The sequence below is a fragment of the Spinacia oleracea genome, chromosome 6, assembly GCF_020520425.1.
Source record: "Spinacia oleracea cultivar Varoflay chromosome 6, BTI_SOV_V1, whole genome shotgun sequence".
Taxonomy (NCBI): domain Eukaryota; kingdom Viridiplantae; phylum Streptophyta; class Magnoliopsida; order Caryophyllales; family Amaranthaceae; genus Spinacia; species Spinacia oleracea.
Window position 1 is genome coordinate 124669255 of NC_079492.1, and position 144179 is coordinate 124813433.

General features: G+C 36.7%; 7 protein-coding genes and 2 pseudogenes across 7 annotated transcripts; all 9 read right to left on the reverse strand.

The window, feature by feature from the left end:
* Nucleotides 1–17809: 17809 nt before the first annotated feature.
* LOC110780525 (uncharacterized) lies at nucleotides 17810–24889 on the reverse strand. Its single transcript, XM_056833002.1, has 10 exons — nucleotides 24764–24889; nucleotides 24067–24215; nucleotides 21277–21553; nucleotides 21090–21192; nucleotides 20884–21011; nucleotides 20725–20803; nucleotides 20533–20644; nucleotides 19664–19839; nucleotides 19462–19582; nucleotides 17810–19014 (listed from the first exon to the last, which is right to left on the reverse strand). The coding sequence occupies exons 2-10, from the start codon at nucleotides 24211–24213 to the stop codon at nucleotides 18187–18189; spliced, it is 1971 nt and encodes a 656-aa protein (XP_056688980.1). The 5' UTR covers nucleotides 24214–24215; nucleotides 24764–24889; the 3' UTR covers nucleotides 17810–18186.
* Nucleotides 24890–25183: 294 nt separating this feature from the next.
* Nucleotides 25184–31874, reverse strand: LOC130463773 (uncharacterized). Its single transcript, XM_056833001.1, has 5 exons — nucleotides 30962–31874; nucleotides 27526–30852; nucleotides 27279–27417; nucleotides 26620–26694; nucleotides 25184–25771 (listed from the first exon to the last, which is right to left on the reverse strand). The coding sequence occupies exons 1-2, from the start codon at nucleotides 31380–31382 to the stop codon at nucleotides 27533–27535; spliced, it is 3741 nt and encodes a 1246-aa protein (XP_056688979.1). The 5' UTR covers nucleotides 31383–31874; the 3' UTR covers nucleotides 25184–25771; nucleotides 26620–26694; nucleotides 27279–27417; nucleotides 27526–27532.
* Nucleotides 31875–32346: 472 nt separating this feature from the next.
* On the reverse strand, nucleotides 32347–37063 carry LOC130463774 (uncharacterized). Its single transcript, XM_056833004.1, has 3 exons — nucleotides 36924–37063; nucleotides 35147–35230; nucleotides 32347–33964 (listed from the first exon to the last, which is right to left on the reverse strand). The coding sequence occupies exon 3, from the start codon at nucleotides 33959–33961 to the stop codon at nucleotides 32981–32983; it is 981 nt and encodes a 326-aa protein (XP_056688982.1). The 5' UTR covers nucleotides 33962–33964; nucleotides 35147–35230; nucleotides 36924–37063; the 3' UTR covers nucleotides 32347–32980.
* A 17893-nt stretch (nucleotides 37064–54956) lies between these two features.
* On the reverse strand, nucleotides 54957–72657 carry LOC110796029 (beta-glucosidase 11-like). The gene is made up of 13 exons (XM_056833317.1): nucleotides 72419–72657; nucleotides 70979–71045; nucleotides 70649–70701; nucleotides 69171–69246; nucleotides 68682–68753; nucleotides 68458–68545; nucleotides 67531–67783; nucleotides 59623–59738; nucleotides 58307–58527; nucleotides 56733–56761; nucleotides 56529–56622; nucleotides 56346–56436; nucleotides 54957–55428 (listed from the first exon to the last, which is right to left on the reverse strand). Exons 1-13 carry the CDS (start codon nucleotides 72542–72544, stop codon nucleotides 55191–55193), a joined length of 1524 nt encoding a protein of 507 aa, XP_056689295.1. The 5' UTR covers nucleotides 72545–72657; the 3' UTR covers nucleotides 54957–55190.
* A 4162-nt stretch (nucleotides 72658–76819) lies between these two features.
* Nucleotides 76820–79432, reverse strand: LOC130463570 (uncharacterized mitochondrial protein AtMg00810-like). The gene is made up of 2 exons (XM_056832737.1): nucleotides 79177–79432; nucleotides 76820–77808 (listed from the first exon to the last, which is right to left on the reverse strand). The coding sequence occupies exons 1-2, from the start codon at nucleotides 79430–79432 to the stop codon at nucleotides 76820–76822; spliced, it is 1245 nt and encodes a 414-aa protein (XP_056688715.1).
* Nucleotides 79433–88606: 9174 nt separating this feature from the next.
* Nucleotides 88607–91490, reverse strand: LOC110796021 (7-deoxyloganetic acid glucosyltransferase). Its single transcript, XM_022001051.2, has 2 exons — nucleotides 90822–91490; nucleotides 88607–89645 (listed from the first exon to the last, which is right to left on the reverse strand). The coding sequence occupies exons 1-2, from the start codon at nucleotides 91342–91344 to the stop codon at nucleotides 88681–88683; spliced, it is 1488 nt and encodes a 495-aa protein (XP_021856743.1). The 5' UTR covers nucleotides 91345–91490; the 3' UTR covers nucleotides 88607–88680.
* A 5126-nt stretch (nucleotides 91491–96616) lies between these two features.
* Nucleotides 96617–103192, reverse strand: LOC110796014 (stemmadenine O-acetyltransferase-like; annotated as a pseudogene).
* A 3418-nt stretch (nucleotides 103193–106610) lies between these two features.
* On the reverse strand, nucleotides 106611–108785 carry LOC110796020 (2-methylpropanoate--CoA ligase CCL4-like; annotated as a pseudogene).
* Nucleotides 108786–119970: 11185 nt separating this feature from the next.
* LOC110796027 (uncharacterized) lies at nucleotides 119971–121482 on the reverse strand. Its single transcript, XM_022001056.2, has one exon. The coding sequence runs from the start codon at nucleotides 121480–121482 to the stop codon at nucleotides 119971–119973; it is 1512 nt and encodes a 503-aa protein (XP_021856748.2).
* Between the last annotated feature and the right edge of the window lie 22697 nt (nucleotides 121483–144179).

The window sequence follows — 144179 nt, forward strand, 5'->3', positions numbered from 1 at the left end:
TCCACGCCGTCGCCGAGCCGCCGCCGTCCAGCACTCCTCAGCCGCCGCCCAGTACGGTAACACCCTCCTCTTCATCCTTCTTTTTCGTCTTCCCTCTTTCCTTCCCCTCTGTTTTCGTCCTCCTCTTAACGTTCTCGACTGTCGCGCAGCTACCGCGACCCAGGCCAGCCAACAATCAGCCGGTCAAGCCTCGTCGTGAGCCACCACCTACCAGCCGACCAAACCTCTCTCTCCTCTTTGGTTCTTGGTTATTTCTTAAACCCTAAGTAACTAATTATTTTAATTAATTATAATTGTTAATTTAAATTATGTTCTTGATATTAAATTCATAATTTTTATGGTTTGAACATGATTTTCAGATGTTGGTTGAGTTTATAAACGAATTAATTTCAAGTTTTGGTTGATTGAATTATAAGTTAGGGCTTATTTATGATTTATTAATTTGAATTATGTTTCTTGAATTAAAGTGATGATTTTTGTAATTTAAATTATAGATTTCAGATTATGCAAATTATATAATAAAGTTATTAATTTTCAGATTATCAAATTACTTTGAAATATGAATTTTGATGGTTTAAAGTATGAAATTCAAGGTTTTTATGATTTTTAATCATGATAGGTTGAGTATGAATTATTGAATTGGTTGTTTTGAGATACTAGGAACGTAGATTGACCTTGGTGAAGTTTTTAAATGAATTTATATTGCTGAAAATTTAGAGTACGAAGTTTGCAAAAAGTTTTCAACGAATTTCAATCACTAGTTCAATAATTATGATGCTAGGAAAGCAAGTGCTCGAGTTTTGATATTTAGGAAAGTTCTAAATATGTTTAGGATGCATTTAGAATGCTTTATTGTGGTTGTCAATGATTAGAAATTGATTGAGATTACTTGTTGGATTGTTTAGGCGGAGAATTCTCTTTAGGCGACTTTTGAAAGTGTTAAAGTGGCCTATCAGTTTGTCTACACAAGGTACGTACATACCTGTGTGCTTGGAATGTGTGCTAATTGTTGAAACCATGTTGATATCGTTGATGAATTTAGTCAGGTTGATTATTGCATGTTTAATACTGTTGGTTAGACATATTGAACCTATATTGCATTTTGAGGATTATAGCATGTTAGTATGGATGGTTGATACAAACATGTTTGATTGGGAACACTAGATTACTTTGTATATAATTCAGATCAGTGGATTGTTGTTCCCTTTTAGCTTTTCACTACTTTATGAGGGCCGAGGACCTCATTTATTAAGTTGAAACCTTATACCCATATACAGGATTGATCAGTATTAAAGGAAGGATTGGAGATAATTGGAATGAGTCTTGTTTGATGCCTTTGTGATCACTTACTTAATTCCAAGATAAAAACAGTTGTAAATAAATGTGGATTGTATGCCTTATGTGATTGTTGAGTCATAACAGGGTGTCAATTTGTAAATCATGTAAAGTGAAACTGAGTAGCAATAGCTTTAGACTGTGCACGTCTAAAGTGACGGACAAACATGAGTTGGGGTTCATGGTGGTAGCCCATGGCCTTTAATTCGGACCGGATTGATCACCGTGTTCTATTTTTATTCAAACGTTCCTCGATATCGCAGGTCACTGAGGTTACGGAGTCGCGCCCGTACCTCGTCTTCCTTAGTGAAGCCTCTAGCTAGAAAACTCGGTCCATTGTCTATTTCAACTAAAATAATATTATTGTTATAAAAGTCCAGTCCAATCTAGCCTAGTCTAGTTAAGTATGGTCGTCAAATGATCATGTTTTGTCTGCCCTTGTTTATGTTCATTAGTATCATGTTAGGGTTGTTCGTTAATAGCATCATATTAGGATTATTATTGTTTTAGTATGTAGTACTCAACTTTGCTGATTACGTGCTTTGTTTGTGTGTGTTGATCATGGATATGCCTTATTGATCCTGTGATGACCCATCTTTGGTGAGCAGTCTCTAAGGATCAATAAGCGTTGCCCATCTACAGGTTTGAAGATGATGCATCATTGGGATCGGGATTAGAGAGCTTGTAGTTATATTTGCTTTATTAAATGATTTGGTTTGTTAACTTAATTTGAAATTTGTCGTACTGTTCGTATTTCCTTATTTCAGTTAATTGATTGTGGACCTAATATGTAATAAGATTATTTATGAACCTAAAAGTTAGTTTTATCTTTTCCGCTGCAAAATTCTGAATAAGCCGTTAGGTTTTCACACGGGCGATAATACTTTGATAATTCCCTACAGTTATATTTAAAAAGGGTTATTTTAGAAAATAGGAATTGTTGGGGTGTTACAAAGTGGTATCAGAGCTAAAGGTTTTACTGACATTTCGTGTCTACCTTTTAAATTTTAGGCGCCTAACTAACTAATTAGTTACGTAAAAAGAATTTCGTTGAAGTAAACTCCAACTAGTGAATAAATTGAAAGTTATTAGTTAGAAATGTTTGAATTTATTTTAAAATTAACTCTTGAATTACATGCTTTGAAATACGTTCTTGTTTATGTGACTTCATGTATTTCGTTTTTTTTAAATTTAAATTAATATTTTCGTAATTATATATTAAAAAAAAAAAAAAATATTTTTACTGCTGCTGCTACAGTACCGTGAAAATAAAAATAAAAAAAATATTGTATTTATTTATTAATTATTTGTCGTTTAAATAATTATTCGTTTAAACAAATTAATTCTTATAAATCATTCTCGTTTTATTCTTTTATGCTTCAATGTTTGATATACTATGTTTATTTTGAGAGATGGGTAGCATAGGAAAGGGCATATAGAATAGAAATATTGTGTCTACATTATGTCAACATGATTGTACTTTTGTGCCTGCTAACTGTCGTGTCTTTCCTATGCTTTGCCATTAATACATATTCTTACTTGTTGTGTATTGTGGGATCATACGGCAAGCGAGAGTACTAATTACTAACATAGAAACTATGTTTAATTGTTATAGATCACTAATCATGTCTGGCATACAAGGAAATAGAATAGGGAGCAATTCTAACCCTATTGTTCTAAGCGATGATGAAAATGAAATGGATTACGAGTCTGATATTAACAGTTACACCAGCCATGAACTTTTTCTGCGTCAAGTTTTAAGAGCAGGAGAACCTGATAGTGATGATGAAGCCCTTCGTGAATTTGATCGTGCTAGAGGGCAAACTAGGGTCGATATTTATCAAGCTGTTTTGAGACCTGAAAGCGATTCGGAGCCTGAGTTTGAGCATGAATTTGGGTTTGAGTTCGAACATGAATTTGAGTTGAGTTCGAGCATGAATTGGAGGTTGAGCCTGAGTGTGAGTTTGAGCCTGAACCCGAGCCTGAACATGAACCTGAGCCTGAGCCAGAGGAAGCTAATCATCAACTTCAAGGTCTATGAAGATCCTCTAGGCCAAGAAAAGAAGCTTATTATTTTCATATGGATGACGATGATGAACTTAAATATGAGTTATTCACCCTAGAAGGTTATAGAGAATCAAAGGACAAGTCTGATGATGTTTCCCTTTAGCTTTGCTTACATATTTAGTTGTGTGTGAGAAAATGTTGGACAATTCGCCCAACCATAGTTTATGTTTATGTCGTAGAACCTTTTTACTTTATTTTGAGAACAGGTGTGTGTTAATATTTAGGATTGTTATTGACATTCTTCTGAGGAATAAAAGTTAGATTATTGACTATCTAAAGGATCAAAGTTTATTACGGGCACGCAAGGGGAATGTTTTCTTCTTTTATTCTACCTTATTATTCGTGATGATTGAAGTTATTCCTTGTCTCTCAGTTGAATGTTTTGCATGATTGTTCATTTCGTGTGCATTTTGAATGTTGATGTGATATTGCATTGCTAGAGGATGATAAAAGTAAAGTTTTGAACCTGAATTAGAGTATATTAATTTCAGGTCGCGCTCTAGGATGGCCAATAATAGTGACCTAGTTGCTGCTATTCGCCTCTTGGCGGAAAAACTAACCCAGGAAAGAACTGAGCGTCCCGATTCTGCAGGGGACATGTTTGAAAGGCTTGCGAAAGTTAAGCCACCATACTTTAAGGGGCAGGCAGACCCCACCTTCCTGGAAAACTGGATCAGGGAATTTGAGAAACTATTTGGGGCGGTAAACTGTCCTGAGCATATGAAAGTAGGCCAAGCTGTCCTCTACCTGAAAGATGAGGCCGACCTTTGGTGGAGGGAAAATGGGACTAGACTAAGTGCTGCTGAGGGATTCAATTGGGATTCTTTTATTGTTGCTTTGAGGGGGGAAGTTTTATCCTCCTTTTATGAGGAATCAGAAAGCACAGGAGTTTATCAACCTTAGGATGGGGAATATGACCATTGCTGAATACTACAGTAAGTTTATAGCTTTGTCGAGGTTTGCACCTGAGGTGGTAGCTACTGAGGAGCTAAAGGCTCAGAGGTTTGAGCAGGGGTTAACCGATGAGATCCAACTGGGATTAGGCGGGGAAACCTTTTCGTCCTTAGACATTGTGTATGGGAGAGCTGCTCATATTTATGGCCTGCAGACCAGGAGACAAGAAGAATGTTGTTGTTGGGGATAAAAGGAAAGAGTTTAATGCTGGGGGAAGTCAGGGGAACTTCAAAAGGAATAGAAATGGAAATGGGAATGGTAATGGTAATTTCCAAGGGAGGAACAACAAGGGGAATAACTATAACAACAGAAACCAAACTGAAAGAGTGCATCACTGTAAGATGTGCAACAACAACCACCCTGGGAAGGATTGTAAGGGGGAATTGGTAACTTGCAACTACTGTCGTAAGAAGGGGCATAGAGAGTATGAGTGCTTTACAAAGCAGAAGAGAGAGCAGAATGGTAGTGGGAGTAGTAACCAAGGGAAACCAGGGTTTAACCATTCGGGGAACCAGGGTTCGAAGCCTGCTGGGGCACCAAATAACCAGGGAAACCAAAACAAACCAGCCAATGGAAACAACAATAACAACAAGGCTCCTGGAAAGCTGTTCGTAATGAGTAGAAATGAAGCTGAACGTTCTGCAGATGTAGTTTCGGGTACTTTCTCTATCAACTCCTTACCTGTTAAAATATTGTTTGATTCAGGGGCAACATATTCTTTTATTTCGACCTCTATTGTTAACAATTTGAAGTTAGTAGATTTTGAGGCAATTGATTTACCTGTTAGTATGCCTAATGGTGCAACAATAAGGTGTACGAAATTATTTAAGAACTTGCCTTTGAAGATAAAAGATTGCACTTTTCCATCTAATTTGATAGAATTTAGTTTGGGGGACCTAGATGTGATTCTGGGGATGGATTGGCTAAGCTTTTACAAGGCCAGGATAGATTGCGAGATTCAGAAAGTAAGCCTAAAGAACCCTACTCGGAAATCAATATCATATAGACGTTTTGGGAAGTCTAGGAACTTTGGGGTGATCTCCGCATTGCAAGTGAGGAAATTGGTCACTAAAGGGTGTGAACTATTTTTCTGTAGTGTCCAAGATGTGATCGAGTAAGGAAGTTGGGATAAAGATAGAGGATGTCCCAATCGTAAGAGAATTCGTAGATGTATTTCCGGATGAGATCCCGGGTATGCCACCGGCTAGAGCCCTTGAATTTACCATAGAGTTAAATCCCGGAACCGCACTTATATCCAAAGCACCTTATAGGATGGCACCCCCAGAGATGAGTGAGTTAAAGACACAATTGCAGGACTTGTTCGACAAGGGGTACATTAGGCCTAGTGCATCACCGTGGGGAGCTCCAGTATTGTTTGTCAAAAAGAAAGATGGGAGTATGCGGCTATGTATTGATTATAGGGAGTTGAACAACGTAACAATCAAAAACAAATATCCTTTGCCTAGGATAGATGACCTGTTTGACCAGTTGAACGGGGCAAGTGTATTCTCAAAGACTGATTTGCATTCGGGATATCACCAATTGAGGGTAGCTGAAAAAGACATTCCTAAGACTGCATTTAGGACTCGTTATGGCCATTATGAGTTTACAGTAATGCCTTTTGGGTTAACCAATGCACCCGCCATATTTATGGATTTGATGAATAGGATTTTCCATGAATTCCTAGATAAGTTTGTGGTGGTATTCATTGATGATATTCTGATCTATTCGAGGAATGAAAAGGAACATGATGAACATTTGAGGGTTATCTTGGAGACGCTTAGGAAGAACCAGTTGTATGCAAAGTTCTCTAAGTGTGAGTTCCATCTGGAAAAGGTAGCATTTTTGGGACATTATGTGTCAAAGGAAGGAGTCTCTGTGGATCCTGCCAAGATTCAAGCTGTGAGTGAGTGGCCTACTCCAAAGAATGTGTCTGATATTCAGAGTTTCTTAGGTCTAGCTGGTTATTATAGGAGAGTTGTGAGAGATTTCTCAAAAATAGCAATACCCATGACCAACTTGATGAAGAAAGAATAAGAGTTTGAGTGGAGCGAAAAATGCGAGGAAGCCTTCCAAATTCTCAAAGAGCGTTTAACCTCAGCACCTGTTTTGACATTGCCTGATGGGAATGAAGGGTTTGAGGTTTATAGTGATGCGTCGAAGAATGGGTTGGGGTGTGTGTTACAGCAAAATGGGAAGGTGATTGCGTATGCGTCGCGTCAATTGAAACCATATGAGGCTAATTACCCTACCCACGATCTAGAGCTAGCTGCGATTGTTTTCGCTTTGAAAATTTGGAGACATTACCTCTATGGGGCAACATGTAAGATTTTCACAGGCCACAAAAGCCTAAAATACATTTTCACCCAGAAAGATCTCAACATGAGACAAAGAAGATGGTTAGAGTTGATCAAGGACTATGATTTGAACATTCAGTACCATGAGGGGAAAGCAAATGTAGTTGCCGATGTATTGAGTAGGAAATCTAGCCATAGTATGAATGTCTTGGTTGTGCCTGAAGAGTTGTGTCGAGACATGCAGAGACTTAGCCTGGAAATAGTAAGTCCTGGGGAAACCAAAGCAAAACTGAGTGCATTATCATTGGGGTTGTCCATATTCGAGGAGATTAGAGAAAGTCAAGCTGGGGATGAGTACTTAGGAAAGATCAAAGAAAAGATGAGTCAAGGGAAGGAAGTGGATTTCAAGATTCATGAGGATGGTAGTTTGAGATTTAAAGGGAGATGGTGTGTACCGCAGAAGTGTGAAGAACTCAAGAGACGTCTTATGGATGAGGGGCATAATACTCCATATTCTGTGCACCCTGGGGGTGACATGTTGTACAAAGACCTGAAGCAAATCTATTGGTGGCCTAATATGAAACTGGAAGTTGCTGAATTTGTGTCTAGATGCCTAACCTGTCAGAAAGTCAAAATAGACCACAAAAGACCCATGGGGAAGGTTCAACCTTTAGAAGTGCCTGGATGGAAGTGGGATTCCATTTCTATGGATTTTGTTACTGCCTTGCCTAGATCAAAGAACGGAAATGATACCATTTGGGTAATTGTGGACCGTCTAACAAAATCAGCCGTGTTTATTCCGATTAAGGAGACATGGAAAAAGAAACAGCTTGCAAAGACTTACATTAAGCATGTAGTGAGGTTGCATGGGGTCCCAACCGATATTATCTCAGACCGTGATTCAAGATTCCTCTCGAAATTTTGGCAAAAGGTCCAGTTGAACCTTGGGACAACTTTGAAAATGAGCACTGCTTTCCACCCTGCAACCGATGGTCAGACTGAGAGAACTAACCAGACTATGGAAGATATGTTGAGGGCTTGTGCGATTGACTTTAAGGGTAGTTGGGAAGACCATCTAGACTTGATCGAATTTTCATACAACAATAGTTACCATGCAAGCATTAAGATGGCACCTTTTGAGGCACTATATGGGAGAAAGTGTAGAAGTCCCACCTGTTGGAATGATTTCAGTGAAAATATAGTCTTGGGAACGAAATTCATTGAGGAGACTGTCAGGAATGTAAAAATGATTCAGGCAGAATTCAAGCTGCCCAGGATAGGCAAAAGAGTTATGCTGATTTGAAAAGAAGAGATGATGAATTTGCAGTAGGTGATAAAGTGTTCTTGAAAGTATCACCAACCAAGGGTGTGATGAGATTTGGGAAAAAGGGCAAGCTAAGTGCCAAGTATGTAGGCCCATATGAGATTCTGCAACGAATAGGGAAAGTAGCATACAAGTTAGCCTTGCCAATGGAGTTCGAAAAGATGCACGACGTGTTTCACATTTCCCAACTAAAGCGCTATATCCCAGATGAGCGTCATATCTTAGAGCTTGAGAGAATCCAGATTGATAGTAGCCTCACATACGAAGAAAGGCCTGTGAAAATCCTTGATAGGAAAGTGCGTAGTACACGCAGCATAGTGAAAGTACTTTGGTCGAACCACGAGTACGAAGAGGCAACGTGGGAAGCCGAAGCTGAAATGAAGATCAAGTATCCAGAGTTATTTTCTGAGGTGAGTTACGAGGGCGTAACTCGTTTTCTTTAAGATGGGTAGAATGCGATAGAAATTCGCGCTTTTTACCTATTTTTATGGTGTTTTTATGCATTTTATGCTTATTTTTAGCAACCTTTACTTGATGATGCAAGTAAATAGATTCTCCGCATAAGAAAATGTGTTCTTGAGTATTACAAGTAACGCTTAGTTGGCAAAAGAGTGCACAAGAGTGGCACAAAGTACTTCTACAATAAGAATAAGTTGAAAAGTTGGAAAGTTATGTGAATTTCCGTGTCAAGTTTCGGGACGAAACTTCTTTTAAGAGGGGTAGATTGTAATCCCCCGTAATTTTATTATATTTTATTTATATATTTTATCGTATATTTAAAATATTTAAATGTAATTTACGAATTTTAGAAATGAATATGTAATTAAATATAATTATGTTATTACATTTTGAATATTTTAAATGATTTATGAAATCAAAATTTATTTTTGAATTTTACGTTAAAACGAATTCGGATTTTGAAATCACGTTCGATTGAAATTAGAAAACAAGTACTAAACATTTTGGATTCATCAACCTAAATTCCTACTCCTAGCCCAATTGGGCAAAGCCCAAACCTCAAACCCTCATTCACGTAAAAAAAACCAAACCCTCCTCTCTCCCCTCCATACTCACGTGAAACCGAAAAAAAAAGAAAAGAGGAAACCCTCCATCCTTCCTCCAAGCTCACGCTCACCCTCAGCCGTCCTCTCTCCCTCCACGCCGTCGCCGAGCCGCCGCCGTCCAGCACTTCTCAGCCGCCGCCCAGTACGGTAACACCCTCCTCTTCATCCTTCTTTTTCGTCTTCCCTCTTTCCTTCCCCTCTGTTTTTGTCCTCCTCTTAACATTCTCGACTGTCGCGCAGCTACCGCGACCCAGGCCAGCCAACAATCAGCCGGTCAAGCCTCGTCGTGAGCCACCACCTACCAGCCCGCCAAACCTCTCTCTCCTCTTTGGTTCTTGGTTATTTCTTAAACCCTAAGTAACTAATTATTTTAATTAATTATAATTGTTAATTTAAATTATGTTCTTGATATTAAATTCATAATTTTTATGGTTTGAACATGATTTTCAGATGTTGGTTGAGTTTATAAACGAATTAATTTCAAGTTTTGGTTGATTGAATTATAAGTTAGGGCTTATTTATGATTTATTAATTTGAATTATGTTTCTTGAATTAAAGTGATGATTTTTGTAATTTAAATTATAGATTTCAGATTATGCAAATTATATAATAAAGTTATTAATTTTCAGATTATCAAATTACTTTGAAATATGAATTTTGATGGTTTAAAGTATGAAATTCAAGGTTTTTATGATTTTTAATCATGATAGGTTGAGTATGAATTATTGAATTGGTTGTTTTGAGATACTAGGAACGTACATTGACCTTGGTGAAGTTTTTAAATGAATTTATATTGCTGAAAATTTAGAGTACGATGTTTGCAAAAAGTTTTCAACGAATTTCAATCACTAGTTCAATAATTATGATGCTGGGAAAGCAAGTGCTCAAGTTTTGATATTTAGGAAAGTTCTAAATATGTTTAGAATGCATTTGGAATGCTTTATTGTGGTTGTCAATGATTAGAAATTGATTGAGATTACTTGTTGGATTGTTTAGGCGAAGAATTCTCTTTAGGCGACTTTTGAAAGTGTTAAAGTGGCCTATCAGTTTGTTTACACAAGGTACGTACATACCTGTGTGCTTGGAATGTGTGCTAATTGTTGAAACCATGTTGATATCGTTGATGAATTTAGTCAGGTTGATTATTGCATGTTTAATACTGTTGGTTAGACATATTGAACCTATATTTCATTTTGAGGATTATAGCATGTTAGTATGGATGGTTGATACAAACATGTTTGATTGGGAACACTAGATTACTTTGTATATAATTCAGATCAGTGGATTGTTGTTCCCTTTTAGCTTTTCACTACTTTATGAGGGCCGAGGACCTCATTTAGTAAGTTGAAACCTTATACCCATATACAGGATTGATCAGTATTAAAGGAAGGATTGGAGTTAATTGGAATGAGTCTTGTTTGATGCCTTTGTGATCACTTACTTAATTCCAAGATAAAAACAGTTGTAAATAAATGTGGATTGTATGCCTTATGTGATTGTTGAGTCATAACAGGGTGTCAATTTGTAAATCATGTAAAGTGAAACTGAGTAGCAATAGCTTTAGACTGTGCACGTCTAAAGTGACGGACAAACATGAGTTGGGGTTCATGGTGGTAGCCCATGGCCTTTAATTCGGACCGGATTGATCACCGTGTTCTATTTTTATTCAAACGTTCCTCGATATCGCAGGTCACTGAGGTTACGGAGTCGCGCCCGTACCTCGTCTTCCTTAGTGAAGCCTCTAGCTAGAAAACTCGTTCCATTGTCTATTTCAACTAAAATAATATTATTGTTATAAAAGTCTAATCCAGTCTAGCCTAGTCTAGTTAAGTATGGTCGTCAAATTATCATGTTTTGTCTGCCCTTGTTTATGTTCATTAGTATCATGTTAGGGTTGTTCGTTAATAGCATCATATTAGGATTATTATTGTTTTAGTATGTAGTACTCAGCTTTGCTGATTACGTGCTTTGTTTGTGTGTGTTGATCATGGCTATGCCTTATTGATCATGTGATGACCCATCTTTGGTGAGCAGTCTCTAAGGATCAATAAGCGTTGCCCATCTACAGGTTTGAAGATGATGCATCATTGGGATCGGGATTAGAGAGCTTGTAGTTATATTTGCTTTATTAAATGATTTGGTTTGTTAACTTAATTTGAAATTTGTCGTACTATTCGTATTTCATTATTTCAGTTAATTGATTGTGGACCTAATATGTAATAAGATTATTTATGAACCTAAAAGTTAGTTTTATGTTTTCCGCTGCAAAATTCTAAATAAGCCGTTACGTTTTTACACGGGCGATAATACTTTGATAATTCCCTACAGTTATATTTAAAAAGGGTTATTTTAGAAAACGGGAATTGTCGGGTTGTTACACACGTGTTATTTAAAACCTCTTTCTATATCAACTACAATTGACATAAAAAACACATTAATCTAATATTTACATGTTATTGAGAGGGCGGCTGGATCAATCTCCAAGTGAAAAGTCAGCTGTATTATAATCTTACATAAATAAGAACAAGATATCTTTAATGGTTATTTTACATGTACAAGTAGTATGATTTGGAGATAAGAAAAATAGAATGACTAAGACAAATTAAAATTAGTGTAAGAAATTGAGTAATGAGTTGATTAAGTCTATATTTAATGTCTATCGAAGTTAACTTGGTACGTACTTAGATATATACTGGTAATTACCTTTAGTATATCGGTGACATCGTGATTAAAAATTCGACTAAAAACGATAAAATAAAAATACATAATTGTTGGCGGGACCTTAAAAATTTTAAAAATATTATGTTTCTCCAAATTTTTTAATTCGGGGACCATCTGAAATTCCTTGCCAAAAGTTTGATAAAAACCCCAATAGTTTTTCTCTCTCTCTTCGGAAAACCTTTCTCTGTCCTAAACACCCTAAATATATCCCCTCCTCTCCCTTTCACCAAAAAACCCCCTAAAATCACCCTCCAATTTTGAACTCCGGTAAGATCTGTTCTTAGATTTGCTTTGAAATTTCTTATTTTGCTTACAGAATTATTGATTACAAATTCCAAGTACTCTAGTTTATAATTTCGTATATCAATTGTCGCCGACTACACTTACGTTCTCGTGTTCTGTTGGAAATACATTTATGATTTTGAGGCCAGTTCATCCAAATTACCAATTAATTATGTTTACGGTCTGAGAATTGGAAATTATTGTTGCAGATCTTGCAGATACTTTTAATTTTTACAATAGAGAAAGGGTTATTCCCTTTCCTTTGAAGTTGAGAGACGAATTGTACTTTTTTAAATCTGATGTCTCACATGAATTTATACATTGATATTGGATCTCCCTCTCAATCTGAAGCCAAAAAGTAGCAAGTGAAATTATTGGTTGCCTGTGTGAACTTTGGTTTGGAAATTATTGTTGTAGATCTTGTAGATCCTATTATTTTTTGGAACAATTGGAGTTGAATATTATTCAGTAAAAGGGTTATTTTTCCCTTTAGGTTTGTATGAATATACTATAGAATTATGGTGTCATTGTATACCTTGACGCGCGTAGTATGTATTGTCCAAGAGTAAAGTTGATGTTCAATCTCAAATGATTTTAATTCCCCTTTCAATCTCTGCATTCATCCATTCGTGTCCTAAAACTAATGTCCCAAATAAATATGCAAGTATTTACATGAATTATTTAAAAATCACGTTCACGTAAAACGCGTCCTAAAAGATTAGTCAATTCCGAATTATTAATCTTAGAATTATTCTAATCAAAATTTAATTTAATTAAAATAATGGTGTCCAACGAAAAATAATTAGAATTAATTGTTTTAAATAATTTCATTCAAACGGCTCCCACTTAAAACCAATATTTTAATTTGGACCTTTAATTTTAAATAATTAAACTCACGGCCCGGCCCAAGTCAAATAAAATAAAATTATCAAAAAGTCCACCGTTAGCCCTTTCGTGCAAAATTAATCCCAAAGCCCAAAATTTGGGCCTTGAAATAAAACGAAGCAAAATTGCACAATCGGTTGCATCGTGGGCTAGACGAGTGTCCAGCCCAACGACGCGCAGTGCCATCGTAGCATCGCACCCACGCGAGGGCGCAAGCCCACCGCGCAGGCACGAAGCATCGCATCAGCGCATAGGCTCGCTCGCGCCATGCCCGCTGCCTACTGCTGTCGTCGATGCTCAATGCCTCGGCCCAACGCTGCTGGCCTTGGCTTATGTCATGCCACGAGCTTTCAGCTCAGCGCGCAACCACTGCCTTGCTTGCTGCAGGCATCGCACCGCACACAAGGCCAACGCCCATGCTGCCTTGATGTGCGTGCTTCCCTTTCGTCTCGCACACGGGCAGCAACCCTTGCTTCGTGCAAGTGGCTTGCTGTCCGATCTTAAAAAAAAAATCAATTTTTAATATCCGAAACGAAATAGCACGAAAATTTATTGTTCATAATATTAACAAAATTATTCGTTCTAATTACGAAAAATAACGTTTTGAGTGATTTTATTAAATTTCAAACAATCCAATGTGAGAAATTAATAAATCATGGCTAACAATTATTCAAATTTAACGTACGATTAACATCAACAAAAATTTGAATGATTTTGATAATCAAATCCAAAACTTTAAATCGTTCTAAACATTAAAAATTAGATTTTTATCAAATTTGGTTTAGGTGATGATTAAAATTAACGAATCCAATCAAAATTTTAATCCATGAATTTTGAAATTTGCCATTTAAAATGAAATCATATTCCCCTTCTCACCTAAATAAATTTTCAGATCTAAATAATTAACAAAATTGATTTACGATCTAAAATTCATTAAACTAGGTAAAAATCAAATTAGTGTTTATACTTAATATTCATGGACGAAAAATAACCATAAGTCCATAATTATACCCAAGAACAGTAGGGACAAATTTCAATCAATTCCGAGTTCATCAGGTCGAGCAATTAATTGAAAAAGTTTCCATTTTTAACGATTTAATTCATTAGTTAACAAAAACGCCCAAAACCTCGAACTTTGGGGCATGTCTTTGCGATTTTGTTCTCATGAGTTGATCTTAAAACTCCGTTTTCAATCAGATTATAGGGTCGGAAAAATAGAATTTCCGACATTTTACGAATTCAGAATACTTTCTACGAATTATCCAATAATCTAGAAAAATTCACGAAAAATTTCAGAAAAATTCGAAAATAATCACAAACATAATAACATGCCAATAAATACTTTAAATACATGGTGCTCATGATACCACTATAGGGGTTTACAGTTAAATACATAATAACATAGCGGAACAACCTCAAAACCAGGAATCATTTATAAAGTACATATCAAGCAGACTTACGTTTGTAGCGTGTTTTCCCTAGATTCAACGTATCACGAACACGAAAAAGAACTCCAAGTGTCGTTCCTCTACTTGGTTCACCGACACGTTCAGATCCATCTTGAGATCGATGGCTTAGAAGTCACTCAAAATATTTTCTTTTGGGAAGAATAGTTTGTAACGGAGGCACAAAGAGAGTTTAGGTTTTCTCTTTTTTTTAGGTTAAACCTCATTAGGCAAAGTGTGTGGAAAAACATAAGGGTGGATTGGTGTTATAACCTTAGTGTTATAACCCTAAGGTTATAACACCAACCGGCCAAGGCACTAAGGCCAAGAGCCGGCCAGAATTGTTCGCACAAGCCCAGGAGCACACAGCCACACGAGCTGGGCCGTGGGCCTTTTCGTGTGCGTTGTTGCTGCTGCTTGTCCCCACGCGCGCCCAGCCGAGTGCATGGGCCTTGCTTGGCGCTGGCACGCTGCTGCGCCTCGACGGGCCTTGCGTGTTTACGCGCTTGGTTCGTTGGGCCGGCAGTGTTGCCTTCTCATATTTGCGTCTAATGCCTTCCAACGATTATTTATCGTATAATGCTTTGACGATCCAATGTCGTGCATATAAAATTATTCGTTTCGCCTAGCTTACAAATATACGCAATACAATATACGATTCCGATCCAACGTCATATCGTATATTTATGTTTTTCCGAACTAATTCCCGAAAAGCTATTAAATGAATTTCCGATTCATTTAATCCGGTGATCTGTTACATGCCAATGGTGTGACATTATAGGTTCAGTCAAGAGTAAGCTGTGATCCTAATATAGATTAGAACTCACTGATCCGAAGCATTGCTCTAGCCAGCTGTTCCGATCACTTGATCTCACTGAATTAATTGTTCGTAATTAATCTGAACCTTGGTATTAGACTAATGCACCTTGGGTGAAGGACATATTTCCTTCAAATTGTTGGAGAATTTAGGATATCACTTACTTTAGGAGACGTTTTCCCTACAATTGGCGAGTTCGCAAATAGCGAATTCCATGGCTGAGCCTCCATAGTCCATATTAAAGCCTCCTTCCTTCGGTTTCGCCCAAGTACCCACTGACCTCGGATCTTTGAGCACACTTAACCATTATGAGAATTGACTCTTTTCTTTCGATTTGCTTTGGAGCTCCTCTAAAGATTGTTCAGGAGAGAGAATCATTTGGTCTGTTTCCTTTACCCCAGTTGTAGTATCAAATACAAGTTCTGGAATTCCTTGAAGTTCACTGAGAGATCGAATTTTCCGAGCATCAGCCGTAATAGGAACTTTTTGAGCTGCCTTAGCATTAGAAGGAGTCGAAGAGCCCTCATCGTCCTTAATTTCTGCCGTCGTGCGGACTCTTGATCTGGATTTTCTGGCCATGGCGCCGAGAAGAGTTCTCGAGAGAACCTAGTCATAAGTTAAGCCACGGGTAGGGGTGTGCAGAAATTGAACGGGTCCTGAATCCGGTCCGGATGCGGACCTAGATTGTCCTGTCCGGTCCGGACCGGTGGATTTAGGACCGGGCACCGGACCAATAAATTAAGTAATTTCAGATTTCGGTCCGGACTGGACAAAAATCGGAAAATTTAGGTCTGGACCAGAAATCCGGTTAAAATATAGAAGTACTCCGTATAATTTTATTTGGGCTTTGCTCATCCTGATTCTGACAACCTATATAACCCTAATACTCAATTTCTTTCCAACCTCCTTCTACCTCTCTCCTATAGTCCTACTACCTCCTCATTCTCTTTCCAGCCTCCTTCTACCTCCCTCATTCTCTCTCCTCAATTTAATTGAGCACTACCTACAACACTACAAGGATGCAATCATGAGCACCGTCTGCGACCACTTAGGGCACCGCCAATCAGCCGTCCACCACGCACGGCGCCATCGGCGCACCGCTCTCCACTAATACAAAAAAGCTCAAGTGCGGGCTCATTTTATGGCCTCAAGTGCAGGCTTTTACATGTGCAGCACATGGCGTGCCCGCACTTGATGTTTCTCAAGAGCTGCCAAAAATTTGACAGCTCTTGATGTTTCAAGTGCTGCCAATTTAGAAAATGAGTCCGCACTTGACAAATTTGGTGCTGCCAATTTTGTAATATGATCCCGCACTTGACAAATTTTGTGCTGCCAATTTTGAAAATGAGCCCGCACTTGGCATAGAAATGGGCAGCACAAACATAAAAATGAGTCGCACTTGATATATAAATGAGCCGTACTTGTCCTATAAATGACCCGCAATTGGCCTATAAATGAGCCGCACTTGCTCTAGAAATTTGTTATATACTTCCTCCGTTCTTATTTACATGACACAATTGAGGTTTTGACACTATTCACACAATCTCATTTGACTTCATTTTGTGATTTATACATAAGAAAAAACATAGTCGTGTGGGGTCTTATTAGATTCGTCTCAATAAATACTTTTTAAATATCAACTTTTTATAATTTTTTCTTATCTATAATAGAAGATATTAATGTTTGAAATCATGCATTGACAAACGTGCCTAAATAATTGTGTCATTTAAAAAAGAACAGAGGAAGTAATTGATTTCCCTACTACATATATTATACATATTAGACCACACCACTAGTTAACCTCCATACATCTCATAAAAAAATATCCAATATATAGATAATTAAATTGAATAGTATATAATTGTAAATATAAAAGTTGATAACATTACAATCATATGAAAAAGTAGCATTCATAATCTAAGATTCACTACAAGAAAATATCAAAAACAATCACTGGTAATGAAGTTTGCCAACTTTTCTCGAACTTCATTTATCTCCTCAATGGTGAAGGGTTGCTCCCTCGAATTGTTGAATACCTTAAGAAGATTGACCATCAAACAAAAAAAAAATACTTTAGTTATTATTATAAATATTATATCGTATAATAAATTAAGACTTAATTTGCTCTTAACAATGAAATAATGAACCGTATAATAATAAAAATGGCTTATTTCGCTCCTAACTTATGTTTCAAATACTCATTCTCACCTACTTTGATCAAGTTATGCACATTTAAGACTTGATTGATCATTATATGGCACATTTTGACTAAAATAGCTTATTTCGTTTCCAGCTTTCAATCAAAGTACCTAAATAAGTATTTTAAACACTTTAGACGTTTAATATATACTAGTTGTTGGACCGCGCGCTACCGCGCGCGGTCCCCCAAGATATTAGAATCGGTTTGGTATATTTAATTAGCGTGCTTCAAACACCGAGCTAACCATTAAGCTCAAAACAATTGCAAATGGTAAAAGATGACACAAACAATCACGAAGTTATGGAACCGTACGAATTGGCGACCATCATAATTTTGTCTATGGAAGATAGATACAAAGTACTCGTGCAAATTAGAACATAAGGTACTCGGCATAGTGCCCGAGTTATAATGGAATATAGATACAAAGCACTCGTGCAAATTAGAATATAAGGTACTCGGCATAGTGCCCGAGTTAGAATAGAACAAGAGTTCTTATGTTTATATTACAAAATATGTAAGGGGTTCTAGATAGTGAGGCTTCATTCCCACCTTCTATACGATCGCAACAGAAGCTATTTCTGTTGGCATGAAGTGTAGGACTCGTTGATTCCAGGCTAAGTAGAGACTACCTATATCTTACAAGTTTCCAAGGTAGATCAACTACAATACTAATTATTTTACAAGACATTAATCTTAGCTAAGCAAAAGGGTGGATGACTGATTGACTTGAATTACATACCAGAGGATCTGGCTTCTTCATCCTAAGCAAAAGGGACAACTAATGATGCACTTGAATTACTTACCAGAGGAGTCATCCTCCTCTTCGTCTGATTGTCTTGCAATACTCCCCTGTGCAGCATGGAGCTCAGCTATGAATTCCTGCTTCAGTTTCTTTTGAGGAATGGCTCCTTGCTCTGGCTGCTTCCCAGTAACCATTGCTTGCTCAGGGTTCTTCCTACGAAGTGTTGGTTGTTCAAGCTGCTGCCTAGCAATTGTTGCTTGTGCAAGCACCTGGCTGGCACTCGGACCCTGTTCAGCCTGCTGATCAGCAAAGTGATGCTCAACATTTTCTGCTTGGGCCTGCTTCAGTTTCTTTTGAGGAATGGCTCCTTGCTCTGGCTGCTTCCCAGTAACCATTGCTTGCTCAGGGTTCTTCCTACGAAGCGTTGGTTGTTCAAGCTGCTGCCTAGCAATCGTTGCTTGTGCAAGCACCTGGCTGGCACTCGGACCCTGTTCAGCCTGCTGATCAGCAAAGCGATGCTCAACATTTTCTGCTTGGGCCTGCTTCAGTTTCTTTTGAGGAATGGCTCCTTGCTCTGGCTGCTTCCCAGTAACCATTGCTTGCTCAGGGTTCTTCCTACGAAGCGTTGGTTGTTCAAGCTGCTGCCTAGCAATCGTTGCTTGTGCAAGCACCTGGCTGGCACTCGGACCCTGTTCAGCCTGCTGATCAGCAAAGTGATGCTCAACATTTTCTGCTTGGGCCTCCCCAGATTCCAAATCAATCGATTTCAAGCACCATTCAAGCACGCCGTTCTTTGAAAGACCCATTGTTGGACCGACTTCCAGCAGAAAGTGGTTGGACTTGAGCATTTCCTGGAGCTGTTCAAAGGTCGCTGCATCATTCTGGAAACACAGGTGTTTGTTAAGCTTAGGAAACGTTTTCCAGCCTATGTATGGTAGAAGAAACAACTGACACCGAAGGATTAATAAAGGCAACACAAACTGCAATAAGCTCCTAATTTCATATGCAAGTATATGGCTGATTGTTTAATAAGTTATCTACCTACTAAGTTTTTGATAGTCCACTGTAAGAATTTAAATGTCATCAGGGAAGTGTGTATAACAAGTTCGAATGCCCTTTGTGTGGTCTCTGTTTGTCTTTCATTTCTTATGTAATTTGCAGTTTTAACCTGATAAATTTAAAGTTGATTTTTTACAGTGGTCGCCTAATTTTATAACAATGTGCAGTGTTGCGTTCTTTTCTTTCTAAATTTGTATATGTGTACATTCTAATGGGTTTTGCAACATTCTTCCATGGTTGACTTGTTAGTCTAAGGGAGATAGGCTTACGCTGTTCTTCATCCTGAACGTGTCTGCAGCCGTCATCCTGAACAACTTTTCAGAATCTTCAGTGAACGAGGTGCATTCCATTGTGCCAGTCCCATCAGATGCCACGAAATTGTAGGTAATCCTGCAATGATCATTTGCAAAAGTGTGACACAGCATTACATGTATTCGTCTGTAACAAAGCATTCTAAAGTTTGCAGCTTACTTTGGAGTAGACACGGTATCTGCCTTACATCTGGTGCAAGTGTAGGATGTCCCTGCTGGAATGTCTCCACGCCGTCCACAAGCAGAGCACCCCAGGTATGCATTGATCGTGCTCATTTGAGGGTTGGGTATTGTAACCCTGAGCCAATGGCGTTGCTCTTGCAAGGTGTTGTAAGGCTAGGGAAAAAATCCGACAGGTTCACAAGTCAGGCACACTTCTTTATATTCTGAAGTGCATCTACATTACCGGAACAATAAGACATACATTATTTGTGTATCACTTTTTCGCATATGAGTGTGGGTTTCCAACAGGTTTAAGCTCAGTTACCCCGGGCCACTTTCTTGAGGCCGTCACTTTTTCGCATATGATCGCTTTATTATGAAGCAACATTATAACAGCTCTAATCAGACAAAAACTACCTGTGTATTCTGTTCTCACTGAATGTAAAGTTAGCGTAGTTGATTGGATGGTATTTTGTCGTTACTTAGTTTAGCAGTTATGCAATGCAATATAGTTTAGGTTATGCAATGCAATGTAAACACAATGATGATGTTGTAGCAGTCCTTAAATTCCCTATCTATTTTTAGTAGCTATGCAACGCAATTTAGTTTAGGCTATGTAATATCTTTGATGTTCCTTCCATTATCCGTTTTTTTTTTCTTTTTACTGACATTTTTTCCTTACTTAGCTTAGCTTAGCTTAGCAGTTATGCAATGCAAACATAGTCCAACACTGATATGGCAGCCTAGAAATATTAGTTTTTTGTTGTTGGGAATATGAAATCATCTGAGATTATTGTGTCATTGACTGGAGTTTTAATAATTGTAGACGATAATCAAGGTACATAGGACAAAAGCAAAGGTTTATACCCTTTTTAGCTTCAGGGAGTCCAGTGTGATGATCACCTTCTCTTTCGTAGGGTTCCTGACATCCAATACCCTTGCTTGCCTGTCACTCAGCCAGTCGGTGCGATTTTTGACCCTACAAAACATATCGAGGTTAGTTGCCAGGTATTTTATGTTGTGTTTTTAAAGGATAAGGAATGACATGTGCTGTCTTACCATTCCCTCAATGCGTCTGCTCTTTCTCCTTTTGGATCAGTAATGATTCTAGTAGACATGGTGGAACCAAGGGAAAATCCTGTACATTTCGCAGCGTCTTTTGTAAGATAATTGAAACTGTGTATTCAGACACTAATGGAGGATTAAGGTAATCAAAACCTTTATGAAAGCTGCCTCTCAAAGCCGTGAATCCAAAAACAGTGAACTGTTCTGCCCATGAGGAGAGCGGTTTGCAATGTTCTCCAGTCAGCTCGTTCCAAACAGTAATTGTGATTGGCTGCTCATTGCTGCAAAAGTGGCGAAGGTTTGGCACTGATGATTAAAGCGCAAGATGTTTAGATTTTTAAATAGAGTATGAGTCGTACCTATGGTCTGTCACCACAATTTCACGAACTAAGTATTCGCGTTGTTCAAATCCAGTGACTTTCCGTGCTTCTTCTTCGAGGTATAGAACAACAGCAACAATATCTGCAAATAAAAGGAGCATAGAAATAAGTATTGGCGCATGTGTATAGTATCACAACATAGTAGGGAAGAGGGTAGGTTCTTTACCAAATCTGTCAGTTGGATCATACACTCTTGGGATGGTGGCTAGGCATTGGTATTCCGGTAATACTGGCCCTGACTCAGCATTCATTCGTTGGATTACCGCCTGTGAGCCAAAGCTCATCTGGTATCCAAGCAGACCGTATTTCGCGTCTTTGGCTTTCCAATATTCATCGCTGGCTTTAATCGTAGCATTAGCTATCTCATAACTCCCTAAGTGTTCAATAGCTTCCTTGTAGACATCAATTTGATTTCCAAAAAGTGCAGCACGCATTCGATTTCCCTGCATAAAGCAATAGCATACAACAGCTTAAATAAGTAACTACCACCAGTACATGTGTGCATATTTGATAAATAAAACCGTAACTATACATGGTCAACAATATGGGAGCATAAGGCAACGGGTTTAGGCAGAACTGAATCCTTTCTAGATAGCAGCTATGCATTGGGAATGAAGCAACAGAAGAAAGCCTAACACCTGTGGGGGAACATTGATGTATAGGACTGACATAGAAAACATGCATTTTGGGAATAGCTGATTCTGGTCAATATTACATTTAAATCACTAATCTGGGTGGCCTAAAACTGCTGATTTTACTGCATAAATCAGACTGATACACATGGCATCCAACCTTATTCATGGTTGGGCCTCCCTGCCCTCCACTGTGTGAATAGATAAAGCTCACCAATGACTTTGCATCATAATTTAATATAAACTAACAACTGTATGGGCATACTCCCCTATAAAAAGCAACCTTCTCCAACTCACTCTCTCACCTATCCTCTATTCAGGTATACTGTTTTCTGAAGGGAAATAAATCCCTATTCACCTAAAAGCCTCAAAACTAAACGCTCCTCAAATGGCAAGTGATGTGAAGATCGAGTCGTCTGTTGTACCCTTTGGTACACAACATATCATGTTCAGCATGCTTAGATGGTGTATGAATACCTGGATACTTACAGAAATATCACAATTAACATGAATGTTCTGATGTATTGTCGATACTAAGTACCATGGTCTGATGTATTGTCGATACTAACACGACATACAGTTAAATTACCAGGCCATGTGTAGGTTTGATGAGATGAAGGTTTATGAAACTGAGGGTTGACACCACGAATGTCTGGTTCGGTTGGTTGTCCCCCCAGGGTATGCGCCTTCAGAATTACAAACCACCTAAGGACCAGCACTATATGAGCAACAAGAGGTAACCGCTGGACAGCTCTATTATGAGCCTGTCCTGGTTGCATTGGTTGCCCTGTGGCTGGCCCTCCCCGGGCACAGGCTTGATCAGACCGTCCGTCATGTCTTGCCCCCATAATGTATAGAGAGCTACCTTCGATCCAATGTATCCTAATGTTAGACCTATTAATGAAGCAGTGTTATTCATGTCCCCTAAATTTGCAAGTGTTGTATGTATTTATCTATTTGCTTTTACATTATAGTTTTATGCCTTATGACGGTGCTATTCTGTTAACTTATTTAAGGTATCTATTAATGCTAAATAAGTTAACGGAATAGCATCTTCAATAGCAAGCCATATGCAAAAAACACAAACAGGCCAAGGAAATAAGACTATACCAGATTTTTTTTAAAAAACAGCAGTTGCATGCATACAATTCGATATAAAACATTGATGATTAAAGAGTTATTACCAGAAACCTAATTCCAGTGGTGACCACGTGCGACTAAATATGCAGTCGTATCCAGGAAATCCAATAATTTGATAGATGACGTACGCTGGCCAGCAGTTCTTATGTTTTTTGAAGAGTAAGAAGGTAGGATGTTTATGTTTTTCAACTAAGTGTAAGGAGTTCATATGTTTTTTAAAGAGCGAGGAGGTACAACTTTACGAGTTATTCTTCTGAATGGACAACTAAGTGAAAGGAGTTCCAGAAATTCTAATCGTTTATTATGGAACGAGGTAAATAGAATAGGTAGATATTCTAATCATTGATTACGGAATGAAAAATTCTAATCACTGGACGGTATTTATAATGGGAACTCTAATCACTGGACGGTATTTATAATGGGAAAAATTCTAATCACTGGACGGTATTTATAATGGGAAAAATTCTAATCACTGGACGGTATTACGGAATGAAAAATTCTAATCACTGGACGATGCTACTATGTTAACGTATCTAACGTATCTATCAATACTAAATAAGTTAACAGAATGGCAGCGTGAATAGGAAACCATATGCATAGACCACAAACAGGGAAGGAAATGAGAGTACACCAGGGGAAAAAAATGTAAACATAGCAGTTGCATGCATACAATTCGACATAAAACATGTATGATTACAGAGTAACATGGAACCCCATATACCTATTCGGGAAATCATTATTGTTTACAGGAAAAAAAACTCCTGGACGATATTCATAATGTAAACTCTTTTTCAGATCTGAAGTGGCTGTGATACTCATATTTGTTATACTACTATGTGTTCAACATTTCCAGGTTGACAGATTAGCAGGGATTTCCTTTTTCCCAATATATTATGTGTTGACAGATTATTAGCATTCTAGTACTGAGTGTGTAAAGGAGATATTAGGAATTTCCTTTTTAAAAAATTACTATGTGTTGACAGATTCAGAGGAAAAATCAACACCAACTGCTGCTTGAGAAATAAGCAGCATCTTAGAACTAACTCTAAAAGATAGAACACTCAGTAGGCAACTAAAAGTCAGCAGCTTAGTAAAGGCATGGGGACAAAACAGATGGAAATAAACTTGGCAGAGAACATGTAAGCAAGCATGAAAAAAAGGGAAACGAAATGAAACAATTATACCTTGTCATCTTCCATCACAAGTCCTTGGAATAGGATTCCCTTTGAAGGAGAGTTCCTTTCCGGTCCTTTCTCTACGACCTTGACCTTAACCTTGTAGCCCTTGCTTTTTTCGGTTAGCTGATCCAGATACACGCGTTCAGGCTTCATTTCTTAGAGTTCGTACACATGGTAAGAAAAAGAAATATGATTAATCCCACAGAAATAATCATGAATTCTGTTTTAGCTAACATAACAACATCATCTTATTTTGTAACTGTGTAACTTTGAATTATCAATTATGCAGAGAATACAAAGAAAAGAAATATGATTAATCCCACAGAAATAATCATGAATTCTGTTTTAGCTAACATAACAACATCATCTTTTTTTGTAACTGTATAACTTTGAATTATCAGTTATGCAGAGAATACAAACCTAGTAAAACAAATCTATATTCAATTGGCAGGCATTTGAAAAACAATAATGCAAACATTTATGATCTTATACATCAAAGCAAAATAATCATGAATTCTGTTTTAGCTAACATAACAACATCATCTTTTTTTGTAACTGTATAACTTTGAATTATCAGTTATGCAGAGAATACAAACCTAGTAAAACAAATCTATATTCAATTGGCAGGCATTTGAAAAACAATAATGCAAACATTTATGATCTTATACATCAAAGCAATAAATTCCATTTGATTTGGTCATACCTGACAAACTGCAGATTCTGATTGTGGAGAGGAAGCTGTAAAATTCTGCGTAGGTTGTAAAAGATTGGGACTGAATAGAGGGTGCTACATCTTCATATATAGAGGGAAGGAAAACCTGTGGTTCAAAAGAAAGGCACAGCAGTAAGCAAAGAGGCATGGGCAAAACAGCAAATCAACTATTCAGAATAGTGTTTTATTGTCCTTGTAGCAGGTGAAGGCTTGTATTACCATGTCCTAACACTATTTAAACCATACTTTGCTATGTAAAAACGTGTTGCCTTAAACTTTAAGAGGGAAATCTTTACCACGTACAGCTGATTTTAAGGACTACAATATAAAAGGATACATACCTCTCTAATGGGTATGACCATGTACTGTGGTCTGCTGGTTTTTTATTTCCTGAGAAAAAAACAAACACCTTTGGAAGAGGCTGAAGTATTAATAACATTATATAATGTTAGGCTGGAAAAATTAGTGTGAAGTATTAATATCATGATGAAAGTTTAGTGCTTCATAGATTTCTGCGAGATTTTTTATTTAAAGGGTTACGGAACATCCTATATTACGGTGAGCAACATCTGTAGAACCATGATGGTTACATTCGTATAACCAGTTTCCGAGTGTATATTTCAAAAGAAGTTAGTAATAGATAAGTTGCAAGCGTCTAAAGTGATATTCTCAAGCTAAGTTGACAGGGGAAAAAACGCCTTAATTAGGAATACTCGAGTAGGGAAGTGGGTAAAAGTGGTGATACAAAACCGGCTCGATTAGGAAACTTGCTAAAATTGGTGGTTAACCTTTTGAAGATTGACCAAGAGAACGGCTACATTTAATAGGATGCTTACTATACAGAAACAAATGCATGTTCACGACATTATAACAGTTTAGAACACAAATCTCAAAACCAAATTCAGCAGTCTATTCTTACAACTTGATCGCACTAAATTATGCATACACCATTGGAACTGTGGGCAAAATGAGGGGATACGTCATGAACCTCGCTCATACCTGCAAGCAACGACAGTCTAACTTTCAGTTTACATTTGGTTCACTCTCAAAATAAAGAAAGATGAGGTTTTTTTATGTTCACATGTAGTTCATATTACTTTGAAACAAGAATCCAATGACAGTCCGTATTATTTCGTTGTAGTTTTTTGATTCTCTGTAATGCACTGTACTGCTTGAATTAGACAAGTGTGCACTTTATTTTCTTTCACCTGGAAGTGGTGATTAATATGTCTCACCTACAATGGATGTGTTAAGTAAGCTACAATATGAATGTCTTTCATAATACCGGTTTAATCAGCAAACGTGTGCAATTTGGTTGTTCTGAATCTGAACTACAATGACCAAACAGGCAAGCAAAAGAGCCCACATAAATCTAAGCGGGCTGGTTATAAATACTAATATCCTACAGAAAGAACCTTTGACAACAGTTACTGGAACCCGGGGTCTGTGCACAAAAAAAGGAGGTTATCTCTGGTGTACAAGCTATAATTCAGTTAAGCATAGCAGGAAGATACTAATTGAAAGTACTCTGTCAGGATATGCATTTCTATTTTGGAAAACCAAAAAGGAGAAGGATTAACGAAGAGGGAGCAACACAGAAAAATATAGAATCTCTTTGGCTATTATAATAACTCCATGTTAAAGTTTAAGGACTTGCATTTAAACGACCTAATAACACTGGTTTTAGTGTCACCCAATCGCTTGAGCTTAGGTGCTTTAATAATGAGAGTAGAACACAAAGGGACTCACAAAATACTACCAAAATAGCACATATGCAAACGTGTTTATCAGTTAGCTACTTCCAATGTGCAAGTTGATATTTAAGCAGATGGGTGTAATGAACTTACAGAAAGAATAATATGAGGTTGTATGAGCTATCAGAGCCCTCACTTGGCATATATGAACACCAAAAATTTCTTGATCTGCATCAAAACAAAGCTTAAAGCTTAGTATTAGAGGATGGACATCTACCTGGCACATTATTTGGCATGACACCATTGGATCATAGGTACAAAATCCGGAATAAAGGGACACACCAGGTTTCCAATGTGTCTATGAGTTTTTGCCAGTTTTTGAGAGAAGAGCTAGTCAAAATTTGAATTAAATAAACCAAACAGTTAAGTCTATTAGGAATCAGAAGGAAACCGAGAATTATAATTTCAACTCCTATATATGATGCGCACAGCAAAACAGTGTGTATTAACTGCTAGCAGTTGAATGGAAGAACAAATAAGAGCATGTATATATATACTTGACGATAGCAACATTGAAATGCGGGGTGAATACTTTTGAAAGATCCTATGCCAAACTTGTTCAATTTCTTGTAGCTAAAAGTTTTCTGTCTCTATACATAAGCTAGCCTTATTGACTGGTGAAAATAAGGGGTGATGCTAGATTACTTAGTCGCACTAAAACAACGAATGTTCACCAAAGATGTATTCAATTAAAATAAATCAGAATCAAAGGCAGCAAAGTAAGGGCATACAGAACTGAAGAGGGTATATACCTTATTTATCATTTCCTCTGCAACAGGAACCTGTAGATGACATTAGAATGCATGTGCTTGCATGATTTTCTACACAGGTGGGCTGTTTTTCACGGGCATATTTGCAGCACAAACCAAAAGGCACAAAAAGGAGCAACAACTGCATGGCATGAACATGTTTGGTTACAGTAAGCCGTACAAGAATAATAACAAAGCAAGCTGTAAATGCACAATCAGGAAGCAGATAAAAAGGTTTGTGATAGATTACCTGTATATCATATGATACCGGCTAATCTGAGCACATCATAAGAGATGACATTTCTAACATGGTGCTCAGGTTGGTGTCCCGGAGATTGTTTTGAAACAACTTTGACGTTACATGCTTTTCTAGCATGAGACAATGCCACATAAAGCTGACCATGGGAGAAACACGGCTGGGGAAGATAGATGGAGACTTGGCTTAGTGTTTGCCCTTGTGACTTGTTTATCGTCATTGCAAAGCTTAGTTTTATAGGGAATTGTTTCCTCTGAAATTGGAAAGGATAATTGGAAGATGCAGACGGCCGAAGCCTAATTCGGGGTATAAAAACATGGCTTCCGCTGTGCTGCCCAGTCGTGATCATGCATTCAATCAGATTCGGATAGAAATTCTTGCATATCATACGTGTCCCATTGCACAGGCCAGACGAAGGCAGGATATTGCGAAGCAGAAGAACTGGACAATTTTTCTTCAAGACGAGCTTGTATGGGCTCATTCCACCTGGGCAGAGGGTGTGTATAAATTCAGGAGGATAGATCGCGCTATTATCATCAAGAACTGTATCAAAACTCCTGTACATAACAGATTCTCCAGGGAATTTGTCTATCAGGGTAGCATTGATATCATCAACATCTTCATTCAGGGGGGTCAGTATAGCCGTTGTTGTGAAATTGCCTGGGGTGGACCTGCAAACATCTACCTCGGGAAATGCAATTGCAGTCAGTTCGGCAATAGGATCAGAAGCGACCTCAGATGGGTGTACTATCTGCATTGGCAATTGCACAAGGTCATTCTCGCCGGTTTGCAGCTCACCATTTCCAAGAGAAAGCAAAAACGCAGAAAAGTAGGGATCTTCTCTTGCCCGAACATTTTCAGTGAGATTGAACCTAATGAACCGAGGCCAAAGAACAGAACTCACTAAGCTAGCAGCAACAGCTTCTCGCTGTGTTTTGCGGGGTAGGACGGGCAGGACCTGACGGAAGTCGCCACCAAAAACCACAAGCTTGCCACCAAAAAGGGTATTCTCATCACACAAGTCTCGTAGAAGCATGTCTAATGACTCAACATTTTCTTTCCTTGCCATTGAAGCTTCGTCCCAAATAATCAACGATGTCTCTTTTAGTAAACATGCAAGACTGCCCTGTTTAGGAACATCGCAAGCAAGGGAAGCATCAGAATCTATCGGTATTTTAAACCGAGAGTGAGCAGTCCTCCCAGAAGGTATATTTGATGCTGCAATTCCAGATGTCGCAGTTGGTAGGACAATCTTGTTCATCAAACGAACCTCTGCATAGAGAGCATTGTATAGGAAGGTTTTACCTGTTCCTCCGGGCCCGTCTATGAAGAATGCACCAGGTTTCCCTTTAAGAACGTGGTCAATAATGCTGTCAAATGCCTCCTGCTGTGCTTGGTTTAATGTGTTACGGGCATCAATACAGTCCCGAGGTATCGGTGCATCAAGTGCATCGATAATGTCTTTTGTTCGCCTGAACTCTTCATCTTGAAAATCATTTAAATGTTGTAGGCCAAAGTCTCTAAATGATTTCCCCATTGCTTCAAGAGATTGCTCAACAGATCTAACAGTGAGCTCCCTTGACCTGCTATCAGAACTCGGATACTGGTGCCTATAATCTTCAGAGAGAGCGTCGTAGTATTTTAACCAAAGGGCATTGGGGTCACTTGGCTGGCAGAAGATCAGCACTGTTGAAAAGAGCTGTCGGAATGCAGTCGGCATTTGCACTTCACACGCTTCAGCTAAGCACAAGTCGACAGCGTTGTCTTCCTCTAGCAATTTCAGCCGCAGAGCTGTCTCCTGAAAAGTGGCACACTTATATCCATCAACAGTTCGGAGATGATCAAAGGATCGCGGGCTATCCACATGCATCAGTAATAATCTGAGGAAGTAACGTTCCCCTTCAGCAGGTGCTACAAAAGTGAGCCTGCCAACAACAACGGTCTTGTTGCTTCTTTTTTTCCATTCTTTACCCTCCCACTTATAATGCTCTGGAAATTCTGCATATGTATAGCCCGTTCCATCAGGTGTGGCAGCATTCATCCTAAAGAATTCTGTAAGTTGAGTTCGAGATCTTTTATCATTTAAAATGATCTCGTCTAAATTCTCATGAGGCATTACCTGGATTGTCTGCAAGTTAGGCAGATGTATTTGCAGAGGCAACACCGATGGAAACATCTCAAACAGATCGAACCCGAAAATTCTCCATGCTGCCTCACACGGGGAAACCCACCTCCCAGCCTGGTACTGTTGTATCTCATCAACAATAGCAGTGCTACCATCCTGCACGTTGAATGAGATCCTGTCATGGCCCTTGTACACATATTTGTACAGGTATTTGACTGCCATTATGGTCGAACAAACCTCAACGTTTAAGTGGCAATCAAAAAGTGATGATAGGTACGGGTTATACGGAATAACTGACCTGTTATCCATATTAACCCTGCGAATACAAACACTTTCTCCAGTATCTATCCTTTTATAAAGTGGGTATCCATCGCTGCTGTTAGTTGTCTCGGCAGCAAATTTTTTCGGATATCCATACTTGCAGTGCCCCTCATTACCTTTCCGTTTCATGCACGCACAATCAGGGTTCAGTTGTCCACATGGGCCATGCATCATGTGTTGAAGAACAATCTTCCTCAAGTGAGGGTTGGCAAGAGGAGGGATCTCAGCAGAAACAAACTTATCAAAGTCAGCAGGGCTTCTAATCTTAGAATTGGGTTTAAGGATAACAAGGAAATGAGCGTGCGGCAACCCCCGTTTCTGGAACTCAACAACATATATCATAGCAGCAACTTCACCAAATATTTTTTTTTTCATGATATGGTGTTTTAGCGCTATCAGTTTAGCACGGAAAATCCTTGAAACTAAATCTGGCCGGTTTTGTGCCTCCTCTCCGACAGCCAACTCTTGTTTAATCTCTGGCCAATTAGGATTGCACGTCATTGTAAGGAACAAATCAGGCTTCCCATACTTCTTAACTAAGGACATCGCATTCAAATACCTCTTTTTCATATCCCTAGGCCCCCCCAGAAAACTTGGTGGTAACACAACTCGATGCCCCACATTAGCTGCACTGTTTTCACCGCTCTCGACAGTGTCGAGTATACCTTGGTACAAATCTGCCCTGATAGTTTGCTGGTTCTTTCGGAAAAAGTCCAAGCGAGTGTTTTCAATCTTCACGTACATGTCAACAATGTACTGTTGGAAGCACCTCCCTGCCCTTAGCAGCATGTTACAAGGGCGTATCTGAAGCTTATAAGCATAATACTCTCTGCAAGAGATATGCTTAGCTGATCCTTCCCGACCTTGATGAGCAACTGGTAAGCAAAACAATAGGCCATATGTTATTACAGATGCAAAAGAGATATGCTAAAAAAAGAATGTAGCCATGGGTAGAACAGAGTAAATGAAATTAGTAAGGCATACGGTTATCTTCTTGAGCCAAGAAGTCTTCAACAGTGTGGACAGCACACGATAAGACAGGATCCTGATGAGTGGCAAGCTGTTGTTGCCCACCCGTTGACATCTTTTTAAGCCCTTGATGCCATCCACAATCTCCAAATGGAAATAAGAGCGGATACTGAAGTGCATCATAACAACCATAATAATGCATTATTCTATGGGAACTGTTTGATTTTCCGGAAACCAATATATGTGGACTTCTACTTGTACTGGAAGATGTGCTTTCAGACCAAATGACTGCAACTTCATCGGATGTAGGAGCGTTATAGACATTCTGATTTAGCACAGTGTTTTTGTTAAGTAAAATCTGGGTATCTTCATGGACCTCCATTTCTTGTAAGGATCTAAAAAATCTAGCATATGGGTTTCTTTGCATGACATTCATTAGGATAGCGATAATTTCTGGCTTTAATTCTGGGAAACAGCCTACCCGATTTTCAGCCTCGTGTTGGCCATCATAAAAGTATAGTTGCAAATATTTAGGGTTGTCATTAGTGGGAAGCAAATTAGGGAGATAGTGATATATTTGCCCATGTAGCTTAAATACATATATGCCTTTTTCGGTCTTCGAACTTAAGTCCCCCCCAAGGGAGCTAAAAGCAAATAGATTATTGTAAAGCCGTGCATATGTTCTGAAATGCACAGCATCACTGTCTCGGGAATCAAATAGCTTTACAAGCTCATCTGGGTATGCATTGGAAGCTAGTTTAATTTCTCCATTGCCGCAACAAAAGTGCAGCGACTCAAATTGGAACTTCTTTGCAGAACATTTTGGGCAATATTCAGGTGGAGATAGTGCAAGAGGTGCAGCCGGTAATGGCTGTCCAATCACTGCAGCAGGCACCTCTGGTTCACAGGGTATACATATTAGCGATGGATATTTAACCAGGTGTTAATAATTAAGATGATTTAAGGACATGTTTAAAAGTACTTGGTGGTTTTGGCCTAGTATTCTTTGCCCTCGGTTTCTTGGGTGGTTGTGTTCTAACCTCAGGCAACTCACTGTAAAACAACGAATAAGCCTGTTTATAAACATGCAAAGTAACTATGGAACATGGCTTTGTTATATACCATTACCTGCATGAACCTGTAGGCTCAGCCATGGCCTGCACACTCCTCATGCGCTTGCTGCATCTTGGACGGCTTACATACGAACTACTCAAGAATTGATCTATGTTTAACAGAATTCATAGCAGGCTATGTGTAAGACACTTAATAAAAAAAACCACACGCATGAAAAGGCGGAGGAACTTACTCATCACATAAGTTGGCACGCTACCTATTTCCAAATGTTCAGTTCCCTGCACAAACCATCAGCTGTTTAATCTGCAAACACAAAATAAGCTAAGTCGACAAACAAAGGCACAAAGAACACGCTGTGTACAAAACGAACAACACAAGTGAGAGCCTCTCCTCAACCAAAACCCAACATTCAATAACTGTGAACACAACCTACAGACCTGAATAGACATACATGTTAGTCTGGTGTGTCCACCAACTTACATTTACATATCAAACAACCCTAGGTAAATTTAGAATGCAATTAACAACAAGAAACATGAGCAGGAGGCAGCATCAGGGAAGTGAGACACGATACATCAAGGAAAGGGAAAAGCACTGTAAAGCAGGATACAAAGAAGAGTGCTCCAAAACAAACTGAATTTCATTTAAACATAAGGATTCAATACAAAGTTGACTGCTATTAAAAGCATACATATGATCGCCATATACGACGAACCAGAATTTCTAAACATAGCACCATTACAACTTGAACTACCTAACAAGCTTGACAGCTAACAAAAGAGAAACTGTATGGCGATACAGCAAGAGGGAACCAAAAGAGAACCATCACCCCTAATATTACATATACAAGCCACCTAAATTATAGGAATACATCTAGGCTTGTCCCATCAAAAGAGGAGGCAGTTTCACGAAACAGAGCACGGTGTGCTCACACCCCAAAGGTTGAACTATTTCGGTAGGTTAAACAGTCTTCCGGCGTTTGAACACAGTGTCAAGTTCAGGTGGAACAAAGAAGACCGGGGTTGCAGAAGTAGAACCAGGAACAGATGGCCTGACAAAAGAGGGTCTGGACATGCGCTTTTTGGGGGGGAGAGGAGCAGTAATCATAGAGGGTATCTGAAATGGACAACCACGGGGAGTCAAGCAGTCTTGCTCAATCACAAGGGCGCTAGGCTGAATAGTTTCTTTAACCCCGGACATGCGCTCCCTCACAGTCGAGCAACTTTCTTGTTCAAGAGAATACACAACAGCAGCGTATTTCCCAGACCCATAGTTCGCGTCTACAAGTTCAAAAGCATAGAGGCGCATCAAGCAATAGATGGCCTTCTTTGCTACACTTTGCTTAGCATCCTCAAGAGTCTCTGTATAATCCCCAACAACAGACTCCATAGCATTACTCTTGTGCGGACTTGTGAATGTCAACCAACAAACCCAAGTGTGAGGCCCAAACTGGAGATGCTCAATAGGAGCAAGCAAGACTTGAGTCTGGGCAACCACGGTGCGCAATACTCCTATATAATCCAGACGCACGTGTTTCACAGAAACTCGAATGTCCATACAATGATGTTCTGGAGGCAGGACCTGTGGATGTCCGCTTTCAATACCCTCTAACTCAACTCTCTTGAGACGATACAACCTCGCACATCTTTCAAGGGCCCTATTGCTAGCAGAAGTAAAATCCTCAACAACAACATCATATTTTTTTATAAGGCTACGGACAGCCTTCTCAGCAGCTCTCTCGCAAGACTCCTCCAGTGTAGGAGCTTCTCCGCCAATGTACACATAAGCAATTGCACTCGTTCCCGGCCTCACCGCCACGCAAACATTATTTTTATCTATATCTAACATATCGTACATTGGCTTTGGAAAGTGCAAGCACTCTACAACCTGCCTCAAAAGAGGCTGAAAAGGAATACGGATTTGTGCGGGCGGCACTGCCATAACCTGTGATGGGAAAAGGCTAAATTAAGGGGATTTTAGGCACATAAGCAAGCAAACAGTCTGAGACTGGGCACGTATATGGTTAGGCACACCGAGCAAAGCAAGAAGTACAAGAACTCGCTGTTGGACTTAAAATCAGGATTGCAGATGACCATGCAAAATGAACAAGGCAATTAGCTTGTTAGCCCACTGTACAACTGCTCTACAGGCAGCAACAAAAACTAAAACACTCAAATGTTGGCTAACCACCCTAGCACAAACCTAGACCTAACACTGGATTTTTTAAAATATTGGGATGTAAGTGTATGATAAACATAAAGGGGGGAAACCTTGCTGGGCTCACCACTATTAGCTGTGTGTACGTGTTGTCAGTTAGGACCAATTGAAAAAGGTGAGTCGGTTCCAAAAGACTTAGGTTCTCGTTAACTCTTGTAGCCAACCACACTATAGGTCACAGTCTGATTCAAGTAAGCACACTATAGGTAGCTATTCAGTCAGGCAGACTACATGGAGACAGTGACTCCGTCAGCCATACTTACTTATAGTATTAGGATTCGATTGATATTGAGCTATCCTATATGTTTGGGATTTTAGTGGCACTGTATATCCAGGGACAGTTGAACTCTCTTCAGTGTGTAAACCTTAAACACTACCAACAAACACACAATACACGATACTCCATCTATATTACGACTAAACATACCAATAGCAACAGATTGATACCCCGAATCACCCCGTAGTAATTAGTGCGTGACTGCTGAAAATTGCAATGCTATGTTAACTTCCACCCAATTGTCCCATTTCAGTATGCTATCACAACAAGCCAAAGACAAATATATAATCAGGTCAATGGACAAAACATCACCACACACATGGATGCACACCTAGGGCTTACACTATAAGCATAAAAGGATAAGGCTAGAGGGCGGTTGAAGGGTTGACTACCTCTAATGTTGTGACCCAAATATTACAGGGAAAAAGAGGAATCTCGGACGGAAATGAATGCTTTGGTAACCCCCAAGAGAGTTAATAAACCAGCAGGCAATGGCAAAACATGTATATGCATACAACTAAGCAACAAGAACACAATCTATTCAAACCAACGCTGCCTGTATTGCAGGCCAGGCCGGAAAAACTATAATAACCGGCACAATGAACAGCAGGCAGAATAGTTCGGGCACTCACCTAACGCACTCAAGAGGCAAAGCAAGGATAGCCGGAAACACTCGGAACCAAACCGAGCAATGATGCTTGCAACACCTGTCCTGCCTATGCAACAACAGACAAGAACAAATGACTAAATTAGTTGTCCCCAGATAAAAACACGGATCCAAAATGCAAAACTTAGACAGTAACAAACGGCAGTTACACATCAGTTTACGTAAATTAGCTAGCTAACTACTCTATCAAATATATGCCAAACAACAACTGGATAAAACATGCCTAATTACAAAAATTGGAAACAGAGGCACGTGTTCGCTCCAAACTACACTGATAAAAATTAGCATCAAAGGGAAGTTATGCATAGACAAAATAGTTCTATATTGTGTATGTGCGCACACACACACACAAGTGACAGGGAAAAAGTGCAGTAAAAGGCAACACGACGACCTAGCCAACACAAAGACCATGTTACAGCATTGAACCTCGAAATTCAGGGACGTTACCAATAAAGACGGCAAACTGAATTAGGGGTCTCAATGCATAAACATCTCAATATTTCATCACAGCTTAGGGATATGACTACATAACTACCTTAGTGCATAATGATCCTCATCTTGTATTATATAGAAACTTGTGTTAACTGAAAGAATGGCACCCCAGAAGAACGGACAATAAATTTACAAGTATGTGCACAGAGTATACAAAATAACACTAAACAAATGGGGAAAAAACGGATGTTCTTTTTTAAAAACACCAGCAAAGGACCAAGGAGTGCACATTCAGTATTCACCGATACATGTCCATAGATCGTAGGAGGATTTCCGTCAAGGGTAGACAAAATTTCTGGTAGATCATATGGCCTGGGATTTTAAATAGGCAGATTACATTAGATTGACAACAAACGAGCATCAAGAAGCAACATTACAACCACTCTAATTATGTGAGTTAACATGAACACATAGCTAATCTTAACCTTGTTATTAGTATGAGTAATAAAAGGGAGCAAAGCTGATTGCACCACCTTTCCAAACAAAGGAAAACAACTGGTAAAAGGGAGCAAAGTTGATTGCACTACCTTTCCAAACAAAGTAAAACAACCGGTGAAGCAAAACCCTAAAAAGGAAAGAGAACCCCCCTCCCTTTATATATAGGTGTCTACTTTTGGAAACCAGCAGTTCTAGAAATTGGAAAAAGGACAACTGATAAAGCCCTCTAACACACACAGCCACAAAAAAAGGGATAATAAAAAAAGGCAGCATGGTGTGATTTTGAGTACAAGGAAGGTTGTACTATCCCAGGAAAAGAGGGATGTGCACAAGCCGAACCCAAGAGTAAGGGGAAGGTTGTACTATCCCAGGAAAAAGAGGGATGTGCACAAGTTGAACCCAAAAAACAGGGTTGTCTTAGAAATCTAAGTGTGAAGCTAAAACACCATAAGTAATACTGTAGAGTATGAATTAACATGTAATGAAGAGGATTAATTCCAGAACCCAAAATCAAGAGAAAAAGGATTAATGCACCACAGTTAAGGGGAGAAAACACCACAGTTAACACTCCAACCTACGAATGAACATGTAATCAAGAGAATTAATGGAAGCAACAAAAAATAACATAAGGCTGAAGATGATTAATGCACCAGAATCAACAATTTACAGATGCAATCGAAAAAGAGGTAAATTGCAAAAGAAAACCCCCAAAATTACTCTGAATCAACAATTTCCAGATTCAAGATTTAATCGAAAAAACCCTAAATCGCAAAAAAAACTCAAAATTAGTAGATGATAAATATAGAACATACCTGTTAACAACCTATCAAGTTGTTAATCAAACCACCATCCTAACCAGTAACCAAAGGCGGAAAGATTTCAAGCATGTGGGAAGCAATGAACTATTTACCAATCGAATGATCATCTAGGAATGAAGGTTTGCCTAACTAACCAATTCAACTGCGTCAGGTAATGAATTCAATGCTTCCCACAGGCTGGAAGAGTTCCGATCGTCGTAGAAGAATAGCGCCGCCGCACAAGATAAGACGAACTGCGAAGAAGCAACAAGCTGGATCAAAGGGAGCAAAGCGAAGAAGGAGACACAGGTGGAGAAGGTGAGGCAAAAGGGGAAACAGAGGAGAGAAAAATGGAAGGAAGAAACAGAAAGAAAAGAGAACCGCCAGAAAAGAGAAACAGAAAGAAAAAAGAAAGCAGGAAATAAAGAAGGAAAAATAAAGAAAGGAAAAGGAATTTGGGAAAATGCTTGAATCAAGGTTTGAACCTTGGGTGGCTTAGCAAATAGCATAGAGCAAACAAAGGGAAGGGATGTAGGGAAAATTCCTTATGAATAGTGAAAATCAAGGATATAAGACTCATAACACTATGCATAAGCATAGTGTTTCCATCCCACACATTTTAAAGGTTTGGGATAATTTTGTGTTTAAAAGACATTCTCACCTACTTTAGTCAATTTATGCACATATAAGACTCGTTTGATTATTATAGGTGACATTTTGACTAAAATGGCTTATTTCGGTCGCAGCGTTCGATTAATGAACCTAAATGAATATTTTAAACTATTTACATGTTTAATATACTAATTTTAATATTTAAAAGACTCATTCTCACCTACTTTGTCAAGTTATGTACATTAAGTGCTTGTTTGATAATTATAGGTCACATTTTAACCAAAATGGCTTATTTCGGTCCCAACTTTTAACTAATGAACTTAACTAATAAACAACATGTTTAATATACTTAGTTATATGTTTCAGAGACTCATTCACCTACTTTGGTGAAGAAATGCGCATATAAGGCTTGTTTGATCGTTATAGGTCACATTTCGACTAAAATGGCTTATTTCGCTCCCAACTTTCAACCTAATGAACTTAGATAAGTATTTTAAACCCTTTACATGTTAATACACTTAACTTTATGTTTCAAAAACTCATTATCACCCACTTTGGTCAAGTTATACACATTTAAGACTCGTTTGATCATTATAGATCACTTTTGACTAAAATGGCTTATTTCAGTCCCAACTTTCAACTAAGGAATGGGCAGTAATATGATGGTGCAAAGTTTAATGGGCAGTAACAGGAATAACGATGGGTTTGAAAGCAGAAAACGAAGGATATGATACCATTATAGCCTTCCAATATGCATGGATTTACAGAATCCCTAACTACCTTTAAAATCTCAACACGAGTTGCTAGTAAACCATAATGCAAGTAAATGAAAAACAGACGCCTCAGTGAGCTTGAAAGTAATTACAGCAGAGACTATAATAAGTTCATTTTCTTGCAAACGTATTAATACAAAAACAAGGAGTGAAAGACAAGCACATAAAGTATTTTTGAGAAAAGATAGGCTGACATGTGCACGTATAGGTGATATTTTCTTCCATTCAGATACATCTCCTCACATATGCCTCATCACAATTTGATATCTTTGGAGGCTTTGTATCACGGTCCGAGTGTTTTGACACCGGATCTGTGCGGCGCGCTCTTGCCTATGGGGCGGCAAGGGCGCAAGCCTTGTGCGGAAAGTGAATCTCAAGGCTCGGGGCACAAGCGGGTGTTTGCTTTAGAATGGGCACTCTTGCCTATTGGCGACAAGAGCGAGGGCCGAGGGTCGATCGGGGCGCTTGTGTGCGCACAGCAGGCACAAGCGGGACCGACGACGAGAGTGTATCTGTTTTGCAAGGGACTTTGATGGGTCTTGGAAAGCTTAAAAGCATACGACAGCACAATATCTATAAAGGCTAGCAACAACACATGAATTAAGCAAAGACAACTTCTGATGAGAGGTATTGGTTCATAACCCTCATAGAGGTTTATTTTGAATTAGCTAAAACTTGCCAGTGAACACTGGAATTACAGTAACATAATAATTCTCCCTAAAGCCTAGAAAACTATTAGAAAGATCCTAGAAAGTAATAGAAAGGAGAAATACAATTAAAGGAAGGTTGGATTATAACATCCTCCCCCACTTAAGCTGTCGACACCCTCGTCGACTTACAAGAGTTACAAAAGATGAAAGAAAAAACTCCTATTCTAAACTTTGTAGTCTTCTCTGCGCCGTTGGTTGATGGCGGTTGCTGGAGTCTTCTTGAATCTTGTTGTGTCTTGATAGGCTGGTGAATCTTGTGAATCCAAGTCTTCCTTGTTTTTGGTTTCTGGCTCGGAGCAGCTTGGCTTGAGCTTGTATCTTGTTTCTTGTTTCTGGTGCGAGGGGGTATCTGGGATGTCGCCTTTCTGAGTGGCTCCATCACTCGCATTGTCGAAAGAAATCGACCCTTCTCTTTTGTCTTTGTGGGAGTACCTGTACTTAGAACTAGACAAGTTTGTCCAACTGCTACAAGCAAAGAATTCAAGTGAGGCATTACAACTGCTTTGCTGGAGCGGAGGAACTCCAATCCAAGTACAAGGTTGAATTCGTCCATGTTGACGGAAGTGAAGTTCATTTTTCCTTCCCAATCTCCCAACTTTGATTCCACCTGTTCTTCCACACCGAGAATCGGTTTGGCTTTGGAGTTGACGGATTTCATGCTACCGCCTCCTTTCTTGAGCACTAACCCCAATCTGCGGGCTTCTGCTTCGGTCACAAAGTTGTGAGAGGCGCCGGTGTCTACCATGGCTCGAGCCTTCCTCCCATTTACCACGAGGTCCAATTACATCATGTCTGTGGATTCCTCTCTTGTCTTCGGGGTCTCTTTCCCCATTGCATATAATACATCATGTAGACGGAACTCATTCTGCGGGGCTCGTCGTCTTCATGGCATGCTTCTTCTTCTGTCTCTTTTGGGGTTTCCTCCACGGACATGGCCGACAACTTCCTCAGTAGGTTGTCGATCTCCCCTTTGTGTTTGCACTCCCACCATTTGTGTGGGCCTCGACATAGCAAACAGTTAAGTCTACTAATGTTTCCCGAGGGCGTGCTGATCTTGGATTCCTTTGTTGATATGGAAGGTGATGACCAAGATTTCTGTGAATCTCCTCCCCCATTTCCTTTCTTGAATCCCCCGACGGAGCTGGACGACACCCTTGAGTCACTTCTCGCACTCTTGGGTGAGCTTGGAGTCGGGCCCTCCGACCTTGTAGGCGTCCCCCTTGTTCCTTCTTCCGAGCGATGACCCCTTCCCGCGGAGTAGTCCATCAATCGCTCTGCAGCAGTCATAGCGGCCGAAAGCGTATCCACTTTCGCCCTCAATACTTCACGTTGCGCCCATTCTTGTAGCCCGTGAACAAAGTTGAACAACCGATCTTTCTCATTCATGTCTTTGATGTCCAACATGCAGGCCGAGTATTCCTTCACATAGTCGCGTATGGAGCCCTTGTGGCGGATCTCCTGTAGCTTCATTCTTGCAACAAACTCGGTGTTCTAGGGATAAAATTGATCTTTGAGTTCCTTCTTGAACTCCTCCCAGGTGTCTATCTTTATTTTCCCATCTTCGATGTCGGCGTGCTTGGTGCGCCACCACAGCTTATCATCCGACAAATGCATGGTCGCGGTATCCACCTTTAGATTGTCACTCAGTTGACAAATTCTGAAATACTGCTCCATGTCGAAGAGGAAGTTATCAACTTCCTTCGAGTCTCTAGCCCCACTGTAATCTCGAGGCTTTGGAGGTTTGATCTTCATCGCACCACCTCCGCTCGAGTCAGTCCTTGCAGCGCGCATCAGTGTCGCGCATTTGTCTAGGGCGTCTTCAGCTTGCTTCTGGACAAAGTTGAGTTGTTCCTGAAGCGCTTCTTTCTCTTGCATGAGCTCATCGACCGCACCCTCGAGTCTTTCTATCTCTTTGGCTTGGCCAATCACAATTTCCTCGAGTCAGGTCCAGCTCTCTGACTTGCCTTCTAGCCAGGCTAGTCTTTCTTCGATCGTTTCCATCTCAAATTGCTTTTTTGGGTCTCTCGATGCCTAGGTTTGAACCTGGCTCTGATACCAACTGTCACGGTCCGAGTGTTTTGACACCGGATCCGTGCGGCGCGCTCTTTCCTATGGGGCGGCAAGGGTGCAAGCCTTGTGCGGAAAGTGAATCTCAAGGCTCTGGGCACGAGCGAGTGTTTGCTTTAGAATAGGCACTCTTGCCTATTGGCGACAAGAGCGAGGGTCGAGGGTCGATCGGGGCACTTGTGTGCGCACAGCAGGCACAAGCGGGACCGACGACGAGAGTGTATCTGTTTTGCAAGGGACTTTGATGGTTCTTAGAAAGCTTAAAAGCATACGACATCACAATATCTATAAAGGCTAGCAACAACACATGAATTAAGCAAAGGCAACTTCTGATGAGAGGTATTGGTTCATACCCCTCATAGAGGTTTATTTTGAATTAGATAAAACTTGCCAGTGAACACTGGAATTACAGTAACGTAATAATTCTCCCTAAAGCCTAGAAAACTATTAGAAAGATCCTAGAAAGCAATAGAAAGGAGAAATACAAGTAAAGGAAGGTTGGATTCTAACACTTTGCAACATCACTCTCAGAAACAGCATATGCCATTTGAACAAACGCGCCTCCAAGATCAACTACTCCCATCAGAGTATTTCGTACCCAACTTTCCTAGAAGATAGGTTACGGTCACCTACACACAAATGAAGAATGCTGAAGCAAATAGAACTAGAGAAAAACATAAAAGGCCAAACAGCGGAAGAGAGGAGAAAAGAAGTTTAAGAAAACACAAGATGGGTACCCCATACCCACTGAAAAGCACCTTCCTATGTTCCATCCAAGATAGTTACCCAATCTGGTTATGATTTCAGATCACTTTTATCCTTGAGCAGGCCCCTGACCTATGTCAATTAGAAGGAAAAAGAAGCATCCTTCTGTCAACTTCTTGACAATCAGCAAAGAAAACCTCCCATCCTACAACCGAGAACACCGGTGACCAAGGGTATTTTCTGCTCATTTAACCATGTTTTGAACATTTAGAAAGTTTCAAATGAGCAAAAACCCCAAAAAGAGCAAAAACCATACTCAAATTATCAGGAGTTAATAGAAAATGCGGGAACGAAGATAAGACATCAAAAAAGGGCATTATGCCAACATCTGGGATTACAAGACATGATCACATCACCTTACAAAGACAACAAACTCATTTATGCTTGATTTGAAAAGAGATATGTAGCTACCTTTCATAGTAAGAATGAGGAAGCAAACAAGATTTCCACAAATGTCGTAGCAACCATGTGATACAACTTAAGATCAGCTAGGTACCACACAAATCAACTGATGATGACCTAAATTCTCAAAAGGCATATTCAGAGAAGATAAAATGCACAGTAGTTCTTTATGCACACCGCTGCTGCTGCTGGCTGAGGCAGCTATAGGCCTAATTAATTGTTGTGATTTTGATTCTGGATTGTCCATGAAGTGCTGGTAGATTAGACTCGCAAAAGTTTTACCACGCCTCTTGCTTTTGATCTTCATTTTCAGTGAATGACTTGTATACAGACATGGTAATTCTTCGTGCAGCTTCTCTGGCTTCTGGAAGTCTGTCATTTAGTAAATTAGCAGCCACTTGAACCAGTGGAACCAACCCAAGTTCCTGTAAATCTCCAAAACCTTGTAATCAAAAGCTATATTTGTTACTTTACGTCAATACACGTGAAAAATGACACATAACAAAGATAACATATGTCAACAAAAAATGGGATATAGTTACCATTCTAAAACACAATTGGAGATGGACACATAAGCTTTAGCCCTAACTTTAGGGTTGAAATGGCTGGCATATATCTGAATATTTTGAAGCATAGGAAGAGGAGTAAGAGATTGAACCATTGACTTCAAGGTCTGGTCTGCTTCTTCACACACAAACCGCTTATCTTGAGATGCTTTCAGGAATGATTGCAGCAGCTGGGGGAACCACCAGAAAAATTAGTCGCTAAGTAAGATACATAAACTAAAGAACTAGAAACTAAACTGAACAATTTTCTATTTAAGAAGCTTTAATATAACTTCTCTATTCTTTTTTAATTGACACAATTTAACTTTTGACACTATTCATATAGCCTATTTTGACTATCAATTGTAATTTACTACCACGTGTACAGAAGTACGAACTATTTAAAGCTAGTAAATGCAAGTAAAAGAGCTAACGCGTCAAAAACAAAGGGACATTCTACAATTTACTTTTTCCATTTATATATGGTAGCTGAAAAATTATAAACATGGAATCCTTCAATTTTGTCTTCATGAATTACATTGACCAATCTGTTAAAAAACCATACGGTTGGACAATAATCTGCCTGCCTCCCCTCTAACTCTACTTCTTCAACATCGATGAAAAGAAAGGTCATAAAAAGTTAACAACCTCTACTGAAACCCAAGAACCTTCTGCCAAAAAAATGCACACTTAAGTGAAGCACAAGTTCAGGACATAGAGATGACTTCAATTTTAATACATATCGTCATCATTAGCGTGTTAATTTTTGGGTTTCCGATAATAACAGAGGTAGAAGCACATGTAGGGGCACGAAAATAGAAAATGGACATAGATTGATGCAATATCACATTTCTGTTCATTCAAATGTTGAAGCTTGGCAAAATAAAGTAGAAGCATGAAACTTAATTTAAGTCAGACTTTAAGACACAATATCTACCAGCTATAAAGAATTCAACCATTACACAACAACAAAATGAAGAACAAAATAGAGCAGGAAAACCACTAGATAGAAATATAATACTAATCTAATCAGCAATAGTTTGCAAGCTAGCTTGGCAAAGGTGGGGATAAGCTGATAGTAGCACAACTAGATTTCAACACAGGAGTAAATCCTAACCTGATAGAATTCTTCAGAACAAATGCAAACTATTGCTAGGTACAGAGGATAATGTCTTTTAATTTTTTTTCCAATCCAACCTTCAAACTCTAATTGAAAAATTCCTGAAGTCAATCGATCACTAACTTACCCGATAGTTGAAAATTTCTTCTTAACCACATCAAAGAAAACCCAAAAATGTAACTACCCATAATTTCAGTGTAATACCTCGTATTTTTATAATATTTATAAGTATATTTTATTATATTTATTAAGTATTTTACGATTTATTAGCATTTAAATAATATTTAAATGTATTATATTTAATGAAGTTTAATTAATTAGAATATTTATTATTTTAATTAATTACGAAACGAATTTAATTCTTGAGTCGGGAAATTAAATGAGTTGCAAATGATTTTTTATGTGCTTCGGGTTTTAAATAAAAAGTCCAATTCGTTTTACTAAACGAGCCCAATCAAAAGAGTTTAAATTAAACCCTAAGCTAGCCCAATTATTTATTTCCTAAGCCCAACTCAAATCTCCTAAGCCTAGCCCATCAAGGGATTAGGGAGCCTATAAATAGGACTCCCCTATCATTAAATGAGCCCCTAAAATTCATAAACCCTCTTTTCTCTCTTTCTTGGCCATCACTCCAACTCCCTCTCCTCTCTCGCCCGCACACCCGCACGCACGCAGCCCGTGCTCGTGCCCTCGTGCTGCTCGGCCTCACGCCCAGTGCGCGCTGCCCCTGTGCCTTCGAGTGTTGTCGCGCCCAGCGCTGCACTCCCTCTCGCCCTCGCTCGCTCTCTCCCTCGCGCAACAGCGCCCAGCCCCTCGCTCTACCCGTCGCGCACAGCGCCCAGCCGCGTGCCTTCGCCCCTGCTGCTGCTCTTCGTGTCGCGCTGCACACGCACACACGAGTGGTGTGTCGTGTGTTGTGTTGCTTCTTTGTTGTTCCTTTTCCAATCTCTTTTCGCCCAATCACATTAATTCGTGGTTGTTCCGTGCTATAGGCCGGATTGGTATAATTCTCTTCTTCCTTACCTATTCTATTTAAATTCCGTATTTTAAATTATTATATTAATATTGTTTTGAGTAATTAAAATGCTGGGAACCAGTTATGAATACCGTGGTTTGAGGATTTGCGTGTTGTGATTCATTAGGCTTGTTTTAATTATTAAAGGATGAATTTTCAGATTTGTTTATTGAATAAAGCATTGATTTTTATGATAATAAACTAGTGTTATTGGGATTTTCAAGTTAGGGTTTTAACCTAGACCTAATGAGTCAATTGATTAGCATAATTAGCTGATGATTTTAATTATGATAATCAATTATATTTTCAGATTTGAATAAAGATTTAAAGTGTTGATTTTTATTGATTTTAAAGGCGGAAAAAGTATGTCTTTGTACTAAGGATTGATTTTGCAAATTGAGACGATTTTATTATGGAAAAACGATTGAATTCTAAAGTTTAAAGGAGGTTTTAAATTTTATAAAGTTGCTGGAAATTTAATGAACATGGAAATAATTTAAGTTTCATTATTTTGATGATAGGAGGTGATTCTAGTTGAGTGCTCGTTATTGCAAAGTGGCCCCTACGCTTAGGTATTCAAGGTACGTACAAGTCTAGGGCGACCACACCTTTTGTCAATGACATTACATGATTGTTGATGATGTGAATTACATTATGTGGAATCATGTTTATTTTGGTGAACGAGCATGTAATTTGTGATGTTGGATTTATTGGATTAATTGTTGAACAAGCATGTCGGAATTATTAGGAGTATGGATTTCATTGTCAATCATGTTGTTGAATATCTATGCATAATTCATTCATGATGCATCTTCAATTTCTGGTTTATTTCACATGTAAGGGATGGATTATTTATTTGTATGTTATTGTACGGGATGTCTAGCATACTTTGAGCCAATTATTCGTACCTCGTTGTACTATTTATTTTACCACATGTGAAGGGTTAGCTCACGTAAGCCACCGCACATGTAGGGTTCAGTTGGGAATATTCTGTATGAAATGAATTAGGATTTGTCGTGCAAGGGCACAACCCTCATGTTAATGTGCATGATGTGGAGTCTCACCTTGGTGAGGAGGAACATGGTAGTAATATCACAAGTGTCTTTCCTTGTTGATCACAAGTCCTAAAGCATTTAAAATAAGATTGTTTTGGTTGTTGTTTATTAATTGTATGTGTGCATGTTAGTGAGTCTTGAGTTCGCTTTTAATAAAATATTAATAAACGTAAAGTGCAACCAGAACAAGCTTCAAAACTCTTGGAACGTATATACCTTGAGTATGAACAATGGGGGGAGTCTTGCCGGAAAGCTCGTACTCCTACTAATGATACAAGACGTTGTTTCATTTATATTATGCGCAGGAATTCCGTCGGTATGGCCCGACACTCGGTATGGCCCGATTTTATTATTTATTATTTGGTGTATGGTTGGCTCCCATCACCTTTTCCTTTATGGAACTCTCTTTTGGCCCATTCGAAGCTTATTCTAATTAAATTGTGAGTCAAGAGTCGAGTCAAGTGTCGAGTCTTGTATTCATGATTGGTTGTTAATTATTATATGGCTTTCGCATGATGATTAGTACTTAGCGAGTGATGCATGTATTAGTTTCATTTCACTCTATTCTTGTAAGTACTCAGCTTTTGCTGACTACGTGCTTTGTGTGTTTTGGTCATGGCCTTTGCCTTAATGGCCCTATGATGATCTATCATTTGCACTTGCATTGATGGGGAGTAGAATAAAATAACAGGTTGGTTGATCGGAATTATGTGGCTTGGGATGATCGAGAGAGTTGCATGTTTTCGTATTTTGAAACTATTTAATTATACTTTAATTATGTTTTGAATTCGTTGAACTATTTATACTTTGGTTTTTGGGCCATTTTGGTTCCAAATTGTAGGAGGCCTCAATATTTCATTAATTATGTTTTTAAAAGTTAGTTGACATTAATTTCCGCTGCGTAATTCTGGTAATAGCCTTAACCGTTATCACGGTGGCGGTAATACTTTAGTAATTCCTTTATTTTAAGTTGGAAAATGATTTTATAAAAGCAAGGAATTATTAGGGTGTTACATTCAGTCCCTAAGAAATCATAATCACGGCAAAAATTTCAAACCAAATCACCAAGCCCAACCCCGGTAGATCATAAATTATCACCATTACCTAATAGATCGATAATATGTAGATCATAAACAACCCAAAACAGGACAAAAGAAAAACTCAGAAATTTTGACAAATTCCCACAAAATCAAAGCTAAAAATAAATTTGACAAATACCAACAAAATCCAAATGAGAATCCAAAAAGAGAAAAACAATTCTCACCAGAACAAAGAGCTCGAGTTCATTTCCAATCGGAACAATTAAGATCCAAATTCGTATATTTTGTAACGAGCTTATACAAATTTCCAGACTTATAATATCAATTCGTACTTGCGTCAAAAATAAATAATTAAATAAAAGTTAGGTTTTAAATTACAAACCTATAAGCTAGAGCGACGCGTGTGTGCTGCGGCGGCGGCATGAAGAGGACGAAATCGGTGGTGGGGGAACTGAAGGAATATGTCCTTTAATCAAGATGGCAATCACTGAATATAGATTAGGATTAATAATGGAGATTAATAATCCGGTTATTTAGGTGGTCATAATGTTTTGCTAGAAACCAATTATGATCTGTGGGCTAATTATTATTGGGCTACTACTAATATAATCGGGTCCTTAGGTCACACACAATAGAGTATTGTATATGATCAATATGACCCAAGGCCCATGATGGTCTTTGGTGTTGGATAGGATTTTGGAATAATTGAGGTTTACTAGGATACTAGGTTCTCTAGTTCTAGTAGGATTGGTTATCAAGTTATTATAAATAGACGTGATGACCATATGATAACACAAGTTGAATAAATCATTAACCTTATTCAATACTCCAAATCCGTCCCTTCCTTGTGAAAGTGAGAGAGAGATTTCCATCTTCTCCATCCGTTCTAGCAAAAGACGCAAGGAGATCTTGATCTGTGCTCGTGTGGACTAAGTAGAGGAATCAGGCTTGGGATTCTGTCTCCGAATTGGTCCTTGTTCGTATACTCAGGAATCACGCATCAAAGGTATATTTAACTCCTATATTATGATTCATATTAATGTATGCTTGCGATCCTGTTAGATGTGAGAAAAGTGTTTTCTACAGCTCCTCTATTAGCATCTAATCCTACAGGAACATCAGTGGTCACACGGCTAGAAGATGAAGTGTTTGACGGTGCGGGACAGCAGCAACGACGGCTAGTCGTGCGGTGTATGCTGCGAATGTTGAATTTTGCGCCTTGTTAGTAAATAGAGAAGGGGAAGGAGCAGAGAACCAGAGAGGGGAAGGAGGAGAAGCTGGAAAATGAAAATGAAAATTAGGGAAATTGAGAGAACCAGAGAAGGGGGAGGAGGAGAAGCGGGAAATGAAAAAAAAATTGAGAAATCATTTTAGAAATCTTTTGTGCGGTCGTTTGTGAAATGAGCCTGCACTTGAGTTTAAAGCCCGCATTTAAACTCAAGTGCTGCCAAATTTCTAAATTGAGACCGCACTTGTAAAAATGTATTTTATCTTTTTTATTTTATCAAGTGCTGCCGATTTACTAAATGATCCGCACTTTAATGGAAGCACATGACGATTTTTCTTCTAGTGCTCCTTCTCGATATGCTTCTTGTTCGCTAATTTGAACTAAGTTATCTTAAGAAGAATTAATGGTTTAGAGTATCTACTTACCAAAATAAAATGTTCAACTAGAAATCAATTATGAGATTTAAAAAATGGGTTAAAAATATGTAGGTTTGTTTTCTATACAAAATTTAGGAAATGGGTTTTGTAAATAGAGTTTTTATTGCTTTTGATGATTATTAACTAATGAAATTGTTGGTTCAAGTGAATAGATTTTTTGTACTGAAACTCTTCTGCATTGTTCCAATAAGTGAAGAAAATTGCAAAATTAACAAAAAAAAAAAGAACAGGTCCAACAGGTCAAAAAACCGGTTCAAACCGAAATTTTCAAGTCCGAACCGTTCTTACCCGGAATTATTCCGGACCGGTCTTACTCGGAATTATTCTGGACCGGTCTTTGGACATACAAAATCATGTATTCCGGTCCTGGACCATTCCAGTTCCGGTCCAGATCGGGTCGGACTTGGACCGATGAACAGTCCTAGCCACGGGTACGTGTTTATTGACCTCTCCGAAGTCTAAACACTAAGGCCCTGTTTTATTTGGCTTCATTTCAGCTTCAGGACTTATTTTGCAGTTCAATTCAATTCAGTTCAGTTCAGTTAATTTCAGCTCAGTTCAGTTCAGTTAATTTCCGTTCAGTTCAGTTTAGTTAATTTCAGTTCAGTTCAGTTCAGTTCAGTTCAGTTCAATTCAGTTCAACTCTAAAGAAAATGGCCTAACTTTTCATTCCACCTTCGGTCACCAAATACTTTTAACAAAGCCGGCCATACCTTCATTGAACCGAATTCTACATGTGTGAAAATTTTAAAAAATCGATATTCCATAAATTACATTAAATTAAATCTAACAAGATTTCATATGAATATATAATATTTGTTAATCATAGATTGAACCATTGATCCGGCTTGGCGTTTGCCGACACCTCTTTTGTATTAGCTTCCTTGAGACGATTTTTAGTTTTGGCTTTCTTGAGAAGCTTGTGCTCGATCTTTCGTTTATTTTCGTTTATTTTCTTTTTTTAGCTTACCTGTTGATCTTTCCCTGAGATAAAGGGACCATAGGTCATATGTCCCTTTCCTTTCTAAAATTAAAAATAATAAAATAATATATTTTATATTTTATATTTTATATTTCTTATATCATAATAAGAATTCATGACAAAAAAAAATTATGATTTTATCCAAAAATATGTAATGAGGCAAATCTTTAAGAGAGAGAAAATTCCTCTTATATTGACCCTAAAAGTAAAAGAAAATGCACAACTATAAGAGTATAAGAGCATTCATTATAGTGGTAACTCTTATTTCCTCCCTCTTGGTATCTCACCTCATCCAGCTCATCATCACTCTTAATAAAAGTTAAGTACCAAAAAATACAAGAAATACACTAACTATTATACAAGTACACTAATTCTTGTCATATTTTTTATTTTATTTTTGTAACAAAAACACCAATTAATATTCTACCTTACCCCCTCTTAATTTCTAAGAGCTACCTCTTATTTAGAGGATGTCACAATCAAGCTCTAAATAAGAGTGGGCTAAGAGTTACCCCAATTTTGTTAAGAGTTAACTCTAAAAAGTTCTCTCTCCTTAAGAGTGGGTTAAGAGTCCCTTAGTATTGATGCTCTAAGGTACTTGATGTCAATCAAGACAGGAAGCCCATTGTAATACCCTCATAGAATCACATCAAAAGCACATCAAGCACATATCACAATTACTCAAATTTTAGGAATGGTTGTTCATTACTCATATTTCACGAATGGTTTTCAGCCCCAGTCCTGACATTTTGAGGGTCTTAGGCGAAATAAAGGATTAGAGCCCCTTCTGAAATGATACGTCTTTAGCTCAAATAATATCATAATTTAACTTTTTCGTTAAATCCATTATATTGTTGAATTCAAATCAATAAAAAGTTATTATATCTCCTTTGCAGGATCCTAAAATTTCAAAATCCTGCTCTAGTCGGTCTCTTGAAATATTCAATAAAGTAAATATTTACTTAATTACAAGATAATTAATATGCATAAAGAGTTTTTTTTTACGATAAAGGTTCATTTTGAGGATATAAAAGTATCAGTTAATTTTATCTTTATTAAAATTTTAACTATTTAAAAGCTTATAGACCCATAATCATCAAATAAGCATTTTTTTCGCCCACGTATGGTTACATCAATTAGAACTGAGTACTAAAAGTCAAATATTACGTACATAAACTCCACGTAAAACTTAATTATCTTGAAGACATAGCTAATACAAATAAAGAGTTTAAATAATTGAGACGTACAGTATATGTACAAAGTATTATAAATGAGAAAATTAGTTGCTAAAAAAATAAATTTTAATAAAAAAGTTACAGTACAAGCTAATAAGCACAAAAATATTGACAAAGTTAAGAAAAGAAAAGAAAACAATAAACGAGTTGAACGAATAAAGGAAGATGGAAGTGAATAAGAAAAACAGTGAGGGAACGAATAAACAAAATAATAAAGACAGTGAGGGGACTTATGGTAGGTATTAAAGGTTAGTACCTACTCCCTCCGTCCCATATTAGTTGTACGTTACACTTCCCTTTTTCGTCCGTTCCAGATTAGTTGTTACACTTCTAAATTAGGAATGACCCCACAATTATTATATTGTCTCTCTCTTCCCACTAAATTGTTTTTTTCCTCACACCCTCTCTCGTCCAATTAAAAAAATACCTCATCTATATAATATACTAAAAGAGAGGAAATCAATGTGGTGATAACAAATGTCACTCATTGATTGACCTCTCTTTTAATAAATATAAAAAAAATTAAAAATATTAGTCAAAATTTGTTTGTTTTATTTAAGGAAAAATATGCACAAAGAAATTTTATTGATTGCCATTATAAATCTTTAGATTCTATTGTTAAAATAAACATCCTAAAAATATAAAAAAATGTAACTTACCAAAAATTTCATTTTTAAAAATTCTTATATGTTATATTTCCTCAAACTACGTACAAATCTGATTACATGGTGCTAACGAGTGTCGTTCTTTTATTTGATTATCTTATACTATAAAAAAATTATACTAAAATAGAAGAAATCAATGTAGTGATGACAAATGTCACTCATTGGTCACCTCTCCTTTAGTATAAGTAATTAAATTTAAATAAAAAATACAACATCAAATATTTTACATCCCTATAATCTCACGCAAATAGTACACAGGTTCCCGAATATAGGGCTTCGAATCGTAATATCAAATGGTTAATTGCTTTTTACCAAATATTTCTTCTGTTTCAAAAAAACTACAACACTTTGACTGGCATGTTTGCCAATATAAAAATTTTGACCATAATTATCTCTAATTATCTTTTTCTAAAAAATCTTAAAATTTTACTCCGTAACATTATGAATGATATAATGAAATATATTCAACGAAATTTTACTTGATAACATTTGCTTTTAATAAATTAGTAAAAATATATAGTTAAAGGTGGTGTATCAATAATAGTAAAATTAAAAATGTTGCAATTTTTATGAAACAGATGAAGTATAATATTCATAACTAACACTTATTAAAAGTTCTACTACATTGGTTATGAATATAAAAAAATTACTAATAACTTACATGTTATAAATTAAAGTTTTGTTTATTTACTTAATTATTCTAATCAGACAAACGAATTATCAAATACTCTAGAAGCTATCTATCTATATAATCTTCTATATATTATACTAAACAAAAGGAAATCAATGTGGTGATGACAAATGTCACTCATTGATTGGCCTCTCTTATAAAATAATTAAAATATTATGTCTAACTATCTCTAACAAAAATCTATTATGGACTACATAATATTATATTTTCTAAATGAAAGGAAATTATGCATATAGATTAATTAAATATACAATTTATTTTATTTATATATAACATGGATATGTTTACATTTTACAAAGTATATGACTATTTTTCTATTGTATTTTATTCTATACATACATTATTGGATCTTCAATATATATATATATATATATATATATATATATATATATATATATATATATATATATATATATATATATCTGATATCTTTATAATATACTAAAAGAGGGGAGATCAATGTGATGATGACAAAGTACTATTAAATGTGATATTCTATTACATTCGATAATTTTACGTGGCTTCCTTAAAAAGAAAAGCTAATTTAATGTATATACTATAGAACTGTATTGCGTACTACACTAGAAAATTTATACTATTTTCTATAAAATTTTTAAACTTATGATATAAAAGAAGTAAAAAATACTAGCTAGGTATATAGTTGTGTTTTTTTACGTCGTGCTTTCAAGATGTACTCACGGTACCAAAATAAGATATATATATATATATAATATATATATTTATATATATATATATATATATATATATATATGGTATTAAAATAAAAAATTGTATTTTCGTTTGTCTCACATCCATCCTAAGATGGGTAGAGGAGAAAGATAAGGAATAAAGCACGCAATATGGTGATAGGGAGGATTGGTTTTCAGGTTCCAAACTCACTAGCCTTATACATATTTACTCATCTATAGCTTAAATGGTGATTGGTAAAACAAATATTTGGTCGAATATAGTGGGTGGACTTCTTTTGGGGCAGTGGGGCATAGATAATTTTTAAATTTTGTAACTCCACAAGAGACCTTAAAATGTTATATAAGTATCTTATAAGGGTTTATATTGTAGAATTTTATATTATAACGAATTATTATAAGGATTGTAATATCACTTTTATATAAAGTTTGATCCAAAATTAACATTTTGATACGTAAATCTTAGATTACACCTTTGTGATGGGGTTGGTTTGGATTTTAGATTCGGTTGAAAATGAAAATAAACATAGATATTTGACTAATAGAGAATAATAGAGAATTGATGTTGGTGGGCAGGTATAAGTAATTAAGGATAATATGTATCTAACTTGGTGATGGGGCGTGTTTGAATTTATTGGCTTTGAAACACTCTCCCCATCATATATGTATAGTCATTTTTTTTATCAATGTTATAGCTAATAATAAAATCGATTTTATTAATATATTTATATCAATATTTACAAAAGTTAACTGGAAAGATAAGGTGGATTATTAACGAAATATGGGGATGTTAGATTGTCGATGGTGAGGGTTTGTGAGTGACCCCGACCCCCCTGCATCCACTACACGTGGAGGGTATGTAGAAAAGTTTGGTAGGTGACGGAGATATATAAAGAACGTATTTACTGTGGGTGTTGGGGCGATGATAGATTTTAGGTAGGACCCGCTTGGATCGCTGATCTTTCATCTAAGGGATTATGTATATATGAACATTTTTTTTATTATTAACCTACATATTATAATGATTTATTTATTTTCTCAATTAATTACTCTAATCAGACAACCAAATTGTCAAATACTCTATCATAGAGTTATGTAATTCTACTCTCTTACAAAAACAAAAAAATCATCGAGTTTAGGGGTGTGTGATGGTGCGAGAATGTATTTTCTTTTGTAACTCGCGAGGCAAGGATTTAGATAGGGATGGGTACCATACCAATCTTGTGTGGTGTGGATTGAGATGAAATTTTAGGTGGGCACAGACGTGGAGGGACCATCCCTGCACCCGCTCCGCCTTGAAGTTATCTCTAGCTGAATAAAGTAGATGGTCGAGTATTCTATGGGTGTTAGTGATTGGGTAATGAGTTAGATAGTGGATATGACTATCGAAGTAAAGGTTGGATGAACATAACTTTATGTATGACACGGGTGGTAAACGGAGATGAAATTAATTCTATTAACGTATGTTTTATTGTTTTTTATTAAGACGGATAATGAGGCAATAACATATCCACCCATCATTAGTTTTAATTAGAAAAATATATGTAAGCTCTATTCTGATGATAATTTTCTATAATTTTAGTTTAGAGTTCATGCAAAATTAATATTTAGATTATAAACCGTGCATATACTAGTTAACTCCTGTCAGATCTACTTTTTCAATAAAATAACAATTGATAACCAAACAACCATTTATCACCTAAAACTTTGTGCAAAGGTAAGTGTAACAACTAATCTGGGACGGAGGGAGTACTTTCTACCAATGCGCCAAAAAATAACATGTGTATTTAATGCGTTGTTTATTACTAGTACTAATTTACTGGACATGCTTTTATTTTAGTCCCTTTCCGTCATGGGCCCTAGATGGTCGCACCCCTCACCTAGAGTCCAGCCTAATAGTTTCATTGTTCATATTTCACGAAATAGGGTCACATATTGTAAACCATAAATTACGTAAATTACAAAATGCGTAACGTAAAATATTTGTTCTTACATTGAATCTTATCATCATTAAGTAAAAAAGGTAATATATATCTCTTAAGAAAACATATATAGGTTACCTTCAAAAAAAAGAAAAAAAAAAGAAAGAAAACATATATAGGTTGATAGAGCAATTGATGTCTTTTCAAGTTTTCTTCATCACGAACTGAAAACTTATAAGTGGATAGTTTCTCTCATCTTCTTTTTATGTCGAACAACTTGTGTTTGGTTAACATTGGATTTTAAAAAAGTTTTAAATTGAAGACCGACCCATAACATCATCTTCTACCTTTTTCTTCTCTACGTATGTAGTTGTGTTTTTGCCCTTCAAAAATCCAGAGTACCATTTTTGAGATAACTTAGGTTGTCTTGTCAAATTTGGACTATTAAAATCAACATGATATAGACCAAAGGTAGACTTGAAGCCATATAATAGTTCATATACGTCCATAAGTGACCATACAAAGTACCCTCTTGTATCGGATCCATTTCTGCAATAAGGAAAAAAGTCAAATAAATTCTTATTAAGACTATACATTTCGATTCACCTTATTTAATTTCACTTATTTCAGGAAAAATAATTCAGATAAATTATATGAATTTCATATAAGATAAGTTCAGAAAAAATAAGGGTTGACGAAGCACAATAATACCTAAAACAAGGTTTGATAAGTTTAGATAAATTCGGTTAATTAAGTTCAGATAAGTTAAGATATATAAGTTCAGAAAAAATAAGTGAAATCAGATAATAGAACGCACCATAAATGAACTATTTTATACTTACTCTATTCTTATTTAGTTGACACATTTCTTTAGTTACGTTTGTCCATGCACAATTTTATCATTAATATCTTTAATTATGTAGATAAAGAAAAAAATTATAAAAAGTTGATATGTTGAAAATATTTATCAAGGCGAATTTAACAAGATCTCATATGCATGACACTATATTTTAATGACAATATCCAGTCATAACGACGTATGAATATTGTTAAAGTCAAACTGTTTCAACTACTCCAAAAATAAGAACATATCATAATTAACAATATTAATTAATGGACACCCTAGTGAATCCAAAACCTTATTTGGTACCTAAAATAATTGTATTGCTTGTATTGTATATCATTGTTCTTTGATTTTTTTTTTTTTAAAGTATCATGATAGGATCGATCTATTCCCTCTATTGTCAAAAAAAAAAATGTTGTCATGATAGGATCTACTCCCTCATTGAAAAAAAAAAATAGAGTTCATTCAGATTTCAGTATAATTGTACACATAGATAGATAAAGGGTGTCAATAATAAAAGAGAGAAAGAAATAGAGCAAGTGGCCGGGAAAATATGCCAAAAAAGGTATGGGACAAATCAAATGAATGCGTCAAAAAAGGATGGAGAAAGTATTCATCTTACCTCACAGCATTAAGCAAACTCCCAATATGAGATTGTATGTATTCAACCCTAAATTGATCATTAGTGGCTGTACTATGTTTTGCCACTTGACCTGCAACAAAGTTCCATTTAAACATTAATGTCTAATTAAAACTTAATAGTCTACAAAAAAATTAAAAGAAATTAGGAAGTAAGAGGATAAACCATTTTCATGAATAAAGATTAGAGGATTTTGATAAACATCCTTGAAATACTCCAGTACTCGCTCTAAGCCCCATGGTTCATTAGGAAACATAAACTAGGAGATCGCGATAATTAAAATGTTAGTAGATGTAACTAATTCTCAAATATACAATTACAACCATATAATTGAAATATATACTTGATTGAATGATTTAAATCTCTCACCTCGTCTGGCAATACACTTGGATCAGAATCTGTAAGAATAGAATGTTATAAATTATAATGTAAATGTACAATTGAGAAAAAATGAGAATAATTAGGTAAGTTCATATAAGTTTAGTTAAGTTCAGATAAGTTCATGAAAAATAAGGATTGACCAATTACAGTTTATAACTAAAATAAGTTTTGACAAGTTTTAATAAATTCAGTCAAGTTCAGATAAGATAAATTCAGAAAAAATAAGTGAAAATCAGTTGAATAGAAAACACACTAAAGCAAAATCAGCTTAATTAATTTCTTTCATGTGAACTTACTGAACAACGAATGGATGGTGTATTATTTTTCTTTTAAAAATATTGCTCAAGTCATATACAAAGTACACCCATTAACACATGATTTTAAATCCAGCCTTGGAAAAAATCTTATTTGTTCTCCGTATTGAAGTTAAACAAATGTTCCTAAGAAAGTATACATGTCATTTAACACTTACTCCCTCCATCTCTTAATACTCGCACCGATTTGATCAGTGCGAAATTTAAAACACTTGAATTGACTTATTAATTTAATGGGTGGTAGTTGATATTGGGGTATTTTTAATATAGTTAGTGGAAAATGTGTAAAAGGATAGGAGGTCGGCGAGGCGGCATGATATGATGAAACAGCGCCAAACATGTACCATTTATTTATAAAGAGTACCATTTAATTAAAAAAAGAGTACCATTTCGATAAAAACATGTACCATTTCGTTAAAAAGAGTATCATTTCATAAAAAATAGAGTACCATTTCGATTAAAACATGTACCATTTCATTGATTTTTTTTGTTGTTGTTACTCCCTCTGTATTTATTTAAGAGATACACTTGGCTTTTCCGGCCGTATTTATTTAAGAGATACACTTGCCATTTTTAGTAACTTATCAACCCCACCATCTAATTAAATAATTTATTTACCCCACACCCCCACCCCCCATCCCCTAAAATGACATGGTCCCCACTTGTTTTACTTATTAAAATATCTACCCAACCCACTTGTTTTATTACTTTATTTCATTTAATTCTTTTTCTTAATACCCGTGCCCGACCAAGTGTATCTCTTAAAAAAATACGAAGGGAGTATGTTTTTACAAAAACATAACAGCCTGCAGTTTTGACTTTCTCAAGAGGATGGTGGAGGTGTGAATTTTTAAATGATTTTTTGTAGGTAGTGGGTTAGTAAGTAAGTGTGAGAAATAATAAAATATTGATAAAAAAGTTCCATTTATACAAACGGAGCAAGTAGTACGGAACGACCCAAAAAGAAAAGCGGTGCGAGTATTAAGGGACGAATGAGTATTTAACAAGTACTCTTTACACGTATTACATGTGACATTAAAAATGGGCCTATTGTTAGAACTCGGAACCATCAAGCATTGAATTACTACCTTAATTTCTTAATTTTCTTAACATTTTATTTTATACGGATTTTAATATCATATTTGACTGTTAATCTATCAAATTTCACATATTATATTCAAATTATAAATCTGAGCCATACTAGTATTATATTAAAGGTACTTGCAAGAAGTTTAGAGTTAAACATACATTTCCACTCCACTCCAATGTCGGCAAAAAAATCTCTTGGATATTTGGAGAGGCCAATAGAATAGTCGTTGGTCTCCATGACACTGTAGTAATTAATTCCAATGAAATCAAATGATCCCTTCACCAATTTTGATTCCTTTTCTGTGAAAATAGGAATTTTTCTGCCAGCATTTTTCTTCATTATTTCAGGGTAGTCACCATATGTCAACGGATGCATAAACCTAATAGACCAAGGGAAGAGTTAACTTCACGATTCGAAAGTTGTAATCTTACAATTCACAATAAGAAATTACGTGGCCAATTCAAAACTTAATAAATATAATCTTATGTTGTGAATAAGTGAATTAAATCTTTAATGGAGGATTAATATAGTTGGGTTTACTAATTACGCAAAGAAAAATTCAAGGAAAAAAGGAAATGCACACGCACGGATTTTACAGTTGCTCCTGCAAGTTTTTAGGCAACTTGTGCGCACGCACAAAAATGGCATGTGCGCGCGCACATAATTTCTGTGCGGGCACACAAAATTTCTGTGCGGGCACACAACAAGGTCGTTTGCGCGCACAAAATTTCTGTGCAGGCACACAACTAAGCGGGATCTTCTCTTTCCTTTTGTTTGGGATACGTGGCCTTTTCTACTTCGTTGATCTTATTTCTTCTTTGGTACTACCTCCGTTTCTTTTTGTTCATTACGTTTGGACTTTTGCACGTTTATTAACGTATAATAAAGATTATTTTTCTTTTTTAATAAACTCAAATAAAACTTCAATCCACTAATCATTACAACAACCAATAAGATTGTTTTATCTATCAAAATGAACCAATAATGGAAAAGCACACAAATTGCTAACTTAACATACTTGGAAATTGTAAAGAAATTTAATGAGTTGAAAAAATTGAACCAATTAAAATTAAAAGCTAGCACAAAAAATGACAATATAATAAATTTATAAAAGGAAAGATTCTCCCACGTAACAAACATTGTGAAACACCCTATAAGGGATACGTAACAAACAAAAAGAAACGGAGGGAGTACTATATAAAAACCTATTTCTGAATTGTGTGGAGAGTTTAATCAAAGTTTGAAGTGATTAATACAATAATCCCCCTTCCCAAAAGTGGATGTAGCTCATTTATGAGTGAACAACTATAAATTTGGTGTTCTTTATTTGAGTATTTATTGTATTTTCATTTATTTCCCAACTAGAAAACCACAAATCAAAATTCATCGATCTTTATTGAATTAATCCGACATTAATTCATAACATCTTAAAATTGTAGAATTAAGTAACTATTTAATCTTGAATTGAACTTACCATCCAATCAAAAAATCGTAAGTTCTTCGAGTCGCAATTATGTGTTCTCTTGTGTTGGTAATAGGACTGAAATGGTAACAAAGGAGATTGATACCAACAAATCCAAGTTGTTTGGCCTATATCAAATAATTGTGTTAATAACAAATGATCTCTATGCTAATATTTAATAACAGGAAAATTTGCAAGAAATTTGGAGTGTCATGGGTCCCTCATTGAAAACATGTTCCCATTTTATTTTCTTTAAATTTTATGTCTCTTCCTTCTCCAATTTCATGTCTTTTCACCACTGAAAAAGAATTCATCCCCCTTCTTCACCTCCAATAAATTTCATGTCCCTTTTATCTTTTAATTTTTCTATTAATTTCAAGTAATATACCATTTATATTTCTATCTTCATTGTTTTATTAGTGAAACACGAAATAAAATACATACTTTACTTTGATGAATTGAAAAATTATTCACGTTTAAAGTATAACAAACCCGTGCATGCCATGGGGTTTGTTAGATAATACTCCCACATGGAAGAAATATGTTGTTTTGCATATCCTTAAATATATTCATGTGCTTCATATATTGAATATGTTGTGGCTTGAGTTATTGGGCCAAGTGGGATTGAGCTTGGTTTGCTAGTATTGGGTTGGTAATATGGCTATATATTATTAATTTTTTTGCGGTTATTAATATTTAATTAATTTAAATATTAATTATTTATTTATTTTAATAGGAATAGTTGAGTTTGATGTATTATATTCGTGATTAGGAAATCCTGGGGGTAGATTAGCTTTGAATCCCATCAGCAATATAATAGGGGCTAATATTATCCTAAAAACAGAGATTAACTCGTCCTAATCTAGTTTTTGTATTTACGTTTTTCATAATTCAAAGTATAATTTATAACAATGGGGTCAATACTAGTATCATGAATTGGTCACTTTCTTTATTTCTTTTTGTTTTTTGACATCGACTAATTTACAAGAAGCATGAAAGAAAATTAAAATAAACAAAATTGGTACTAATATGTACTCCCTCCGTTTCTTTTTGTTGTATCCGTTTCCTTTTTAGTCGTTTCATAATGTTGTATCCACTTAGAATCTTTCCATTTTTGGACATACTTTTTTTCCTAAAATACCCTTATATTTCAATCTAATAACCAAAAAACCTAAAGAATCTACCCATATTCCCACCTAATTTTCCCCACCCATAATATTTTATTCATTTAACCCACCCACCTCCCTTATTAAATTAATAAAACCCTAACGTCACTCTCACCTCTCTCTCCTTATAACCCGTCCCTCTCACCCTCTCTCTCCTCATTCTCTTCGGATCCCTCTCTCCTCCTGTCTCCCTCTCTCTCCTCAAGAAATCTCTCTGTTTCTCTAAAAACCCTAACCTTCTCCGCCCCTGTTCTTCGTTTTTTTTGGTGAGATCTCTCAGATCTTTGGGGTTTTCGCTCAAAATTGTTCTCAAACTTTAACCGGAACGACATTCCGGTGAGATCCCCTCTAGTTTTGTCCCCTTTGTCGTCCCAAATCCCGGTTGGTAATCGATTCTCTGGTGAAATTTTTTTGGGGATAAAATCGGAGTTTTATTAGGGTTTTATTAATTTCTTAATGGGATCCTCTTCCTCCAAATATCTTCCGACTTATTCGGTTGGTACTTCTGGGCAACGAATTCCTGACTCAAACTGTGATTGGGGCTCGAAATGCATTTGTCCCAACAACGAGCACTCGTATTCTGGCGAGTATCTGAATAATTTGAGGTTGGCCCAGAAGGAGAACACGAGTACCCGAAATTATCTCAAAGCTTGGTTTGAGAAAATGGAAGTGGAGCCTGGTGAAGAGGTGGAGTCCAAATACGACGATCGAGTCCCCACACCAGCAGATCTGAGATTCTTTGGAGGAGACGAATCTGATGAGGTATATTTCCTTATTTTTGGGTTTTTTTCCTGATTTTTCGAGTTAATTAGGGTTTACTCTGTTTTTGGGATTTTTTGTGTTTCTTGGAGAAAATCTGTGATTTTTGGTTGAAACGTAGGTTTTCTAATAAAATTAGGGTTACTCTGCATGTTCTGATTTTTTGTGATTTTTTGTGAATTGCATGTCAGAGATTCGTTGATAATTTTTGTTAAATGATGAAGTTTTCTAATTGCATGTCAGAGATCCCTTGATTTATTTTGTTAAATGATAAATTTTCGAATTGCATGTCAGAGATCCCTTGATTTTTTTGGTTAAATGATGAAGTTCATGAATTGCATGTTAGAGATCCCTTGATTTTTCTCGAATTTTATGAGTTTTTTTAAATTGCATGTTGAATACCATGAATGTTGGTCTGTTTTGGTTGATTTGGATGTTCAATTCCATGATTACTTTGATGATGTTGTTCTTTGATCTTGTTAAGTTGATCTAGTTCAGTTGCATGTTGCATGTTCTTTAAATTGCATGTTGAATCCCGTGGTTGTTCTTTGGTGATGTTGTTCAGTTCAGACATGTGTGATGGTCTTCGTATGATGATCTTGTGACTTGATCTATTTATGATGATCTTGTTTAGTTTAATTAATAAATCCCATGAATGTTTGTGATGATGTGAAATATATTAAACATATTTTATGTCCCCTCTTGATTGCAAGGAACCCAATCACTCTGATTCATTCGACCTATACTATGTGGGTGAGTGTGAGAACACAACTGCTGGTCCAGAGGTTTCTGATGGGCAATGTTCGGTTTCGTCCCCAAACGTGAAGGAAGATGAAATAAAAAAAAAAGCCACCTAAGGGTGTTGATGATGCTTAGAGATAAGTGTGTCTTCTATAAACCCTCTTTTAATTATATTTGGATTGCTGGTTAGCTGTGGAGACATAAGGTGGAGTAGCCAACAACTGTGATCTGTTGTTGGCAAGGGGTGTTGTTGTTTTGTTGATGATGTGATAGGGTTTGGAGTGTATTCATGTCCTCTATTATTGCCTTGTTGCTTGAAACATGTTGCCTTGTTGATTGATGAATGTTGCCTTGTTGATTGATGAATGTTGCCTTGTTGATTGATGAATGTTGCCTTGTGTGCTTGCTGATTTAATAATGTTGCCTGTTGAAACTGTCATATGTTTGCTGGTTGATTAGTGTTGCCTTGAGAGGGGTGAAAGCATATGGGATGGGTTTATGAATAAAATTTTAACATGTGATTGGAAAAAAACAGTTTCATTAAAGTCCCCTCTTATTGTTTGTCTTTCCTGAATGCTTGGTCTGTGATGTTAGGGTTTGAATGAGGTCTATGATGAGTCTTTCAGTGCTGAGAAACTATCCATGTTTCATAAACCACAGTGCGCCATTAGCATCCAGCCGTAGGCTGTATGAGGCTTTTGTGTGCTAATGGTTTGTGAACATGGTGTGGTTCAATGAAGCTTGGGGACATCTGAGACCAAATTTAACATGATGATGAGTCTTTCATATGCAGAGTCTTTCATATGCTGATGTGTTTTTTCAAGTTACATCGATGATGAGTCTTTCATATGCTGAGAAACAATTCAAGTTACCTACACTCACTCGTGCTGCCATTAGTATCAGTGATGATGCTTCTCAGGCGCTAAGTGTGTGTAGGTTGAATTTGTTTCAATGATGCTTGGGGACATCTGAGATGAATTTTGATGTCATGCATGTTTTACTTTTGTTAGTTAGGTGGTCCTTCAAAGGGGATTGACTTATTTTTAAATATCCAATGCGATAGTTCACAATTTGTCAATTCCCTTTGGAAGGACCACCATGACACTTAAACAACATGTTTGATTGTGGTGTTAATGATAATCAATGATGTTAAAGGTTGATATCCTGAGATTTATGTTTCAATACTTGTCCTTTAACTCCTTTTGTCTAATGGAGTGATTGTCATTTCACATGATCAGTAGTGAATATCAATCATTCCATTCGGCAAAAGGATGTTAAAGTTGAGAAAATATTGATACAATAGATCAATGATGCTATTCAACAACTCTGAGATTGGAACCCTAATGTTTGCTAATGTCCCATGTGTGAGTTTGATCATTGTGATCTGTGATGTAATTGTTGATTATCTTAGATTTTGGTTTCTAACATATTCCCTCGTCCCCTTTTACAAAAGGGGATAAATTTCATTTCAAAAACAAACAAGTGATCATGTAATCCCTTTTGTGAAAGGGTGATGAGGTTGTTAAAATTTAGAAACATACTACATATATGCTGTAAATCAACCTAACTGAGATTGTTGTGCCTTGTCCATTGCTGCCTTGTTATTTGTTTTGAGTCATCTATGATGAGTTTTCATTTGCTGACACTCAAACCCTATATTCCATTAACACTCATGCGCCATTAGCATGAATAATGCTTCTCGGGAGCTAAGTGTTGGTGGATGGGGTTTGTGTGAGGGATGCTTGGGGACATTCTGAGATGGTTGTGTGTACTTGCTTCTATGTACTTGATGCCTTCTTCTTCATGCTTTGTTCAATGATGAATTGGTTTAAGCATATCGAATTTTACTTTTGTTGACGCATCGGTATCTAGGTGGTAAGATTTTCCATCTGAAAATGATGTGATATGCATTCTTTCCACTTAGATGCCGATGTGTTTAGAGAAGTGATTTTGCATATGACTTTCTAAGTATGTTGTAAGTAAATACCTTGCCTTTGCTGCCTTGCTCATGGCCTTGTTTTTTTGAGTTGTTCAATGATGAAATGATTTAGTAACTCGAATATTACATCTTTTGACGCATCGGTTTCAAAATGGGAATAAATTCCATCTGAAAATGATGTGATATTCATTCTTTCCATTTTGAAGCTGATGTGTTTAGAGTTGTGATTTTGCATGTCCTGAGTTTCCTACACTTTTAGTATCCTCTGTCAAATGGAGTGACTTTTCTATCCCATTTCTGTTTGTGTTAGTCATTCACTCCATTTGGGAGGAGGATATTAAAGTTTAGGATTCAATGATGATGAACACATACAAACTGAGAACAACATGTCCCCATGCTTTGCCTTGCCTTGAAAATGAATTCATGTGTTGCCTTGAAAACATAAAGTTGTCCCCTTAATGGTTTAAGGAATGGCTGACTCATTAAATTGGTGCATTGTTGCCTTATGATTTTGACTTATCCTGAAATCATATGTTAATATGCAATGTACATGTTCCCTTATGATTTTGAATAATCCTGAAATCATATGTTAATATGCAATGTACATGAATAACTACAAATATGTGAGTATGATGAACAAAAACTAAAGATTAACAACAACAAATTGATTCATTCATTCTTCCAGTTGATATGTTGCTTCCAAAATGTTTTAAATACATGTGATGCTTTCATTCAAGCTTACAAAAGTGACATTTTGTTTGCTCTTGTAATTTTTAAAACATGTTCCCAAAACACAAAAAGTAATCTCTCGTTCTTGCTCTATACTTCACTGATTTGCTCTCCATTCATCAACAAGTTGTTTGCATTCATTCACAGCCCACCTTGGGGCCTTAACTTGTTCTGGCAGATTCCCCTCATCTTCTAAAATCTTTTTCTTGTTGTGTGGGAGTTGGTAGTCATTGTCCCCCTTGTGTTTCAAAATTTCATTTCCAACATATTGAAGTGACATCCACACATTAGATAGAGTCTTTGCATGCAGTTCATTATATGCCTCAGTCACAGCACCACTTAAATCTTCAACTGTTTTAGGCATCTTTTTGTGCATTAGTGATTGAATTGACCTAAAGAACCCCAAGTCTAATATGTTACAATCTGGACTGTTTGCTGGCTGCTGAGTCAATATCAATGTGAAGCCATCTTGCTTGTAATGTTGCTGCCATTCTTGATCATTTTGCAAAATGTGTGCCTTTGCATTGTCTTGAATGATGTATATCACCCTTTCCCCCTCATGTGGTGGCCATTTCTCTTTAATTGCTGGGATTAGGTAGTTGATTAGCATGGCCCTAGTTGCAATCTGATTAACTGACTTGATTGGTTTAGTCTCAATTGTCCCCTTGACTCTATTTTTGGATGTTCTCTTTGCTGCCACTGCATCTGTGAATGGAAATATACCAAGTTTCCCATCCCACTCACACTGCCCATCTTGTCCCCACCTTGGCCTTGCTACTGCTGCCATAAACATGAACTTTGGAATCTTAGTTCTTGATTTTCCCTTCCTGTGTGGAAATGGTTCATTGTTTGCTAAATAAACTCTTTGACTTTTTTGTGTAAGATAGAACCATTTCTCATCGATGTGAATGAAATCATACATGCTGTAATATGTGGGATCATTTGGTATTGAGTAGTCCATTAAGAGACCAAGTACCCACTTCATCCTTGCCATCTTGCATTCTTCTGAAATGCCTGGATTCAATGGACTTGAATGTGGTTTTATCTGTTTTCTTTTCACCATTCTCCAAACTGTTGTGGGACTCAAATTGAGCATCCTTGCTAGATCAATAATGGTTGTTCTATCCCCCATGGCTATGGAGGCTATAGACTCATATGTTACTTGAATTCTCTTTCTCCCACAGTTGTGATATTTGCTATCATAGAAATACGAATCCATGGCTGCCTTATGTGCCAATGCTCTCTGCCATATTAGTCTAATTGTCTTCCTTGTGTAACCAAACTTTATAACAGCCTGCCTATTTGTCCCATGAATGAGTTCATCTGAATGCTTTTCTTTTCTTAAGAGAAGGAACAACAAGATTTCCAACCTTAATTCGTTGTTAATCCTTGGGGTTCTAGGCTTATGATGATTTTGCTCTGTTTCTGTTTGATGAATTGGAGATGGTGGGAACTCTTGTTGTGTTGGCATGTTCAAATCAAACAAAAATGGAACTGAGTGGTTATCTGATATACCTGATGTATGCTGTGGTCCCACTTCACATTCTTGTGCATATTCTTGTCCCACTTCATTCAGATCTGGCAATTGTTGATTTTGCTCAAAGTCCCCTATTTGATGAGCATTTACTTCACTTACAGCATTTTGGGTTGCTTCATCATCATCATAATCTGAATCAGAGTTCGTCCCGTCTCCTTCATCATCGGAAAAACCGAGGAACTCGTCCTCCTCTTGATCTGAAGCCATTAATGTCCCCTTGCTGATTAATTGTAGTGCATTTATTGCCTTTGGTTTTTTGTTGTTGTAACTGATATTAAAACAGTTGGAATTTATGAGGGTTTTTGGGTAGAAATTGTCCCCTATTTATAAAGGGTGGTAAATGTATAAAGTTTGGAGGGAAAAAGTTTGGAGGGAAAACTTTTTGGTAAATTTCTGTTTTTGGAGGGAAGTGTAAAAAGGGAAGTGGACTTTCCCAATTTGGGAAGTTTTCCCTCCGTTTTTTTCTGTTGCTGTAATCTCATTGGATGAAATAAATCCACCTCATGTACTTTGGTCCCCACTTCAATCAGATTTTTTCTGATTTTTGATTAATTAAATGAAAATATCCCCTTTCCCATAATTCTTTAATATTTTCTCTCTCCTTACTTTAATCTTTAAAAAAGAATCTCTTACACATTCTTACACACAATCATTTCTCTTACACCCAATCATTACACTTATACCCATACAAACCAAGATTCTATTTTTCTTAAAAACCCCCCAAGATTCCAAATGGATACAACATTTAGAAATGGAGGGAGTAATAAACTAATATGGCTCTAAAGAATTTTGCGCTTTTGTCATTTTTACGCATGCTAATAAACAATTTTGATTATTAATATCTTTAAATTTTTTAAGCAAAAATTATATAATGTTGATATTTTGAAAATACACATCGAGATAAATCTGTCAAAAATCTAACATGACTATATTTATCTTATACTACGTACGAAGTATATAAATCATCAACAATCGTTAAATTATAATGTCAATGTGTGAATAGTGTAAAAAGTTCAAACGCTGCGAGTATTAAAAAACGAAGGAAATACCTGATATTTGTCCTTATATAGCCTTACAGCAGATCCATGAGCCAATAGTAGAAGGTGAGCAGCAATATATGGTTCAGTTGTGGAGTTTCCTCTGCTACAATTTCCGAAGGGGGGAGAACACCTACCTGGGGGGAAATTCCCGATATCATAACCACCAAATGCGAAGATATTCGGCTCGTTCAAAGTTGTCCAGTATCGAACCCTATCACCAAATTCTCTAAAGCATACATCAACGTATGCTGTGAAGTCTTCTCTGCATGTACATATATTATTATCCATCACAATTAGTGTCTTGAGTGTTTCAAATTAACTAAATCGTGCCAGATTATATTAGACCAGACCAAATAACATCAGATTATATGAGAAAAAAAATCAACTAGCTTCTAAACCTAGCTTGTATATTTGGAGTTATTCTTTATTTGAGATGGGATTTTATTAACATCACGCTTAACTAATTAAGGGGTCGGGGTTAATTAGCTTTTAATGAGACAAACAAGTAGTAGTAAGTGAGAAAGACTTAAAAATCATACTTTGATGTTTCAGTTTCTATTCCTAATGTTTCTCAATGCACATTATATATATATATATATATGTTTATCTCAAATTAATTATACATTAGTAAAAATCATAAATTTTAAATATTCGTCGACACGTATTAAATAAGATATAATATGAATATTTATTTTTTTAAAAGATTCTTTTCACTTGTGAATATTATCAAAATTTTGAATTTGTACATTATTATAAAAGGGATGAGTATGTAATAGATAAATGATCTCTTTGTTCAAAAAAATTTGTCACATGTACTACTTTAATAAGTAAATTACGTACAGTTAAATTTGTATGGACACATGCAACATAAGGTGTTATATCTCAAAGTACGGTGTGAAATGTATTTGGATTCAATATATAAATATAAGTACATACATGATCCTTCGATTGAGGAAACCTTCATACTCATCCTCGAGTACTTGTGGTACATCTGTATGCAATAGTGTAACATGAGGTTTGATTCCTGCACGTACATTTCATCGAGTTTAATTTAATACTCATTCGTTCTATGTAGCTTATCATGTACTCCGATCCGTACTCCATACGTAGTATTTCAATTGAAATATTGTTACGTTCCAGTAGAAAAGCATGCGCATTACCATGTTTGATGAGTTCATTGATGAGGTTGTTGTAGTATTTTAAACCTTTGGGATTAATAGATCCTCTTCCATCTAAACAATATAAACATAAACTTAATACAATTGACAATTTTGGTACATATATACGTAGTACTCCCTCCGTCCCGGAATACTTGACCTGTTTTCCTTATCGGGCCGTCCCTTAATACTTGACCTGTTTCTAAAAATGGAAATATTCTAACAATATTATATTATTTCTCACTCCATCCCTATTAACCCACCTACCCCTACTCCATACAAAAAATAATTAAAAATTCAACCCCTACTCTCCCCCAACCCCACCTCTTAACCCACCTCCCACTAACTACATTAAAATAATACCCCACTATCAACTACTACCTATTAAATTAAATAACTCAATTCAAGTCTCTTAAACTCTGTGCCGGTCAAACCGGGTCGAGTATTCCGGGACGGAGGGAGTATATGTTAGGAAGATATAAATATTAGTACTTGGAATCAGTCTCGACCAGGAGATAGAAAATCGGTATGCGTCCAATCCAGTCTCTGCCATGAGTTGAACATCTTCCTAATGTCACACAAAGTAGAAAATATATATGTTAAGAGCCATAAGAGGGGGAAAACTAAGTACTCCCTCCGTCCCAAAATTATAGTTCTATTTTCTAAATCGGACGTCCCAAAATTATAGTCTTATTTTTATTTTTGGCTACTAGGGTCTCCAATTTCTCATGTACTATATTACGGAGTAATTAAAAATGTATTGAAAATCCTCACTCATGTACTATATTCCACTTTCCTATGTACTATATTATCTTTCACATGTACTTTATTCCACTTTTCCATACAACTCAATCATCATTTGTACTTTATTCCACTTTTTCATGTACTATATTCCATTTTTCTTAAAACTCGTGTTTTTTGTCAAACGGAACTATAATTATGGGACGGAGGGAGTACGTAATAAGCTTAACTAGATTTAAGTACATTAATTGATCACAATAAGATAACCATTTCCATACTTTCCTTATCAAAAGTCCGCACGCACTATTTGAGAATTTAATCGCATATAAGTTCAATAAGAGTTCCATTCTAATTAAATTAATTGGTTACGCTATGACTAATAACATAATTTAGAGAGAGGGATGAAGCCATGAAGCACGCTAATTTTGAAGTCAATCACCGATGTACACAGGGGTGAGCACAACAGGGTACTCTGTTAAATTCTAGGAATCGAAACCTATTGTAATAAGTTCCTTAAAATTAATGTTAGAATTAATGTATACAGGGTACCCATAGGGTACCCGTTCCAAAAAATTGAGAATCGAAACGGGAACCTGTTGCAATAGGTTCCCGAATTTGTTACCCGAAACCGAAACCTTCACATCAGATTCCGATTTCGATTCCAAAACCACAAGTTCCTAACATGTTCTGTTTACGAATCAAAATACCCTGACTTTTTGCTCACCCCCTACGTATACATGCTCTCAAGTTTCATACTCCCTCCGTCCCGGAATACTCGACCCGGTTTGACCGGCACAGAGTTTAAGGGACTTGAATTAACTTATTTTATTTAATAGGTAGTATTTGATAGTGGGGTATTATTTTAATGTAGTTAGTGGGAGGTGGGTTAAGAGGTGGGGTTGGGAGAGAGTAGGAGTTGAATTTTTAATTATTTTTTGTATGGAGTAGGGGGTAGGTGAGTTAATAGGGGTGGAGTGAGAAATAATATAATATTGTTAGAATATTTCCATTTTTAGAAACAGGTCAAGTATTAAGGGACGGCCCGATAAGGAAAACAGGTCAAGTATTCCGGGACGGAGGGAGTACATTATCTCTATTCACAAATAACAATCTCCTCATTTTTATTTCTTTCAATTCTCAACTAAAAAGAGTAATCCATGCATGCAACCGCCCAAAAACTAATTAATTTTTTTATAAAAACAAAAGAGGTATTAAAGACTTTTAATCACCTTGTATTTATGGTACTGATCACATGCTACATCCGGATTAAGTGTTCCATTTCCTGAAATTTTCAAATTTGAACTTAATATTATGTTAGGAAGCGATATGATATTTACTATCAAAATAATAAATAATAAATGATACTCCCTCCGTCCTTTAATACTTGTACCGTTTTGACTGAACACGCTTGGCAATGCACAACTTTGACCACCAATATATTTAACTACATATTATAAAATCTTATAAAAATATTAATATTTTGAAAATATATATTAAGATAAAGACAACAATATTAGATCCTAGTTGAAAGATTTAGTAAGACACTCAGACAAGCTTACTAGATTGATGAGCAAAAGTATCATAAATACTAGGCGTCCTTCCATCCTGCAGTGCTGCTCCCTCCACCTACGGATATATAGTAATAGTGGTTATACATGCAATCCATGTATGACATTTAATATGAATAATTATAATTCTCTCCACCTATAGATGTACAGTAATAGTGGTTATACATGCGATCCATGTATGAGTGTATGACATTTAACTAGCTTTTGAGCCCATTTAAAGAATGGACAATTATATTAGTGGTTATTAAGCCGTCTTTTAAATTGTTAATTTTATTGAAGGTTTGTGATCTTGATTAATGAGAACATATGATTTATATATGAGTTAAATTTAAATTAAAAAACATATAGATTAGATGGTGAATTAATATTGAGAGTTAAATATGGAGATGGAGTGGAAGAGGTTGAATGAATATATGAACTAAATGGTGAATTGATGTTGAATGGGGAAGATGAAAGGGATGAGGTGTTGAAGCTGTAAAATATTTCGTATAACAAAACGAAAAAATGATAAAAGAAAATTATGGAGGAAAGATGAGGTGACACGTGTTATTTAATGATCTTTGAAAGATGGATGACACGTGTCATCGAATGGTCTATGGTGTTATTTTTTAAATACTAGGTATATATATGAATAATTATAATTCTCTGTAATTATGTACGGAGTTTATGAAAAACTAATACTTCGATATAAGGTGTGTATATGGAAAACTAATTTTTAAGGGGTTCGACCCTAAGATTTTCAAGTCACACGGCGAATTCCCCACCAAATCCACCAAATATACAATACAATTTATGATTCATATTGTAATTATACTTTATATAAATAATACGGAGTACCTGTTTTTGTTATGGTGGGATACAAACAAATAAGTATGTTTTTTAATTATCTTGACGTGATATTTATTTTATAAATAATGATGTTATTTTTTTTGAGGGAATTATAAATAATGATGTAATATATAGAGGAACAAACTATTTGGAAATAGAAATGACTTATTATAGTAACTGATGAAAAAGTGTGGTATCATTATATTTTTTATTTTAAAATATAACCCTACGGTTTTTAAATTATGGGTTTCAAAGTTCCTAAAAATCCGTCGATCATGATGTTTGAAAATTTTGATTTAAGAAGGCTGGGAACTAATAGTGTTATACTTGAAAGATAATAAAATATCTCGACACTAAAAGACATAAATTAAGGTACAATTGGAATAATATTTTGGACACTACATTATTTATCAAGAAATACTAATTTAAAGAACATGACAATTAATACACCAATTAATATATTTTGAACGTACTCAAATATTGCATAATAATATTCTCAAGGTAAATTAAAATGAATGCAAAATAAAAGTCACAAAATTAATTGGAAATAATGTAGGATAATATATATACATACAAATACTTGTTGAAATAAGAATGAGGCACCTGATAAGCAGATGTACTAGCCCCAAATACGAACTCAGGAGGAAAGTCGTTGCGGTTGTACTCATCGGCTGCAACCAAATTCAGCAGACCAAACCATAGAAACAACATCATTAATCTTCTCTGCATTTTATCCTCTCTCTTTTCCTTCCTCTTTATCTAATTACGTTGTCAGATTTGATAATTGTATTTTGATAAGTCGTTAATTAGAGGACAAGCTAAGGTTTTAAGTAGTAATTAGACATTCTCTTTAGACTTTTAAAATTAAAGCACACGTTATACGTAATGTGTTGTTGTACGTGGTCCAATCTTTATTCACTATCAACACTTGAGCACGTAAAATTCTACACGAATATTCGAACGTACGTGGTCGACATCCTATTTATTTATCATTTCGTTACTTCATTCAGTCATTATATTATTGCCACATTAATCTACTGCCATATTAGAAGAGGATGCAAACCGCAAAGTCACAATAATTAACCAATAAAAACAATGATATATGAATATATGACGATGTAGGAACATATAGATGCATAAAGCGGAATTTCAGGAAACAATTTCCTAACATCTATCACAGGATCACATGCATAACAATAATGTAGATCAGATTAAGTCGAAAGAATAATCACCTTTGTAGCGTGTTCTCCCGTTCGTATGCAAGCTTCAAAGATTTTAGAGCTCCACTTGTTGCTCCTCTACTTACCACGTATGCTAGTACGGAAGAGAACGATCACGGTCAATCTCTTGCTTTGTTTGGGAAGAACGACGTTTTAGAGAAATAGAATTAGGGTTTTTGTGTTTTCCTTTTTGTCAGATATTAAATGAACGTGATTTCTAAATCCCTGACATTATAACTATTATAATGTGAGAGTTTTAGGTTAACACAAAACCAAAGCCCAACATTCTTTCCCTTAATAGACCGGTTGCCATCGGGCCTTTTGGGCCCATTCCAATTAGTGCTTATATGTGTGACCTTATAGGATTAAATTATTTTAGTTGTAGGTCCAATCAATATTGTCCTACTAATCACATTTATTCTCTAGCAAGCAAATATGATTACTAAAATAATTAACTTATTATCTTCATAATTAATTCCTATTTGTATTTAGTAATTGCCGGAAATGTCTAAGGACATAATTCCTTCAGACGATGATGTATGTCTTTGTTTATTGTCCTCTTGAATTTGTATCTTACACTCGGTATGTACTTACTGGATGATTCGATTCCATCCATTTGTTAACATTAACCTCTTCCAATGGAGTTGAAATAGCTCATCAATATTAACTTCTTCCAATGTTCTGAAAGGGACGGAAAACTAACAAATACTCCAATTAAGCAACTCATTTTGATAAACAAAAAAAATAAAAATAAAAATAAATATTTCGTCTATTGCATTCTACCTCCGTTTCAAAGTTGTCTTTATAATATCCGTTTTATTCTGTTTTACAATGTTATTTATATTGTGATTTATACTATTTTTGGAGATGAAAATGTACCCTCTTACCCCTCTTATCCTACAAGACTACAAATTAAAATTTAGATTTTCCACTCACATTTTCTTACTTTAATCATATTTTCTTACACCCACCCAAATATCTCTTATTTATCAACATTTTAGTATACTCACCCATTTTTTACACACTTTATCATAATTATCTTAATATTTGTGCAAATAATAATTGAAAAGATCACTATGAAATAGAGGTACGTAGTAGTTATCCATTTTGACTGGACACGTTTTTTTTTTTTTTTGTTTGTTTGTTTGACATCGATAGGGTTAGAAGACAAATAGATCATGTTCCAATGATTAAAACATTAGTCTTTAAAGATTTTGGACATTTAAAGCTCCTATGTTACCCAGACTACTAAAATGAGTTCTACTAGCACTTACATAGCACTTTAAACAAAAAACATTAAAGATTGTTGAGGAAGCAATTATTTTTTTTTTGTTGGCTTTGATTGCTAGAGTAACTTCGAATACCCACATTATGCCTTTTCACTCTGGCTGAACCTTTGTTTTTTTTTTATGCAAGTTAGAAATTAATTAAAAAAAATGAGTTCCGCGAGTTTGGAGAGGTAAGTCCTCCAATAGTAGTACATCACATGCACATGAAATAATATAGTTCAAATCAAAATTTGGCTGAACATGAAACAAAGGGGGTCCATTCCCATAAATTAATACTCCTTCCGTCCCGGAATACTCGACCCGGTTTGACCGGCACAGAGTTTAAGGGACTTGAATTGACTTATTTAATTTAATAGGTAGTAGTTGATAGTGGGGTATTATTTTAATGTAGTTAGTGGGAGGTGGGTTAAGAGGTGGGGTTGGGGGAGAGTAGGGGTTGAATTTTTAATTATTTTTTGTATGGAGTAGGGGGTAGGTGGGTTAATAGTGGTGGAGTGAGAAATAATATAATATTGTTAGAATATTTCCATTTTTAGAAACAGGTCAAGTATTAAGGGACGGCCCGATAAGGAAAACAGGTCAAGTATTCCGAGACAGAGGGAGTAGTACATAACACATATATGAAACAAGGAGGTTCATTCCTACAATACACTTTGGCTGAACCTTGGGCAGTAAACAATTAGGAGAAACAGTGAGGAACTTGAAAAACAAATGAAGAGACATATCGAAGGACTTGAGTAAAATCATGAAGTGGTTGAAGTAACCTTGTGAGCAGAATGAAATGCTTATTGGGCTTATGGATCCCTTCCTATATAGAGAAGCCCATTTTATTTGTAGCAAGTTTGTGTTGCAACAGTTGAGTATTTAGGCTTCCTTGGGAAGTTTATCGTATTGTATTTTAGTGTGCCATCATGAAATACATATAGCTGGGAAATAATCAAAGGCGAGTTATGTAGTTAAGGAAGAAAGTGTGGTGAGAAAGAGATAGAAACAAAAAGTGATTGAGCAGCCTATCATCAGTGAGAAGGTTCAAATATCACTCTGATCGGAGTACCATCCACCGTCCGATTCGGCTCAAACTTTTCTAGATTCTTTGGGACATCCTAGGCTTCATATCCATGCACCAGAATGATTTTCGTTTCCTGTTTCTGTTTGTGACCTATCGTTGTTTGAATAAGCTCTGCTTTTCTTTATTTCGGACGATAATAAAAGTCGCAAGTTGCGACAACATTTTGTTGTCGCAATCTTATGTGTCGTCATTTCATTGGTATATATAGGCGCCATGTAGGTAACACGTCATCAATTTTTTTTTACTATCAATTCAATATTTTTACCATGAAAATATATAAATAAGTTAGTCGATACAAAGAAGGAAACAAATATTTATTATATTTATAGTAAATATATATTTCCTTTTATCTTATAAATTACAAATTAAAAAAATAAAAATCATAATCTAATAATATCTTTTTGTGCAATTTAAAAATACATCAATTTAATTTAAAAAATACACTAATTTATAATCTAATAATATGTTTTATGCAAATAAAAATTCATAATCATACATTACTTCATAATAGTAGAAGGGCCGTTCATTCCAGCCTCCTCACTACACCCAAGCCACCGACTCACCATCATGTTTTGCGTTCATCTAAGTACAATATAAATTAATAAGAAAAAAAGTACAATATAAATTAATAAGACACCCGGTCATCTTTTCCGTCAACAAGACACCCCGACCAGGCGACCATCTTTTCCGTCAACATCACACCCATTTTTTATTTTCTAAGTACAATATAAATTAATAAATGTATTTTTTATTTTAGTTTCCTATATCATATAAATAATTAAAAGTTTTTTTTCTTCTAATTTCCTATATATACAAATTAGAATCATTTATTCAATTTGTAAATTAGAATATTAAGATTTTCCTACCATTTTTGTAACATGTATAATAGGTTACATAATCTAAATATTTTAGTTTCCAAATACAATTTATGACACATAGGCGTGCCATGTCACCACTGTGACACGGCTTAAAGGTCGCATGTTGCGACCTTTATCATTTCCGATTTCTCAATTCCTTCCTCAATTGTGTAGCTCTTATTTTTAGTTATTGTTGGGTAATTTGAGTGCCCACTTCGTGACTTGGAATTGGGTTTGTGTAAACTATGATAACTTGATTATCACTGATTGTGATGAACAAAAAGCTCACAGCTTGTGCATGGAATTCAGAACTTAAATGCAGAAAATAGAGAAGAGGAAGAAATGGAGGCTCAATTATATTGTGTTGGATTGCTTGCCTACAAAACAACTTGCACACACTTATATAGTGCGGCACACCAATGTAAAAGAAGAGAGCAAACCCCACTAACCTTACTCCCTTGGTACAGCTCATGGCTAGTACCCATACATGTGCAGAAAAAGACAAAAAGAAGCCACATTGAATTAAAGACTAAGGCTGAGCTTAATTACTCTAATTACTCCAAGAGAGCTTATCCTTCATTACTCCCCCTCAAGTTGTGAGTGGTAACTCCCAACTTGTCCAAGAGATACTGATGTTGCTTCACAGTGAGAACCTTAGTCAGAACATCTGCAATCTGTTCATTAGATGAGACTTGTTCTGTGACAATGCTGCCATTCTGTACTTTGTCTCTAATGAAGTGACAGTCAACTTCCAGATGTTTTGTTCTCTCATGGAGTACAGGATTAGCAGCTATAGCAAGAGCAGCTTGGTTGTCACATTTTAGCACTGCAGGTGGTAGAGTGGTCAGACCTAGATCCTTCAATAAGTGTGTCAGCCAAGTTACTTCACAAGAGGTTAAGGCCATAGCTCTGTATTCAGCTTCTGCTGATGATCTAGCCACAACTGACTGCTTCTTTGCCTTCCAAGAAACAGGTGATTTCCCCAAGAAGATGCAATAGCCTGAGGTTGATCTTCTTGATATTGGACATCTAACCCAATCATTGTCACAATAAGCTGTTAGAGTGGATGTAGAGGTGGAAGCAAGCAGTATGCCTTGATTGAAAGTGCCAGCAATGTATCTTAGAAGTCTTTTGGCAACTTGCATATGAACTGAAGTAGGTTGATGCATGAATTGGCTCAAGAGTTGTACGGTAAAGGAGATGTTAGGCCTAGTGATGGTCAGGTAAATCAACCTACCCAACAACCTCTGATATGGAGTAGGGGAAGGAAGCAACTCTCCATTGTCTGTGGTTAGTTTCAGGTTTGATTCCATGGGCAGTAGAACAGATTTGACATCAACCATGTGATGTTCTTTAAGAAAATCCAAGGCATATTTTCTTTGAGACACAAAGAAACCAGATGAGGATCTGAACACTTCAAGACCCAAAAAATAGGTCAATTCTCCAAGATCTTTCATATGAAAAGACTTTGACAACATTTCTTTGAGAGTTGCAATTTCTGTCTGGTTTGTGCCACATATCAACAGATCATCAACATATATCAGTATCAAGGTAATATCTGTTAGGTTATGATACATATGAATAAACATAAACCATGCGGAAAAACCATAAAGCCAAGAAACATATTATTTACACATAATCATTTAGCATAATTCAGATGCATACACTTTGTAGCGTGCCCTCCCTAGCTGCGCCCGAACCGAACAAGAACAAGTCTTTAGGACTCCAAGTGTCGTCCCTCCGTAGATAGTCCACAGCACGTCCGGATCCGCCTTAAGCTTGACCAACTAGAATCGCTCTTAAGGTTACTAGGAATTTCGGCTATTTGGGTTGCAAGTGTTTGGCTGATTTTTGCTTGAAAATCTTACCTTTTGAATCTTCAAATCTCAATGTAAATATGTGACCCTAGGCACCTATTTATAGAGTTTATGGAAAGGAATTATAATCCTACTAGGATATGGATTTATTAATTAGAATCCTATTAGAACTCTAAATAATAAATTTAATCTTTTAGGATTAGGATTTAATCAATGCACGAATTCCGATAGGATTAGGATTCGTTACGAACACGAGCGTTGCACGACCACGAGGGAAGCACGCACCGCGCAGGCCTTACGGCCCACACGCATGAGCGCTGCCTCACAGCCCACGAGCACGCTCAGCGCGCGCGCCAGCAGCCTTGCTGGGCCTGGCCTTGCGCTGGGCCTGGCGAGGCTTGTGGCCTTCGTGTTGGGCGCTCGGCTTGCTGGGCGTGGGCCTGGCTTCGTGCTGGGCCTTCGTCTAGCAAGCCTCGTCCGATGCTAATTCGTACGATGCGCTTCCGATTAAATTCCCGGTTCCGGAATTCATTTCCGATACGAACAATATTTAATATTTCCGATTCCGGAATTAATTTCCGTTTCGAACAAATATTTAATATTTCCGTTTCCGAAATTATTTTCCGATTCCGATAATATTTCCGATTCTGACAATATTTCCGTTTCCGGCAATATTTCCGATTCCGGCAATATTTCCATTTCCGATAATATTTTCCGATACGTACCATGTTTCCGTTTCCGGCAACATCTACGACTTGGATAATATTTATATTTCCGATACGATCCATATTTCCGTTTCCGGCAATATCATCGTTTCCGGAGTATTCATTTCTTGCTTGTGACGATCTCAGCTCCCACTGAAACCAAGATCCGTCGATTCCGAATATCCATAGATGGAGTATTTAATTCCATTAAATACTTGATCCGTTTACGTACTATTTGTGTGACCCTACGGGTTCAGTCAAGAGTAAGTTGTGGATTAATATAATTAATTCCACTTGAACTGGAGCGACCTCTAGCTAGGCATTCAGCTCACTTGATCTCACTGAATTATTAACTTGTTAATTAATACTGAACCGCATTTATTAGACTTAATATTATATGCATACTTGGACCAAGGGCATTATTCCCTTCAATATCTTGGGTGTTTGACTTTGTGAACAAGCTGTAGTCTGACTTGGACTGGTTATAACCAAATCTCAGCAGTGTTTCTGAAAGTTTGGCAAACCATTGTCTTGGGGCTTGTTTCAGGCCATACAGAGATTTTTTCAGCTTGCACACAACTTTCTGAGGTACATCACATTCATCAGTACCATTCAGTTTGATTCTACTCCCAATTCCATTATAACCTTGAGGCAATTTCATATACACATCCTCATACAAGTCTCCATGTAGGAAAGCATTGGTAATCCATTTGAAATACATACAAGTCTTGCATTGCTGCTACTGCAAAGATGGTTCTTACAGTTGTCATTTTTGCCACAGGTGCAAATGTTTCAGCATAATCCTGACCATACTTTTGTTTGCACCCCAAAGCAACCAATCTTGATTTGTTCTTGTCCAGTTTTCCATCAGGGTGGAATTTGGTTTTGAACAGCCATTTACACCCAATGGTCTTCTTTCCTGGAGGCAAGATACATATATCCCAAGTATCATTGAGTTTCAATGCATCCAACTCTCTATTCATGGCATTGACCCATTTTGATTGTGTGATAGCTTGTCTGAAGGATATTGGGTCACTGATGTTGCTCAGAGTCACCAGGAAGCAATAGAATGTATTGTGAATCTCACAATCAGCCAAATTAGCTATGTGTTGAGAATTTGGGTTATTCTTCATCACATAGTCTTTTGACCACACTGGAGCTGAGTGAAATCTGGATGATCTTCTTGGAGCCACATCTTCAACATGTGGAACATTGGGTTCTTCTGAATGTTCTTCTTCAGATTCAGGTTCAGTGACTTCATGGATTTGGGTAGGTGAATCAGTTTCAGGAATGTTGTTGTTGTTTCCAACAGGTTCATCATCACTGTCATTGTAAAACATGTCAAACAGATCAGATGATGGAAAAAGGTTTGTGTTTGGCTGGGTTTGAGGTAGAAGTTTCATGTAGGAGTTTTCAGCATTTAAGTGGAAGGGAAAGATATGTTCCTTAAATTTCACATGCCTTGTCACCATAACTTGTCTTGTAACTAGGTTCAACAGTCTGTAACCTTTTTGAGATGATGGGTAACCCAACATGACACAAGGCACTCCCCTTGCCTTGAACTTATCAGTAGTGGTCTCACTCTCAAGTGTTCATACTCTGGATGTTTGTTGTGAAGAACTTCAAATGGAGTCTTGTTTTCAAGTATCTTAACAGGCAGTCTGTTTATTATATGACCAGCTGTCATCACACAATCACCCCAGAAAAGCAAAGGCAATGAGGCTTGGAATCTCAATGCTCTTCCCATTTCCAGCACATGTCTATGCTTTCTTTCCACTCTTGCATTCTGTTGAGGTGTTCTCACACATGATGTTTGATGGAGGATTCCATTTTCAGAGAAAAACTTCTGACATTCTCCATCATCAAATTCCAGGGCATTATCAGTTCTCAAGTGTTTGATGGATTTACTGAAATGATTTTTTGCATAGTTCTGAAACATTACAAGGGTATACAGGGACTGAGATTTGTATTGCAACAAGTATATCCATGTCATTCTTGAATGATCATCAACAATTGTCATGAAATACTTGAATTTGTTCCTTGTTTCCACTCTGTAAGGACCCCAAATGTCCATGTGCACCAATTCAAATATCTCATTAGCATGGGAAGAACTCAGATTGAAAGGTACTTTTGCAAACTTGGCCATGGGACAAATGATACACACTGCATCATTCTTTTCTGTCAGATAGGCTTCACACACTCCAAGTGTTCAAGTTTTGAGAGAGAGGCATGACCAAGTCTACTGTGCCACATTGTGTATTCTTCAGCAGCTTTGTTTGCAGCAAAGCCAAAAAAAGTGTTCTTAGTTTGTTTCAACGGATTTTTCATGAAATGCCCCTGAGGTTTGCATTAATGCACCAAATACCCCTAAACTTTCCAAAATGCACCAAATACCCCTGAGGTTTAGTATAAATACACAAAATGCCCACAAGGCTAACGGACGTTAAGTCCCCGTTAGCTTATGTTTACCTTTTTGCCCTTAATAAACCGTTTTCTCTACTTATTCTAACATTAACCCTTAATTACATTAATTAACCCTTAATTAAATTAATTAATCTCTTAACAAATCAAAAATCAATTACCCAAAATTTTTTGGATTCTCCATTGCTGCTCTAATTCTCCATTGCTGCTCTGTCTTCACCACCTTCTTTCTCTCCATTGAGTAAAGCACCGCAATCCCGCATGTTAGCCCCCGCCATAACTGCCCTCCAGATTTTGCCATTAAACATCGATAAACAGCATAAAACTATTAAGGGAATTATGAGGGGACCTAGACCATTATTAACATTCAAGGAAAATTAAAATCTAAGGAAGCTGGGTAAAAAATAGGTGCAATATCATGATTATCATCATACTAGCAATAGCAGCAGTTTTATTGATTTTTCCCCTCCGCAATTTTGAAGAGAGGTTGAACATCAATTTTGAAACAAAACCAAACATAGAACAAGAAGGTGGTGAATCAATTACCCCCAATTTTCTCTGTCTTCACCACCTTCTTTCTCTCTAATCCCTTCTTCAAACCCATCACTTAAAACCCCATTTTCTCCCTTCTCTCACACACCCAAATCGATTGAACAAGACCCAAATCGAGGCTCAGATCTGTCGCTTTGTTTCTCGCGACGATCTGGGCGTGCCTTTGGTCCGCTCGAGCACACTAGTGTCGGTGGCGGTGTGGGGAGCTGGTGAGGAAGAGAAGGGGTTAGCGGGGCGGTGTGTGGTGGTGGTGAGGAAGAGAAGGGCTGGTGTCGGTGGTGAGGAAGAGAAGGCGCTGGTGTCGGTGGCGGTGTGGGGTGGTGGTGAGGAAGAGAAGGGGTTAGCAGGGCGGAGTGTGGTGGTGGTGAGGAAGATAAGGGTTGCAATGGAACATGGTGGTAGCTGTCATGGAAGGGGAGAGAGAGAAAAAAATGAAAAATCAAAAGGGAAAAAGAAAAAATAAAAATAAAATAAATTAAAAGTTAAAGTTAACAGATAATTTAACGGAGTTAACGGAAAATAGCTATTTTGGCCATTTTGTGTATTTATGTTAAACCTCGGGGGTATTTGGTGCATTCTGGAAAGTTTAGGGGTATTTGGTGCATTAAGGCAAACCTCAAGGGCATTTCATGAAAAATCCGTTGTTTCAAAGTTTCAACATCATTTTTCTCCAGGTAGTAAAGGCCATTTCTTGCCTTTCCTACACCTAGAGTCTTCTTTGTCTTGCTGTCAGCTATTACACAGTGTGTAGGATAGAAGAACACTTCATAGTTGCTTTCTTTGATCAGCTTTTGCACAGAAAGCAAGTTATGTTGGAATTTTGGCACACACATCGCATTTTTCAGAACAATGTTTGTTCCAATAGTTGCTTTTCCCATGTGGGATATCATGGCAGTTTCTCCAGTTGGTAGATTGATTTTGGGACCACTCTTTGCAGCAATTGGTTCAGTCAGATAATGGAGATGAGGAGTCATATGACCTGAAGCTCCAGAGTCAACTATCCATGCATCACTCAGTTATGCAGCATGATAGCAAGAGATCGTACCAGAGAAATGTATATCCAACTCATCATCAGTATCAGTGTGCCTGGAAGTTAATTTGGACACCACGTTAGGCAATAACTTAGCTAGTTGATCCAATTGATGTGGTGTGAACAACACACCTGTTTCAGACTTTGTTTCAGTACTCTGAGCAGTTGCTGCAACTCTGGTAGAGTTGTTTTTTCCCACATTCCACTTTGAATAGGATGATGATGCCCCACTTTCTCGATTGCCAGGTTTTGCAGCAACCTTTCCATGCCTAGAATGCCACTTTGGATATCCAATGATGGTCCAACATTTTTCAGTCAAGTGACCCTTCACACCACATGCCTTGCAAACAGTTTCCACTCTATCTGACTGGGTTTTGGTAAACATAGCAGACATTTCAGTCTCAGGTCTAGTGAATTTCAAAACCTCTCTTTGGGATTCTTCCTGTTGTAACACTGCACAAGCACTTTCAACAGTGGGAAGGGGAGTCATCATCAAGATTTGACTCCTTTGAGGTCCATATTTGTCATTCAGACCATTCAGGAACTGAAACAACCTGGATTCCTCTTTCTATTGGTCAACAACTTCCAGCAATTTTTTAATATAATCAGTTATATTGGTGATAGCAGGCAACATATTCATAGAGTCTAGTTCTTCCCACAAGACACTCAGAGCAGTGTAGTAATCATTGATTGAACTAACATTTTGTTTAGTATTGTAGAGGTCTTTGTTTATTCCGTATTTTCTAGACCCATGAGTCAAAGAAAACCTAACTTCAAGTTGACTCTAGATTTCTTTAGCAGAGGTAATGTAAAGAATAGATTTTTTTATGGAGGAAGAAACATTATTATGTATCCAAGCAATGACCATATTGTTGCATATATCCCATATATAGTTCAGATTTTACCTCATCTTCAGTGTCTTGCACTGTTGCACCAGTCACAAACCCCATCTTTCTTTTAGATGACAGGTTGATTTCCATGCTTCTTCTCCAAGCTCTGTAATCACCAGCTCCTTGCAGTTTATCAATGCTTATTGAACTTGTATTATTAGAAGGATGGAGTAACAAATTGGTTCTGTATGTCAGCAAATGTCAGTTTTGACGACATTCTGATTTGGAGAGAAAGATACAAGCTTTCTTAGGGAAGAAGAAAGTTTTGATAGAAGGAGAAAGAAAGAGAGATTCACAGAGGATTCAGACAGACAAAAGAAGAGAGAAAAGGAGAAGAACAAAAGAATGAGAAAGAAGGTTTTTCAGATTCAAAGATCAAAGCTTTGGATTTTAATGAAGCAACGTTCTATTCCATATACACAGGCTTGGCTCTGATACCATGATAATTTGATTATCACTGATTGTGATGAACAAAAAGCTCATAGCTTGTGTGTAATACCCCGAAATTTTAAATTCGAATTATTAAAATTGAAAATATTTATTAACTTAATTTCGTTTTAATTAAATTACGAATAATCGAATTTCGTTATTTTAATCGTTTTTACGAATTATTTTAAACGATAAATTTATAGATTGAAATTATTTATTTTCGTTAACGATAATTTATTTATTTTTAAGGAATTATTTTAATTAAACATTTTATTACAAATTCTGAATTTTTGCCAAATATTGTGAATTTATTATTAAAAAAAAAAAAATGAAAATGTCAGCTTTATTTTCTTGCTCCCCACGCACAAACCAGGAAGACAAATCTTCCTTCCTTCCCCCAATTCAGTCAAAAATTCAACCCTTGGACCCCAAGTATACCTACTTACAAATTCAGAAATTAAGGAGAAATTTCAACAACAAACAAAACACAATTTCAATTTCAATCTCAAAAATCAAATTCAATTTCAATTCTTCTCCTCTTTTTGTTCCCTGATTCGGACCAACCACCACCACCACCTCCGGCAGCCACCGCGCACCATCATCCTCACCACCACTCCACCACCCCGCACCTCCCGACCACCCAGAACCACCGAACACCACCACGCCACCACCACAACTCCCTCCCCTGCTCTCTCCTCCTCTCGCGTCCCCTGCCTCCTTCTTTCTTTCTCCTCTTTCGCCCCACGCCACCACCACAACCACCACACCACCAACACCACTCTACTCCTCCGACCACCATCAACAACCTCATCCACCAAATCACCGCCCAGAACCACCCTGCGTCTCCCCCTCTCCCTCGCACCTTCCCCTCCCCTGTTTGGCAAATCACCACCCCCCCATCCCCTTAACTGCTCCGCCGTCGCGAAACCACCTCCACCATCGCCGTCGAAATCCCCGGCAAAGCCCAGCCCAGCCAGCCTCCACGCCCTCTTCCTCTCTTCCTCCCTCCTCCTCTCCTCTCTTCCTTCTCTGTTTTTCTTTGCTCGTGCCTCAACCAAAACCAAACAAAATAAAAATCAGATTCTTTAGCCTTGTTTTATTCTCCTCAAACCCCTATTAAATTGGGCCAACTAACCATTTGGGCCTTTGGTAAGACCAATCTGAAAATTCAGATTTTAAATTTAGCAATATTTATGTTTTAATAGTTTTTATGATATAATTATTTACTAATAAATTGATTATATTTTCAGGTTTAATTATCAAATATCGATTTTACTAAAATAAATTACTTAGCCTGAATTAACAAAAACGGAATTTTTAATATTATTTACTTGAAAATCAATTATAATATATATATGTATTTCGATTGAAAATTCGATTAATAATAACATTTTCGTTAAATTTCGAAAGTATAATTTTATTAAAAAAAAAAGTTCGTTATTTATATTAAAACTCGTTATTTATAAAATTCATTACTTATAAAATTTATGATTTTATAAAATATTGATTTTAAATTATATTATCGATTTAACTAAAATAAGTTACTAAATGGATTTATCAAGGAAAAAATTTAAATAAGATTTTCGTGTAAGTTAATTAAGGAAAATATATATATATTTTTCGATTGAAATTTCAATTAATTATATTCTTCACTAAAATTGGCATTTAATTATATTTTCATTAAAACTATGAAATTATATATTATTTTTAACATTATTATTAGAAAATTGGTTAATTATAAAGTTTCGAAATTATTAAGTTAAATTATTTATCAATTTGGTACTAATTCAATTATTTAATATTTTTAAAGAAATTGGACTCGGAGCTTAGGACGAACGAACCAACGAAAATCCTTAGCAAAGTCGTGGAAGTGAGGTAACGGCTATTGCTAGTACCCGCAATCCCTTTATAAATGTATTACGAAATTATGACGTTATGATTGGATTTATGAATTAAATGTTTTGACATGTTTTATGGATTGTGGGAATGAATTATGATTTGTTTGAATTATTCTTTATAATGTGATTTGATTGAGTTTTCTCATAAAATGATGTTTATATGATGCGTTGAATGAAATGATGTTTTATGGATCCCAGGATCTAATTGATGTTTTATGATATAAAATGAGTTATGTTATTTCGAATTGAAATACAAGCCAAGGCTTGGTAAAATTACATACAACATGATAAATGAAAGTGAAAGAACTGGTTTGTCTGGCGGTATATAAACTACCATCTTCCTATCTATCGGTCATGCATGCACCACGGACACCTGTCCACCAATGGATTACGAGCCCAGGCTCCCATGGTTTATGAGCCCAGGCTCAGGGCCCAGGCCCCATGTTACGATGAGCCCAAACTCTTATGGGCCCAGGCCCAGTGGAGAATTCCTTCACGGTTCGTACTTGCCGACAACTAGCATGTTAAACTGCAAAGTTTATGAATGAATTAAATGTGATGTTTTGTTAAATGTTTTAACCATTCTACTCTCCGTGTGTTATTAAATAAAATGAATTGAAATGAATTTACGCTGCTAGGATAGTTCGTTACTGAGTCTTCGGCTCACCGTTTTGTTTTCCGTTTTAGGTACTGCGGGGGGATGATGGACACAAGTAGTGGCGAGGAGTTTCACTTTAATATTATCCACCTAGTTTATGTTTACGGTTCTAATAGTTTTAATAGATTTAATTAAAGACTTTTAGTAAGTTATGCACTTTTATTTTGATAATATAAAGGAATATATATATATATATATATTTTGGAGTATTTAAAGGCTTATGATTGATGGTTGCCTTGTAATTTCCGAAAAGGAAGTTACGGCAGGTAATGTCCCGACCAATTAGGTTAATTCCGCTGCTAATTATGTGTTAATTATTGAATTAGAGGTCGGGGCGTTACATTGTGCATGGAATTCAGAACTTAAATGTAGAAAATAGAGAAGAGGAAGAAATGGAGGCTCAATTATATTATGTTGGATTGCTTGCCTACAAAACAACTTGCACACACTTATATAGTGCGGCACACCAATGTAAAAGAAGAGAGCAAACCCTACTAACCTTACTCCCTTGGGACAACTCATGGCTAGTACCTATACATGTGCAGATAAAGACAAAAAGAAGCCACATTGAATTAAAGACTAAGGTTGAGCTTAATTAGCTTAATTACTCTAATTACTCCAAGAGAGCTTATCCTTCATTAAACTACCTTTATCATAATAAGAGCAATTTGGATGAACTCCTTTATCGGTCCCGTGGTTTTCACTCTTCACATCGAAGGGTTTTCCACATTAAATTATTGTGTGTTCTTGCTTTATTATTAACTTGTTCAATTGATTATCTACTGTGTGATTGTTGGTATCTTTGGGGTGTTGAAATTGCTGGAAATTGTTGATATTGCATTTTTGTTGGTGACTTTGAACAAACTAGTTGCATAATTTTTGCTTGAAGTTTGTTTTGTCATTCGATTATTTTCGCAGAAGGTGTGTTTGCCTTCACAATGCTCACAAACAAACTGAGCCACACTGGTGGCTCAATACCCTTTAGATCAGGTCCTCGGTGGGTAACTCGCTCCCTTTAGATAAGGGTCGGGCACATTCAAACTAGTAAACATGCTATAAATCTTCAAAGTTTCCATTTGGGAAACAATTTTTAGAAATGAAATTTTGAACATAATTAGAACACATCTAATCACTTTATCCTAGAACCTCATAAACCACCTTAAAAAGTTAGCAACGTGGCCAAGACCACAACCTAGGTTGGTTGACACGTATTTTACACAAAGCCAATCCCACAACCCCTCCATATATCCTTCAACGATACACAAACACACGAAGAACATTATCCACCCATTAACAAAACTGGGAGAAGCAGCAAGGACTCACTAATCTCATAAGTAAAAGCACACAAACAACAAACAGAAAATTAATTGAAGTCGATCAACAGCCTCTGAATATTTATTTTGGTCCATTTTTCGGAATTCAGAGGCTTGTATTTATAGTGCAACTGGTCGAATAAATATAGACCTTTGAAGAGATCGAAATTCACTAAAACTGCAAAGGCAGTGCTAGAAGATTCTAGCGCTAGCCTAACCAGCGCTGGAAAACAACAGCGCTGGTAATGACGCGTCATATGTGTTAGAATCTGAGTCATCGACAACTCATTCTGGAATGCCTTTTTCTCAAAACCGGACAACACAAAGAACTGATCAAAAACCGGACAACACAAAGAACTAATCTCAAAAGCTGCCAGTTTTCCAAAACCAGCCGATTATCGGTGCACTTCAAGAAATGCCTTTTAAGTCCGTTTTCTAACTTGCGCTCAAAACCTGCCAGTTTTGGAAAACATGGCAGGCAGATTTTGAGAAACCTGCCGATTTCGGAAAACCTGACAGGAAGGTTTTGAGCGCACTTTTCCATCTTTAAATTACAACATGAGATTCTACTTTGAATCGATATGACATTATGTAATCGAGTTGTAAAATCCTACACATTTGCTTTAAAACAGAAAATACAATAGTTGCTTTAACATAGGTGTAAACGCCTTATATGGAAGTGTGCAAGTTACAACAGAATTATTTTTATTATAAGATATCATACTGGTAATCCAAATGACATAATGTCATTAATTAATCTATCCAAAGAAAAACAGGAAGATCCATCTTTCTCTACGGATTGTTTAGCCAAATTTGCAAATGCAATTGTGTTTTGTAAAAACTCACTTTTCCTTGTACCCATGAGATCCCTTACCATATTCTCTATCACAATTCTATCACATGTGTCTTTCATGTCCAATCCAAACTTCCAAACATGGCTTACATATCTGCTAATCACGAGTTGATCTACATAATGAGGCCAACATATCATAGGCACTCCTGCCACAATACTTTCTATTGTCGAGTTCCATCCACTATGAGTTAAGAATCCTCCAATAGAAGGATGACTTAAAATCTCTTCTTGTGGACCCCAATTGGTGATGAAACCATTTTCCCTCACACCCTTCAATAGGCCACTAGGGAGTTGTTGTTGTTCATGGACAATATCATCGTCCATCCCAATTACAGACCGTGGTCTTTGAATCCATAAAAACCGAGACCCGCTATTTACCAATCCTTGCCAAAACTCAATGAGTTGATCTTTGGTAATGACCACCTGACTTCCGAAGCTACAAAAGATGACACTTTTTGAAGGTTGATTATTAAGCCAGTCAATGCAACTTCTATCTTCATGCCAAAAACTATTCGAACAATTATAAGATCGAATAGTTTCTTCTTGTTTGGATAATTTTGCCATTAAGTGTTGATGGAGTGGACCAACAACATAAATATTATTGGTTGGAAAATGAGAGCAAATGAAGGAAAGCAGTGGTTGTTCTAAATCTTGAAATGTGTTCAATATGAAGCCCGACGCCTTGCTGAATTGTTTTGCCTGCTCTGAAATACGCTGGATCATAACTTCACTAGTTGGATTGTTGGTTCTACAAAAATCTGGAAGATCACGCCGTCTTAATATATTTCCCATTCCGGGCACATTAACTACGGCTTCCATGTCCTCATTTTCTGCAACAAAAATATGTATCACATAAAACCGGCCTCTATCAAAACACAAAGGGTCTTGCACGCACAATAAATGGATTGTACTAGCTTCTTGGTAATTTTTGCCACTTTTTTTTAAAAAATAAAAAAATTTAACATGTTTTGATTAAATTTTATACAAAGTATATTATAAATTTTTTATGGAAAAATTAACATTTCGAAGGGTTACATATTTACCTTAAACATTTCAAAGTGATTTTTTGATGAAAAATGTTTAAAAAGATAAGGACCTTTTATCAAACTGGCTACTGTTATAATTTTATTTACCAAAATGTAAGTAATTTGTATTTTCTTGAGTTTATTTTTTAGATGAACCATTCCCTTTTTTATCAAAACAGCAAAAACAAAAATGAACCATTTGCTTTGCTAATAGCCGCAAAGTATACTCAAATATAATCAATCCAAAACATAAATGACAAACCAAAGAACAATTACTTTGTACTTTATTTTTAAAGAAATAATAACTTATACCCCTTACTCCATAGTATACATTAGAAAAAAACTATAGTACAAACATATGGAAACAAAATTTACATGCATTTGAAGTAGAATATAACATCTGAAACAAAATACATTCAATCAAAAATTCCTTATATTGTACGGAGTACTTTGAGTTTCGATTTCTTATTAGATTGAAACCAAAATTAAAGAACATTGCATATAATGAAATATAATTGAGTCTCACATATGCATGAAAAATAAGTCAGTTGGGAAAATTGGAAAACGCCAGGCTCCAGTGATGCCAACTTAAATATTAAAAAGATAAAAAGAACCCAAAATTTATATATAAAAATCTGGCCCCCTAAAAAATCCACATCAGTTCACTATTTTAAAAATTAATTCAAACCGAACCGGTTCACTAAAAAAAACTCAAACCGGTTCATTGATTTTTACTTCAAAGTCAAAAATAGTAGCTAGTTTGGGAAATAGCATTAAAAAATAGTCATTTTGATAAATAAAATGGTAGAAGTAGCTAGTTTGGTAAAAAATCCGATAATTAACACATCCACCCCTTACATCATTATTATAAGAAAATTAACTCAAATTGCTTAATATTTGTGTCAATCAAAAAGTAACTTCTAAAAAAATACGAAAATAATATTGTCTATTGACTTTTAGAAAAATAAAATAAAATGTTACCTTGAAACGGAATTTCACCAGCTTGAATCAAGATGGGAAGACAAAGATAAACCCAAAGGCAAGAAGGACCAATTGTATCAAAATATATGACCGGGATTCGAGCGTCTTTACCAACATCCAAAGCAAAGTTGTAAGACCCATCTGGTATCATACATGTTATTGGTTTTTCTCCTGTCGTACTATCATTATTTACTAGCATTTGCCTGAGAAGTGGGCGGCTCTCAGCTTCCACAGCCTCCAGCATCTCCATAAACTTATCGCTACCGCGAGGATGATTTTCCGGTAGACCGTCTCGGAAAGTCAGGATAGTAAATCCAGGGTAAGTGTTAAAGCGGGTGGCCACATTGGTGTGGTGGAGGAGACGGTTGTGGACGTGCTCGGAGGTGAGGAAGGTGATACTGATTTGACCATTAGAGGAAAGGAGAATGAGCTCGGCTAGTTTAAGCATAGAGTTCACTGCACCTTGGATTGGCAACGGGAACATTAATATGTGACCACTAGCGGTTGCCGAAAGTTGCTCCATTTCTCAAACAACAAATGCTCTTTTCGTATGTTTTTTCAACTTGATAATAGCCAGCTCATAGTGGATAATTAAAATCTATTTTTTTTTTTTTTTGACGGAGTACCAACTTTCATTTTGTATCGGTAACGACAAATATAGTACTCCGTATGTCAGACCAACCCTTTTTTTTTTTTTTTTTTTTTTGGGTTTTTAAACGACACCCGTATTTTCCTAAAATCACCCATATTTAATTTAGAAAAGTACAATTTTACCCTTTTGATGTTCAACCTCTCAAATAATAATAATAATAATAATAATAATAATAATAATAAATAATAATAATAATAATTAAAATACAAAGTATGTATCAGTTATAAAAAAAAAAAAAAAACGATAACACTAAAATATCAGTTATCATCATCAACATCAACTGTTCAAAAGATTGAGTGGATGTTGATAAACTCGTCATCATCGATCATCGACATCATCAACGTTATCATCGATCATCATCATCAACAAATATCGCTTCATCATCGATCATCATCAACATCACCAGTGTTATCATCATCAACATCAACCCAGACCGTCATTGTTGATGCTGCGTGATGTTTTTTTTAATAAAACCACTGCACACAGCAATTGCGCCGGCGGTACAATTGTAACCATTGCGCCGGCCACACGGCCACCGCGCACAAGATTTGCGCGGTCTCCGTGTTACCGGCGCAAGGACTGTGCGCGGCAGCGTTGCCGCCAACGCAATGACTGTGCGCGGTGGTTTTTATTAGCGTGTGTTTAGCGAACCACTGAAGCTAATTACGCTAACTAAATCTTTGACTTGACTAATGCTACAAGATTACAATCCATTACAATTATACATAATATTTGCACCAAAAAAAAAATTAATATATTAACATATACTCTAATATTATTATTATTATTATTATTATTATTATTATTATTATTGGAGGTGGTAAACATTAAAAGGGTAAAATCGTATTTTACAGCTCTAAATGAGGGCGATTTTAACAAACGCGGGCGTCGAATAACGATACACTTTTTTTTGTACACTTAAAAATATTAAATTTTTATATATAAGGCAATTTTATATAAAAATACTACCTTGATTTCATATGAGTTAAGCAATTGAATCAATTAATTAAGTACTATAATTAATTAGTTAAGTAATGGAATTAATTAGTTAATCAATTGAACTAATTATTTAAGCAATGAAACCGATTAATTAATCAATTAAAGTGATATTTTCAGTAAGGTGGTGTTACACAAAAGTTGTCATAGAAATAATATTTCCTCCATCCCAATTTAATTGTCGCATTAAGTTTTTTCATGTGAGTTTTATGCGATAAGTAGATGTTGTTTTATTGGAGATAATGGAGAAATATTTTACTCCTGTCGTGAATAAACAGGAGCAGTAAAGGAGAGAATATTGTTGTGTCTGTTATTCCATATAGTACCGGGTATATATAATATACAATATATAGTTAGAGTTTTACTGAACCCTAGAATATTTCGGAGATATTAACGGGGGTATAATGATCATCCATATTATATTTCATGACACTCCCCCTTGAATGTCCATTATACAAAAATAAAAATTTCTCTCTTAAAATAAAAATATTTCCTAATGCGGGTACGATGCTGCCTCTTTAAAAACCTTACCAGGAAAATCCAGTGGGAAAAAGAGTGCAGCGCGCATCTACTCCCCTCTCATGATTACAAAACTTGAGATCTTTGAGACGACGCAATCCAATCTGGTAAGCTAATTTCTTGAAAGTGGCAGTTGGAAGCGCCTTGTTAAATAGGTCTGCCAAATTTTCACTTGAACGAATCTGCAGAACATGCACATCACCATTCTTCTGCAGGTCATGGGTGAAGAAGAATTTTGGTAAAATATGATTTGTTCTATCACCTTTGATGTATCAATCCTTGAGGTGCGCAATGCATGTTGCATTATCCTGATGAATCATATTTGTATAGGGTAATTTTGGTGCATTTAGGTTGCATTTCTAGGCATTCGTCTCATTTTAGTTGCATTTAGAGTCGCATTTGCATAAGTTGTCGTTATTGTACTCTATTGCGCCTCGTTCGTGTTTTCTTTAATATTTCAAGTGATTTTATGGCCATTTGGATGCTTTCGGAGTGTTCAAAGTTGATTTGGATGATGAAAGAATGAGATGTTGACTCCAGGGTCATTACATGTCTCTCGGGATAACTTTTGAGTCAACAACGAAGATAAACGTTATTTTTCTAAGCATTAAAACGGAAAAGTGTTCACTCTTTTGATGATATCTCAAGTTCAACAGATCGGAATGAGACGATTTTTATTGGGATAGAAAGTAGGCTTGAAGAGCTTTCCAACGATAGGTCACACGTCCCTAGGGGAGTTATGGAACAAGAGTTATGACATAAACGCTTCGCCCAATAATGCAGCGAGGGATCACTCGCCTCCAGCAAGGGATGTCCCTTGTGCTCGTCCCCGTGCTGCCCACACCAACTCGTCGCGCACCAGCATCCCAGCCAGGAATCACTCGCGGCCAGCGAGGGATCTCGTGCTGCCTTCCATCGCGCACTAGCATCATCCTAGCAAGAGAAAGAGTGATATACTAACTTTTGATAGTGGGAAGAGAGAGGTAATAAAATGTAATACCTCCGTTTCAACAAGATCTTTACGCTTCGCGTTTTAATCAGTTTCATAATGTTCTTTATACTTTGCTTTATTCTATTTTTGGACATGAAAATTTACTACCTTATTCTTCTTACCCCATAATATTTACCATTTTCTACTCACTTTTTCTTACTTTGTTCATTTTTTTCTTACACCACCCACCTTTTTACACATTTCTCGTACTTTATCCACATTTTATTATAGTCAACTAACTTTCCTACTTTTGTCTTAATATTTGTGCAAATGGTAACTGTAAAGATCTTTCTGAAACGGAGATGGTAGTAGGTTTATGTCATAAAAGAAAAAACAACAATTAAATTGGGATAAATGAAAAAGAAAAAGTGTAACGAATAAATTGGAAAGAAAAGATTAATAAACAAATTTTTGAATTGCCAAACATTAATAACCAAATGGTGCAATTTTTTTTTAAAATAAAAAGCTGGAGAAAAATAAGTAGGTACAGAGTATTTCCTTTCCTCTACAACTCACATGTGATTATAAGTGAATTTCATTGATACAGTAAATACTCTGTAGTAATGAAGACTGGGTGCAATTTCAATTCCGGTTTTACTGGTTAACCATTTATTAGCTTATGTCAGATCGTATTAATTACTTCTGTGAACTTGAGAAGAGACTCAATAGTTTCTTAATTGACCGCTTTCGTTGACTTTTAATTAGTACCCATAAGGTTGCAAGTTGACACAATATTTAGTTGTCGTAATTTTACGTGTCAGTGTTTAATTAATTGGTACATATACGCGTCACGTAAGCTATTCGTCATCAAAATATTTTTACTAGGATTTTTTGTCATTTAACACCTTACAAAAACTGGTTTTTGTAATTTAACACCTTACTTATTTTTTATTGTTTTTAAACACCTTAAAAAACAAAAACATTTAGAAATCAACACCACTTGACAATTTTTGTTAGAAAAAAACATTAGTTTTTAATTATGCTAAAGTTCCCAAGGCATGATATGGTGGTAAACAACTCCTACCATCAAATTATGCTTTGAAGTTATAGCATGATTAAAAATCAACTTATTTTCTTATGGAAATCGCTAAGCGGTGTTGATTTATAAATTTTTAGATTTTTAAGGTGTTTAAATATAATAAAAAATAAGTAAGGTGTTTAATTGCAAAAACTAATTTTTGTGAGGTATTAAATGACAAAAAATTCTTTTTACTATGAATGCAATATTTTTACTATGAAAATATATAAATAAGGTAGTCGATATAAAAAGGGAAAAAATTAGAATATTAAGATTTTTTTACTTTTTTTGAAACACCTATACTATGTTATAAGTTAAATATTTTAGTTTCCAATTTAAATCATGACACATAAGCATGTCATGTCATCATTGTGACATGCCTTAAAGGTTGCATGTTGCAACCTTTATCATTTTTGCTCCATAATTACTCCCTCTGTCCCTTTTTATTTTTTACGTAATTTATTTTGGTTGTCCCATATCTTAATCTTTACATCAAATCTCTCACGATTCTCTAATGTCAGTGGATAAAATGAAAACATTATAAATAAACATAATTTGCATTGTTTAAATACAAAAAGAAAAAGTATCAATCCACATTAAAATAGTTAAATCGCGTGTATAATGCCAAACTTAATTAAATAAAAAGGGACGGAAAGATCGAGTAATACACTAGGACCTGTGATTAAGCAATGACTTGGAAACAAATTGTATTAAAAGTTTAAAGTACAAGTTTAAGTCTGGATGTTACTACCTCCCTTTCGGAAAGATCTTTACAGTTACTATTTGCACATATATTAAGACAAAATTAGGTGTGTTGGTTGAACATAATAAAATATGGATGAAGTAAGAGAAATGTGTAAAAAGGTGGATGCGTGTAAGAAAAAATGAATAAAGTAAAAGAAAGTGAGTAGAAATTGGTAAATATTGTGGGATAAGAAGGGTAAAATAGTAAATTTTCATGTCCAAAAATTGAATAAAGCAAATTGTAAAGAACATTATGAAACGGAATAAACCGGAAAGCGTAAAAACCTTTTTAAAACGGGATAATAAATACTAGTTGTACGTAGTAGATATTAATTAATTATTAGTTCCCAAAATATGGTTTATACACCCGGGTGCACAATGTTCACTGTACACCCTATTTTACAAAGAACATATTGTTCATACCCAAAGAACATATTGTTCATATCCAAAGAACATGTAGCCAATGAACATATAGTTCAAATTCATAGAGCATATAGTTTAAATATTTCACTAGCACATGTACATTGAAATCGTTCTCAATATTCATTAGATTTTCAATAAATGTTTAACAGGGTGCACAATGAGCACTGTGCACCCGGGTGTATAATCCCAATTGCGATTAATTCTTACATATATGTTACGTGAAGCTTCCTGCTAACAATAATAACAGCAGGTACCTTAGTTTGAAAAGTAATGGAATTGTATGACTTTGGAGCTCGGTCATATCCGGCCTTACCGCTCAAGTTGATGCCTAGTATAAGCTACAATAATTTTTTATTGACATTTTAAATAATAATTAACTTCAACAAGCAATTACGTACGCAGTTATAATTATTAAATACATGAAATCAAGTAGACTTACGTACATGTCATAATTAAAATGAGCATGATTATATTATGGAAATGGATCTTTCATCTAGAGCTTGCTACGTACTAACATGAGGTGCCTTAGACACTAACGAAGTAAATTCTAAATCAGTTTCGAGTTTGGCCATATCCTCGACGGTCAAATTGATATAAGCTATAATGTCCTTGGTTGATGGAGAAGCAGGAATCAAAATGATCAAATTGGTGAACATAAGTGTTGCGGATGTAACCCAAACTGGCTTCCCCCATCCAAAATCAGCCTCATACACCGGCAAACTGCTTATATTGCTAAACCCATGTGCGATTATCTCTCCTTTGCTCTCCCTTTCAAAATGTTCTATCATATATCTCAAGTCCTCTTTACCATCTTGCATCTTTCTTATGAACAACTCATCATCACCTATTATTTTTCTAACAGACTCCTTCATTTCAATTCCCACAACAATAACGACGACTCATTAGTATCATTGTGTGGACTCATCTTTGATATGGCATTGACAACCATGTTACCAAAATAATAAGAATCCTTATCAGGTGGACTAACTCGAGGACGAATATTAACCGCTTGAGACACTTCATGTGGAATACTCTTATGAGTATGACATGATGCCTTGATCCTACTCCAAATAAATGCCGATAAAACCATGCACCGGGAAGGGAGACATTCCTCACCAATTTTATAATTAGTACCTTTGATAAACATTTTCGACCTTAGGAATTCTAACTTATCATTGCTAAACATGAACCACTTTGTCACCGGCCTATCCTTAATAACATCACTATTATTATTATTTGTAGAAAATAGTGTCACATGGTAATGGTATGTGTACTATGTGAGCTGTATGGTTGTGTATGGCAGCCTTCTATTGGTTGTCTTGTAGTATGTGCTGTCCTTTTTGTATTGGTTTGCTTTCCTAGGTTAGAATCTTCCTAGGGAATGTAGTTAGCCATATATATATATGGGATGTATGAGGAGCGCAGCCGCGAGAGAATGAGCAGCACAAATTTTGTGCCTTGCTAAACAAGAAATGAAAACAACAATCTTGCTGAAACATCTTTGATCTTATTTTCTTCATGGTATCAGAGCAGGAAACGCTCTAAACTCAAACAAAATTGTATTTTCTTTTGAAAGTTTCAATCTTTAAGGAAGCAAGATGCCAGATGATGGAGATAGTAGTGAAAATCAAAATGGGAATGCATATGCAGATCCTTATTATTTAGCCAACTCAGACCATAGCAGTTCTAACCAGCAGCTTGGAATCATCATTTTTAATGGTGAAAATTATCTCAACTGGACCAGGAGCATTAGGATGGCACTTGGCTCAAGGAACAAGCTTGGATATATTGATGGAAAGATCAAGAAGCCAAATCAGGGGCATGCAGATTTTGGTAAATGGTACAGAAATGATAATGCTGTGAGAGGATGGATTTTGGCTTCAATGACAACAAACCTTGCAGAGAGTCTCATATACCTTGAAACTTCCAAGGATTTGTGGGACGAAGTCAAGGAAAGGTATGGTCAAACAAATGCCCCCCTCTTGTATCAGCTGAAGAAAGAGTTGAGTGATTTGAAGCAAGAAAATCAGGCTGTTGGGAATTTTTACTGCAAGCTGAAGAATTTATGGGATCATATATCTTCTATTGAAGGTATGCCTGAGTGCACATGTGGAGCAATGAGTAAATTCACTTGTAACATGATGAAAAAATTGGCAGATGCAGAATCTCTGAACAAACTGATACAGTTTCTAATGGCTCTCAATGAGGGTTTTGAGAACATCAGGGGAAGCATTCTTGCTATGGAACCTTTGCCTCCTGTGAATAGGGCTTTCCACCTTGTTCAGCAGCAAGAGAAACAAAAGGAAATCACTGGTAACATGAGTAGCAACAATGAGATGAGTGCAATGAGTGTGAAGAAGCAATATGTGAACACCTGGCAGAAAAGAGAATCAAAAGAAGCCAAAATGAAGAAAAAGTGTGATCACTGCACAATGAAAGGGCATACTAAAGAAGAATGCTTCCAGCTTGTGGGTTATCCAGACTGGTTTAAGAACCCTGGGAAGGGAAAGATAACACACAAGACATCAGCAAATGTGAACAAGCAAGGGAATGACTTTGCAGGTGACACACCACTTGAGAAAAGCAATGAGCATGGTGAAACAAGTGGAGCAAAGTCAGATCCAAACCTTATCTCTACTCTGGTGCAGGAAGTGATGAAGGCACTCAGTGAGAAACAACATTTAGCAAACTTTGCAGGTAATCTCCTTGCTTCAAATGTAGGACATTATTTTCAAGTTTTTGATCCAGGAACTTGGATAATAGATTCAGGTGCTTCTGATCATATGGTGGGAAATAGAGATTTACTTGTTGAAATCAAACCCCTTAGATTTCATGTGAAAGTGGGACTTCCTGATGGTCAAATCAAAACTGTAAAAGAAATGGGTTCAGTAAGTTTGAGCCGCAAAATGATGCTGAAAAATGTGTTATTTTTGCCTGATTTCAAACATAACTTGATGTCAGTAAGCAAACTGATAGAAGATGATCTTTGCTTGGTGATTTTTGACAAAAATGGGTGTGTAATACAGGACCCTATCAGTAAAGATGTAATTGCTGAAGGAAGAGGTGAAGAAGGTCTCTATAAGCTGGATTTTGGAAAAGCAGAAGAGAAGAATAGCAATATTAGCAGTATTAGTGGTAGCAATAATGCAGTTAGGAATATGAAACAGAACTTGAGTGTGTTACATGCTAGGTTGGGTCATGTTTCTTTGTCAAAGATGAAGCATTTGAGTATTTGTCATTGTAAGAACCTAAATGAGTATTTTTGTGACACTTGTTGTGTGGCAAAACACCACAAATTGCCTTTTAAGCCAAGCAGTTCAATTGCTAATAGTATTTTTGAGCTAATTCATGTTGATTTGTGGGGGCCTTATAAGGTCAAAAACATCACAGGTGCTAGATATTTTCTAACCATAGTAGATGATTTTAGTAGAGCCACATGGACTCAACTATTATCTAACAAGGAACAGGTAAGAAGCATTCTTTGCAACTTCTTCTGTTCTGTTGAAACTCAATATGATACCAAGGTGAAAACACTGAGAAGTGATAATGGTACTGAAATTCTTCAGTCAGAATGTGGAAAGATGCTTGCAGAAAAGGGGATTTTGCATCAGAGAAGCATAGCAGGAGTTCCTCAACAGAATGGTAGAGTGGAGAGGAAACACAGATTCCTCTTAGAGACTGCAAGAGCAATTAGACTTCATGCAGGTCTACCCAAGTACTTCTGGGGAGAATGTATTCTCTCAGCAACCTATTTGATAAACCTTTTACCTAGTTCAGTTCTTGGATGGAAAACTCCTTTTGAAAGATTAAACAAGAGAAAGCCAGAATATGAACATCTTAGAATAATTGGGTATTTGTGTTATGGCTCCCCCACATTGAGGAAAACTGACAAGTTTGAGGAAAAGGGAATCAGATCAGTGTTACTAGGGTACCCCTATGGTCAGAAAGGATACAAGTTGTTTGACTTGCAGAAAAGAAAAATGTACATGTGTAGAGATGTGGTGTTCAAAGAAGACATCTTTCCTTTCCTCAATCCAAAACAGCCTGTGTTACAAACCTCACAACAACATGGAATTTTCCCTCTCTTGGTGTCTGATGAAATAGAAGAAAATGATTTTTTTGATGATGGAAGCAATGGTGAAAGCATAGGGAATTTTGATTCTCTTAACCTGAATGGAACAGGACAAACTCCAATTGAAAGCTCTCCTCAAGTTTCTGAAACTGGTGAGAATTCACCAACTTTAGAAGTAAGTTCAGAAGAGAACACTCAAGTCATCATCCCAACAGAACAACCTCTTGAAACTAGAAGATCAGAAAGACCAAGAACTGTTCCAAACAAGTACAAAGATTTTGTGTACAAGATTCCTGGTGTTGAAACCCAATCAGACCAGTCCACTTCATTCACAGTCCAAACAATGAAAGAAATGAAGAATCACTCTGCTGATTTCATGGCTTGCATAGGGAAAGTGATGGGCATAAAAGAACCAGAAAGATATGAGCAAGCTCAAGGTGATCCAGGATGGGAAGCTGCAATGGAAGAGGAATTCCAAGCAATGGAGAAGAATGGAACTTGGAAGATGGTAACCCTTCCAGAAGGAAAGAAAGCCATTGATTCCAAGTGGGTGTACAAAGTGAAATGTGACAGGGATAGGAAAATAGTAAGACTCAAGGCAAGAATAGTAGCAAGGGGTGACAAGCAGATAAAAGGGAAAGATTACAAAGATACTTTCTCTCCTACAGCTAAATTTAGCACTGTAAGGATCTTGATAGCTCTTGCAACTATCAAGGATTGGAAGCTGCAACATCTGGATGTGAACAATGCTTTTCTGCATGGTTACATTGAGGAAGAAATTTATATGAAGCCCCCTAAGGGATACAAGAAAGGGAAAACAGGAGAAGTTTGTAGACTAATAAGAAGCATTTATGGTCTAAAACAAGCATCTAGGGCTTGGAACTCAGCCTTGAAGAATTTCCTAATGAAGTTAGGATACAAGCAGTCAAAGAAAGATTATTCTCTTTTCATAAAAGAAGAGAATGGAAAACAAGCAATCATTCTAGCATATGTAGATGATTTGCTTATCACTGGAAATGATTTGGAAGCAATAGATCAATTGAAGAAAAGCTTAGATGATGAATTCACTATTAAAGACTTAGGGGAACTGAGTTTCTTTCTTGGAATTGAAATTGACAGGAATGATCAAGGAACTTTTTTGAATCAAAGGAAGTACATCATTGACATTTTGAAGGATAGTAGTGTGGAGAATTGCAAAGTAGCAAAGTTTCCTTTTCCCAAGGGAATGAAATTGTCTATTGACAGTGGAGAAGTCTTGGCTAACCCAGAGACTTACAGAAGAATAATTGGGAGGTTGTTGTACTTAAATATCACCAGACCTGACATTTCCTTTTCAGTTCAACAGCTCTCTCAATTTATGCAATGTCCTAGAAAACCTCATCTCCAAGCTGCTTTACATGTTGTACGATACCTTAAGGGTACAGTTCATTGGGGACTGTTCTATCCAAAAAAGTCAGAATTGGTTGTGAAAGGATACTCAGATGCAGACTGGGGTAGTTGTGCTTTCAGTGCAAGATCACTCACTGGCTACTGCATTTTCCTTGGAAAATGCCTCATCTCTTGGAAAACAAAGAAGCAGAAAACAGTATCCAAGTCTTCCACTGAGGCAGAGTATAGAAGTATGTCTCACACTACAAGTGAACTAGTGTGGGTTGATGACATTTTAAAATCTGTCAACATGACAGTCCCAAAACCGATCATCCTTCATTGTGACAACAAGTCAGCTGAGCATTTGGCTCAAAATCCCATCTTTCATGAGAGGACAAAACACCTCAACATTGACTGTCACTATGTGAGAGATCATGTGCAAGAAGGTTTTCTAGACACAGCACATGTTGAATCAAGCTTGCAACTTGCAGACATAATGACTAAGTCGCTCACTCAGCAGCAACACAATTTTCTCTCTTCCAAGTTGGGTCTTGTTTCTGATCCCCAGCTCCAACTTGAGGAGGGGGTGTAGAAAATAGTGTCACATGGTAATGGTATGTGTACTATGTGAGCTGTATGGTTGTGTATGGCAGCCTTCTATTGGTTGTCTTGTAGTATGTGCTGTCCTTTTTGTATTGGTTTGCTTTCCTAGGTTAGAATCTTCCTAGGCAATGTAGTTAGCCATATATATATATGGGATGTATGAGGAGCGCAGCCGCGAGAGAATGAGCAGCACAAATTTTGTGCCTTGCTAAACAAGAAATGAAAACAGCAATCTTGCTGAAACATCTTTGATCTTATTTTCTTCATTATTGTTATTTTTTTGTGAAGAAGGTGGAAAAGACTTACATATTTCGAAATAAGGGTGACCTAAATTATTGTGTGTTTGTTGGTTGTTACGACTAGCAATGGATGTCCATGTCTTGACAAACATAAAAAACGACAAGGCGTCTGATATAGCATGGTTCATCTTCACTCCAATGGCAAGACCACCACAAGCAAAAACATTAACTTGAATGGCAAGCAACAAGGTTGTATACCCTTCTTGACCGTAAGACGGTAACAACTTATCGAGTTGTGAGACCTCCTTCGTGTAAACGACATCTTCCAATGGCTTGTCCACCTCGGCTTGTGCATAGGGCACACCCTCATCGTTACACACGATGTGGTTAGCATCTTGAACCCGCCCTGCTAATGGATAGAAGACGGATAATGTGTTTGGAAGGGATCTTTGGAGTCGATCCAAGATCTCATTAGTACTAATTTTAGTATTGGAGTAAAAGAAGAAGATAAGGGGCATTAGGACAGGTGCGTTTACATGATCAAACAATGAGGCTTGTAGACATCGAAGGTGGTTAGGAGTTGGACTTGACGGTTTGATAAGTTCTTCAGAGATTAGTTTGATGTTCATTATTGGGTTCAAACCCATCATGGCCAAAGCTAATTTTGTTTTGAAATGGATAAAACTTTATTAGGAAAAAATGGGACTTTTTAATTTCAATATTTTTGTTTTTATGATTAAATTAACATACAATTTCATTACTTTCCAAGGTACCTCTTGTTAATTATTATTGTTGGCAGGAAGCTTCAAGTAATAGGTAATGATTATTTAACATCTATGACTAATATTCAAGACTTAATTGCGGAGTATTGATGACATCTACGACTATTATTCAAGATTAATTAACATCTGCGACTAGTATTGTTGGGATGGAATCATGGAAGTGCATGTGACATGTAAGGATTAATATAATCATGGTCATTTTAATTATGACACGTACGTCTAATTGATTTTATGCATTTAATAAATACTACTACGTGAATTGCTTGTTGAAGTTAATAATTGTTTAAATATCTATTATTATAATGGTTTACTGGGTATCAACTTGAGCTTTAAGCTAGGTCGGATATGGCCGAGCTAGAAAGTCATACAATTCCATAATTCCACTTTCCAAGGTACCTCTTGTTATTATTGTTAGCATAATGTAACACGTAAGGATTAATTAACTTCTACGACTAGTATTCAAGACCTAATTGTGGAGTATTGTTAACATCTACGACTAGTATTCAAGATTTAATTAACAATATCTACGACTAATATTGTTGGCATGAAAGTTCATGTAACATGTAAGGATTAATATAATCATTGTCATTTTAATTAATTATGATATGTGCGTACGACTAATTGATTTCATGTATTTAATAATTACAACTGCATGAATTGCTTGTTGAAGTTAATAATTGTTTAAAATTATAATGGTTTACTAGGTACTCCGTATCAACTTGAGCGGTAAGGTCAGATATGGCCGAGCTAGAAATTAAGTCATAGAATTCCATTATTCCACTTTCCAAGGTACTCCTATAATTATTGTTAGCATCATGTTACATATAAGGATTAATTAACATCTACGACCAATATTCAAGACTTATTGTGGAGTATTGTTAACATCTACGATTAGTAGTCAAGAATAATTATCATCTACGACTAGTATATATTGTTACCGGGAAACTTCTTGTAACATGTAAAGGTTAATATAATCGGGGTCATTTTGATTATGACATGTATGTCGTCTAGTTAATTTCGTGTACTTAGTAATTACAACTGTGTGAATTGGTTGTTGAAGTTAATATATAATTGTTTAATATAATCATTAGAATGGTTTACTAGGTATCAACTTGAGCGATAAGGCTAGATATGGCCGAGCGCGAAATTCATACAATTCTATTATTCCACTTTCCAAGGTACCTCTTATTATTATAGTTAGCATCATGTCACACTCTAAATGTTTAAAAGTTACTCTTATATATATGTAAAAGTTATTTATTTATTAGTGATAAAATTTTATTTCAATAAAAATTATTTCTTCAACATCACTAATAATGTATAAAATTAATTATTTAACCTTTTAAAATGTTTATCTAACAACTGTTTTTTTATCATATAAAAATTAGACAAAACATATTAAAAGTTACAAAAATAAATAAATTAGGGAAGAGTTGCAAAAAATTAGGTAAAAGTTATCATGGTGTACAATAAATTTATTGTAAAACTTGTGCGTGCAAAACCTTTTGATTATAAAATAATCGAAAATGATAAAGGTCGCAACATGCGACCTTTAAGCCGTGTCACAATGATGACATGGCATGCTTATGTATCATGATTTAAATTGGAAACTAAAATATTTAAATTATATAATGTATTATACATGTTAAGAAAAAAGGTAGGAAAATCTTAATATTCTATTTTGTTTCTTTTTTTATATCAACTACCTTATTTACAATTTTTCATAGTAAAAATATCGCATTGATAGTAAAAATATTGTGACGAAGCATAGCCTATGTGGCGCCTATATGTACCAATTAAACTCCGACACGTAAGATTGCGACAACTAAATGTTGTCGCAACTTGCGACCTTTATCATCACCCTAAAATAATTTCGTTCTTATCCTTCTCGTTCTTCCACCTCCTTTCTCAGTAACTTGAGTGCATATCTTTCACTCAAACCAATTTTTTCCAACCACAATCGATCCAAATTCACCCTTCTCGTTCACTTACATATTACCTATATAAACTATTTTTTAACGAAATAAAAGTTACAACAAGTAGCTAGGTGATTTGGGCTAAGTGCCAACAATATTTATGGAATTAATGTTGTTGGCTATATTAGCGTGAAATCACGAAAATTCTACAATAAATGACGTGTACCGCTATTTACCACTAATTAAATAAATGTTGTGCACCGCTACGTACTACATCAACTTATTAATTTAACTATATTAAAAAATAATAATATAGGTTTGATACTAATTTAAAAAATTAAAAAAAAAACCTAATTTACACTTCTTCTATCTCACGCATTACTTACTCCTCTTTTTCCTTGATATTTTTTTCTTTCATTGTTGTGATTGTTGTTGTTTGTCTCGCCCTTCTCGCCTCTCAGTCATTATCATCCTCAATTCCTCACACCTTTAATTTGTAAGTCTCTGGCAATTAACAGACCTCATTGAAGATGATATAATAAATAATAAAATTAATTTCACAACTAAGACTAAATTTGCAGGTCACATTGCATAGAACAGAGTTCAATCACTCGATAATTTGCTGAAGAGATATGAAGCAATTAACTATTCATTTCTTTTTCTGCCGAAGAGAAGAAAAAGAAGTGAAAAAAAATTCAATTGGACCAGAATATATATGAAGGTTCGGGGAGTTGAAGCAGAGAGACGAAGACATTTAAACTGGTCGCAACTTTCTGCGGGTATGAGTGGTGGTGTTAATGGTGTAGCAGACATGAATTTTTAAATAGAGAGAAAGAGGCAGAATGGAAGAGAAGGCTGGGGAGTTGAAGGAGATAATCACATAGGTGCTTTTTTTTTTTTTTTTTTTTTTTTAGAGAGAAAGGAGGTTTATTTAATAATTAATCTTTATTATTAATTAATGATTATTTAGTAATACATAGCAGTACATATCGCTTTCGGTACATAACGGTACATGACGTTCGCTGTAGACTCATTCGTGAAATCAAGGGGTGGTCGATTTGGGTCTACAAATGAGGTTTCTCGATGGGGAAATTACCTGACCCAAGTCAAGGCCAAGCCCATTTTATCACAGCAAAATGTCAACATTGTATAATTATCAAAGTGTCAAGACCAAGTTGACATGAGCCTTAAGTTACCATTGCACCAACTCGTAGTTGGTAATTAGATTTTGGAGGCTTTGACTTCTGTTACTGCATAAATCGATTCTGTCTTTAGTTGCAAGTAAAGACAAGACGACTAGGCATTTGTTATCTCTAGCTCTATTTTATCTCTACTTTGAATTTTGAAATAGATGACCTCTGGAGTTATGACTCTTTGATGTCTCTCTGAATAATCAATGATACCTATAATACTCCTCTTAATCATGCATCAACATAATTTGATTATTGCCTATAATACTCCCCTTAATCATCAACATAATCCAACATTATACTACTTATACAATTGAACAATTTAGAACACAATAATCAATATAATCTAACAATTTTCACTTGAGTATCGTTTGCTAGTGATACAAAATGAAAAACAATAGTACATTATGTTTGATGTCAATAGTTTAGTTTATAAATTATACAATTTCAAATATATAGTTAATTTAGTTTTGAGCATTACACAAGTAAAATGACCAAGGATGGAAAGATAATACGTCCGATATACTTGTCCCTCCTTAATAATCAAATTTACAGACGACTTGGTTGTGTTGGATTGATGACCATTTTCCTTAGCACAAATTTCTGAATCTTTCCTGTTGAAGTCTTAGGGAGTTCATCCATATAAACAACCCGTTTAGGTAGCATATAACGAGGTAATCTTGACCTACAATACTCAATAATCTCCCTCTCAGTCGGAAGCCTCTCCCCAATATTTGTTTTAAAGGACACAAATGCACAAGGTGTCTCTCCCCAAATCTCATGAGGTTGAGCCACTACTGCTGCTTCATTCACCCCTGGAAAACTATATAGCACTGACTCAACCTCAATGCTACTAATATTCTCACCTCCACTTATAATTATATCTTTCAATCGATCTTTGATCTTTGATCTTTGATCTTTGATCTCAACATATCCATCCGGGTGCATTATACCAAGATCACCAGTCCTAAACCAACCATCATTGTCACCCATACATTTTGATGTACCTTGAGGGTTTTTTAAGTATCCAAGCATCACAGAACTCCCTCTCATAACAATCTCCCCAATTGTTTTTCCATCGCGATTTACTGATTTGTTCGTGGTTGTATCAACTACGTCTAAAGAGGTTATCCCAATTAGGGTGCGAATTGAACTCCTTGGCGAGCTCTCAATTTAGCTCTCTCATTGGAAGAAAGTTCATTCCATTTAGTCTTCCAAACACAAGAAACGTTTACACCACCGGTCTCAGTCAATCCATAACCATGGCTAACAACAAATCCAAGTGTTTCAGCTTCGTGGATTACTGACGCCGGTGGAGTGGACCCGGCTGTGAGGACGTGGACTGTCCTTGTCAGCATTTGAGCAGCGCCTTTGGCTTTGGCTTTGGCTTTGGATTGATTAATAAGCATGTTAAGCACCACAGGGGCAGCGCACATGTGAGTCACTTGATGGCGTGTTATAAGATAGAAAACTTTAGCAGCGTCGAATTGTCCGACGCAAATATTAGTAGCCCCTAAAGCCGCCATAGCCCAAGTGAAGGACCATCCATTTACATGAAACATTGGTAAGGTCCATAAATATATGGGTTGTTTTGGTACAGACCAGTCTATGAGCGCGTCAAGGGATGAGAGATAGGACCCTCGATGAGAATGGACTACGCCCTTAGGTGATGATGTTGTCCCTGATGTATAGTTGAGCACAATTGGATCCCACTCACTCACCGGTTCGACCCATTTGAACATTGGATCTCCTCTCTCAATTAAGTCCTCATAAGTGCCACAACATTCTCTTGGGGTTGGTGAAGTATTATCTTCATCCGAAATGAGTACAACAAGAGGACGGGGGTGATATGATTAGTTGGAAGAAGGGAGATTGCTTCAAGTACAAGAGAGCATAGTTGATGATAAACAAACACGACTTTTGATTCTCCGTGATGGAGGAGAACCGAGATAGTGGTAGGATTCAGTCGAGTGTTGATATTGTTGAGAATGGCTCCCGCCATGGGAACTGCAAAGTGCAACTCATAGGCAGCAGGGACATTAGGGGACACCACCGACACGACGTGGTGCCTCCCAATTCCGAGGGCGGAGATAGTGGAGGCGGCTTTGAGACATCGGTGGTTAGTTTGAGACCAAGTGTAGGTGGTGTTGTTATATATGATGGAGGGGGAGTCATTGTAGACAAGAGCTGCCCTCTCCAAGAACGTAAGAGGTGTAAGAGGGTTTGAGTTTGTTATTGAAGGTTTCAACTTCTCCATTATACGTACGTATAATTCAGTTGTTATGAGACAAAAGACACATGGGTTGCCTTCTACTTAAGGCTTTTAATAATTGTTATCCCGATTTCTTTGGGATCGATGGAATATATTGTAAAAATGTTGTGCCGTCTTCTTTGCCAAAATTAAGGATCTGTGGAATATATTTATCCAACTTGATAATTTTTTTTTTTTTGAGGAACAACCCACTTGGTATTAAAAAGCTTTTTAAAAAATTTCTCCTCACGTTTAGTTTATTGCCATTTTGCTTTGGTTATTCCTTATTTAGTAATGTTTTTTCAAGTAATACCTACTCTTCCTTCCCATAATGCATGAATTTTCCAATTCTTTTCATGGTGTTCTAAAATGATCTTTTTATTTCAATGTTTCTTTCTAAAATACTCTTATAAATACTTTTTTAATAATAAATTTATCCTAAACTTTTATAAAAAAATATGACCACGTACATAGAATAAAATAAGAATAAAATATACACGGAAAAAGTGTTTTTCTTTATGTTTAATTCAAGGATGACTTGAATACAACAAAAAATTAATTATTTTATGTTCTCCCAAAATTAAATTGTGTACTTTCCTATAAAAATACAAATGCAAATCATACAATGTTTTAAGTTTCTTAATTACCATGAAAAACATCGACCAGCTAGGAAGCGTTATAAGATGGAGGGAGTACTTTTAATTTCCGGTTGTTAGGCCCTATTTTCTTCCCCTTAATTTGTTGAACACAAAAACTCTTTCAATATCATTGTCGGTTTTTATTTTTAGTTTTATGATTCTGATCTAAAGTCATATGACTTAGATTTAATCATGACCTAAAACACAGTAATACTACCCATATTAAATAATCATGACCTAAAACACAGTAATACTACCCATATTAAACATGTTGATTTTGAATGATAACAAAAAGTTTAAAACTTCTTTTTCTGATTTCATATTTTTGTTTTAGTTTGCTGAAAATTACTCACACTCACACTCACACTCCCGCTCTCCTTTTCTTGTTATGTGCCATCTACCCTAAGTGAAAACGCAAACAAAATTTAAGGGAGAGCGGGAGCAGAAAATATGCACTTTGACATGTTGTGTCGTCCCATAGACATTAGAAAACATTGGGAATCAAAAAGCCTTAACTTCCCATGTTAACAAACAAACACTTTTTTTTAGCTCTGGTACCATGTCAAAGGACCAACTCAACCAAAAACTTAAGCTGATAGTTGAAGTCCCAAGATTAGTTTTATACTCTATCAAAACCAAACAAACACTTTTTAAGGAAGCATTAGTTGTTAATTTTACATTTAAATAATCAGTTGTTTAATTGTTTCAATGAAGTTTTACGTTTTCAATTTTGGAGACTTGTTATAAAGAGAATATGTTGGACTCGTAACAAAATAGAAGGTGTACCTAGTTGTATATAATTCTACATGCAATTGGTATTGAAAATTACAATTTTACTGCTTAAAAGCACATTTTACCTATTTAAAAAAATATTTTAACAATTTAAAAGCACATTAACAATTTAAAATCACATACTTATATATCTTCCATTTTTTTTACTTGCAACACTTTTCTTTTTCATTTGTAAAAATGTGCTTTAAAACTATAAAAAGTGCTTTTAATTTGTAAAACAATTAATTAAAATCATATTAATGTCTAGGGATGGCAATTGGGTGTGGCGGGTACGGGGTTCCCTCACCCGCCCCCGTACCTGCCAAAAAAATTTACACCTGCTACCTACCCGTCACCTACAGTGGGTATATTTTTTACATCTACACCCGCCTATGTGAGTATGTTTCTAAAACCGTAGCCGCTCCACCACCTACGTGTATATCTACCCACCATTTTTACCCGCATGTACCTATTATAAGATATTTTTTTTCCGCATATCTTACTGTAATGTTGTCATATGCTCCCATATCAAGTATTCCTAGCTAGTCATATTTTCTACAATATAACATATTCCAAAATCAAAAAATGCAACATATTTTCAATGTTCTCGTAGTTCTCAAACTAAAAATAAAACAATATTTCAACAATAATTAGTATTACACAAACACGATAAGTACCAAAAATTAATAATTGTCTCCATAAATTACATAAACAATACTCAAATCTCAATCAATACAGACAACATTTGCTCCCGTATTCACTCTTGCATAAATTTATATAATTAGAGTCTAACTTTAGTTTTTAATATACTAGATTAAATCCCGTGCACGCACGGATTTTGATCATTTTTTCACAAAATATTTACCTGAATATCTCCCAAACTGCTGCATAGTTATATCGTTTTTAACATACTCGTTTAAATTTATTCATCTAATATGCATATTTAAAATGCTAATATGACAATTTGACCAAAATACTGAGTGATATATTTTCCATTATTGATATAGTGATTTGACTAAAATATTACCAATTTAGAATAATTATTATAACGTCGTATCTATTATTGTCATAATTTATAAACTAAAATTTGTTTTCATACATAACTAGTTATAAAAAAAGGTAGAGAATAAAAATAAAAATAAAACAAACACACTTTTTTTGGAAAGTGGTTTTCGGCGGAAAAAAATCGCACCAGGAATTAACACGTGTTATTCCTAGTGTCTATTTTAATATCAAAAGGTCTTGCGCGCACAAGGTTTACAATAAATTTATTGTACACCAAGATAACTTTTATGCAGTTTTTCATAACTTTAACCTATTTTCCTGTAACTTTTATATTATAAAATAAAAAAATTGATAGATAAACATTTTAAAGGGTTAAATGATTAATTTATACATTATTAGTGATTTTGAAGAAATAATATTTATTCAAATGAAAAAATTTATCATTAAAAAATAGATAACTTTTACATATATAAATGTAACTTTTAAGCATTTTGAGTCAACTTTTACTCCGGTGTACAATATTTATTGTACACCCATTATAAACAAGAATTTGTGTTTTAATATATAGTAATAGATATGAGTGGAAGAGCTTATAGATGGGAGGCCAAATAAAATTAAAAAGTATGTTCAAAGCAAAGAAGTGAAGAACCGCGAAATAAAATTGCATTGGGGTTAGATCATGAGATGGACTAGCACATTATATTGTGTTATTAGATTACATTAACAATCTCAACTACTCATGTTTTGTGGTTATTATTGCAACATTAGATTCTTATTCACAGCGTTAGGGGTTAGGGGGGGGGGGGGGGGGGGGGGGGGGGGGGGGGGGGGGTTCCATGGCCTAGCTACCCCCACCCCCCGTCCGCACATAGATGCACCCTAAGTTTTTTTTTTTTGATAAACAGATGCACCCTAAGTTCGTCGCAATATATATGGTTATAACCAAGTAATAAAATGATGAAATGTCCATTTGACTCAATCTTATGACCATGGTTGTTAAACTCTCTATTCGGATCTTACGACCCTACGACTCTACGATCCAAAAACACACCACCGATTCCGATATTAGGTAGGATCTTATCTCGATGAAATTTTTGAGCGGTAGTATCTTAATACGATCTATCGATACGATCTAGCATACAATATTTTAAGATAATAAATCATTTTTTTTTATTACTAAATAGTTCGTAATCACATATCATTAGAAATATCATACTTCTATCAATAAATTAGTTATAAAAAGGGAATTTTTTTGGTATTTAATTACCACCTTAAAAATACACCACTTTTGTATTTACTACCTTATGAAAATTGTATTTTAATTTACTACTTTAAAGTACGGAGTATATGTTTTTGTTTGTAATCACTACCACTTTACAGTTTTCTCATTTAAAAAAAATTAAGATATCTCTTTCGTTTCTTAATAAATTAATGTGATACAAAATCCATTCTTCTCATTTATATGTGTAAGGATTCCTTAGAGAATTGTTTTTAAATATTGTTTGTAACAAATTAAATAATATTTGTAAAATTTTAAAATATTTTCGAATTATCAAACGAATTATTTTGAAATGTTAATCCCATTGAAATCCTAATAGAAAAAGGAAAATAATGAACTTTGAATCACTTTAAACGATTAAGAAACGAAAAAGATATCTTAATTTTAAAATGAGAATACTGTAAAGTGGTAGTGATTCCAAAACAAAAACATACTCTAAGGTAGTAAATTAAAATAAAATTTTCATAAGATAGTAAATACAAGATCGAGTGAGGTATTTTTAGGGTAATAAATACCAAAATTTCCTAAAAAAAAGAAGTACGGAGTATCATTTTTACTAAAATGTAAAGAAATTCATTTAATTTTATCAATTAAGACTTGAAGTTGATCATAACTAAAATCTTAATTTCAACAACCTTGCACACATCTTATTAATTTCACTTGAATCTACACAAGTATTAATCTTATGTGAGCAAAAACTGATCTTTATTAAGATTACTTGAATACATGATTTTACATTGCATTTTAATAATATAAACATTATATTTATTATGTATTAGGATTATAATCCTACGATCCGATTCTACTGATCCGATCCTACCCCCTTCACTGATCAAAGGTAGGATCCTGATCATGACAACCTTGCTTATGACACTACAATAAACATAGTAGATACTGAAGGAAATAATGCCCTTGGTCCAAATATGCATATAATATTAAGTCTAATAAATGCGGTTCAGTATTAATTAACAAGTTAATAATTCAGTAAGATCAAGTGAGCTGAATGCCTAGCTAGAGGCCGCTGCAGTTCAAGTGGAATTAATGATATTAATCCACAGCTTACTCTTGACTGAACCCGTAGGGTCACACAAATAGTACGTAAACGGATCAAGTATTTAATGGCATTAAATACTCCATCTATTGATATTCGGAATCGATGGATCTTGGTTTCAGTGGGAGCTAAGATCGTCACAAGCAAGAAATGAATACTCCGGAAACGATGATATTGCCGGAAACGGAAATATGGATCGTATCGGAAATATAAATATTATCCAAGTCGTAGATGTTGCCGGAAACAGAAACATGGTACGTATCGGAAAATATTATTGGAAATGGAATATTGCCGGAATCTGAAATATTGCCGGAAACGGAAATATTGTCGGAATCGGAAATATTATCGGAATCGGAAAATAATTCCGGAAACGGAAATATTAAATATTTGTTCGAAACGGAAATTAATTCCGGAATCGGAAATATTAAATATTGTTCGTATCGGAAATGAATTCCGGAACCGGGAATTTAATCGGAAGCGCATCGTACGAATTAGCATCGGACGAGGCTTGCTAGACGAAGGCCCAGCACGAAGCCAGGCCCGCGCCCAGCAAGCCGAGCGCCCAACATGGAGCTGCCACGCCTCGCCAGGCCCAGCGCAAGGCCAGGCCCAGCAAGGCCTTGGCGCGCGCACGCTAAGCGTGCTGTTGGGCTGCGAGCAGCGACTGCTCGTGTGGGCCGCAAGGCCTGCGCGGGTGGTGCGATGCTCGTGGCCTTACGATGCTCATGTTCGTAACGAATCCTAATCCTATCGGAATTCGTGTATTGATTAAATCCTAATCCTAATAGATTAAATTTATTATTTAGAGTTCAAGTTGGATTCTAATTAATAAATCCAAATCCTAGTAGGATTATGATTCCTTTTCCATACCTCTATAAATAGGAGCCTAGGGTCATAATTTATAGACACAATTGAAGTATTCTAAAGGTAAGATTTTGAAGAAAAATTAGCCATACACTTGCACCTAAATAGTTGAAATTCCTAAGCTACCTTAAGGGCGATTCTAGTTAGTCAAGCTTAAGGCGGATCCGGACGTGCTGTGGACTATCTACGGAGGGACGACACTTGGAGTCCTAAAGACTTGTTCTTGTTCGGATCGGGCGCAGCTAGGGAGGGCACGCAACAAAGTGTATGCATCTAAACTATGCTAAATGATTATGTGTAAATAATATGTTTTCCTGGCTTTATGGTTTTTCCGCATGATTTATGTTTTGTCATATGTATCATAACCTAACAGTGGTATCACGAGCCTCTTATTATTTTCATAATCTAAATTGCATAAACATGGTTAAATATTACAAATTTGCAAGGAATTAAAAGGGGTTATTAATTTTCGTAATTGTTAATTAATTGCAAATTGCGTTTATTTAATAATATGTACACAGTTTTTCGGCAGAATGTTCGTTACTCAACCAAAGCGAGTGATTTTTGTGTCAATTCCGCATGTAAAAGGCATTCTAAAACTTTGACAAAATTAGTAGTTTTTGGCCGAACCCAGAATTCCCAAATTCGAAGCCTAACTATGACTTTTCGGAGGTTTTAGTTTTTCGAACGCAAAAGTTTGTAAATTTAAGATGTTAAATTAAACGGTTTTTTCATGAAATACCCCTGAGGTTTGCAAGAATGCACCAAATACACTCGCGTCTTTTGAATCACATAATATACCCCTATTTTTGCCTAAGTTTGAACCAAATACCCCTAATCCGACCTTCCGTTAGTCCTCCGTTAAGTCATGTTTATAATTCACCACATGCCCCCACTACAAGAAAAGAGGCATTTAGTGACGGAAAAATCGGTCGCTAAATATCAAAATTCAGTCGCAAAACGTCTTTAGCGACGGATTTGTGACTGATTTGTTCCGTCGCTAAAGACCTGGTCGCAAAATTTTAACTGTCTCAGTTTTGCGACCGACAATATTATCAGTCACCATATGGTAACCACTAAATCTGTGTTTATTTGATGACTGATTAGTAGTCATCGCTATTTTGTGACCGGATCTTCTAGTTACTATGTAGCGACCGACACTTTATTAGTGCCTAATTTGTGATTGTTATTTCGTGGCAATGTAGTGACCGTATTACGCGGTCACAAATTAACGACCACCAATTTCGTGGCAATTTAGTGACCGTATCATGTGGTCACAAATTAACAACCAACTATCTCGTGACAGTTTAGTAACTGTATCATATAGTGACAAATTAACAACAAACATTTAAGCAGTCGCTAAATTGGTACTAATAGGTACTGGCTAATTCCGTCGTAGTTTAGTGACTAAGTAATTTTAGTCGCTAAATTGGTACTAAATGTATTAGTTCCTATGTTGCAACCAAAATGTCAGTTGTAAAATTAGCCACTTTCTTAATTTATTGGTGACAAAGCATTTTTAAGATAATAATATTTGCAACATATATTACTTTATATAACCCAATGAGTTCTATTTTTTGTGGTAAAAAATCATTGTATTAAACTCAAAGGAAATAGCGTTTGTACAAGCTAAAACAAACAAACCCCTAGAAAACAACACTTTGAAAGCCATAAAGGTAAGACAACCCTTAGTAAAAGTTAACCATAGTAATTTTGGTAAAAAGTGCCTAAAAGGAGCTCAAACAACCAATTGTAACATAAGGTCTTCAACTGCTACTATGAATTCCCTACTTCCCTGCAGCTTTGGCTTACAATCTCTATTGCATCTTGACTCCTGGCTAACTGAGCACAAATGGAGAAGAACAGAATTTGAGACTTGTAGAGATTTATCTGTAGAACCAACGAAGTACGACACAACAACTGTAGCAGCATCTGCAACAGTACAGACAGCAGCAGTTCATCAGTAACCTAGTAATAACCACCAAGGAAACACCATAGATGAGGGTACATGGTATAATTAATAAGGTATTTCCATATTAAGCTTGAAGCTGGAAATCCTGGAATGATATCAGAACCATGGTCCATGGAAACCAACATTACCTTTGTCTTAAGCCTTTACCTTTGTCCAGCAACCTACTAGCTCTTACTCTACATAAATCCAACACAATCTAAACACCGGGAATATGCTCTAAATCTATCTGACAATCAAAAGGCTGATAAATTTTGCAGTTTTCGCTAACTAACGATAAACTAGTGCAGAAACGGACAGGCTGATCAAAGATTATGGATTAGTATGATTTCAATTTGCATATCATATATATGCTGATCAAAGAGAAATAAAAGGAACATTTCCAGCCAGCTAGAATATAGTTGCAGCACGACATCTTCTTTCATGTCCAAAATTTAGCAAAGAATACACGGCATTTCCCAAATGAGACTAGCAAAATTAAGCACAAGAAAAGTAAGTGAATTAGCTGATTAAATTGTCCTTTATTAGCTCAATACACAAAATGGCTAAAGAAGGAGGAACTTGGGAGTCAATGTTTTGAGAACTCAAGAAGCTTTCGTGATCCATGTGTACATGAATCCCTAATCTCGCTAGCCAGGTTAAGAAATATGAAAAGGCACAGAAAACCAGGAAAGAAATCAATTACCAGCAAATGCAATCTCCGGAAGATCAGGTGGGGGTAACGACAAAGAAACTTTTGCAGCAGCAAATTAACTCCAACTTATTCCTGAATACCTGAAATAAGAAAGTCAGAACGTAGCTGGATGGATGAATATTCTGTCTTAAATATAGGAACAGATGAAACTAAAAAACGTAGCTGAAATTGTTGCACTTACTTTGCTTTGGTCCTTCCATTACCTTTTGAAGAATATGGCAAAAGACATCGAAAAAAAAAAAAGATTTAGACACAAATAACATCCACATAAAATGCTTACAATGAAATCAATTAACTTCAAAAGCTGTACCATAATAAGATTGTAGTACTAAGCTATAGAGTTTAAACAACAGGAAGAGTTCACTTGCGAAGACATTGCAGTCACAACACACTATAATTTCAGTAAATCAGCAGATGTAAGAACACCAATGAAACAGAGCAAAATTCCCCATTACATTGGCAATCCAATGACCAAACTGATGCACAAAAAGAATTATTGACTGCAATATTAAGCCACACCTTTGCTCTCTCCTTCCGAGTAATCAGATGAAGATAAATTGTCTGCTGGTGGTTGTGTGGCACTAGAACTTGAAGTTTCTGCTTTTTCGATGGCTCCTTAGCCTTTCCTCCGTCACGAATCTTCCTTGCTATACTTTGCAAGACTTTAGAAGACTTGCTTCCATCATCCAAACATGCACGGGGAACACCAGTTTTTCTCGAACTGTTGGTAAGTTCAGCTAGGGTTGGATTCACTTCTCTAGTACTCGGCGAAGGTACAATCTTATCGTGGATTTGATCAGTAGCGGATTTCTGAAGCTCGGAAGTTTTTGCACTGCCCTTTTTTTTTCGAACCAAGCAAGTTGTGTCCATTAGATGAAGTATCAATAGATGAATGTTGATCAAGCTCGGACGTTTCGGAACTGAACTCCTCTTCCTCTTCAATATTATCATCCAAGTCTTCATCCTCTTCCTCTTCAATATTATCATCCAAGTCTTCATCCTCTTCACTAACACCTTCCATTTCATCTTCGTTCGTGTGAGCATGGACAAAATCATCCTCATTTAGCTCAGATAATTGCGGTGGGTTCTCATTTCGCTCCTCCTGAAATGCTAATGGGTCCAAAGGAGCATCAACTATTGATCTAGCCTTCATTTGAAACACGGCCCACCATTGATCTCGATCCCTTTTTAAGCTCGGGTATGGTGCAAAATATACTTGTTCTGCTTGATAGGCTAACACAAAAGGGTCATATCTAGGATACTTCTTTGTATGGTTAACCTCGACAAGCTTATATTGCGGATGCACATTTGTACCATTTCCCGAGTCAAACCAGGAACACTTAAACAACATGGCTTTATAAAACTGTGTTGGCCCCACATACATCAACTCAATGACCTCCTCAAGTATTCCATAATAGCTCACCTCCTCCAAACTCTTCACACAAACTCCATAATTCATAGTAGGCTTATCCTTCCCATATTCGTAAGTATGAAAATTATAGCCGTTGACATAATAATGCTTATATTTCTGAACAGCTCTTGATGGACCAATAGCAAGAGTCCTAATTATTCCTTTCTCGTTATCGGAACTCAAAACCTACCAAAATATTAAGTACGTTTCAATTTGTGGAGTTAACTAAAAATAAAAAAAATAAAAAATACCATGATTTATAAGATTATGCTTACATATTGCTTGAACCATCCTTGGAATTTATGCTCAAACTTCCTCCACACATCATTGACACTAACACGTGGATTTGTTTAACCATTTCCTCTTCAAACAACCTGCTTGAAAGAATAATTACTTTGACTTTTAAGGTATTAAGAAGGAATTTCTCTTTCAAGTGAGTTCTTAAGTGAGTTATAATGGTGGTTACCTTTCATAATCTTGTAAGAGCTCACAATTTGAAAGGATGTAGCCATGGGCCGCACGATAGTCAACATCAACCAAAAAGCTTTTAGTTCCCTTTTTAGAGGTGTGTCCTGTATTCCAAGAGAACAACTCAGGAACATTTACATCCACTTGCCCTTCATCACCTTCATATACATTTCGACACATGTCTCTAGCCTTTGTGTCAATGTTTGGCTCAAAATAATGGGTGCAAAAGTTAGATATCTCCTCCGTAAGATATGCATTGCAAATAGAACCTTCCACTCGAGCTTTGTTACCAATTTTTCTTTTTAAATGATGGAGGAACCTGTAGTAATTGTAAACCCAAAACGTATGATTAATAATTTGAAAATTATAATTATAGAGTTTTTTAGAATAGGTGATCGAGTGAGTTATAATTATATTTAAGGACGGGGGGAGGAAAAAGAAGGTACTATGTCCTACTATTTACCTTTCAAATGGATACATCCACCTATACTGGACGGGTCCTCCGACTTTTGTCTCATACGGCAAGTGAACAGGCAAATGTTCCATAACATTGAAGAACGAGGGTGGGAAAATTCTCTCTAGTTTGCAAATGATCTCTGGAATATTTTTCTCCAACATATCCACATCCTCCACTTTCAACAGTGATGAGCTTATATCCCTAAAAAACTGGCTTATTTCAGTAATTGTCTTCCACACATTGACCGGAAGCAACTCTTTCAATGCAACTGGAAGCAACCTCTGCATGAACACGTGGCAATCATGGCTTTTCATGCCAAACAATTTGCCCTCATTTAGATCTACACATCTGCTTAGGTTGGACGCATATCCATCAGGGAATTTCAATTTCTTGATCCACTCACATAAAGCTTTCCTTTTCTCCTTGCTAAGTGTAAAACAAGCTTCATGCATCTTATCTCTCGTTTTACTACTACTAGCACCACTATCATCGTGCAGATGTAGTCGTCGTCGTTTGCAATGTAGAGCCAAATCTTTCCTAGCTTCTTTATTATCCTTGGTTTTTCCCTTAACATTCATAACTGTATGGATTAATTGATTAAAAAAGTTTTTCTCGACATGCATCACATCTAAGTTATGCCGAACCAAAAGCTTTCGCCAATAAGGAAGTTCCCAAAATATGCTTTGCTTCATCCAATTATGTGTTTTATCTCGAGCTAACTCACAATGACCAATTGTTTTTGGCAAGTGTGACACACGCTCCCACAGTTCATCACCACTCAACCTTGGTGGGGTGGGGAGTATTCTGCCTTATTTTTGGTGAAACCACTTTTGTTCTTTCGAAAAACATGATCTTCAGGTAGAAATTGACGATGGCAATCAAACCATGTTTGCTTATGACCATGTTTCAAAGTGAAAGACTTTGTATTCTCCATGCAATAAGGACATGCCAACCTCCCAACAGTACTCCACCCGGATAGCATACCGTAAGCTGGAAAGTCACTCACAGTCCACAATAGAGCTGCCTTCATGTTAAAATTTTGCTTCTTTGACACGTCATAAGTCATAGCTCCAACATTCCACAACTGTTTCAACTCCTCCACTAGAGGTTGTAAGTATACGTCAAGCTTTCCTTTAGGACTCTTTGGGCCTGGGATAATCAAGCTCAAGAATAGAAAAGGTCTTTTCATACACAAACCCGGTGGCAAGTTATAAGGTGTAAGAATAACAGGCCAACATGAGTAACTTTTCCCTGAATTGCCAAACGGGGAAAAACCATCCGTACACAACCCAAGACGAACATTGCGAGGTTCGGCGGCGAACTCTTTATAGGTGTTATCAAAATGCTTCCATGCTTCTCCATCACAAGGGTGAGCCATAATACCCTCTTCTCGTGGATTCTCTACATGCCATCTCATTTCTGTGGCGGTGGCCTTAATAGCATACAACCTTTGTAACCTTGGTGTGACAGGGAAGTATATCAGTTGCTTCTTTGCGACACGCTTCCCTTTAACTCTTTTCTTGTATCGATCTTCGTTGCATACAGGACACTTTTGAAGATGTGATTGGTCCTTCCAGAACAACAAACACCCATTAGGGCATACGTCAATCTTTTGATGCGGAAGTTCAAGACCCTTGAGCAATTTTTTTGTGGCACGAAAAGTCTTTGTCATATTACTTTTGTCGGGACATATGTCTCTCATTAATGATGTGAAACCATCCACAGCTCGATGAGGAATGTTATACTCGCACTTCAAATTTGTAACCCTCGATGCTACCGACATTAAAGATTCTTTGCACCCATCATAGAGAGGCTTCTGAGCATTTAGTAGCATATCAAAAAACTTTTTTGCTTCTGGATGTGGCTCTTCTTCTAAATTCTGGAAGCTCTCTTCATTTAAACCTTCAAATTGAGGGCCAAATGCATCCATTATCATGTCTGTAAAAGGATTCGAATCCAATCCACTAGAGCTTGACTCAACACCTTCTCTCGTGCCCTCAAAGTATTCTTCTCCATGACAACTCCAACAATAATAATTCGGACGAAATCCATGCATGTACAAATGAATCCTAACAGTATCGACATCCTTATATGGCACTAACTTGCATTTGATGCATGGACATTTCACTAGTTTAGATTGTTTGTAATATTCTTGCTCACAAGCATACGTTATAAACTCTTTAACCCCTTCAACAAACGTTTCCCTAAGATAATTATCACTATCAAGTCTGTTGTACATCCAATCACGATCGAGATTCATCTCTAGGTCTACACATAAGTACATAACCATTATATCGTTTAGGTCCACACATAACCAAACAAATATTTGGGATCATAATAAATAATAATGAAAAAAAAGATTCAGGCAAATTAGGGTTTTTAGTCACAAACTTTATTAACATATCCTATCCTATACAATAATAAGAATGTCATTTTTCACCACAATGCTCCAAAATCTTAACCAAGCTTTCTCATTCACTCCCTCCAATTTCACTCAAACCAACCTAACTTACAAAATTCAAATGTACTACTTGCTATTTCTAAGTTGCTTATTTTCACTCATTCCGTTTATTTTTGGACTTTATTTTAAGTGCAGTAATGTACTACTTGCTATTTCTAAGTTGCTTATTTTCTTATCTGCTAAACCATATAATATTTGTGCAATGATCTATTAATATATGGTTTCAAAATGGTTTATTATAACTATTATCGATTAGAAATTGACTATGATCTTTATTTTTATTTGTAGCATTTTATATATCATGTGCTTATGCACGGAAACATTCTAGTATATAATAATAAGAAAGTCGTTAGGCTATGGGAGGCCTCCAAAACCCAAATGTAACAATTCTACACACTCATGCAAAAACAATTCAAAAACAATCTTAATCCCTCCAAAACCGTTTTAAACAACATTAATCTGATAAAAACAAAAACAAAAAACTAATCTACAAACAATTAACCACACAGGGACAACATTAATCTCATGGCAAACCTTTGTTTAATCTCTTAACAGAGTAATTCTTGCATAATTTTTTTTTAATGGTATATCTAAATTTGTAGTGATTTAGGCATAACGATAGTGTTTGAAATTTCTTTACAGCCCACCCTCAGTTAATAACATACCATCGTCACCGATCACAATCTGCCTTTTCCAGCCCACCCATAGCTAACCAAACACCCCCTAAGTCACCTAATCCACGGCATACAACAAAATAGAGCAAAAGAAAAAAGAAAAGCATCAAAACCAACTAAGCCAAGGCATAACTATATGTTCAGTTTGTCTGGTTAAAGGAACTTAGACTCTCATATTTGGGTCTGATTGCTACTGAAAACAAAACTAGTTGAAAATCCTATATTCCTATTCTATACGATTTCCAATTTTAATTATACAGCCAAAAAATCAAAGAATCTTGAATGCCGATTATGCAGCCTTATACTCCCGAATTATCAATGCCTCTTGAATGTCGATTTTCAATTTTAATTATGCATCCTTATACTCCCAAACTTTGTTTAATTCTCCCAGTTGAATAAACCCAAAAAATCAATGAATATCCTTACCAGATTAAGCAAGTGCGAATAAAAACCAACAGTAACAACAAGAACATGGTCAAAATCAGAGAGAAATTAATCCTAACATCCAATTAATCAGTTTACAAATAAATACAGCAAAATGATAAGAAAGATGATAGTACCTGAATTTCAATGCGTGAGTTGATCTACGTATCGGCGCCCCTGCTCGGAGTGATTTTTCGTGCTTTCTTTGAATGATTTTGGGAATAGATGTGTAGAAGGAGAGAAACAGACTAATTGAGGGAAAATAATAAAACCTAATTGCAGTTTCCATAACCTAAATATTGCGAGAGTTTTTAGAGGGAAAAAATTGTGATTTCCCTCTCAGAATCGTGGAGAAGATTGTGGGTGAAGTCCAACTGAACGTGGAGAAGATTGTGGGTGAAGTCCAACTGAACGTGGAGAAGATTGTGGGAGATGCGCTGCTTGAGCAGGAGTTCCAAAGAAGAAGATGAGTCCCAGAAAGTTGTGGGTACTGGGTTAGACGAGTTTTCTTCGGATTGTTTTCCTTTTCTTTCCTTTTTTTTATTTTATTTTATTTTTTAAGAAATCACGTGTTTAGAGTTCCAGTAACTTCGGATTGTTTTTCTTTTTTTTTTTTTTTTTTTTATGAAATCACGTGTTTCCCCCCGTGGAAAGAATATGTTATGGAGTTTACTTTATACTTGTGAATTTAGTATTTATTTGTTATTGTTACTTTATACTCTATAGTAATTTTTTTGTTAGCTATCGTCTTGATTTGACTCACAGATTTTACCCCAAAAATAATTTTCTTTTGAAATTTATACTCCCTTCGGGTTCTTTATGTACCCAATTATTGTAGTCTCGTGTTTATATGATAAAAAGAGGTAGTAAAATAATGGACAATAGTGGGTAACGTAAGATATATGATAAAAATGTGTAATTATTATGCTAAAAGGAGTAACACAATGAAATATATATACAGAGTACTAAAAATAGAACAAAGTTTAAGTAGGTAGAACAAAGAAAACAAACCCCTTCTTAAAAGGTGATTAAATACGAGGTGGTATTTATCCTCATTTATTACTTTAATGAAATAAATTGATCACTTGAATCAATTGTTATTTCACTTAAAAGAAAATAAGATAAACAATAATATATTAGGTTATTTAGCAAACGATATATCAATCAATACTTAGTCAATTAATACCTCAAATTTCATCCTTCCCTTTCCTAGCTAATTCAATTCCTCTGCCAATTTGATTGGATTTGTTTCAATTTCAACCAACTCCTCATAATCCTCTCTTCTCCCCTCTTCATTTTTGAACAGTTCTCAACAAAATTATTTAATTGAGTCATTAATGATTCAATAAGGGGAGATCGATGAATTTGGAAAGGTAGAAGTTTATGAGATATTTAAATTCAGATTCAATTATCTATCATGAGAATACTTTTGTTTTGATTGAAGAAATTAAAATTTTCTTTATGCTACACAAAATATAAAAGCAACCATTTATCCAATTAAACGCAATACATACATACCCTATAATTAGCCTGTGCAAGACAATCATTTATCCAATTAAATACAATAATACATATCTTAATCATAATATGATTAATTAGTAGTCTTATGCACAAGCGATCTCATAGGAAAACTACTTTAGAAAATTATATTAAGGAGTTAAATATGTGATTATATTATATATATATAGAAAGAGAGAGAGAGAGAGAGAATTAGGATCTAGTGAGAACCACCCCTTAATATGAGAACTGATCGCTAATCTCAGCCGTTGATCAATTGAATCTAATGGCTGTAAAACTACCCGAAATTTCAAAATTAGTAAGGGTAAAATGGTAATTTATCCGCGTTGAATGACCTCCCCCAACTCCTCAATTTTCAGAATTTATTTCTCTCTCATCCTCCCTTCTCCCCTGCGAATTCTCTCTTACTCTCTCTCTCTTTCAATCTCTTCCTCCTTCTTTCTCATTATCTTCTTCTAAATTCATATTATGGGGTTTGTTTTTCGTTTCTTCCGTTGTCCAGGTAATCCCCTTTTCAATTTTTATTTTCGAACAAGTGAAATTAGGGTTTTTAGTTCTCATTCGTTTGTTGACGTTGTGTTTACTTTTCGTGATGTTGTGTTTACTTTTTGTCGATGTTGTGTTTACTTTTCATTATTTTTTGTTTACTTTTATCCAATGTTGTGTTTAATTTTTCTAATCTTGTGTTTACTTTTTCTGATCTTGTGTTTACTTTATGTCGATATTGTGTTTAATTACTTTTGATTATTTACTTCTACTCGATGTTGTGTTTACTTTTTTTGATCTTGTGTTTACTTTCTGTCGAGGTTGCGTTTACTTTTGATTATATTGTGTTTACTTTTACTCGATGTTGTGTTTACTTTCTACAATCTTGTGTTTACTTTTTGTCGATATGATTGTGTTTACTTTTCTTGATCTTATTTTTACTTTCCGTCCGTTTTGTTTTAATCCAACAACTATCAGAGGTTCCCGTTATAAGGGAGATTCTCATTTTAAGGGGGGTATCTTAAGGGAGGTTCTCACCAGAATTTGGTCATATATATATATATATATATATATATATATATATATATATATATATATATATATATATATATATGCATTGGCAAGTGTACGTGCCCAATTAAGTAAAGGAAAACTTTCAGGAACAAAGGAAGTACAAGATTACATATATTTAACTTGTAGTGTCGTGTATATATATATATATATATATATATATATATGTATATATATATATATATATATGTATATATATATATATATACATGTATATATATATATATATACATGTATATATATATATATATACATATATATATATATATATATATATATATATATAGTTTGGTTAAATTCGTGTTTGTACTCATTCTATACATACAAGCATGCACGCTCATGTCTTATTTCACTTGAAAATTTATAGTCAATATTACTTGAAAATTTATAGTCAATACTGTGTTCGTAGTGGAATAGGGACCGTAAGTTTTTCAGTGTTTAATTAGTGACTGAAATTTAGTTAGTAATTAATTTGCAAATTTGTGACTGAAATTTTGTTGGTAATTAAATAGTGACTAAAATTATTCGGTAAATAATTAGTGACCAACGTATGGTTGGTAGGTAATTTGTTACAGATTGTTGTGACTGAATGATAATCCGAAGTTAAATAGGGACCGAAAATACTTCCGTACCAAATTGGCGACTGACACTTGACCAGTAGTAATTTAGCAACCGATATTTGTACGGTTACAAAAATCCGTCGCTAAATGGTCATTTTCTTGTAGTTCCCTATTTATAAACTTATTGCACAATATACACCTATTTGTAAACTTATTTACACCAAATACCCAAATTGTAGGAATTGAATCTAACGGCTATAAAATTAGACATCAATCATAGCAATGCTTGCCATTCATAGTCTGCTCAATAATTTGAAGTTCAAAGACATCAAGAAAAACATAATTCTTAGCTTCATTAATTATAGTCACTATTGTGATCTCTACGAAAATGAGACCAAACAAGGAAATCAAAACTACGACAAACAGAAGCTATATCTTCTAAGATACTATCAACTAAAGAAAGCATAAAAACACCATTCTGCATCTTGCTAATGAGGGTCAGACAATCTGACTCGAGAATCACGTTTCGGTAACCATGGTCCCTCGCCTTCTTTAGTCCTAGGAGGGCAGCCTTGCATTCAGCGACAAAAGGGTTTCAATGAGCACGGACACGACGGGAAGCAGCAAAGAGGATTGTACCATCCCTCATTCGGCCACTATCCCATCCCAACAAAGCTTGCATCTGAAATTGATGCATCAAGATTAATTTTGAGGGCACCTTCGGGAGGGGGGATCCACACATTGCTACTAGATGTGGAGCTGCACTTTGTTCCACCATAAATACAAGCTGAGTACTCCCCATAATCAACAACATACCTCCTTACATTCTCCATAAAGACCCCATCAGGAACCTCCACCTTCTCAAACAACCATTTATTTCTCCTATACCAGATCGACCAAGCAAGGAAACCTATTGTTTGCCTCTGCTTTGCATCCAGACGCTGCTGCCATGACATAATAAGCGCCAAAAGTACAAACTTCGGTAACGATCAATTATATACATATAAAGCAACCAAAGGATTTAACAATAGTACAATACACCCTTTAAAATTAAACCCCTCTCAATTAAAACCCACATCCAAGAACATTCAAAATTGAAGCAACATTAAGGCAAATTTGCACCCAAAAACTATAATAAGGAGTAAAATGTTAGCATATTGAAAGGTACAAATACTCCTAGCTACACAACATAATTTTGAATAAAAGAAGACCCATTAATATAAGAACAATTTCAGACACAGAAACTCAACAAAGATACCAATAAAATTCATGCATTTCATCAAAAGTCGATTTCATAATTACAATAATTTTAAAAGAAAAATGTATAAAAAGGAGAGAAGCATAAAAACCCTCGTTAAGAAGATGAAACCGTTCCAGCAGGAAGCTCCTTGACAAGAGCAGCAAGCGCTTCGGGGTTGAACCCCAATTCAGAAAGGGCGATTAGGAGAGAGATTGTGTGACGATCAAGTTGAGTGTTCAAGATGTTTTACATCTCAAATACTAGGTCTAAACACTCCTTTGCATTTCGTGCTGCTTCTGAATCCATTGTTGTTGTGTTTGTGGATTGTGGAGTTGGGAATTATGTGAGGGTTTTTTTGGATTGGTGATTAGTTGATTACTGATTATCGATGTTTCCCAGTTTTTTTAATTTTCAATTTCAGGGGCTTTTTTTAGTGTAATTTAAATTTTACTCTGTGGCTACCGGTATTAGCAACCAAACCACCGACCAACCTCCGATCCAAATCCGGTCAATTCTTCGATCAAAATGCCAAAGAACGCACAAACAAATCCGGCGACCTTTAGTTACGGCAGATGAAATCCTTGCAATTTGATGGAAATCGAACCATTTACTTCAAAATCGTGAGTTAGGATCGCCGGAAACTAGAGATCGGAGATCGGCCTCCGTCGGCGATCAGAGAGCGGAGATGGCCGACGCGGGCAACCAGAGAGCAGAAGGAAGAATAGGGGAGAGGAGAGAGAAAGAGAGAAAGAGAAGAAGTTGAGAATTTTTTTTTGTTTTGAATTTATGTTGGAAAACATGAATTAAGGGCAAAGTGGTAAATTGCAGCTAACGGAGTACTAACGTCCGTTAACTCCATGTGCATCTCATGAACAGTACGGAAAAATAGGGGTATATTATGTGATTCAAAACACGCGAGGGTATTTGGTGCATTCTTGCAAACCTCAGGGGCATTTCATGAAAAAACCGTAAATTAAATATTTGCGATTCTTTTTGATAAATCTTGAATTTTTGATTGACCTACAGTATATGTTTAACAAGTTTGAATGCCTAGCCTTGTTAATTATACAACCTAATTTGTAATTATGATTAATTTGTTGAAATTCGAATAATTTAGAATTAATTTGATTTTCATAATTAATTAATAATTTAATTAGGTACCAATGATTAAAAACCACCATAAAAATTGTTAATTTGTGTTAAATTTTAAATTTTTATGACCTAGATTTGAATCCATGTTAATCGGAAATTAATTGATTAATAAATTTTCGATTTTTTCGCCCTAAAATTATGAAATTAATATGATTTATTAATTTGTCATTAATTTTGGAAATAAAAGTTTTAATTTTTATACAATTCGCTCATAAAACTTGCACGCACAAAGCAATGGACGCTACGTGTTACCCTTAAGGGGTGTTGTATAGTGCGGGCATGCGACGACGAGCAAGGGAGCTCGTCGCCCATGCGGTACGAATGCAGCGAGCAAGGCGAGTAGCACGCGAGCACAAGGCAGCAGCCCAGCCTTGCATCGAGTGCTGCGATGATGCATGGGCGGATGGGCGAAGAAGCAAGGCCAGCGAGTAAAGGCAGGCGCGCGCGCGCGGGCAGCGAGGGGTGCCTCGCAGCACGAGCGCTGCCTCGCCCAGCCTCGCCAAGCAACTGCTGCGCTACGAAGCAGCGAGCGATGCTGCACGCAAGCGTGGCTCGGCTTGCTGCGTTTGCGCGTGGCAGCTGCTCGTGCCTTGCTGTGCGATCAATCGTGAGGGGCGATGCTGCCTCGAGGACTCGACGGGGCATGGGCGCAAGCCCATGGCCTCGTCTTGACCCGATTGCTGCGTTTTGAACTTAATTTTTAATTTTCAGTTAGGAAATGATTTTAATTAATTTTAAAATTCGTAATTTAAATTTTTTTTCTCGGATTTTTATTTTGAAATATTATAATTATTATAAATTTTATTTATACTAATTATTTTACTAAAATTAAATCTTGAATTAATTTAAATTCGTCTAATTCAACTGAAATAAATTAAATTAATGGATTCGATTATAAATTTATATGAGCTTTAAATTTTAATTAAATTTGTATGTTTCCGGTTAGACTAGAAATACATTTTTATGTTTAAAATTAGTAAAGCATATGAATTTATTGGTTTAAGTGGAAGCATTTTTAGTCATAAACTCTTGATTAGGTCTACAAATCCTTTAAGGTTAAACAACTTGATTAGAATTAATAAGGACTGAATAATTGGTAGATTATTGGTGCCCTTAATTAATTGCTGCAAATATTTATGTGATGCATAACGTGTTTTACTAACCAGCTATGTGGGCCATTCATGATAATGAATGGGTGAATGGTATATATTGTATATGTACTGTTTTGCAGGTTATGGAGTGACTAGTATGGCCCAAATAGGATAGAAAATATGGTCTGCGTACCATTAATTTGAATGTAATTGGTCTAATGCACCAAATTTTTTTTTCAATTTAAATATGGTCTGCGTACCATCAAATAGTTGTAATTAGTTTAATTATAGCTTATCCTATTTGAAGAAAATGGCGCCTCCCACGGTGAAATTCAAGACGAAGTTACCATTTTCGAGACGGACTTTGAAGTTGAAGCTTCAAGATGAAGTCGGGCCATACTAGATCACATTTATCTTATGCATGCTTTAAGTTATTTATTGCTTTAAATATGTCTTAATTATGCATGAGATTGTGGCTTGATTATGTTGCATGATTAAAGATTTTAGTTCACTTAAAATCTAACCAACATAGTAAGAGCCTTAAGTACGTTCCAAACTTAAAAAAAAAATATTGAGTTAAAAGGTGCCATGCCAAAATAAACACTTGCTTGGATATCCTTTACATCAATCTAGTAATAGTTTTCGCTCAACGAGGTGTTACTTATTGGTCCTAAAGGGGTAAGGTACACAAATAATTGTGAGTACATGTTAGTTTTGGTGAAACTCAACGATATAAGTAAGGAGTCCTTTTATGTCGTGGCAAAATCGATAGGTTTACCTATTAAGTTCTTAGACGTACCTATCAACCAAGGGTAGTTTCTAGACTATTAGCAAAAGGCTTTTGCTTACCTAAAAGATTTTAGAATTAAGTCTAAATACATAATGTGCTTAATTCTTCAATGGATTTTAGGGTCTTGGAATCATTTTATTCACACCTGCCGGAACACATAACTTGAATAAAATGCTTAATGAACATTGAATTATGCATGTATGCTAGAATTTAAGTTTATTAAGAGAAACTGTGAATGGTTATTTATTTGTTTATTCTTTTCAATTGTAGTTTCAATTGTAGTTTTAATTGAAGAACGAGAGCTATGACGTTCTATTACTTGAAAGTGATGAACCTGCGACTTACAAACAAGCTATGACGAGCCCTAGCTCCAAGCAATGGCAAGAAGCCATGCAATCTGAATTAGACTCCATGTCTGAAAACCAAGTATGGGATTTGGTCGATTTGCCAGATGGCTACCAAGTCATTGGAAGCAAATGGGTTTTCAAACTGAAAAAGGACAAGGATGGGAAACTTGAAGTTTTCAAAGCTAGATTGGCTGCAAAAGGTTACAGGCAAGTCCACGGTGTGGATTACGATGAAACCTTTTCACCAGTTGCAATGCTAAAATCTATTCGGATAATGTTAGCAATCGCTGCATATTATGATTACGAAATATGGCAGATGGATGTCAAAACCGCTTTCTTAAGCGGCGTTTTAACAGAAATTGTGTTTATGACACAACCTGAAGGTTTTGAGGATCCAAAGAATGCTAAAAAGGTATGCAAGCTAAAGAAATCAATCTACGGATTGAAGCAGGCATCCAGGAGCTGGAATATACGTTTTGATGAAGCAGTCAGTGACTTTGGTTTCATCAAGAACGCAGACGAATCTTGTGTATACAAGAAGGTCAGTGGGAACAAAATTGCTTTCCTAGTATTATATGTCGATGACATATTACTTATCGAAAATAACATTCTTATGTTAAACTATGTCAAGATTTGGCTTGGGAAATGTTTTTCGATGAAGGATCAAGGAGAAGCACATTACATATTGGGCATCAAGATTTACAGAGATAGATCTAAAAAGATGATTGGACTTAGTCAAAGCACTTATATCAATAAGGTGCTTGATAAGTTCAAGATGGCAGACTCCAAGCGAGGCTACCTACCCATGTCTCATGGAATGACTCTAAGCAAGACTCAGTGCCCAAAAACACTTGATGAGCGTAGACAAATGAATGGGAGTCCATATGCATCATTGATTAGGTTCAATAATGTATGCTATGATATGTACACGCTCGCATGTTGCGTACGCACACAGTGCTACGAGCAGATACCAGTCAGACCCAGGAAAGGCACATTGGACTGCTGCCAAGAACATTCTGAAGTACCTGAAAAGGCACAAAGATGACTTCCTGGTCTATGGTGGAGATGATGAATTAATTATTAAAGGCTATACGGACGCAAGTTTCCAAACCGACAAAGATGATTTCAGATCACAGTCTGGGTTTGTCTTCTGCCTCAACGGAGGTGCAGTAAGCTGGAAAAGTGCTAAGCAAAGCACCATTGCGGATTCTACAACTGAAGCGGAGTACATTGCTGCATATGAAGCAGCAAAGGAAGCTATATGGCTAAGGAAGTTCATAGGTGAACTTGGTGTAGTCCCCTCCATTAAAGGACCAATAGCCCTGTATTGTGATAATAACGGAGCTATTGCACAGGCAAAGGAGCCTAGACACCACCAAAGAGTCAAGCATGTACTTCGTAGATTTCACCTTCTACGAGAGTTCGTTGAAAGAAAAGAAGTCGAGATAAGCAAGATTGGAACTGATGACAACATATCAGATCCATTGACTAAACCTCTGCCGCAGGCGAAGCACAACTCGCACACTGCAGCTATGGGAATCAAGCATATTGGATAATGGCTTTGATGTCCTTATTTAATGTTTTAAAGTTTTAGAGTTTAATTCTTTGTAAAACATTATTGGTTAATCATTCACAATAAATGAATAGAATTGATTTTTGCATTTAATTTGTGGTTTATTAAATGATGAGTCCCTTCAATTTGACGATATATTCAAGATAGACTGTCAGGACCAGTCCTGTGACTAAGAAATGTCTATCAAGTGAACTTGAATGTCAAAAGTTGAAAATGGTCCCTGGTTAGAGTTTTCTATAAAATTGGACGCATAGAAAACGTTAGACGACTGGAATGCAAGATGACTAATAGTTCTGTTTCTTGAACTATGTGGACATGGCAATGTCGTAATCATTTGCATAGATACTTACTTTGGGAAGACTAGTATCGGACAGACCTATGAAACTTTACTGTAAGAGATGAAAATCTGTCATAAGTAAATTTCATTAAAATTATTAGACACTAAATCCTCAATACCTGAGTGATTTGAGATTACTTGTTTGAGAACTGGTTGCTTTGACGTTGACCAACCGTCACACCGTAAAAGGAGGCTATAAAGGCAACGCTCAGGTAATCACCTATCAAACGAAGTCTAATCTCAAGATCACAAGATTAAGATTGTCCTCCCATAAATCGGGATGAGATGCTTAAAAGTTGTACAAGGCCACTCGGAGAGCTAGAAACTGTAAAATGCATGGCCGTGCTCGGATGAATCATAGGCTATGATTATCTGTTTATTTGATCAGTTGAACTCTGAAATCGAGAAACACCTCTGGACATAATAAGGATGACAACTCTTACCTTGTGTTCAAGAGCAAGCATCGAGCGACAAAGGAATTAGGTAATGCACACTTGTCCCTAAGGACAAGTGGGAGACTGAAGGAAATAATGCCCTTGGTCCAAGTATGCATATAATATTAAGTCTAATAAATGCGGTTCAGTATTAATTAACAAGTTAATAATTCAGTGAGATCAAGTGAGCTGAATGCCTAGCTAGAGGCCGCTTCAGTTCAAGTGGAATTAATGATATTAATCCACAGCTTACTCTTGACTGAACCCGTAGGGTCACACAAATAGTACATAAACGGATCAAGTATTTAATGGCATTAAATACTCCATCTATGGATATTCGGAATCGACGGATCTTGGTTTCAGTGGGAGCTAAGATCGTCACAAGCAAGAAATGAATACTCCGGAAACGATGATATTGCCGGAAACGGAAATATGGATCGTATCGGAAATATAAATCTTATCCAAGTCGTAGATGTTGCCGGAAACAGAAACATGGTACGTATCGGAAAATATTATTAGAAATAGAAATATTGCCGGAATCGGAAATATTGCCGGAAACGGAAATATTGTCGGAATCGGAAATATTATCAGAATCGGAAAATAATTCCGGAAACGGAAATATTAAATATTTGTTCGAAACGGAAATTAATTCCGAAATCGGAAATATTAAATATTGTTCGTATCGGAAATGATTTCCGGAACCGGGAATTTAATCGGAAGCGCATCGTACGAATTAGCATCGGACGAGGCTTGCTAGACGAAGGCCCAGCACGAAGCCAGACCCGCGCCCAGCAAGCCGAGCGCCCAACATGGAGCTGCCACGCCTCGCCAGGCCCAGCGCAAGGCCAGGCCCAGCAAGGCCTTGCCGCGCGCAAGCTAAGCGTGCTGTTGGGCTGCGAGCAGCGACTGCTCGTGTGGGCCGCAAGGCCTGCGCGGGTGGTGCGATGCTCGTGGCCTTACGATGCTCATGTTCGTAACGAATCCTAATCCTATCGGAAATCGTGTATTGACTAAATCCTAATCCTAGTAGATTAAATTTATTATTTAGAGTTCAAGTTGGATTCTAATTAATAAATCCAAATCCTAGCAGGATTATAATTCCTTGTCCATACCTCTATAAATAGGAGCCTAGGGTCATAATTTATAGACACAATTGAAGTATTCCAAAGGTAAGATTTTGAAAAAAAATCAGCCATACACCTTCACCTAAATAGCCGAAATTCCTAAGCTACCTTAAGGGCGATTCTAGTTGGTCAAGCTTAAGGCGGATTCGGACGTGCTGTGGACTATCTACGGAGGGACGACACTTGGAGTCCTAAAGACTTATTCTTGTTCTTGTTCGGTTCGGGCGCAGCTAGGGAGGGCACGCAACAAAGTGTATGCATCTAAACTATACTAAATGATTATGTGTAAATAATATGTTTTCCAGGCTTTATGGTTTTTCCGCATGATTTATGTTTTGTCATATGTATCATAACCTAACAGATACGATGTACATAAGGGTCGAAATCTTGGAGATCAAGCGTTTTCTATACTAACTACGAATATGCAATTACTAGTAGAATCTTCTCTGAAGAAATATTGTTGGTTTGAATTTCTTTGCACAACTTGCCACTAATTGCACAAACCGTGTATCTAGTAATTAAATACGAAATATTATGTAATAAATAATAAATAATAATAATCATGATTATCACAACTAATTAACAATAATAATAATAATAATAATAATAATAATAATAATAATAATAATAATAATAATAATAATAATAATCGGTCTGGGATTTCGGCACTGAAAGAGGTTAATATTGGTCTGTCTGGAGGGAACGACGGAGCTCTACGACCTGCAGATGGGTTACTCTACTCTTGGGATCGGGGTCGTGATGTGTGTGTTGAATTGACAGGATCTTCATGACACATTCTGGGTTTTCTGGCTTTGTTCTTGGACGGGTTTTGACTGATGCGGCTAGTTGAAAGCGGGTCAAGTACGAAGCAAGTTGTCGGGAAATTGGTTATGGTTTTCTTCCTTTCTCTTTTTCTTCTCTGGGGGAACTGGATGAGGATGTTGTTGTGTTGCTGAATCGAGTTAAGAAGTTCTCTAGGACTCAAGACATTGGAGCTCGTGTTGTTGCTCATATTTTCACCAGGATATGCTTTGCTATAGCTAGAGGAGTTGGGGCCCATATTGTATCTCGACTTCCCACTAATTTTTTGTACTTTGATTTACTTTGTTAGCATTTGATATAATAATAATAATAATAATAATAATAATAATAATAATAATAATAATAATAATAATAATAATAATAATAATAATAATAATAATAATAGTTTTTCACGTAAAACCTCTCAATTTAGGCGATTAGGGCACGATTATGTGCGTTTAGGGTCCCTTCCACGTCGATTTTTCGGGGGGCTCCGGCGTCGGCATCGGTGTTCCAATGTCAGGCGGCGGCGGTCAGATGTCAACCGACGACGATCAGTCGGTTTCCAGGCGGTTTTTTGCTGGCGGTTTTCAGGTGTCGACGGGAGTTTGCAGGCTGTCTCAGGTGGTGGTATAGGACGGCATCGGTTTCAGGTTCGTGGTTTCAGTTCCCGGCGTTCAGGGTCGTGGATTCAGTTCTCGGCATTCAAGGTCGTGGATTCAGTTCTCGGCATTCAGGTTCATCGGTTTCGGGAATTCGGTTTCGGGAAGTCAGTTTCATTTCGTGAGTTCAGTTTCTTCAATTCAGTTTCAATTCGGGGGTTCACTTTGGTGATTCGATCAGGTTCGTGAGTTTAGTTTCCGGCCATTCGTGAGTTCAATTTCAATTCGTGAGTTCAGTTTGGTGGATTGTTCAGGTTCGTGAGTTCATTTCACGCAATTTGTTTGGTTTTTCGTGCGGTGTTTTGTGCGTTGTTTTGGAGTGTTGTATTCGTGTGATCTTCGTGGGGTGTTTTTGTGTGTTGTTTTCGAGTGTTGTATTCCGTTGTTTTTTTTAGTTCGGATTTTTGGTATTGTTGTTTGGCAGTGATCTTCGTGGTTGTTGAGTGGTGTTTTGTGTTTGGTGTTTGGTGTCGGGTGGTGTAGGGTGGTGTTTGGTGGTGTTTGGTGTTGTGTGGTGTTTGGTGTGTTATGGTTCTTCAAATCTCGTGCCCCTTTAAAGGGTGTGATGGGTGCAATAGTGGGGGTGGGAGGGGGTTATCCAAGAAGTATTTCATTGATCATCTGGGGGCTCGTCATTTTAAAGATGATGCTTTTAAAGCTTCTCACAAAGCCAATGTTGGGAGTTAGGGATTTTTCTTTATTCTCTGCTTTAGATTCCGCGCTTCACCAGGCTGGTATTTGGCTTTGCGGTGAGTGTTTTTGCACTCACACTTTTAGTAAGAATTGTAAGCATGCAGATGTTTGGTGGTTTGTGCTCCTTCTTTTGAGGAGGTTGCGATCCTCGGTATCTGTGAGGGGGTCGAAAAAGCGCGAGGCTAATGCGTGACCTCGTCCCTCGTGGGTGTGACGATTCTTTTTATTCAATCAAGTGTAATTGGATTTCCTGTGAGTTTACACCCAATTGACTAGTAATATAGGAGTCGACATTCAGTTTTTAACAACAATGAGAAAAACTGACAAAACCCGGTTATCGTGACATAATGGGAGTGCAATTATGTTTGACCACGACGGCCGTAGGTTCCCTTGTGATCCCTGGTGTGGGGATCTCTCAACATATACCCGCAAGGTAGAGATTGAGGGTTCGGGGGACTGTAACTACCGAGAGGAGTACTTCGCTTGTCGATAACTCCAGAGGCAGGATATCCTTACTAGCTCAGCATAAATAATTGAAGGGACATGCGTTAACTATTAAACTAATCTGAGTTGATTTTAACAATATGCAACACATAGTACTAGATCGAGCGCGATTATCTGATTTAGATTGTTTTAAGGGACCTAGCATGATAATCCAATTTCCCAAAAATATCATATTTATTAAGCGTGATCGAACAATCAGATTTTAGTTAGTTTAACAGTTCATAAAAGGGCGAGGAAAGCAATTAAATCATCGAGAAGGGACACATTACGACGCACCCTTGAGAGGTGCGTCACGGTTCTCAGAAAACTAACCACTTTGACTTTGCTATTTCTCCTTTTTATTTAACGAATCTCAAATTATGGGACAGGATACGTTCTGTTCGATTTATGGATCGATTGCGACAGAACGCGTGAACAATTTCGCAGCGTGAGGCTTAGGCTGAGGGTTGGAGTCAATACTCAGAATATGAATTGTGTGTTCTTTTCACGTCGAATTTGGGGCTGTATTTATAGGGAAGAGTTCGTGGAAAGATAGAATTGCAGAGTTCTAATCCACAAAGAATTAGGAAAAAACACGTACCCAGGTATTTTCAGCGCCCAGGCCTGAGCGCCGAAGATTTCGGCGCCCAGAGCCAGGCGTTGAAAATAGGGTCTGGGCTGTTTTCTTAGTCAGATTCGGATTCCTGAAATCCGTAGAGTTTGAGATTTAATCGAGTCTTTTAGTGCGTATCAATTTCATGACGGAATGCGTCTGGGCCCGTTACGAACTCTAGGTTCGTTAGGATTTTAATTAATACGTAACTCTTATTTTCGAATCATATTAGGAATAGGATTCTCGCAGTTTTCTTTCTCATTTAGGATTTATGTTGGAGTGCAACACCTAATTCTGACAGGTTTCTATCTTTTATGACTTGCCACTTTTAGAAACTACCCTTTACGGCAGTTACTATTTTTAGCAGGTTTCCATAAATAGAATGTTTCTATAAATAGCAGGTTTCGGGTGAAATGAAAAGGGGAATTGAGATTCGTTTATTTTATAGGAGATGCGTTGTCAAGTGGAGATTTATGTTCTCATCATCGAACCTTTCCCTTTCGGGAATGGGGACAAAAGTAGGTGTCTACAGTTAGCCCCCACTTTGACTGATCTTGGAGTAAGACGATGGTCAAAGTACTAGACAGAGTGCGTCACACAAGCCATGGTGTATGTGACCTGTTTTGCGAGGGTCTCACGAGCCCCCGAGTGATAACATTTGACTTAAGCGTCATCACTTGAAATGTCGACATATCCCTCACGTGTCATTGGGATTTGTCAACGGATAGTATAGAATACTCCCTCACTTTGTCATTGGAAGTATCTAAAGAGGCGTAGAAACTCCCTCACTTTGTCATTGGGAGTAGCTACAGATGTTTTTGAAATCAAAGCTATAAAGTGTAATTGGGCCTGGCCAAGCCCAATCACGAGGTAAAAATGTTTTTAAAGATTCTCATTTTCAGGGCTAGCTAAACGAGAAAAACCCCCTTGTTTTTATGGGATGTAAAACGAAGAAAAATCCAGCACATCGCTCTTTTTTTGGAAAAAACGGAAAACCAATCCTTTTAAATTTTGGAAAAGGGAAAACCAGAAAAAGTTATCGCTGCAACGACTAAGGACCTGCGCGGTTATTGGCGTAGACCCCGCCGGCTAAAGATGGCGAGCCTGTGCGCTAAGGGTGGACACCGCGTCCGATAGAAGTGGACGAATCTGTTTTTGAAATTTGAAAATAAGGACCTACGCGATTTGTGACGTAGACCCCGCCGGCTATAGATGGCGAACGTTTCCGCTAAGGGTGGACACCCCGTCCGATAGAAGTGGACGAATCTATTTTGAAATTTGTTTATGCTTTTTGAAAATAAGGACCTACGTGGTTTGTGACGTAGACCCCGCCGGCTGAAGATGGCGAGCCTATTTTGAATTTGAAGACTTTATTTTTCGAAAACTGAGGACCTGCGCGGCTAGTGACGCAGACCCCGCCCGCTGAGGGTGGGCGAGCCCTGTCCGCTGAGGGTGGACGTCCCTGAATTCGTTTTTTTTTTTAATTTGGGAACTCGCGCGGTTGGTGACGCGATCTTGCCAACTGAAGATGGGCAAGTTCCTATTTCTTTGGTTCTTTGTGATTTCTTTTGAGAATTTCTTTTTATTCATTCTTGCAAGAGCGAATTCTTTCGAGGGATGCTCGAATTTAGTTGTAACCTGAACGTGGGCTGACAACGTGTTCAGACGGACCTTTGTCTTGCGACCGTCTGCTTTTCGTGATTTTGAGCTAGTTTTTACGGTTCGACTTGGTCTTCGATCAGAGGACCGTGCACAAGTGTCAATGACGACCTTTCCCTGAGGTCGAACCTGCTGTTTTTTTTTTGAGATATCCAAACATGATATGATGTATGGCGCAGTCCGGGAATGTGATTTTGATCGTGCGCTCCTTGTTGGAGTCTATTTTTCGCGAGCCCCCAAGCACTGGGGCTCGTCGGTCGTTTTTCGCATCTTGTAATCATGTTTGGGGTCATGCTCGTATGTGCGAGCGACTTTTTATAGTAGTGTGCTATTTTAGCAAAGCCGTGGAGTGCGACTTTAGTTTCAGGCGACATCCGGTTTTAGCTTGGCCCGGATTAATCCTTTGACAGACAAACATTTTTTATTTGGAAAACCAACGACTTAACGATACACATTTTTGGTGTTTCGAAGAATGACCATGATATTTAATTTGTTTTTTTGAAAAGTGTACATAAGCATTTTCTGAGACGAGTCTAAGTTTCGACCAAGTTTTAATGTTTATATTTGCTTATTTGGGAGCTAAAGGTGCTTTGGGCTTGATCTTACTTGCAATAGGGCCTCGTGTTTAGCAACACGGTCTTAAATCCTTTCCTGTTCCGCGTTTTGTGAAATCTGGGCCTTGGGCTGCATTTTCAGCTCCCAAGGCCAGGCGTTAAACATTTCGGCACCCAGCCGTGGGCGCTGAAAGTCTTTTCCTGGTGATATTTGACTTTCGGATTTCCTAACACGTTTCCGAATGGGATCAGGATGTCACTGGGTGCGTCCAGCTATATATAGGGGCTAGATACGTCCCTATTTTCCACCACTCTCAATTCCTTTCTCTCTTTTTTGCTGTGTTTTAATTACTCATTGCTTTTGCCATGTCGATCCCTACTTTCTCACTCCAACGGACTGTTAGGCGTTGGCTATGGGCCCTTACTCCCACAGAAAAGGTTTTGTTAAAAGAATACCACTTAGAGGCACTTTTAGGCTTACAACAAATTAATATTGATTATAACTTTCTGCATGCTGCCCTAAGCTTTTGGGACTCCGATCATCATGTTTTTGCCTTTCGGGGCAACGAAATATGTCCTTTGCCAGATGAGTTTGCTGCGATCCTTGGTTATCCTACTAATGCTACTCCTGTTACCCCTGACACTATTGAAGAGGGTAAAACAACCATAGGGACTTTCCTAGGACTAGATGATAACATGTTTGCTGAAATTGTTGTAGGTGACGAGGTTAACTTGGCAAAACTTGTAAAACATCACTTTAGGCCTAGTAAGAATATGACCGAACAGAAATTGAATATTCGAGCCCTTGTATTTTGCTTGTTGAATCACTATTTGCTATCGAAAAACAATGGTGAGTTCGGTGACATAAGGTTGATCCCCTTGATTAGCCAGATGGAAAGTTGCTATTCTATTATGCCGTTGGTTGTTGCCGAGACTTTGCTGAGTGCGGATGAGCTGAAGAAGGATGCCAAATCTGACCATTTTAAGGGAAGCCCCCTATTACTGCAGGTAATCGATTTTTTCCTTGCGCACGTATACGCCCCTTTTGCATATATTTGTTTTGCCTGGGGCTGAGTTTCAGCGCCCAGGGCTGGGCACTGGAGTTTTCGGCGCCTGGTCCTTGGCGTTGAAACTGCGCCCTAGGGACCGTTTTTTTTTTCTTTTCATTCTTTTGATTCGATCGTACCCTGTTTTTGCAGATTTGGCTTGCGGAACGGCTTAGACTTTTGGAAGCTCCTGCCGATCCTAAACATTATCGCCCTATAGCCTTGGGTAACCGAAAACACTTGCACCAAGGCCAAGACGAGGCCGAATGGACCTCCTTTTTTACTTATGGCATTTGTTCTATGAAGTGGGTGGTACCATGGTGGGGTATGGCTACTATGACATGGGGTTCTGATGTATCGGTTTATGTTTCCTTGTTGGGGCTATCTTGTCCCATTTATATTTTCCCTTGCCGAGTCATGCGTCAATATGGTTTAAGGCAGACTATCCCCTTTTCTGATACGGTACCACCTAAGGTAGCGGCCTTTTCACAAACACGGGTCCTAGCGTGGGATAAGTATTATGATGGTCTCCCGCGTTGGTCCGTAGCTACAAATGGCTTTGTGGGTCTTTCTGAAAACTACAAGTTGTGGATGAGCTCCGATGATAAAGATGTGAGGGCCGAGGCTCGTAATGGGGAGCCGGCTGAGCTTTTGATACCTCGTATTCGTGTTAAGTATGAGGGTCCTGATTCTGCCAGACCTCGTACCTATAGTATTAAGACTGTGAAAACTCGTCCTGATCGAAAGCGAAAGGAAGTTCCTCCCCGTTCCAGTTTCAGGCCTAAAAAGATGCCTAACATGAAGGGGCCTGCTGTTGTTAAAAGAAATGCAGGCTCTCGCGGAGATCGTCGCCGCAACAATGTATGGGTTAGGAAGGCTCAGCCGCTTGTAGAAACAGTGGCTAGTCTAATTGATAATAATCTTTCTCCCACCATTGTCTGTGCCCTTGAGGCTGAGCGGGCCATAACTGAGAATGTTTTTGAAGCCTTGGAATCTTTGGAAGTTAGCGTTCCGGAGCCGGTTCTTATGGAGATTGATTTTGGGGCAGCACAGAAGACTCTGGGGGTGGATCCTGCGAACATTGCCCTCTACAAGACTTTATTTGATGATCCGGAAGAACTAGAGTAGTGTAGTTCTTGCTAAGGTGTAGGTGCCCTTTATTTATTTCAGCTGTGTTTGTTTTTATTCTTAGCACTTTATTTTCCTTCTTATTATTTTTTAATAAAGGCGTATTTTTATTTTTCATTTTCATTTATTTTTGTTTCTCCTCTTTTTTATGTTTTTATATGTCTAACACTTTTGTACAAAGAATATGTTTTTTTTTATTGGACCGAATCCTTGGTAAGGATTGCCTACGTATCTTGTCAGAATCAGGTCGCGCGTAGTTTGTTTTGGACAAATTCGACTTAGGGACGAACTTGTCTTGATGATGGTGCTAACAATCGATCGAGCTAGATAATTGAATATGGTGAGAACAAGTTGTAAAAGCATAAGGTAATTGTAAGTTTATTGCTTGAGAGTTGCGTGTATAAAACAAACACGACTAAGCCATTTTATAGGCATTTACAACATGAGTGTAACGTTTATGGAATAATTGCCCATAATTAGATAATAAATCCGTAATGAAATCCGGCTCCATCAACGGTTGTAACGTCCGTTTTGAGCCCAGCAGTTGGGAAGACCGTTCGAATAGTACCACCTCACGCCTTGTTGGCATCCACACACACAATTCTTGCCACGTATGCCCACGTCACCAAGAGGGTATTTCCCCCCCTAACAATTGTCCCCAAACCCATTTTGAGTTTTATTCAGGGAAGTTCAAAAAGGAAAAATGGGTTTCATGAAATAGGAAAAGGAGAAACTGCCTCTTAACCTCCCCAACACTGACGGCGTTAGATTCATGATGATCTTTGCCTTGGGGAAACCAACCGCCCAACTGCGCCAATAAATAAGGCTGCACTTCCAACCATCCGAAATCACTTCTGCAATCTCTCTCCTCTCTTTCCCAGAAAAAATGACCGGCGCCCTTTCTCTCTCCTTTCCTCAGGTAACTGCTCAATTCTTCTTCTTCTTTACTTTCCCTCTTCTTCTCCGATTTTCCTCATGTCGCAGCGAATGGGAATGAAATCCACTCGCGCGAAGAACAAGAAGGTGGTGGTGGAGTGCGATCTGGTTGAGGGCCCAATTTTCGCCCCTACCCATATACTGGACAAGAAGAATGCTCGGCCGGCCACTTGGGGAAAGCAGAATGTGGAGGCACTTAGGGAGGAGTGTGGCTTTCCTCCGTCGGCGGTAATTCGGTTGCCGCAGCCCGATGAACGGGCCGACTGGGTATCGGACGGTTGGGTGTGCTTCTACGAGTACCCCTTCAAAATTGAATACACTTATCCTTTCTCGCCTCTGGTGAGAGGAGTTCTGAGGGCGCTGGCGGTGCCGCCGGCGCAACTGATGCCACAGGTCTGGAGGGTAATGCGCCTGGTTGACCATTTGGCGGGCCAACTGGACATGGAGTTCCGGGTCGAGGACCTTGTGTACACCTACAAGGTCCAGAATTATGGGGCTGGTAGGTACTTGTTGCATGTCAATGATGACAGGGAGGCCCTTCTTGGTGCGGATAAGTCGAACGACTGTGGGTGGATGGGTCGGTTCTTTTTTGTGGAGTTGGCTAGTTTAGGGTCTAACTCCGACTTTTTGACGGGAGAGTGGATGGCTAGAGGTATTTGTTTGTTTTTTGGTGTTTTTGGGCTTGTTGATTTGACTTTGTCTCACTTTTTTGTTTTTGTAGGTGCATCCTTCGACACAGTTGGTGTCGGTGCTGAAGCCATAGAGAAGACTGCTGTGCTGCTGGGAATTCCTTTAAAGGACAGAGCCTTTGTCGGCACCAAGTTCGAGCGCGAAGAGCCTCAGGAAGAAGAGATCTCTGAACCTGTGAGCATGTTGACATCAACCGGTAAACATGGGTTAGGATTAGTTTACAACTTCGGGTTCGTTGCCCTTTTTCAAATTACAATCGTTGAGACGAGACTAAGTCGTCAATAAATATTTTTAACAGGAACTGGCCCCTCGACTCGTTCTGGTAAGGCTCCCTCTGCGGATGCACTGCTGAAGAAGCGGCTCGAGTCGCTAGGGAATACGTCCCGAGCCAAACCCATCACCATGTTGTCACCTCCGAAGCCGCCAAAGACTTCAACGGACACCACGGTGACAGGGGAGACCAGCTTGCTCATGCCTGCTGAGAAGAAACTGCCACCTCCGCCTCGGAAGTGGAAGTTTGCAGTGGAGTTCCCCGACGACTATGGGTCGACAGACGCGCCAAGGGTTCATCTCTGGCCCGAGGTTGATCGTCTGTGGATGCCGTCAAGCCGGGAGCGTCAAGAGTCCTTGTCCCCAGTTGCTGCAACTGTTGAGAGCGTCTCGGATGCCTGGAAGGTATGTCTCAACTCCCTTTGTTATTTTATTGTAGTTTCGTTCCCTGCATGCCATCTTCGTTTCGTCAGTGTAGTGACACTTAAATTATTTTCTTTTTTTGAACAGTCCCTGCAATCTGCTTTAGCCACACGTCATCATGTCATAATGTTAGAAGATCAAATAGTAAAACTGAAAAACGACATGAAGAAGGCAAAGCAGGAGGCTGGTCGTCTTGGCGATGTGGCCAAGGAGGCGACGGCAAGGGCTGAGGCGCTGCAGGTGAGTCAG

Bases quoted from the DNA above. Each gene is read 5' to 3' on its own strand.
- LOC110780525 (XM_056833002.1), bottom strand. From the start codon at position 24,213: ATGAAGCCTGAACGCGTGTATCTGGATCAGCTAACCGAAAAAAGCAAG. The intron at 21,193-21,276 runs GTAAAGAACCTA...TTTTATTTGCAG, and splicing joins TGATCCAACTGACAGATTTG to ATATTGTTGCTGTTGTTCTA. The intron at 19,015-19,461 runs GTAAGCCTATCT...CTGTGTTTCCAG, and splicing joins CGTTCAGGATGAAGAACAGC to AATGATGCAGCGACCTTTGA.
- LOC130463773 (XM_056833001.1), bottom strand. From the start codon at position 31,382: ATGAATGTCATGCAAAGAAACCCATATGCTAGATTTTTTAGATCCTTA. The intron at 30,853-30,961 runs GTATGCCTTACT...TTTGCTTACCAG, and splicing joins CTTGGCTCAAGAAGATAACC to TTGCTCATCAAGGTCGGGAA.
- LOC130463774 (XM_056833004.1), bottom strand. From the start codon at position 33,961: ATGGCAGTGCCGCCCGCACAAATCCGTATTCCTTTTCAGCCTCTTTTG.
- LOC110796029 (XM_056833317.1), bottom strand. From the start codon at position 72,544: ATGCAGAGAAGATTAATGATGTTGTTTCTATGGTTTGGTCTGCTGAAT. The intron at 71,046-72,418 runs GTGCCTCATTCT...ATATATCCGTAG, and splicing joins CTAGTACATCTGCTTATCAG to GTGGAGGGAGCAGCACTGCA. The intron at 68,546-68,681 runs GTAATGCGCATG...ATGTACGTGCAG, and splicing joins CAATGAACTCATCAAACATG to GAATCAAACCTCATGTTACA.
- LOC130463570 (XM_056832737.1), bottom strand. From the start codon at position 79,432: ATGAAATTGCCTCAAGGTTATAATGGAATTGGGAGTAGAATCAAACTG. The intron at 77,809-79,176 runs GTATGCATATAA...ATAACCTAACAG, and splicing joins GAATAATGCCCTTGGTCCAA to ATATTACCTTGATACTGATA.
- LOC110796021 (XM_022001051.2), bottom strand. From the start codon at position 91,344: ATGGAGCAACTTTCGGCAACCGCTAGTGGTCACATATTAATGTTCCCG. The intron at 89,646-90,821 runs GTAACATTTTAT...TTTTTGTTGCAG, and splicing joins TGGTGAAATTCCGTTTCAAG to AAAATGAGGACATGGAAGCC.
- LOC110796027 (XM_022001056.2), bottom strand. From the start codon at position 121,482: ATGGTTATGTACTTATGTGTAGACCTAGAGATGAATCTCGATCGTGAT.